The sequence below is a fragment of the Bactrocera tryoni genome, chromosome 4 (genome assembly GCF_016617805.1).
Source record: "Bactrocera tryoni isolate S06 chromosome 4, CSIRO_BtryS06_freeze2, whole genome shotgun sequence".
Classification (NCBI taxonomy): domain Eukaryota; kingdom Metazoa; phylum Arthropoda; class Insecta; order Diptera; family Tephritidae; genus Bactrocera; species Bactrocera tryoni.
The window spans coordinates 2006626-2121856 of NC_052502.1; the positions used below are offsets into that span (position 1 = coordinate 2006626).

The 115231-nt window shown below is 35.7% G+C and overlaps 7 protein-coding genes across 29 annotated transcripts; 3 read left to right on the top strand and 4 right to left on the bottom strand.

The window, feature by feature from the left end:
- Positions 1–886: 886 nt before the first annotated feature.
- LOC120775982 (A disintegrin and metalloproteinase with thrombospondin motifs 6) lies at positions 887–9260 on the top strand. 3 transcript variants are annotated; one of them, XM_040106405.1, is made up of 17 exons: positions 887–1209; positions 1371–1581; positions 1691–1850; positions 2528–2647; positions 2780–2887; positions 3091–3611; positions 4422–4520; positions 4638–4751; positions 6236–6382; positions 6455–6710; positions 6787–6971; positions 7033–7160; positions 7234–7361; positions 7428–7520; positions 7590–7868; positions 8501–8678; positions 8742–9260. In XM_040106405.1, the coding sequence occupies exons 1-17, from the start codon at positions 1128–1130 to the stop codon at positions 9068–9070; spliced, it is 3138 nt and encodes a 1045-aa protein (XP_039962339.1). In that variant the 5' UTR covers positions 887–1127; the 3' UTR covers positions 9071–9260. The 3 variants fall into 3 exon arrangements, with proteins under 3 accessions (XP_039962339.1, XP_039962340.1, XP_039962341.1); XM_040106406.1 differs by lacking the exon at positions 4638–4751; XM_040106407.1 differs by lacking the exons at positions 4422–4520; positions 4638–4751.
- On the bottom strand, positions 9216–24753 carry LOC120775983 (myogenesis-regulating glycosidase). Of its 7 annotated transcripts, none has more exons than XM_040106408.1 (7): positions 24637–24753; positions 21400–21922; positions 17051–17172; positions 13976–14144; positions 13793–13888; positions 11820–13674; positions 9216–9739 (listed from the first exon to the last, which is right to left on the bottom strand). In XM_040106408.1, exons 2-7 carry the CDS (start codon positions 21883–21885, stop codon positions 9603–9605), a joined length of 2865 nt encoding a protein of 954 aa, XP_039962342.1. In that variant the 5' UTR covers positions 21886–21922; positions 24637–24753; the 3' UTR covers positions 9216–9602. The 7 variants fall into 7 exon arrangements, with proteins under 7 accessions (XP_039962342.1, XP_039962344.1, XP_039962345.1 ...); XM_040106410.1 differs by having other exon boundaries at positions 21400–21984; XM_040106411.1 differs by lacking the exon at positions 24637–24753 and adding an exon at positions 24456–24585.
- A 1427-nt stretch (positions 24754–26180) lies between these two features.
- LOC120774858 (sorting nexin-27) lies at positions 26181–40349 on the bottom strand. Of its 3 annotated transcripts, XM_040104685.1 has the most exons (9): positions 35037–35213; positions 34843–34953; positions 34561–34717; positions 33364–33466; positions 33217–33299; positions 32515–33160; positions 32271–32460; positions 28616–28794; positions 26181–28552 (listed from the first exon to the last, which is right to left on the bottom strand). In XM_040104685.1, the coding sequence occupies exons 2-9, from the start codon at positions 34919–34921 to the stop codon at positions 28484–28486; spliced, it is 1506 nt and encodes a 501-aa protein (XP_039960619.1). In that variant the 5' UTR covers positions 34922–34953; positions 35037–35213; the 3' UTR covers positions 26181–28483. The 3 variants fall into 3 exon arrangements, with proteins under 3 accessions (XP_039960619.1, XP_039960617.1, XP_039960618.1); XM_040104683.1 differs by lacking the exons at positions 34843–34953; positions 35037–35213 and adding an exon at positions 40211–40349; XM_040104684.1 differs by having other exon boundaries at positions 34843–35213.
- LOC120774857 (tyrosine-protein phosphatase non-receptor type 9) lies at positions 35677–50914 on the top strand. Of its 3 annotated transcripts, none has more exons than XM_040104679.1 (8): positions 35677–35910; positions 37641–37871; positions 37939–38169; positions 46498–47435; positions 47511–47662; positions 48903–49132; positions 49277–49484; positions 49559–50914. In XM_040104679.1, the coding sequence occupies exons 1-8, from the start codon at positions 35863–35865 to the stop codon at positions 49783–49785; spliced, it is 2265 nt and encodes a 754-aa protein (XP_039960613.1). In that variant the 5' UTR covers positions 35677–35862; the 3' UTR covers positions 49786–50914. The 3 variants fall into 3 exon arrangements, with proteins under 3 accessions (XP_039960613.1, XP_039960614.1, XP_039960615.1); XM_040104680.1 differs by lacking the exon at positions 35677–35910 and adding an exon at positions 36063–36150; XM_040104681.1 differs by lacking the exons at positions 35677–35910; positions 37641–37871; positions 37939–38169 and adding an exon at positions 42305–42385.
- A 777-nt stretch (positions 50915–51691) lies between these two features.
- Positions 51692–53386, bottom strand: LOC120774859 (mitochondrial import inner membrane translocase subunit TIM50-C-like). Of its 2 annotated transcripts, none has more exons than XM_040104686.1 (5): positions 53065–53386; positions 52863–53007; positions 52238–52766; positions 52028–52151; positions 51692–51967 (listed from the first exon to the last, which is right to left on the bottom strand). In XM_040104686.1, the coding sequence occupies exons 1-5, from the start codon at positions 53267–53269 to the stop codon at positions 51771–51773; spliced, it is 1200 nt and encodes a 399-aa protein (XP_039960620.1). In that variant the 5' UTR covers positions 53270–53386; the 3' UTR covers positions 51692–51770. The 2 variants fall into 2 exon arrangements, with proteins under 2 accessions (XP_039960620.1, XP_039960621.1); XM_040104687.1 differs by having other exon boundaries at positions 53071–53385.
- Positions 53387–53517: 131 nt separating this feature from the next.
- Positions 53518–55479, top strand: LOC120775690 (zinc finger protein 836). Its single transcript, XM_040106000.1, has 2 exons — positions 53518–54541; positions 54612–55479. The coding sequence occupies exons 1-2, from the start codon at positions 53648–53650 to the stop codon at positions 55236–55238; spliced, it is 1521 nt and encodes a 506-aa protein (XP_039961934.1). The 5' UTR covers positions 53518–53647; the 3' UTR covers positions 55239–55479.
- A 2042-nt stretch (positions 55480–57521) lies between these two features.
- On the bottom strand, positions 57522–85280 carry LOC120775689. Of its 10 annotated transcripts, none has more exons than XM_040105999.1 (5): positions 83990–84126; positions 82219–82608; positions 66301–66393; positions 62280–66211; positions 57522–57539 (listed from the first exon to the last, which is right to left on the bottom strand). In XM_040105999.1, exons 4-5 carry the CDS (start codon positions 66052–66054, stop codon positions 57535–57537), a joined length of 3780 nt encoding a protein of 1259 aa, XP_039961933.1. In that variant the 5' UTR covers positions 66055–66211; positions 66301–66393; positions 82219–82608; positions 83990–84126; the 3' UTR covers positions 57522–57534. The 10 variants fall into 10 exon arrangements, with proteins under 10 accessions (XP_039961933.1, XP_039961927.1, XP_039961926.1 ...); XM_040105993.1 differs by lacking the exon at positions 57522–57539 and adding an exon at positions 82661–82745 and having other exon boundaries at positions 62155–66211; positions 82219–82458; XM_040105992.1 differs by lacking the exon at positions 57522–57539 and having other exon boundaries at positions 62155–66211; positions 82219–82458.
- Positions 85281–115231: the final 29951 nt, after the last annotated feature.

Here is a 115231-nt window from a genome sequence, read left to right on the forward strand (position 1 = left end):
AGCGTTGGCGTCACACTAAGTTTATGTCCATATGTAAGCGACTGCTGCCAAATGCAAATGTGCGAGTATTTACTGTGAAGCATTGCATGTCATAATATGGGGATTATTCGTTAAAGGTGATGTGCTTATTTAATGTATTGGCAATTTATTTTTTATTATTTTACTGTATGATTTATGATATTGCCAACAAACATTGATATTATTCTCAAACTTGACGTCTGCTAAAGCAAGATCGAAAGCTATTGATTCAAATGCAATCTCGTAAAACAAATATGAGAATGAGCAAGTTGAGCCCGTTTTCACTCGTTTGTTAAGTGTGCTCCGGGCAACAATAAGCCCATGGCGCGCTTGATATATAGCTAACTATAAAAATTGTATTGAATCAGAAATTAGTCTTTACTGATATCCATCTGTCACATAACGAGTTGCTAGTTTAAACACAATAACAATTGGTATTATAGGGATAATAAATTTAAACACACTGTGCCGTAGTTGAAACCCTTACAAATATTTTGCCAGTTAGGTTCGTATGTATCGTTTAGACTAGGAGAATAAAACTGAAGCATTATTTTTTTGGTCCAGGAATACATACTACATACATACATACGATTATTGAAATAATTCTCAATCATGCTGATAAGTGTATCAACGATAATGGAACAGTTTTTTTTTAGAAATTTTTACATTAATGTATTAATTACACTCTCGCAACATGTTGCGACAGAAAGTATAACAGTCTAGTCTTGAGTAAAACTAAGATATCTTAATGAAACTTCGTAAACATGTTCCTTGGCACCTAATTGCAAACGAACGGAATCGGTCCTTTGTCAGGCCCACAAAGTGTTATTTAGCGAAAACATATTGATTTTATTTTGATTTATTTCAGTTGTATCCTCAGTGCCATTCAGAATTCTTAGAACATGTTGCGGTTGACGAAGTTTTAAGTGATGCACACATTGCCATGTTTAAGTTAATTAGCAAAGTTCAAGATTTTATTGATAACGGTTAAAGTGGTTAAAATAAATATCCATTTGTGTTAATAATAAGGACCCTAACTAAAAAACACTTTTGTCCAATTGTCAATATGAAATCGATGAACCGATAGATAAAATTTTTCCACAATTAGAATGGAGCTGTTCATTTATATTGTACCTTCAATTCTACAATTGTTGTGTATTTACGGAGCCGCAGCAACCGATCTTTTATACGGTAGGTACCATACATCTGAAAGTATCTTCATACTTTGACACGTGTTTGTTTTGTTTGTTTACATTCTAATTATATTGATTTAATGCCCTTCTTAGTTTCATATTAGCGAATGTCACTACATAATATCTTCTAAACATTTACGTATTTTTTATTGCGATTAGGACTGCATTCGGACAAACTAAAATCGGGCGCAATTGTTATTCCAAAACGAGTGAATGCAAACGGCGATTTTCTAACTTTCGATTTGGCGTATCGACATGATCAGAACTATCGACATGAACATAGCCGACGCCGCCGAAATATTGCTAAGACTCTCAGTAAAATTCATTACCTGGTCGATATGGACAATGGAACCATGCATCTTGATTTAGAGTGAGAATTCAAATAATTAATTTTTTCAATATTTAACTGGTTTTACATATAATGCATTTACCGATATAATATACCTATTGCATATTGGTGATTATCATCATAAATGCAGACCTCATACTTATTTCCTCGCACCGAGCTTGATAATCGAGAGGCATCGGCGCGATATTCGTTCGCGTAAAGCGGCTGTTCCAAACACAGACTGTCATTTTCATGGAAAAGTGCGTGGACACCAGGACTCTAATGTGGCGATATCAACGTGTGAAGGTTTGGTGAGCATACAAGTATTTGTACATAATTTCAAATATATGATTGATCTTCTTTCGTTGGGGTAAACAACATATTCGTACCTCATAAATAGTAAATGCTTCTCATAAAGATTTTCTTAAACTCGTACAGAGGTAAAGTTCATGCTTAATGTTGCCTTTAAAATTAGCTGCTTTTGGTTAAAGAACTTGTTGTTAGTTTTATTTGAGACTAAATTTAAAATTAATTTACTACTGTATGGCGAATATGTATGTATATGAAAAAATTACTATTTTAAAATATTGAAATTAAAACCTTAATTTGGTCAAAGTTTTTATTCCAATCATCTTCCCAGAGCTTGATGAAGTTTCTTCTCATACATTAATATGGGAATTTTCAATCCGTAATTTTAAATTTGGAGAACAGAAGTGACTTTAATTTGCAAGTTATTATTAAAATTTTCTGATTACTGCACAGCTTGTTTGACGGAATTTTAGTTTCTAAGAAGAAACTATAATGTTTATGTATATAATATTTCGCTCAATAGTTAAGAGATGAAAATGCAATAAGTAATATTCCGTTAGTTGGAGTATTAGTAATTTTTGGTCAACCTCTTAATCGCAAAAATTAAATTTTATTTATGGTCTTATACTTTAAATAAAATAATTTAAACTATTTAAATATATATTATTTCAAATTCTAGGTTGGTCATATAAAGACGAAACGTCATGAATACTATATTGAGCCTTCGAAGAACGACCCAGCTGACAATTCAAGCGGGCATCCTCATGTTTTATTTCAGAGATCGTCTTTGAAACCAAAGGTAAACCGAAAAGATATGTGTATAAAATATAATTATACTCATAAGCACTACTTCATTATGAAGTAAACCGCATCTTCTTAAAAATCTGTTTAATGCAAAAAAGATTGTTGAGTAACTAATTTCACTTTGCAGAAGCACTATGTAAAATATAAACAGCGAGAAGAATTGATTAGCAACTGTGGTACCAAGGAACCGAAAAGATATAGTGGAACACGTCTAGAATGGCAAGCGCATGGGAAAGTAACTATGAAAAATCCAATTGGAAACAATTATGCATATGTTTATATTTAAATTAAAAAAAACATTTTAATAATTATTAAGACTGAATATATGTATATGTTTAAAACAATATTACTCCAATATTAAATTGTTTTTAAATTTCTACCTAACAAAAAACATTAATGTGAAGCATTTTATGAACGAATGTGTGTACATTTTCCTAGGTTAAAATTCAAGGCGGTAGAAAGTTAAGGCACAAATATCCATTCCGCTCATACCGTCGCCATCAACAACATTCAATACAATGCATACAAGGAAGATATCCTAGGAAATTCAATCAGGCGCCACAAATTAAATTGAAATATGAGACAGCTTCAGATCACATTAATACAATCAATCAATCGGACTCCACGATCCAAAGTCAAACTACAGACTACGAGAAAATCAATAATGACAAAAACATTATAAATACGAAGGAAATGAAGCGCTCAAAACGTTCAATTAGCAGTCCACGCCATGTGGAAGCGCTGATAGTGGCAGATGCAACCATGGTCGCATTTCATAGCAAACTGGAGACATATGTACTCACCATAATGAATATGGTATCGGCGCTTTATAAAGACCCCAGTATAGGCAATTCAATTGAAATTGTTGTCGTCAAAATTATTTTGTTGGAGGAGCATGAAGCTCATCCCGATTTAAATCTTACGCAAAATGCGCAAAAGAATTTGGATAAATTTTGTAGGTGAGTTATTGGAAAACGAATGTTTGAGTCGCAATCGTTATTTCATTTACACTTTAAAATCGTTAATGTCATTATATTCATATATATAGTTCAAATTGCAATTGGTTTTTAATTGTTGTTTACTAACAAGATAAGTATTTTTATATGGAACTAGAAGTTTCTTTACCTGATGTTTTTTTAAAGGAGTCCATATATGTATACATATGTATGTATGCAGGCACACGTCTTCTTTCTGACAATCTATCATATTTGCTTGATTTCTTTTGAGTTAAGTCATTTGAGAGTAAAGATTAAATTCATATATTCCAATTTTAAGTACATGTATTGGCAGTGGCGTAGCTAGGGGGGCGAAGGGGGCCGTCGCCCCGGGCCCAACGTCTTGGGGCGGCAAAACGATCTTCGCTGTTTTTTAAAACTCCAATTCGGGCAAAAATTCCTGCAAATTGTGACAAAAGTGTACAAGATATAGGGCGAAATGGGATTTTTCTATGGCTTTTAATAAGATGTCTTGTAAATTTACTATCAATTTCCTCAAAAACCATATTTGTGAGAATTTTGAAACTTCAGAATTTGCGTGGCTTCTAGTTCCTAAATTTTATATACTTAATATCGAAGATATTTTGTAAAAATTCACTTTTGTTCGAACCACCTCATGAAACTTGTAGGTAGGTAGATAAAGGGGGGCGGCAGAACATCTTGTAGCTACGCCACTGTGTATTGGTATTTGTAGTAGTTTTATAATAATTTACTGTACGCAATAAAAACTGTGCATTTATACTCCTCTTTGGTAATTCTATGACACCACACCAGATGGCAGCACAAACTGAATACGGCCAACGAAAATGATCCATATCATCATGATGTTGCGATACTTATAACGCGGACCAATATTTGCGGCAACAACTGCATGTGAGTGAAATATTCAAGTTGATTGAGTAAATTTCGCTTTTGACTTGCTGCATACATACATATGTATGGATGTGTATGTGGTAGCAGATTTTGTTTATATTTTTTCTAAATTTCTAGGACCCTCGGTTTAGCCAATGTGGGTGGCATGTGTAAGCCGAAGCAATCGTGTAGCGTTAACGAAGACAATGGTATAATGCTTTCGCATACGATTGCACATGAATTGGGACACAAGTACGATAAGATTAATTTCGATACAGCCAGTATTAATATTTAGTTTATATTTTCGCAACATGTTGCTATAGACAATTATAATTTTAATCAATTAATTTGCATTGTTTCACCTGAAACTAATCGAGATAGATATGGAGTAAGATGTATGTATGTATGTATATATGGTATGTACATAAATGATCAGGATGATGAGACGAATTGAATTTCGGGCGACTGTCTGTCAGCCATGCCGTCCGTGTAAGCTATAAGTTGAGTAAAAATTGGGATATCGTGACATTATTGGGACATTTTATTAAAAAAATGTAGCCAAATAATTTCAATTTGTTTGACGTAACTGACTGATGTACAATCAAATTTGTTTCATGGTAAAACATTCAACTTGTTTTATAACTAAACTAAACGAAAACTACATTAAAATCATCTTCAAAAAGGATATATAAGTATGTACATGCATATGTATCTGACAAAAAAAAGCAGATCATGCTAAATTTAATATATTGAGTCTAAGGTCTAAGCCAATTCCATTCATATTCAGCGCTAAACCACATATTCTTTAAGAAAGCTAGTCTACTTAAATTTATTACAAAGCATACATTTTGACCAAGCTAAACGGTTTAAAGACAGGTGGGAAGCAGGAAATCATTATATATTAGGGGTAGTAAAGATCTTTACTAGCTTTTGACATGATTTTATAAATATATAACTCATCACTGACTGCCATATTCAGCATAGGGATTGTTAGAATAAAGAAAATCATTGGAAGTAGTGTATGGGGGTTTAGGTAATTCGTAGTCCAATATCACATATTTTCTAGTTTTCGGTGATAAAAAACAACCGTGAGGAGAACAAAACTATTTTACTCTATAGCGACATGTTGCAATATTATAAAAATATTATGTGTACATATGTACATATTTATACCCTGAACAGGGTATATTAAGTTTGTCACGATGTTTGTAACACCCAGAAAGAAGCGTCGAAGAGCCTATAAAGTATATATGTATATAAATGATCAGTATGTTGAGCTGAGTCGATTTAACCATGTCCGTCTGCCTGTCTGTCCGTCCGTCTGTATATATACGAACTAGTCCCTCAGTTTTTAAGATATCCTTTTGAAATTTTGCAAACGTCATTTTCTCTTCAAGAAGCTTCTCATTTGTCGGAACGGCCGATATCGGACCACTATAACATATAGCTGCCATATAAACTGAACGATCGGAAACAAGCTCTTGTATGGAAAACTTTCACATTTGACAATGTATCTTCACCAAATTTGGTATAATTTATTTTCTAAGGCAACAATGTAATCTGCGAAGAAATTGGTCAGATCGGTTAACTATAGCATATAGCTTCCATACAAACTGAACACATAGTTACTAAAAGAAATGCACCTGTGAAGGGTATATTAGCTTCGGTGCAGCCGAAGTTAACGTTTTTTCTTGTTTAATATGTCTTTATGCTTAACTGTTTACCTTCAATCGTAGTTTCGGCATGTTTCATGATACAGCGAAAACTGGATGCCATCCTCGAGTAGGCTCAATTGTTCACATAATGACACCGACTTTTGGAGCAGATACTTTACAAGTTTCCTGGTCGAATTGTAGCCGGAAGTATATTACACAATTTCTCGAGTACGTGTGTGGCTCACGAGTTTTTCCACATTTCATTTATATGTATTAATACCACTATATTTGAATTTACAGTCAAGGTTTCGGCGATTGTCTAGATGATGCGCCCACTCCCAAAAGAAAATATGTTTATCCAGCTTTACCCCCAGGAGTACTATTCGATGTCGAAACGCAATGTCGTCTGCAGTTCAATCTAACGGAAGCCGACGTCAACGCATCATCATGCACATCTATGGATGAAATTTGCTCTACATTGTGGTGTAGAGTCAATGGCGAATGCGTAACAAACTTGCGTCCTACAGCGCCGGGAACAAGTTGTGGTGATGGAAAGGTTAATCAATATTTTATGAATTCGGTTTTTTGTAAGCATTGCTATTTTTTGAGTCTGTGCTATTTTGATTTGATAGGGATGTCATAATGGAAAATGTATACCAAATGAACAAGCTCATCCAATTAATGGGAGTTGGGGGGCTTGGTCCAAGTGGAGCGATTGTTCGAGAACTTGTGGCGGAGGTGTGTCGACTCAAAAACGAGAATGCAACAATCCGGTGCCGGCGAATGGCGGTCTCTTTTGCATTGGTGAAAGAAAAAGGTTTGTCGCTCTTTGGACTTTTTCGCACACATTAGGTGTTCTACATATACAGTATTTTCAGATATAAGATATGTAATCATCAGCCATGTCCGGTGGGTGAAATCAGTTTTCGGGCACACCAATGTTCCAAGTATGACAATGTGTACTATCAAGGCTCAATTTACAAATGGTTACCATTCTTCGATAATAGTAAGTAGCCGGAATTTAGAAAATTTCCTTCTTTTGTTTGATGAGACGCCTACAAGTATTTTGGTGTTTGCAGAAAATCCTTGTAAGCTGCTGTGCACTGATGTTGACGATACCATCATTGCAAATTGGGGAGACACAGTGAAGGATGGCACGCCTTGTGGTGTTGGCACTAACGATATGTGCATCGATGGAATATGTAAGGTGAGGCGACACAATGGAACATATATTTTCAAAGGTCAATGAACGCAAACGTATGAATTGATTTAGAAAGTCGGATGTGATTGGGTTTTGGATTCCAACATGCGAGAAGATCAATGTGGAGTGTGTGGTGGAAAGAGCGATCGATGTAAATTGATAAAAGTGAGTAAGTAATGAAATGGAAAGTATAAAATCTAAAAAAATATATTTGTAAAAATTAAAATATTTCAGGAGGTATTTGAAGAGAACGTCAATGTAACTGATGGGTACGTAGAGATTGTAACCATTCCCTCGAAAGCCCGTCAAATTATAATAAGAGAAATAAGCAATTCGAAAATATTTCTCGGACTTTCAATGGCGAATAGTAGTAATTTTTACCTAAATGGTGATGGACTTATATCTATGCCTGGAGAATTCAGAATAGCAGGAACGGAGAGTTTATATGATCGTGTGGATGAGCAAGAGATCATAAAAATACCTCAACCGATTGAAAATGCTATAACAGTACATGTAAGTTTCTATTCTAAATTAATGCGAAAAACATATATTAAGTTTACGATTTTAAAAATGTTAAAGTTAAAGAGACGAATTTTTTCAAGATATAGCCTGAGTAAAAGTTTATAATCTGATGATTATTATTTGTTATTCAAAAATACAGTACTTTAGCGCTATACATAACTCAATCGACAATTAAATTAAAACTGAAAATTATATAGAAGCTCCTCTAGAATACAAGAAATCAGCGTTAACTTTTTTGCTTAAATTATTTAAAGTAGATTCAAATGAAATGATATGGTTTATATCGGCGTTATATTGGAAGTGGGGAAGTAAGCTGTGGTTCAATATCTCAAATTTGAGATATTCCTAAAAGGCATTAGGATAATGTTTTGTACCAAATTTGTAGAATTATTTGGGAGGTATAGAATTTTCTGTATGTAGACAGTGCTACGCAATTTTTCCAATTAATTAATTTTGCTTGATTTTTTAAACGGTGAGGATGCTTACCTTAATAAAGTGTGATGTAGTATCGAGCTTCTAATTATCGAATTATTCGGATCGACAAGTTTATCTGACTTTTTAAAAAATTTTAAGGCTCTTTATTTTTCTAAACAATTACTAATTACAAGATTATAAATTGTCAGGCTATAATTCGTGGGGACGGATTAAATACCAGTATTCGTTATGAATTTGCCTTGCCCGCACTAAATAACTCACAAGGAGTACGGTATTCATGGAAGTTGGGCGAATGGACCGATTGTACCAGCAGCTGTGGAGGCGGTGTGCAATATAGAATAGCACAATGCTATGCGGATGGAGAATGTAAGGAAAGTGTTGTATTATAAATACGTATTTGAACTCAGTATCGCGCCTTATTTCATTTAGGGACACCTAGCTCCGAATATTGTTGGACTTTTGCAGAAAACAAGAGACCAACGCGGCGTATACGTGTTTGCAATAGGCATCAGTGCCCGGCCCATTGGTGGACGGGTCCGTGGCAATACTGCCCAGTTACCTGCAAATGGTCAGAGGACTTGTCGCCTGTACGGCGTCGCACTGTCATGTGTTTGGATCAAAACGAAGTTGTTGTCGAGGATGATCGCTGCAATATTGCATTAAAACCTCCGAGTACAGAACCCTGCAGTCATAATTTACCCAAGTGTAAAGTAAACAATAATATGGAAAATGTTGTTTTGCAAATGCAAAACATATAAAGTATTAGTAAATTAGTATTCACAATTTCCGCCGAACAAGTTAAATACATGCAATTATATAAATATAGTAAATAGATTTATATTGTTTATAGAATTATTGATGTTTATTTTTAGCAAAGTTGTGTACGTAGACTTTAAAAAATCGTTTTAACAATTCGTGATAAGTTTAATGTACTTACATAATATTTTCCACAACAATAAAATTGTATAGTATTTTATTTAACTCTATCAATTTTACTTAAAATTTAAATTAAATACTATATGTTTACATCCAATGTTAATGGACCAAATATGGAATTATGTACGGAAGCTCAAGTTTCTAATGGAATAAATAAGGAATCTACTTGACTTGTCTATTAATTCTTGTGACAGTGGAAGATGGTATATACCTTTAGGTATTTCCTTATTTTAAAGAACATTCTTAGAGTGCAATGTGGTCGACAGGTTTTATAAGGCATGTTTGACATGCGGAAGTGTTTACAGTTATTTCAGCTAAGCCTTAGGAATGTTTTCGTATTGATGCATTTCTGCATTAAAATCTAGTGTTGTCGGGCATTTTAACGAAATGAGCTATCTTATCTTTAGGCACTTTGTAATTATGCATCCAGCGACTGCCTTTCCGTAATGAGCCGTCAATTCCGTCCTTCCAAACTCCTTGTGGCAAGTAAACTACAAACAGGAGTAAAGAAATCAACAAATATAAACTTACACATATGTATGTATCGGGTGATTTTTTAAGAGCTTGATAACTTTTTAAAAAAAAAAAACGCATAAAATTTGCAAAATCTCATCGGTTCTTTATTTGAAACGTTAGATTGGTTCATGACATTTACTTTTTATACTCTCGCAACAATGTTGCTAACGAGAGTATTATAGTTTTGTTCACATAACGGTTGTTTGTAAGTCCTAAAACTAAAAGAGTCAGATATAGGGTTATATATACCAAAGTGATCAGGGCGACGAGTAGAGTCGAAATCCGGATGTCTGTCTGTCCGTCCGTCTGTCCGTCCGTCCGCGCAAGCTGTAACTTGAGTAAAAATTGAGATATCATGATGAAACTTGGTACACGTATTCCTTGGCTCCATAAGAAGGTTAAGTTCGAAGATGGGCAAAATCGGCCCACTGCCACGCCCACAAAATGGCGGAAACCGAAAACCTATAAAGTGTCATAACTAAGCCATAAATAAAGATATTAAAGTGAAATTTGGCACAAAGGATCGCATTAGGGAGGGGCATATTTGGACGCAATTGTTTTTGGAAAAGTGGGCGTGGCCCCGCCCCCTACTAAGTTTTTGTACATATCTCGGGAAACTACTATAGCTATGTCAACCAAAGTCTACAGAGTCGTTTCCTTCAGGCATTTCCATGTACAGTTCAAAAATGGAAGACATCGGATAATAACCACGCCCACCTCCCATACAAAGGTTATGTTCAAAATCACTAAAAGTGCGATAACCGACTAACAAAAAACGTCAGAAACACTAAATTTTACGGAAGAAGTGGCAGAAGGAAGCTGCATCCAGGCTTTTTTTAAAAATTGAAAATGGGCGTGGCGCCGCCCACTTATGGACCAAGAACCATATCTCAAGAGCTACTAGACCGATTTTAATGAAATTCGGTATATAATATTTTCTTAACACCCTGATGACATGTACGAAATATGGGTGAAATCGGTTCGCAACCACGCCTTCTTCCAATATAAAGCTATTTTGAATTCCATCTGATGCCTTCTCTGTATAATACGAGTATAAACATTAGGAACCAATGATGATAGCGGAATAAAACTTTACAAAAATACGGTATTTGAAAAATATGTAAATGACGTATTATGAAATCTCGATTATCACTTTACCATGCGAGAGTATAAAATGTTCGGTGACACCCGAACTTAGCCCTTCCTTACTTGTTGAAGACTGCGTCTTAGGTGGTCCATTCGGAAAGTCCAATTTTGGGCAACTTTTTCGAGCATTTCGGCCGGAATAGCCCGAATTTCTTCGGAAATGTTGTCTTCCAAAGCTGGAATAGTTGCTGGCTTATTTCTGTAGACTTTAGACTTGACGTAGCCCCACAAAAAATAGTCTAAAGGCGTTAAATCGCATGATCTTGGTGGCCAACTTACGGGTCCATTTCTTGAGATGAATTGTTCTCCGAAGTTTTCCCTCAAAATGGCCATAGAATCGCGAGCTGTGTGGCATGTAGCGCCATCTTGTTGAAACCACATGTCAACCAAGTTCAGTTCTTCCATTTTTGGCAACAAAAGTTTGTTAGCATCGAACGATAGCGATCGCCATTCACCGTAACGTTGCGTCCAACAGCATCTTTGAAAAAATACGGTCCAATGATTCCACCAGCGTACAAACCACACCAAACAGTGCATTTTTCGGGATGCATGGGCAGTTCTTGAACGGCTTCTGGTTGCTCTTCACCCCAAATGCGGCAATTTTGCTTATTTACGTAGCCATTCAACCAGAAATGAGCCTCATCGCTGAACAAAAAAAAGACCATAAATCGGACGTAAAGCGCGAAACACATTTCGAACCGAACACTGATTTTGGTAATAAAATTCAATGATTTGCAAGCGTTGCTCGTTAGTAAGTCTATTCATGATGAAATGTCAAAGCATACTGAGCATCTTTCTCTTTGACACCATGTCTGAAATCCCACGTGATCTGTCAAATACTAATGCATGAAAATCCTAACCTCAAAAAAATCACCCGATATAAGAGAGCGTAAATAACATGAATTTTACCTTCTCGTTCGTCCGAATTTTTTTCCAAAATTGGAGCCACGATCAATTCCTCACCTACTGAAAATTCGTCATTTACAAGTAAGCAAGCCGGGTCATGGGGATCTAGCATCCAAAGTGGTCGCACTAATGGTAATCCTTCGTTCATTGACTCGCTTAGATATTTCTTCAATAACGGTATAACAATTTTCTGTCGTATGGACATCAATTCCTTGGCTTGATCAGTAATGTAATCACTTTTATATTCGGATGGTAAATGGCTAAATTGCATCGACGGCATAAAAGTCATTAATTGCATCCAACGAATGAAAAGATCTTGTTCGGCGAGTTCTGGTTGACCCAGAGAGTAAAACGACGCCATTTTTTTTAAAGTGCGATTAACATAATAGTCGCCACCAATAGCACCCGGTAAAACAAAGGGATACCCATTTATACCATTGTTTAAAACAACGGTTAACAATTCACGCAAACCCTCCCACGAAGAATTTATTGGTGGCGTGCTGAGGAAGGTTGGTGGCTTTGGGATAGCACTTGCACTGGATACACCAATAAAGCCAACACTTTCCATACTACTTGTAAAGATTTTGGCATACATATCGGGGTTGTCCAGAGTCGTTCGACACTGATAATAATGCGGTAGATTATAGCTCGTACCGAGATCCAAGTAAAAACTGTCCACTTGGTAGTCTTCCTTTAGCTTTTCCAATTTATTCCGTAACCATGGTATTGAAGCGTTATTCGTAATATCCAATACTCCGGCACTGGATGAACTCTTGTACCGTGTGAGCGCAGGAATACTTCTATCCGAGTGCCGTTCATAGATAAGCAATTTGTTTTTAACGGCGTCTTTGAAATTGGGACTATCTGTACTGATAAAGGGTTGAATCGTGAAAACAACTTTAAAACCTCGTCGATGGAGTACCTCAATAGTGTCCTTGAGTGTGGGAAAACGCTCTTGATCTACAACGAAATCTCCAATGTTTCTTTGCCAGAATTCATTTACTAAAATATGACCCAAACGCATAAAGCCCATCGCGATAACATCTTCCGAATAATTGTATATAGTTGTTTCATTAATCGATGTCACTTCACTTTGAAACGGTATCTTCCATACGGGTTCTTCAATCAGTGAATGCAGAGAATAGATATCAGATTCCTTTAGACCATCCCACAGACTCTGTTGTGTCATCAGCATATGTAGACTACGCATGTCTTCGGTAGTGCAAATTTTATACGTAAGCTCTGGATATTCCGTTAGATGATTGACGAAGGTGAAATTATCATTTCGGGCACGAAAGCATAATCTATTTTCTGTTTGATTGACAGATATGTGCAGAGGTGTGCGATCGTCGACCTGCATTGCCACACCAATCGAATTTATGAAATAACGTTTTATTCCGTTACCGAACTGATGAACCTTACCGTCACCACTACCGAAAGGTGCATAGTCAAAATTTGCCGAGCTTAAGGACCATTCCATGCCCTTTGTAAAGCTCCCACCAAACCATAGCCCGTTATCCCTTTTCAACTCATAACAATCGGTTGGATAAATTCCCGAACCCAGTGCTTGCCACTGTATGTTATAGCAACGGAATACATTCATATTTTGGAAACTCATATAAAGCCGAGCTATACCATTCCATTCCAGACAAACGCTGCCATCATTTTTACGTTGGTCTTCCAGACAATAAAACGGTATACTATCGGAACTTATAGAGAGACCTAACTTTCCTGTTATCACTTCCTTGTCTTCGTGACTTAAAATACTGAAAGTACGATCCAACGAGCTGAATTTGATCTTTTCGAAGTAGGAACGAGTTAAAATCTCCTTATGGTAGGTTATATAAGAGTATCCAATCTGGTTAGATAAGAAATAAACATAATAGTAAAAATTAATTTACGAATTCATTATTTAAAACTGCATTTCTTTAAAAGGATAAACAAATCCTTCCATACAGTGAATCATAAACTCTTACCAAGAAGACAATGATGAAGAATAATATTGTGACGAAAATCTTAATTTTATAATCCTTGGTTTCACGTTTCTTTTTGCGAATCATTTGGGGGAATGCCTTAAATGATATACATACATATGTACGTAAATAAATAAGTACGGATGTAGTATGTATATGTGTATGTATGAATGTATTACAACTTACATTCATTTTTTCTCGGAGTAAACTGGCCAATGAATTAACGCTAGTGATGGATGCTTGGTTGCTAGCCACACTGTGGGTGTCGAAGTCACTGGCAAGCATCTCCTTACTATTCAAGCGCAAGGCGGGTAGAGGGGCTATCGATGCTCGGCGGCGACTCCGAAACGGATCACTGCAATGAAAATATGCTAATTTCATACGTGTCGCACTTACATATGTAACAAATGTATGTATGTATGTAATGGTCGTAGAAACATTGGGTTTAATTTATTAATAAGAAATATTACACAAAAGTGCATATTTATATATGTACATACATACATACATATGTATGTACTTATGTACATATGTATGTATGCCGGTTATTAAATAATCAATTTCGAATGTTAATTAAATTAATTCCATAATCTCTACACCCATATATACTTACATACACATACATACATATCCATATGTGCATATGTACATATGTTTGTAAGTGAAAATGTATTCTTAATTGAAATTCCGCTTATACATACTACATATGTTAACGTATATACATACATACATACATACATGCATATCTACATATATCACGTACTCAAACATTTACACACATATTAATGTGTTTATTATTTTATTTTCTCATCTCCCCCACACTATCTCCAGATTAAGTAGTGCGTTGCAAATATTTACTTCTATGTGCTATGGTACTTTGTGCTTTTTTGCATAGCATGTAAATATGTATGTATTCAAATTTCTAAATATATACATATAATGCACAATCTGTATTGCCTAAACTATCGACTTAGTCTATTTTAAGTATGTTTATAAGAAAAATCAATTTCTAACTAGAAAGGTTGGGAGGAACTTACATATACTTTACGTTGGTCTAGCCTTTTATCAGACAATGTGGCGAAGATTTGCGTTCTTATCGCCAGTAAATTCAATCGAGTACTGAGTTGTTATATCTCTTTTAACTAAGATAAACGCACAGTTTGTGCCGAGACGAATCATTTCTTAAAGCGTACACTTTGGACATACACATATGTATGTACCTACACACATATGTATATGTTCATATGTAAGTATATTCATTATCCACTTGTGGAAGAAAACACTCCCAAAGTCAAAATTAGCTTGAAATTCGCAAGATTTACAAGTATGTATAAAAATATATGTACACAGGCATAACGTTGAGTAACAATAGAAAGCCAATAACTTAAGATACTATACAAACTTTATCTGGCAAATTTGTTTGAAAAAAAAACGATTCCGTGAACAAGTTCATTGGGAGTTCCAGTTCGAAATATTTCCTGTTACAATAATTGAATTTAAATTTAATTTTTCAAGAATTATTTGCTCTATTCAGTTCTCTCATTCTTCAAACCAACAAATATTTGGTTTTTAACTTAGAAGATTTTCCTTCTCAAGACATAATATGTAAATTCATCCAAGTGCAAATAAATGCGAATCAATTTTGATTTTGATTTATTAGTAATAGATTCATAATAGCATACGAATCCTCTAACATTGATCCGATTATACTTTTATGTTCAGATAATAGTTTACGGCTGTTTTCTCTATGACTGATTAGCTGCAATCTGTCAGTAAAGCTCTGGTTAACTTAAACAAGACTCCTTCTTTCAAGAAAGAACTTATTTTTTTTAACCAGAACTTAAGTGACAGATGGCAGCTAACCAGACATTGAGAAGACGACCCTAAGTGTCGTGATTCTTACAGTATGTATGTATGTATGTATAAATGAGCATAACAACATGTTGACATGTCGCCAACATTAGTTTGTACAGGAAAAGAGGCACGGTGATGATTTTAATGTGGTCAAGTCAATATGCTATGCCAGGTTGCTGAGTCTAAGGGGTTACATTGGTTTACGGGTTTCAAAAAATCGATTTGTTTATTGTCTTATTACATTCTACTACACCTTTCCCCAGTTGATCCAAGTAATAGTTTCGGAGATGCTGCCTTGAGAACTTGTGCGTTCGAGGCCAGCTAGGCCAAGTGCGCTGTCTTTAAACGCGTTTGTCTTGAAACTGTGTTTTTGAAGTCGGTTGGCAAGATTTTGAGAATTACTCAAATGATCTTCATGAAATGAATCACTTGGTTGCAGGATTTTTTTCGATTCCAACTATTAAAAAAAAATGTTGCGCAATTTTCACTGAATTTTAATTTTTTTTGTAAAAATATCTGCAAAAATCCAATTTTCAGTTTTTTTCCTTCGTCCCAGTTCAAAGTTAAGGTTTTAACTAAAACACATTTTTTCACTTTAGATGATCTTGTAAGGATGCTAACGCGGGCGCATCTTTCTTCCGAGCGGTCACTGGAAATGGCGTCGCAAAGACCGAGTTTAAAATATTTTTTTCCAAAAATTTCGGAATTTCTTTGTTAATAGTGCATGTTTGTATCAATAAAAAATTCTAATTAAATATTACATTTTTTACATCTAGGGGTTTCACATAGTCTGAAAAAGTTATAAGTTATAATGACCCGAAAACATAGCATTACGAATTGTAAATGTGTAAACTCATTTTTGTATGTAATCCAACAACAATTTTTTTAAGCCAGTGTAAAAATGTATAATTTTATGATTTTACGATGCCTTATGACGGGTTGTAAGTAGTGCCAAGCAGAAAAAAGTTGTTGAAAAAAGGCTGATTTTTACCCGAAGAAACCCATTTCAACATCGAGGGTTACAACCATCTAGTATTTTAGTGTGTCTATCATTTTCCACTAATTGCTCTTTCAGCGAGTTTCCTTACTTGGGTCACTGAATCTGTAGCTTTTTATGTGGATTAATGATTTTACCAATCGCCTTATGATGGATTTAAGCGTTCGCATCTATGTATACAAACATTATTTTTTGTGCTTCCATTATCACGGGTGAAGTTGAGATCGTAAGCTGGTGATGTGTGAATAAGTAAGTAATCATGTAAACCACTAGGTAACTTGACTATAATCACATGTTTTGATGTTTCCTATTTCAGTTCTCTCCCTTATATATACTGAGCCTTTTTTGCAATCTTAAATACATACATATATCTCTGTGTATATATGTAATATACTATTTGTAATACGAACCGATACTTCCGACGTCCGCCACCATATTCCTCATCATCACTCTCTTCGTCATTCTGGTTTATTGATGATATACTTGTTTCCGGTACATTCGGGCTGACCGAACCGCAGCTGTCATCGTTTATCTGTCAAAGAGATTTGATTAATGCATAGAAAATTAAAATCTTTATTAGGTTCACTTAGAAATCATTGTAAGGTTTCGCGTACTCGTACACCTGCCTTATCAAAATGAATGTACAAAGTTGTTAAATTAGTCACAGGTTGACTCGGATAGTAGGAGTCGTAATCGGCTGTTTTAATAATCGTGTTTGCAGAATAATTCGCCATTTTTGAAATTCATTAGAAGGAATTAACCGTTGTCAATAAGAGGCTATATCTAAAAGTTCTAATATTCTAATATAAGTATATATAGAGTTTGGTTTTGAACTCATCAATTTGAAAATAATAAAGAATATAAGTTAATTAAATAAAGTTCTAGTTAAAAGCACAATATTCTCTATCAATTACTGTTAATAAACTAATGTCGAAATTCAAAATGAATTTCATTACACCGCAGGCCGTGTTCACCAATTAATATACATTGGCCAAGTAAATAGTCCAAATCAATTGGAGCGCGAATGTGAGCGCAGAGTGTGAGAGCAAAATTAATTAATATGAAAATTTACAAGTGAGTGCTATATATGTATGTACATAAATCTACTAATAGTAAGCGCGTATTGAAGATAAGCTATTGATGAGCTATTGAATTTAGATTGACATGATTATTACAACTTACATATTTACTTATAACAACCTGTAGGCGATGAGAAGCATGCATTAGATCGGATCATTGTTATACGAGTTGGTACTGCCAATTTGTTTAGAATTTATTGTTCAAAAATTGGTCAATTTCATTTCGATATATGTATGTATGTATGTAAGCAAGAAAGTTGAAGAACAAAATATACAAGTGCATGCATTACATGAGTTTTTGATAACAATTACATTCATCTTTAAAAAGTTGTCGATTATTTCTTAAGCCTGGAATGTCATCCTTATTTGTATACTCTTGCAACCAGTTGCTATAGAGTATAGTTATAGTTTTGTTCACCTAACGGTTGTACGTATCACCTAAAACTAATCGAGATAGATAGAGGGTTATATACATATATATAAAAGATCAGGGTGACGAGAAAAGTTGAAATCCGGTTGACTGTCTGTCTGTCCGTTCGTCCGTGCAAGCTGTAACTTGAGTAAAAATTTAGATATCTTGATGAAACTTGGCCCTTAGTACAAAAAAAATTCAAGTTCGTTGATGGGGGTAATCGGACCACATTTAACAGTACTGTTAAAAACTAAAATAAAAATCAATAACTAAATACGCCAAAGACATTAAATTTTACCACCGAGATGGTACAAGAGAGCTTTATGACAGCTGGTTTGAAAATTGGACGATGGGCGTGGGATTTCGACAAAATTTGGTATGTGCCATTATTTTTATATGCCTATGTCACGTTATGAAAATGATCGGAATCGGACCATAACCACGCCTACTTCGCACATAGCACCATTTTAAATTCCATTTGATTCGTTCAGTTTCCAGTACACTAATCAAGAAGGAATTAAGGGATCGTTTCTGTTTGACCGTCCGAAAAATCACCGATTTTCGCGATTTTTTTTTCGATGTTGAAATTAACTAATCGTCCGTTTTTTTATTTTTCTTCTATATTGGAGTCGCTATGTTCTGCAGTCTGTTCCCTTTCTACCAGAAACGCTGTTGAGGCCGTAATAATTTGAATTTCGATTTTAAAATTTGCGAGAATGTTTATTACAGTGTATGCTATACGATAGTGCAAATTTCAGGAGGAAAAAATGGATTTTATTATTGTCTTTTGTATAAATTTGAAACAAGAAGTAACGAATTTCATATACCCAGTTGAACTTGACTAACTCGAATCACCATATTCCACAAAAAACTTCGACTTAGAGAGACTTGAAATTTGACTTCTATTGCCAATGCGAGTTCGAGTTATGGAGTTCAACTGTATGTATTTTTAAAATCAGAACAAAACATATAAGAAAAACATCTTTTCAAACGAATTTAAAATCGCGCGTCGTCGTTTTAACGAAGAGTGGCGGAGCTGGGTTTTCCTCAAAGCAAAGCGAATTGATATATCTACCTTACATTCCATTGGAAATTGGTATTGCTTAATAGTTATGGCATAGTTTTAGGCATGACTCAGAAAGTCTGCACAGTAAGCCCACAAAGAAGTAATAAATTATGCCTCTTATGCAGTTTAACCAGAGAATGTAAAACATAGAGAAGGCAGAGAATGTGAAGGACATGTTTTATGTTCTCTGTTTTATATTGTCTGGTTTAACATCAGTTGTATGCGTTTCTTGAAATCTTACCTTTTGTATTTTTCAATAAAGCTAATATACAATATTAATAGTTATAAATAACGGTTTTTGTATTTTTAAATTTTTGCGGGTTTTAGAAAGGCGAACTCATATTCATTGGGTTGCAGGTCACAGGATTATTTTACAAATACCGCATATACATACATATAATACGAGAAACCTGCAACATCGAAAACTAAAAATTAAGATTACTAAAATTAAGAAAGCAACCCAAAACATGGTCGGGGAGAGATTTTAAAGATTGAAGAAATTAACGGTTATTGACAGTAACTCAGACAATTCAGCTGCGTTGTGTAAATAAGTACATTTGTAATTCACACATGTATAATATATACATATGTATTTACGTTTGTTCCCAATGCTATTTAACTACTACATATACCTTGTATTGGTTTTGGACAGCTAGACATGGTTTCTAAATAGCGAATCGACGATCTTGGTGTGCTTTGTGAGAAACCGCGTGCACACTCAATGCGAAATGATAATTATTTGTATGCAAGCTTTGTAATCAAATGATTATAACGCTATAATTCTCATATGAATATGCAAACAAACGATGAATTACCTGTCGCTGGGGTCGTAAACACATAATTAGCATTTGAAATTCCAATGCACTTCGAAATGTTAAAGTTAGGTGATTATATAAAATGCTGATGTCAAACCCATTTTACTTGCCAGTTAATACCAATAAACACAATCGATTCGGCTAGGGCCAACACTGTTTTAATGGTCATGCTTTATATCTGTATAGCACCCATGCGCTGCAAAAATTCTAGACATTCAGGGAAAGTTTGGAACCGAGTTTCTCCAGTGAGTATTGTTCTATACGTCGGCAAGTTGTATCTCCAATTTCGTTTATATTATATTTGGCCTTTCTAAATTCGTGTGCTTAATTGTTTATTTTCAATTTAAACAATTGGATTGACATTGTGATCAAAACTTTGATTTTATTTGTTATTAAATGTATTTCTTAATGGATATCGGATATCATATATAAACATATATCAATTAACCTTAATGGCCGCAGTTTGTATAAATTAATTCTTATTTACTTCACCATTTTATCTCCCATGAGTACTTCAACCCATTTCAGACAACAATGGCAATATTTATGGACGGAAATAATGAGAAACATCACAACCTGTCGTGTATAAATGCACATACTTAAATATCATCTATAAATATGCATGCGTACATACATATTTATTTAGATGGTGCAACAGACCCAATGGAAAAATTATAGTTTGGAAATGCAAATAGTAATGGCTAGCTCCTTTCTCTACAGCGATGACATACGAAAATAAAGTGTTTCTGTGTTTCTTCAAAAGGCTTTATTTGCATTCTATTTTATGCGTCGCCTTGGCCTCAATATACCTAGCGATAGCCTAGAATTTTAACCCATTATATAGTGAATTAATCTCTGTACTACGTTCGAATTAACAGTTTTAAATATAAATCAACTAGTTTAATATTAATGTTTAATAAGATCGCTTTACGACGCCACTGCTTTGGCTTTGTTCTGGGTGATTCATATTATTACGTTAGTAAAAGATTCACTTGTCCCTGAATATCATCTTTATCCGCATACATTTTATTGATTTGCTTGCTTTTTACAATATTAGACGATCCAATATCATTGGATATATGTACATATACTAGTATGTACATTTACCAAAAGACTAAAAAAGTTCCAAATAAGAGTGAATGAAAATGCAAAAAAAGGTGCAGAGTAAAAGTCAATCAAACGTACTTTCACAAATTTCTGTGACTGTGAGAAAAATGTACTGCATCTCATTCTTCCCTCTGGGTTGTCTGATCTAAGAAAGTAAACTAAAAAATTATGCCTCTATTTACGCCCTTATAGTGTCGTATATATCTATAGATCTACAATTTTGATGTTATATATACATATATTTATGTACATATGCATTTACATATAAATGAATACTTACACTATCACTCTTTTCCTCTTCGCTGAGGGCATCCTGTTCTTGCATTTGATACTTCAGCCGCAGGCCTTCGAGATCAATGGCATCGATCCCCATTGGTAAGGATATGGAATTTCGACGCAAATTCCTACCTACCGGCTCGACATTGGGAATTTGGTTATTTGGGGGTGGTGTAAGTTCATCGCCTTCGGCCCTCAATGTACTGTCTTGTTCATCCACCTGTATGACGATCGGCATATTGACATTTCGCCTTGCAGCGATTCCACGCTTCATGTTACCTTCGCTTGACCGACTTTCATCAACATTACCGCTATTGCTGGAAGTTGCACTGCAAATGTCGCTTGTGCTGGAATCGTTGAGTCTATCCATATAGGGAATGCTGCTTTCACTTTCCGTGCTCGGTGGCCGTGGGTTTTGTCCAGTTGGCAGCAGGGGTTTGCGTTGTTTTCTGTTTTCATATTGTTCTTTATTGTATTCTCTATCGCTCATTTTGAGAGCTTTACGTTGTGCTTAGTAAATTGCTATGCTAATTATTTCGAATACATGTTTTACACAAATTCGCACACTTATGTATGTATGTATATTCAACTTTATTTGGATTTGTTAGTATGGTTGCGTGTATATCGATGATAGATATATTGCCAACTTAATTCAAACCCGTTTAATCAAAATTCAAAAAAAAATCATTTGCTTTTAAGGGTAAAGGCGTAACTGAAAAAAGGGTTGATGGGCTAATTTGATATCTTGAAAGAACCTGAGTGCATGATGTATGCATGAGTAATTTTATGTCTTCGGTCCAAAGTTATAGTCCAAAATAAAACACAAGTATATAATTGTCTCCATTAATAATAGTTGAGCAACTTAGCACACTGCTACAAAATTTTTACAAGTCTTAAATCTCTAAAACTAAGCATCATACTTTTAAAACGAATTTCGAAATTCTATAATCGGATTAGCATAATCTGGATGTCATTTCGAACTATACGAATTTATACAAATAAACACGTCTAGTATGTATTCCCATTTCCAAATGTACTGTATGCATGTGCTCTCAGATATGGAACATTTCGAAGTAAAAGGAGTTTTTTAGACACTCCTTTTAAAAACACGTTTTTGTTCCTAACACGCTAAACACCTTTCACAGTGTACATATACATACATAGTATCTTGATTATTTATGGCTTTATTTGTTAAACACTTAAAGAGTAGTTAATGATATTTCATAATTTGTTATTTTTGTACGGCTACGGTTACCTACATATGTACATCTTATCAGGCGCATGTCAGTATATACACAGTATGATATATACATATTATTAAATGTCAATCAACATAATAATTTAGTAAAAGCAAATTTAAAAAGATATTCGCATGTATATAATTTGTAGTTTCTAAATTTTATGTCTCGAAATGGAAACTCAAATCTATGTCGCACCATCAATAGAATAGCTTTAAACTGCAACTAAGGCTCATAGGTGGTGCTCCTCAGGTATGTAAGAATACTTTGGTAGGATTAAGACAATCTGATCAGCTCAAAAAATTCTCAAAGAATAACTACAAAATTCATTATTAAATGAAATTCTGTAGGATCTGGACCGACTTCATCTACTTTTAGAAATTAATTAAGTTATGCTAGAATTCTATCACCTAATTTCATTAAGATATTATATAATGAATTTCTCCTAAATATAAAGGTCCTGATGCCAATTATTATCCCTTGACCAAATTCTTTTTGTAACTTATAACTTTTAACATTTCCACCCATAAGCCTTATCCAACATCCCTCAGAGTGTTAAGGATAATATTCACCAAATTTAATGAAAACCGCATAATTTCTACTCAAGTTTCTGTTTGTCCCTTTGGCCATTTATTCGTCAAATCATCCCGATTCCGAGCCAGATCAATGGCTTATATCATCACTTGATAAGACTGGCAAATTATGGAAAGCATTAAATGCCAATTATAGACACGCATCGTGAATCGAATTTAAACGAAACAAGTATAATTTATCTCCCAATAGGCCGGTTGATATTTCATTGACATTGTGAATGATCTGTTTATAGTTCGAGAAAAGTGTTGACTGCACATTTACGGAATTCGCTCCAAAGTGCAGTTTTAAAACCGATCAAACGTTAGGACAGCTGAGTCAGCAGTGAAGCAATGAAGTCAATTGTAATATCATCGATGACACCATTCGTTTGCTTTAATTCCAAGAGTCCCTTTCGTCTCAATATTGCCGAAGTGTTTATTTATTGTCGTATAGACGCTAGCCCAGTACTCCGATTTTAGGCTTTTAAGGCGTGTTATTGAAAAATTGCGTTGTTCATATATTTATGCATCTATAATACATACATTTGTATATATGAATGTGTACATACTATATATAAAGATTTTTAAATGCTTCTTTGAGTAGTATGTGAGCCTCTTTTTGCGTCATGAATAATTGATATTCCAAATGAATGCAGATAAATACGACTGCCAAATACCAATCTGCGGAATAATTTAACGCTTTTTCCTACAAGATAAGGGTCCTAAGGGTATAATAGCAAAATGTGTTTACATCCATACAATATAGACATGTTTGTTTGTATGACACAATGAAACAACCATTAAATGGTTTTTGGCCATCTTAAAATAAAAGAAAAGAGAAAGACTTGTCAAATCGATACCGTGTATTCACTTTTTTAATATTGTAAAATCTAGATAGCTCAACATAAAACCTGCTTTATTTTAATCGGTCTTTAGTGCCTAAGTTTGAAATCAACAAACGAAAAAATTTGACTACTTAAAACATTGTCATAAGGTATTTAAAAATATTAGATTCAAATCGATCGAAATCGTGTGAATTAGGACTTGTTTTGCCAAAAATCATTCTCAACATGCGACAAAACTTACTAAATCCATAAATCCATCGAATTTATTTGAACTTTTAACCAAAATAAGGGAAAAAAAGGGTAGCAAATGTGTATTTACACAAATCATTTACTCTCTATAGGTCAATAGTTGTAACAACCATACGAGTATATGATACGATGATTTAAGGGTAAGAATCAAATTACACGTTGTTCTAATAGAAACAGCACTATTTAATTGCACTCAATACGAAATCAGTCCTTTTATTCTTGACATAATTCGAGTTATTTTCTTTATCTCAATTATTAAATAAAATTCGTAGAGAACTACAAATGTTTCACATAGTACATAAATATACATATGTATGTATTTAACAACTCTTCTAACCGCTGTAAAGCAAACTTTTTAGAACCGAATCTGTTCCCACGAGCTTTGTGATCGTTTCCGAGCAATTCTATTTGCGTGTGCGCACGGTGTAGAATTCGAAACCACTGTGAGCCGTTAACGTTGTTTTGCATCTATACAAAGATTACAAAGCCGACAAGCGTAGCGATTCTGAGCGCATTCTCAATGGCACCGGCTCACCAACACATTCGCAGCAATTGATACGGGTGATAAAATCGCCCAACACCCGCGCATTTGTAGCTGCACAGCAAAAGTATTCAATCTACTGTGACGGACATTCCAATTATAAGTGGGTAAACATGGGTAAGTGAAGAAGTTATCCGCCACTCGGTCTCACAGCTTACTTGCGTATATGTGCCTTATGTACATGTGTATGTATGTATGTCCCAAAAGTTTGGCAATAGCTTCGCATTTCGCTAATTATAAGTGTATATATGTATGTTAACTAACACGCACACACTTTTCACGAGTCGCTGATAATTGGCACTGTAAAGATTCGGTTGAGATAATATTTGTTGTTCCTTTACGTGCCCCTCTTATCTGTGGGATGAAGCCGCTCGATAACACTTTTATAGAGACACATGGCTACATTCATAGTCGTGATTTACGATTCGTACTCAATACATAATTCATATGTACTCAGCGATATTTTAAGAACGATTTATGACACCAAGAGCTTGTGTATGGTAGTTCTATGTCATATACGCAACGAAGCCTTATGAAGTTTGAGAATTTGGAAATATTATTAATAAGATCGGTAAGCCTTGTCAGCATTGGGTCCAAAAGTAGATAACTCAATTATTTAATCCCATCTACATGTGTGAGCATGGAGCATTTTTTATACTATTTTAACTTTATTAACTATCAGCTTTGCTCTTTATATTCATGTAGTATACATGTTTACGCATGTACATATGTACAAATGGTTGTAGCAATGCAACAAAGCGGCGTCACTTTGAGTTATTATTGATTCTACTAATTAACCGCATTAAGAGCAGCTTAATTGACAAAAACATTTTGTATTTACTTCGTTAACAATTAGCGAAGCATCTCATAGCTTCTTAACACTTTAATTATCCATATCTCTAGCCAATATTTGTATAGGTTTAGCTATAAACTGATAACGTTAATAAAAAATTGAAAAACGCTCAATTCGTAGTATTTTACAAACACAAATAAGTATATTGCATACAATGTACACAGTGCTTGAATTCACAAGTATATACGCAAACGATTGCCACCCGATGTTTGCACGTCGCTGGGAGAGCAACCCGTCTAAAATTTAAAAGATCTTAAAATTTTTTTTTTAAATATACATAATACATATTATGTGATGTTTGGGGTATGTGTTCTATACGGAGCGTATTCGGTTCTATCCAATGCCCCATATAAGTAGCCCATTTAAGGTAATGTAACAGTAGTATAGACATTAAACCAAAGGTTTCGTATAATGGCTTTTGAATTTTATTGAACATACTATTAGTCAAGACACATCCAACCCAGAACTATATGCATTTTAAACGTAATTCATTTAGACGCAGTTTATTTTATTGGCAATAATAATAAAATATAATAATAATTTAAATAATCACAATATATGTTCATAACGTAAATCTAAAATAATGTTACTGTGAAATTTTAAATTTAGGACAGCAACTGTCAGTAAAATAAAATAAATGTCTGCATATTCATTCATGCAAGAGATCTAAACATTTTAATTTCGAATTGTAAGTTTTTGAAGTTGTGTAACATATTTTCATAGCCAACTCTTTATCAAGTTGATTATAATAAGCTACGGATATTTAGATACTTTCAATTAATGGATAAATAATTTTGAAAGGTCTGAATATTGAAACAAAATCATTCTATCGCTCTATGGTTGATAGTTCCATACTAGTTGCTATACATGAATATATTAATGAAATGTTGTCAAAAGCCATAAATGTTTATAATAAAAACAATATAATTAAATTCATATTAAAATGAGAGTTGTAACAATCTATTTTATACTTAAGTTAAATAATTATATTTGCTCGTATATTTCATTAGAGTCTTGATTCATCAGCTGAGCTTAGATAAGATAGGAATATGCTGGACAGGATTAACTTTTTCTGTACATTTCTACTTCTATTTAGTAAATGCATTCAGACACCTGACCGTTGCCGTTAGACTCATATACACTTGTCTGATGCTTGCATACTCATTTTACCTACATAAGGAATGTCAGAGCCAGAACTAGTTTGCTATTATATCGTAATTATTGTAATGTAATGGCCACATTTATGCTTTTTAAAGAACGATTTGTAAATATCATGAAACTAAAGAATATCACTATATTTTGAAATATAAATAATTTGTATGTGTATTTTAAAATAATATGCTAGTTTTTTCGTATATTTATGCAAACATATGGTTATATGAGCCAACAAGTTGTATATATGTATGTATGTGCTTCAAAAGTGTACAATGCGAGTTCATATTTGAAAATTTCAAAAAGCGTAGAATTAGGTTTATTTAAAATGAGATAGTGTGAATCTAATTATATGTTTATCAATTTTTTTCTATATTCCCGATCTCTTAGGCTCACAATATGTTTTAAGTTAGAAATACATAGAAAAATATGTTGCTTCAGAAAGCTTCTACTGAACTAATGGAAAAAGGTCAGACGAATATATTCAATATTTTTTATCCATTGCTCGCAATCAATTTTTGAAACCTTTTCGAGGAACAATAAAGAGTTAAAACAAAATACCGAGGACATCGGCGTTGTTAAAAAAATATATATGTTAACAAATTATTCTCATTTTAGATGTTTTCTGATGTTGCTGAATACGCTTTGTTTGTACTGATAATATAGAATTATTATATACATACAAATAGATTTTTCTATTTTCATATACTTGCAAAAAATACAACTTTTCGTATTTACGTTTGTTCGTTTTACGGTTTTTGTTAAATTTACATCAGATATTGTGGAAGAATGTTCCTAGTTCCTCCAAATATATTTCATATTGTAACTATCATTTACTTTGGGCCAATGCGCATGATTTTTTACTTACTATCTACTTTTTAACGCTTTTGAGAGTTTTAATTCATAAACAATATGTTTTTATTTGATTTTCACTCATAATTAATTAATTATTTAGACTTTTTTTATTTACTTGTCCATTAAATTTTCTATATATTTCTGTTCCACTATGGGGTACGTAAGCCTTCATCCTTAGAAATTGACAACAATTTTAATATTAATTTTTTAAACATCTTAGATTAATTTAAATGTATTTACGTTAAAAGCAATTTGATCTTAGTGCGAAAATACCAATTTGTTCACATTTGAAAGTGTTATGGTGCATTTAAATACATGTATGCATATGTATTTACAGTTGACTTAACTTTAAAAACTGTCATTTCTGAGTTATGTGTAGTTAAGTTTGTATGACATAATTCATTCAAAGCTTGTTAACTTATTGTTGTTATATATTTAATAATTTTGGTTGATTTGATCAGTATAATTAATACTTCAATTACATTTGCATTTCTCTATATTCGGGATATTATGGCCATTGATTAAATAAAAATAAATTTAATTATAACAATTTATCAGACCCACTTGCTACTAAGTACACGAAAATATTCACTTGACGGAGTAGACGAGTAGTGTGTGTCGAAAAGACAAAAGTAGAAAATGTCGTAGCTTTGAGATGTTGATTATCAACTGGATAAATAGCGAAATGCTAAGAGATAATGAATTGATTCTGCGAAATGCTTAAATAGTTGTAAAACTAGAATAAATTGAAGCCCACGCTCAAGCGTTGTGAACTCGTTTCTGTTAATCACCAGTGTCTTCCCACTTTCGTTCCTCCACTATTCGATCGAAACAATCAGCTAAAAATGAATGCTGCAGTTTTGGAAAAACAATAAAAAATTTCATTCTTTGATTGAAATAACAAAGAGTACTTACATATGGCGTATATACTTTAACCCAACGCGCCGGTTTATCCGGACGATTGTATTGAAAGCAGAAAGACATGGACTCTTCGTCGCTCTCCCACCGTGTTATACTTTCCCAAGTTAGCTCGACCATTTGCGCCTCCATTGAACCATCCTCCCGACAAGCATGCAAACGGAAACTTTTTATACCTGATAAAAAAAAATATTGACAACGTGATAAATTAGAAAATAAATTTACGAAGAAACTACTTGAAAAACTTCTCTAAATTATATTACATATTAACATTATTCGACGTGCATAAGGATTTTTATGTTGTTATTACCTCTATATTTGTAATCATAACGATCGAGCATATATTTTAGAATTTTTGCCAATTTAGTTAATACTTTAAAATACAAGATTTGTTTATATATTCAAGATGTTTCGGGAGTTGAAAAAATATGGGTGTTTTTCATGCAGAAATAAACGCAAATAAGTACAAGTTTGTGCTTTGTGTATTTCTATCTCTATAATCATCCCTTTAGTTCTCCATCAATTCTAAACAAAATGGTTAATAATCTTCTTCTTCTTCTTTATTGGCGTAGACACCGCTTACGCGATTATAGCCGAGTTAACAACAGCGCGCCAGTCGTTTCTTCTTTCGTTTCGCTACGTGGCGCCAATGGGATATTCCAAGCGAAGCGGAGTGGGAGTCTTCGTCTTCCTCTGCTACCCCCGGCGGTTACTGCGTCGAAAACTTTCAGAGCTGGAGTCGCTGTCTTTTAATTCGCTAAACAATGTCAATGTCGTCATATATCCCATCGTTCCATCGAATTCGATATTCGCCGTGGCCAACGCGCAAAGCACCATAAATCTTTCGCAGAACTTTTCTCTCGAAAACTCGCAACGTCGACTCCTCAGTTGTTATCATCGTCCAAGCCTATGCATATAGCAGGACGGGAATAATGAGTGACTTATAGAGTTTGGTTTTTGTTCGTCGAGAGAGGACTTTACTTCTCAATTGCCTACTCAGTCCGAAGTAGCACCTGTTGGCAAGAGTTATCCTGCGTTGGATTACCAGGCTGACATTGTTGGTGGTGCTTACACTGGTTCCAAGATAGACGAAATTATCTACAACTTCGAAGTTATGACTGTCAACAGTGACGTGAGAGCCAAGTCGCGAATGCGACGACTGTTTGTTTGATGACAGGAGATATTTTGTCTTGCCCTCGTTCACTGCCAGACCCATTTGCTTGTCCAGTCTTTAGAAAGCAGAACTAACGGCACGGGTTTTGAGGCCGATGATATCAATATTATCGGCATACGCCAGTAGCTTTACACTCTTATAAAAAATTGTACCTGCTCGATTCAGTTTTGCAGCTCGAATTATTTTCTCCAGCAGCAGGTAGAAGAAGTCGCACGATAGTTAATCGCCTTGTGTGAAACCTCTTTTGGTATCGAACGGCTCGGAGAGCTCCTTCTCGATCCTGACGGAGCTTTTGGTGTTGCTCAACGTCAGTTTACACAGCCGTATTAGTTTTGCGGGGATACCAAATTTAGACATCGCGGCATAAAGGCAGCACCTTTTCGTGCTGGTGTGTGTCGATTCTCCTTTCAAGGGTCTTTTCCAAAATTTTGCGTATGGTGAATATCTGGTCGGTTGTTGATTTGCCAGGTCTAAAGCCACACCGATAAGATCCAATCAGTTTGTTGACGGTGGGCTTTAATTTAGAACCTTATACGCGATGTTGAGGAGGCTTATCCCACGGTAGTTGGCGCAGATTGTGTGGTCTCCTTTTTTGTGAATTGGGCAGAGCACACTTAAATACCAATCGTTGGGCATGTTTTCATCTGACCATATTTTACAAAGAAGCTGATGCATGCTCTTTATCAGTTCTTCGCCGCCGTGTTTGAATAGTTCGGCCGGCAATCCGCTGCTTTGTTAAAACTATTCATTGCCTCTAAAAATAATGTAGAAGCTATTACCACATAATTAGGGGAGCATTATAATCATGACAAGAGCAGGTCTTCTGCACGAATGATATCTAAAAAAGCCAATCAGTGGCCGTCATGGTATGAGGTTGCTTCATGCTGGCATCTTGTATCTCTACAAAAAATCTATGGAATAATGAAAGAAGACAATCTGCATATTTTGCAGAACCATATACCCGATTTTGTGGAGAGGAGCGCTTGTCTTAAAGATGAAGTCATATTTCAACAGGATGACGACCAAAATTTCTTACTGATGTAGTGCCAGTCCAAAGTTTACCTCCAATCCGATTGAGGATTTATAGTCAAAAGTCAAAAGAAGGTTGGGATAATACCGAGCAACTTCAAAGAATCTGCACGAGTTTTGGCAACGGGTACAGCGGGAATGGCATAGCTTTCCAAATTTATGTATACAAAATTTGGTGGAAAGTATGCCAAATCTGGTGAAAAGTATTTTAGGGAGTAAATGGTTAGGGATTAATACTAGAAATTAGCTCTTTTCTGAAAGGTATGTACAAAATTAAGCACACAAGAGTTGTTTTAGTTTTATTTGTTTTTATACTCTTCCAATATGTTGCTACTGAGTATAATGGTTTTGTTCACCTAACGGTTGTGTGTATCACCTTAGCGTACATACTATATAAATTATCAGGATGAAGAGACAAGTTGAAATCCGCATAACTTAAGCTAAAAAAACCAAATTTACCTAGCGCAAATGTTATAAGAATTCCTACCGACAGTATGAAAATTAATAAAACCGGATGATAATCAGGCTCACGCCCATATAACGGTACTGTTAAAAACTACTAAACTGCTAAATATAGCAAAGACATTAAATTTTACCACCATAATGGTATGACAGGGCTTTATTGGAGCCAGGGTTAAAATTGGACGATAGCCTTGCCACCGCCTACTTTTTGGTGAAACACATATGTATCTCGAGATCCGCTCGACTGATTTCAACTAAATTCGATATATGACATTTTACTGACATTCCTATCTAACAGGGTGACTATGAGTGAAATCACACCTACTTTCCATACAACATAATTTTAAATTCCACTTGATTATTTCATTTTTTCAAGTATAAACCAAGAAGCAATTTATATAACGGGATAAAACTTTACACGAAGTATGGCATTTTATGACCAAAAATTGTTCAAATCCAACAAAAACTGTTCAAGCCACTGGGTACCGAATATGTGGACCTCAATATCTATAGTTCAATTTTGATCGAAAATATCGGTCAATGTATGGGGTATACAATTGAAATTCTGAGAGAATATTTATCTGATAATAATATCTCTGTGTATCAAAAATGCGTTCAATCGAGACAATATTTTTGTGAACCCTCATATAACTAATCTAGAGATTTTCGAGTCCCCAGGTGACTTATCTTAATAAAATTGAGAGAGCGGTGCATATTTGTGCTTAGAATGAATAAAATCGGGTGAAAACTCGTCCTAAAGCCCATTTAATTAACAAGCCTTATGTAGCTGAAACATAACACCGGCTTTACTCCTTGCAAGTTGCAAGAGTATGAAATGTTCGGTTAAACTGCTTAGCCCCTCCTTACTTGTTTTCTAGAATTTGTTATTTAAATGAAAGCATATATGCTCATTGAGATATAAAAAATATACTGTTCTAAACGTAGCATTATTAATTTATTTACGAATTAAAAGCTATATTTACTTACCAACAGCTGGTATAACATGCCCTTCCTTGCGGCTATCACAGGCACAATGCGGAAATACAACATCACCATAGCCAGGTAGTGTGCGTGCCAATGCCAAATACTCTGATGCTTTCTTAGCATCTTGCAAGGCTTTTAACTCGTAAAGGCGACCTTCGGCACGTATATACCCACGATTAACTTCATCGATTGCCTACGATATAACAAATTACCACCACTAATTTGGAATATTTTAAAGCTTGTTTACCTGGTAGAAAATAAATTTTGCTGCTTGTTCACCATCCGGTAGGCCAAGTTCCCGATTCACTGAAAACAACCACCGGCGTACGCAAAGACAAGTGCTTGATGCAGTGCTGTAATTTTGCACGTACAGCTGATGTGGAATTTCATGTGGCTGCAGTTTTCTTTCAAAATTATATTCAACAATCTCAAAAAGGTAAAAATATTGCTGTGTATATGATGTAAGATTGGCACGTTGGACCAGAAGCTCCCATACAGCCTGCGCGTTAGCAGATTTTCGGACAGAGACAGTCGATACTTCATGATCAGGCAGCATTACTTTGATATCCACTGGAGAAGCGGATATATCATCTTCAGAGTCAGTGAGAAAATCTTGAACAGCATCACTTTCAGCGATAACACGCACTGCGCATACCTTTTCCAAATACTGCTCAAGACCTCTCCGACGTGTATCCAATTGCTGCTCACTTAATTGGAATGGCCATTTTCCTGGAAGCTTAGGAAAATTAAATCCGGCGAATTCTTTCCGCAGTATTGAGTGAAGATTCGCAAACTCTCGATAACGACGGGAGCACAGCTGACGCCCGGCCATGTGAATATTGAATACAATGTAGCGCTCTCCATTGCGATTCACAATACTATAATCTGGAATACTAAAAACGGGAATAATTCTAAAAGGTTGAATTATTAATATATACTCTTAAATTACCTAATGGGTAACGAACGTTTATCAGAATAGTCAATATAAGAGTAACCACTTTGATCTTCTTGAGGTTCAAGTCTCTCCGCTTCCTTTAAGATAAATTATATATCAAATCAAAACTGCATAATATGTATAATTTTGTGTATTACTCACTTGCTGTGTCACCGAAATTACCGTTAAAGTTAAGCAATCTCCTCCCGACTTAATCAAATCAACGACTTGTTTGTGAGTAGCTCCTTCTACGCTAACACCATTCCTGAAAAATAATAATGATTTCTTTTATATAGTACTAGGAATCATTTCGAATTCCTTCGTACATATTTGCTTTTATTTGCCTTTCAGGTGTTTTCCTGAAAAATGCTAACACAGCAAGGGCTAAAAGACTTTTTAAGGATATAATGATGGATTTAATCGGCTATTATAAACGGTTGGTGGTGATTTAGGTAAATAGTGTAGTTATTATAAGTATATTGTTATTTCTATGGGCTATTTTATGCTACATAGATATCATTTCAGTTGCGACACGCTTTTCAAACATCTTTTTGATAGTAAGTTAAATTTCCAATATTCAATGTCTGATTTAATATAAACTACTGTTGGGTTGAAAATTGATATTGTTCCGTTTTCGTATTATCTCACAAATACTTAAATAATTGGGATGCATGCCTAAGAATAAGTGCTTGCAATTAAAAATAAATACAAAATTTAATACATTTGCACGTCTTATCTGTAGCGACTATTATAAACATATTATGTTTTTGTTTATGAATAACTGATAAGCTTCTCCCTATATTCATCTCAAATTATGAACAATTTCGTGGTAAGAGGCAATAAATCTTACTATCTCAATATACTATACATACACATATATTTATGCATATGTATATGCATGTAAATTTTTTAGTGGGTGTTGACTTGATTTCAAATTGAAATCAATACAATTTAAATTGTTTTGTGCTAGAGGTTAATCAGACCGGTAAAAATTAATTGTTCGCTATGTATGATAAGTTATCCAATTACATTGAGTGTTATTTTTATCTCACTGTCCATTAATTTATTTCACAATGTAAAAAAGTTATATATATAAATTATTGCATTTGTCTAATCTGTTAAAGTTTAAGTAGTTAATTAGTTTATCATATGAGAATACATCAAGTGGGTGTAATAAAGCAAATCATTGTATTGTAAATTATTTACCCCTAATTACGCTATTACCAGTCCAAAAAATTTATTTGTTACAGTTAAAGAAAATCGTATACACATAGCCATAGAGTCGAATAAAAATTAATTTATGCATAGGTTCATGTATAAATTGTTATTAAGCTTCTATTAATCATCATGAATACTTACACCTCGAGAATACGATCTCCTTTTTTTATTCCAGCCTTCTCTGCCGCCCCATTTTCCAGAACAGCACTTACATGCTGCAAGGGAGCATACAATTCCCCATTTATCGAACGAAGTTGCCCACCTTCAGAAACTTGTCCACGTACATTGAAACCAAAACCTTATATTAAAAAATCAATACATTAGGTGTGTGTGTGTGTATTGCACTTAAAACCGTAAGGCAACTGCTAACTTCGATTCAGAATAAAATAAAGTCAAAGTTATTTAATTTTTTGCCGTAATTACCAGTTTCCGTCTTGTAAATATGTACCACTCGCGGACCAGTTGGCGCAGCAGAGTCACTCCCAACTCCACCGCCGCTCATATTAAATACTTAAACCTGCGCTATTCTTGTAGCTTTAATAAAAGAAAACGTTCGATATCTTGATAGAGGATTTCTAAGGCTTGAATATAAAATATTAGTATAAGTAAGTTCCTACTTCTTAGACCACAGCCCAATTGGTGGTCTGCTTCTTATGATAACAAAAACAAATAATGGATTTCCTCAATTTTTCACTATATGAACTACTTTATTCCTAAAATTCAAATGTATATATACTTTTCATAAGTTTTAATTACTGAAAAGTGTTTTTAATTTTCACTTAGATACGAACGACACTATAATAAAAAATAAAGTACGAGGGAACAGATATAGTGATTGCCACCTGATACGATAAAGACGCCCTGCCGGATTTTCGTAACGGAAAGGATATTTTATAGTGGTTATGGAAATTTAAGTCAAAACAGAAACTAACGTTACCGCGACTTTCGAGATAACTAAATTACGGCATTAATAGTAATTGTGTGTGATAAAAGCTTATTAAAGAAAAATGGTAAAGGGCAAAACTGTCTTATTCCCTATTCAATATTTTCTCAGAATTCACAAAAATTTGAACTAAGTGGCAACATTAGCCACAATGGTGATTCATTAAAGGTAAAGTTTCACTAGAAATGCTTCGAAGACTGAAAAAATGTAATAGATTCAGGCATTGATTGTTTTTGTTGATGTTTGCTTTCAATTGATGTTCTTATTGTGCGTTTGCAGAGAAAGTTACAAGTTTATCAACAGTCAATTGGTTTTGTGTTAAAAATAAACCATAGCCATAAAGTACACCATCAACCAATAAATATATGTAAAGCAGATACGAAATATGATAAGTGAACACATAATTTACGAATTTGTTAGAAAAATACTTAAAATAAAATTAAACATTTGTGGGAGCAACCCTGTTTGGGCTACAAAGCGAGATTAGAAGAACCGGAGTCATGTCAGAATTACACTCACTCAAAATGGCGTCGGAAGATGTAAATTTTGTAAGTAAAATTCCTCTTCCAATTACATTTTTTACGTTTCAAAATATATGAACTAATATATAATAACAAATATCCTGCTAGTGAAAGTGCAATTTAAATAAAAAAATGTGACAAATCGTTATATCTCCACCAAACTTGTATAGATGGAAATTTAAATTTGCTGTATCAGTAGATTTAAGTTCTCTGATTATCAGTTTGAAATTCCACCACATATCGTCAAAATTGAATGGAAATATGGTGGTATTTAATATTATAATGAATATGGGCATTTGAATATTTTATGTAACTATGTGGATTTAAATGTAGAAATTGATGTACTTGGTGTAGATATTGTTCTTACAAATTGTTTTGGAATTAGTGTGATTGGAATAAGGATAAATTAATTGCACTTGCACGTGTGTATGTTGTATGTTTACAAGTGGTCTTACGCGTATTTGTATACACAAATGTGAGATTGCTGAATTTTGCTTTTCATTTTCTATCTTCTTTTTTGTTTTCATTATGTTTCGCCATCCCTTTTCTGATTTCTAATAGGATAACAGCTGATATTAATTTCAATTCATCTAGAAAAAAACAAAGGTGCAGTTAATTCTTTCATTGTAATGTGGCTCATAGATGTGTTTTGTAAAAAGTAAAAACAAAAAAGTTTTTTGAAACCAAGATTATTAATTTTATAACACGGAAGTTAGTAAAACATTTATTTACTTAAAAAGAAAATAGAAGTGCGAATATCATCTTTTGCAACTTGTCTAAGGACGGATAGTAATACATTTTCTCAATGTACCATTGGACACCTTTCGGTTTCCCTTCGGAAATCTACGTACCCAATTCGAGTGCCGTAGCTTAATTTGAATTAATTAAACTACAATCAAGAACATCACTTTCCACGGAGAGTAAATTATTGCAATTGCTCGAGCCACGCTTCTCAAACTTACATTCATATTATATATATATATTTATATGCGTTAGGCTATCATCAATAAAAGTGATATATACGTACATATACATATATATGCAGAGGCCAACAGAATGACTCAAGTAGAAACTATTCTGATTAACGCCGGCAATAAAGTAATGAGGCCTGGTCAGCAACAAACAGCTTATATCATATCAGTTCATTGGAATTGGTTGCTGTTTATCTTGACAGAATTCACTGTAAAAGTTGGCGTGCGTTTTGTAAACTCTTTAAATACCACTTCAAATGTATATATGTATATACATACTATATGCTGTTTGTAACGTGGTAATGTTTTTGTGTTACCAAATCGTATTACATTATCTTTTTTTCTTGTTGTAACAGTATATACATATCTTGTTGTAACAGTAGTACAGAGATTACAGTTATAAAAAAATTAAAAATTAAAATACATTAACTACTGAGCACAATAGCGTATTAGAACTTAGCATTGAGTCTCTGCTGTTCAGATGGCGGCCGTTTAGAAGAGAGCATCCTCTTAAGATGTATGGCATTTTAGAGTGACTGGGTCAGTCACCAGAGTTTTTTTTAAATTTGTCAATCGAGAAGTTGTTCGTTTAAATGATTTAATATAGAAATCTAAAATTATATTCATAATATAATTTAATAATATATTCATGATCTCAAATGAATAGTATAGCATTGATTACTCTTTTTAATTTCTTTCAAATTTTTAAATTGTAAATATACTTTTTTGACATGTATGACCGGTTCTTTGATTTGACTATAAAACAATTTATTTTTAATTTTTTAGGCTGTCAAACAATTTATTGAACATTGTAATGGATCCTCATCAAGTGTTAGACGAAATATATCATGTACAACGGCGATAAAATTTCTCTACGCACGAAAATTTGATGTACATAGAGCTGTATCACTTTATGAACAACATGAACAAATTCGGCTACGAGAAGGCTTGTACAACATAAATCCAGATTTAGAACCGCTGTATTCAGAGTTAAAAACTGGAAAATTCACGATATTGGTTAGTGATTACTCATAATTTTTTTAAATAAATTAATTTCACAAAAACGCAAATTTTCTTCCTTCAGCCTTCACGTGATGCTAACGGAGCAGCGATTGCACTTTTCACAGCAAACAAACACAGTCCTCTTAGTGTTACGCATACAATAACATTGCAGGGTATCGTATATCAACTCGATTGCGCACTGCAAGACACAGAAACTCAGAGGGCGGGTCTAATCTTCATATATGATATGAGTGGCTCGAAGTATTCAAACTTCGACTATGATTTGTCACAAAAAATTTTAACATTGCTTAAGGTAAGTTTTTGGGAAACACTCTTGTTTGTCCTGTAAATATGAAAATTTTTCAAGATATCTACTATTTGTCTTAGATATATGTACATATGTTTGTAGTTCTTAATATAACGTTTTTAAATGAAACGTTGTTACTCTTCTGTAAAATTTTTATCGATGTGTAAGATTGGCAAATATGGAGCGGTGGTTTGTGCATCGAAGGCATCGCAGACTTCGGTAGATTTTCAACTGTCGATGCAACAAAACTTACTTGCGTCTGCGCGTCTGGGGCATGCTGAAGCTCACACCGCTCCATCTAGTGATCAGGTAGACTGCTAAGCGTACCCTGATGCTCATGATAGTATAGGGGTATGGTAAAGGGCGGATAATTTCGTCTCAACAACTGAAGGCATAAGGGGAGGAAACACCACTGGCCTATCTTCTAAGATACGATGTTACAAAGAGGGATAACCGGCAACGAGTCGGCTTCTAAGGCGATTCTGGCAGCAAGCAATAGGTATGCACCATCTTAGGCTGCTTTTGGGAGTTTACAACCAAGCAAGGTTTAAAGATATGATCAACCGCTGCAAGCTCAAGAAACTCCTACCCGATATGAGTATGGCTTCTTGTGCAAATTGCTGGTTTTGCGACATGGAATCAGAAACTGCAGAACATCTGATTTTAGATTGCACAAAAATTTGTAGATGCAGGCTCGAGTCCCTTGGATCCATTTATGTCGATAGGGATCACATAACTTCAATAGCGCCCTGCCACTTCTTAGAATTCGTTGGGAATATTTGTGATGACGGATTCGGCGATGTACATTCTAATTTTTACATTACTTACATTGTTATTTAGAAGTTTATGATCAAATAGTAATATCAGTTGGTCCTAATTTGTACCATAGTTTCTTTAGTTCTGGCGAATAATTTGTGAAATATAAAAATTTCGTAATGCGTAAGAAGTTTTAAGCTTTGGAGAAAATAATGGATTTCTATCAGCATGAGAAACAATTAGTGTGAGGAAAAATTTTCCCTGAAAGTATAAGTAAAGAATTGAAAAGAAGGGCCATCCATCATTTTGTTATTTTCTTAGCTTCCAGTAAGTATTTGTAAAAAAATTATTATATATTTTTTTAAGTAATTTTTTGCTGTCCCTTTTATATTTTTTAATAATAATAAAGTAAATTTACTGTATAACGCAATTAAAGGGTGTGAATAACGAGCTTCTGGTCTCTTTGATTTTATTCATATCGGGAGTTTTGGTGGATATTCGTGATGGAACAAATATTAAATGTTATTAGAATACTCTATAGTACTCGAAAAATATCAAAAGTTCAGACGTAGAAAAACGAGTTTATGTGTGTTTATTATTATTAAAGGAAGTTTTTTTCCCAATTTTTTTTCACGGATGCATGCACACTATACGTGCAAACCTTGATCAATTGAATGTAATAATTAATTCATAGGTTAATGTGTTTGTATACATTAGTTAAACAATTGTTTTTTTAATTTCCATTGATTAGTTTCCAATTGATAATTTGGATTGGTTTCCGAACTCTGCCTTGATTTTTTTTTTTTTTTTTGCTAGTTTTCATACTTTTTGTACTGCTCGTTACTGCCTCTTTGTGAGATCAGTTCTCTTTTTCACTCATAGTCATTCTAATAGCTGGGACAGAAACAAAAACCATTGTTGCTTACATTCAAGACAGACAAGTTTTGTTGTTGATTACGGTAACTTTCAGATATTTAAGTATATTTCAATATATCTTTCGGTGATACTTAATTTTATTTCTATGCAATTGATTATTATCGAGTTTCATTTATCTATTTCCACTGTACCAACATCCTTGAGAGTGTCAGCGAATACTTTCCAAGTTTCATTCTTCTGACAGATACTGTACCATGAACAGTTAAGTATACTAAACTGTTTTATTCTCTGCAACATATTTCGTATTAAGGTATTGTTTTTTAACTTGAATACTCAGAACGATATTGAAGCGTGTTCTTTTAGCAAAAACAACTCGGCGCGTTTCTTTATCGTAGTTGCTTCATTTCCTACTTACTTCGAGACGTCGCATTTGTACGCAGTCTAACCGATTTAAGAAATTCCAATACGCGCGAATTTTTGTTTCCGTTTTTAAGAAGAGACATTACCGTCTCATTATTTACACCTCTAATAGCTATAAGGCTTTGACACAAATAAAGTATGAAATTGCGCTTATGGCCAATAGATATTGTAAATGCATGTGCACATAAATATTTAGTTATGACAATTCCATTAAATGTTGTTCGCACACTTTGTTATAACATACCGAAGGGGCCATTTCTGACGATTGTCAAAAGATCGGAAGCTATTGGCGAGTGGTGAGCGAAGATGTGCTCACCAAACAGCCGGTTACACTCTTATTATACATAGGTATAGATATCGATATAGTATAGTCGCCATAAACGTGTAAAGGTAAACTCTCTCAAGCTTTTTTTGGTGATCGCAAATATTTACATAAGTATGTATGTATGTAGATATTTATGATCAGGTAACCATTAACATCACAATTATAATGATATGCAAAATACATATACATATATACTATATGTTGTTTCTAAATTCATTTCTGGTTGACTGTTTAAATGGTAAAGTTCTAAGTGGTGGGAGAGTAATTACATACATATTTACAAGTATACGAGGGCAGTATCAAAATTATCCGACCTGACAGAGAAAATAATAAATAATACAAGTGCACTTACATACATGAATGATACAGTCTACTTTTGACTACAAAATATAACAAAAAGAACGTAGATTTCATACGTATAATAAGTATATAATGCAGTATTTTTTCTTTTTGTTTTCATTTTTCTCATGTATGTATGTACATACATATGTATGTATTTTGTCAGCGGAAACGAAGTTGTGAAAAATTTGCTATTATAAAAATTTAATTGAACATAAACTTGCCTGCTGCCGTCCCTAAATAAAAGCGGCAGCTGTAAGTTACGGTCAAAAATTCATCATGCCTATAGGTTTTCTATGGCGCATATTTAAATAAGGGCGGGGGAACCCTGCGCGATTTTGGCAGCGCGTTAAGAAATAAAGTTGGCTGGAAAACTAAGAAATTGTAATTTTTCTAAAAAATATCTTGTCACCGCACCGCTCATCGCTTTTGTTTAGTTAAGTCAAGTAAGGTAAGCTGCCTTTGGAAAATTAGAATTAAAGTTATAATGTAAATAAATTAAGTAGTCATTATAAGTCGATTCTAATACTTCTGCGACTGCCCTCGCGTGTATAAATTTATATATTATATAGTATATGCATACATAAATATCCATGTATGTATACATATAAGTATATATATTTAAATACCTAATACAAATAAAAACATTCGTGTGTGGAGGGAGATTTCAATGATAATAACAACAACGTCAATGAGAGATTACGTGTGCGCGTGCGTCATATTAAACTCACTTTTCATTTGTTGCTTCTACCGCCAAAGTTATAGTTATATTATACTTATATATGTACGTACACGCATACTTGATACTTTCGGGCTATCTCTTATTTTATTAAGTAATTCGCTATTTAGTGTACTTGTTCTAGTCGTTCGCTTAGCTTGGCTTAATAATAACATATTACACGAGTGCAAAGCAACTCTTTACATAGAAATAAATAAATAACTAAATTTTCTGGTGTGTTTTGGTGAAAGTACACACTTGTTTTAAAATTATATTTTACATAATTTCACGAAACTCAGTCGAGCTGCACTGAGAAAGCAGCTGTCAATGAAAAAGTAAAAAAAAATATTTAAAATATTGAAAAAAATAAGAAATAATATACACATGTTCGTACATACCTGTATGTATTTATGTATGTATTTACGTGTAGAAAATTTCTTTAGTGTTGTCATTTGTTAAGGCGTAGAAAATGTCGTTTGTGCAATTGGATTTTTAACTTTCATCTTAAATCCTAAATTATCGGTTTTAAAATTGCCTGTGCTTTCCTTGGTGTAGTTAAATTAGAGTTCAAAATTGAAATTTTTGTGGTATAAAAGTTATATTTTTGGCGAAAACTAAAGCCAGTTCGGCAGTAAACGCATTGAAACATATAAACAATTCTGAATCACCCAAGTTAGCAAAAATAAATACTGAGGAGCTAAAAAGTTATTGGGTTACGTGAAAACATTAGCTACATACGTAGTAAGAATCATCCCAATTTCATACGATTCAATTCCCTGTATTGGTTGGTAAGTCTTCTAATAAGACTTTCAGCATTCGGTAATAAACAAAGTAGTAAATAGGCGGATATGACGCTTTTTGTTGACGGTACATATAAACAAATGTGGTCATACAGCAGTCAGTTCCAGACACATATGTGCATACCCACAAGAATGGTAACAACAGTTAGCCAAGCACGGAAAAAAGGTATTTTCATAAGCAAGTTAAAAGCTTAAATAAGAAACCGGAAGTAAGGAACTCCATATTTGCTTAAGATTCTCTATTAAAATACAATGACAATGCGTACACATACATGTACACACAGACATCAGTTTATATAAATATACTGAATATAATAGTACATGTAGTTACATTGAAAGGTACATAGCTTTTTTCGTCATAATATGCTTTCGCTCTGTTCCCACAATTATTTTGTTTTCGCTATGTCAAAAGCGGACATAAGTAAATGTTGAAGTGAGTTATCCTGGTAATCAACTGACCGAATGCATATTTTTGCTCACTTTCATTTCGCATGAAAAAGCGAAAACTGAGTAGACCAATTTGTCGTATGGCTTTGCGACAAGGCAATATTTCAATCGTTGCAACGGAGGCAACTGTATCTGTAGCGAGAAGAGTTCGAGAATGCGAAAAGAGGAAAGCTAAATGACCTATCAACCCCCGAACTGCAACAACGCTCTAACCCTCAAATATCGTAAGCAAATTGTACGAATGGACGAGTCTCTTTTAGGCGCTGGCGCATTGTGTTGTCGATATTGAGAGGAATATGCCAATTTTTGGGGTTGCCGTTGTCCAATACAAGAGGATGGGCTGAAAAAATCAGACTGAACTAAAGTAAAGGCGAATATAGCGAAATTTCGAAACAGACGAGCATACTTTTTCTTGGGCAACTGTTTCTCCTCAAGTTTTTTCTATTTAGCTATTGCAATTAGGTGCGAATTTCCACGAATTAAATGTTTATAACAATTCAACAAAACAATTCTTATGAAGAATTCATATGTATATACCTACATATGTATGTATTTGTGTTTATAGAATCGTGAAAATTAAATTGTGCAAAGTGGAATAATTTTGGTGATAGCCTACTACAAATTTAACCCCTTCTCTGTATTTGCCATCGAGAAAAGTGTATTCGCATGAAAAATTCTTAAATATAACTCGTAGATGGAAAAAAATTACAATTAAATTTTAAACAGAACTGAGTGGAAATATATACATACATTTCAATAATGATAAAATGTAACGCGTCCAGTGATTGTTGGTAGTTTGTCAAAGTCGATATAAACAGTTGTTGTGGAAAAGCTATATATATACATACGTATTAATTCGACCATTGAAAAGGTTTCTGATGTGCAATAAGCGGGAATAGAGTTAACAAAACAAACAAAACGGCCATGCTCGACATATGTATGTACAGTGGCGGACAAGAGTCTATACATATACACCCCCTGTTTTCGTAGTTCAGAAAATACAAGTTAAAAAAAAAATGTGTTGATACACTTTTATTCTAATCACAATAAGTTAAAAAATTCAGTAATTGAAATGAAATAACAAAGTTATGGACGAAAAACTAAAAAATTGCGTTAAAATAAGTTTACGCAAATATAAATCTGAACGCTATGTTTTCGAATCGTTATAACTTATAACTTTATGGGACTATGAAACCCCTAAACATAATTTAGCGTGAAAACTTTACCTAATTATAGATATTATTACATTTTGTGATTTAATTGTGCCTCCAGTGGCATCTATAACCACTTAAAGCCGCATTGTCTTTGATTCTACTAAATTTGACAAATCTGCACATATAATGCTCTTCCAAGCTCTCTATATGCGTTTTTTGAGTATAACAGCGCAAAAAACTGTTTTTTTTTAATGCTTTCCTTCAAAATTTCCTGGGCATACTCAAAATTTTCAAAATTAGTCTTTGAGGTGGTATGTTTAATTGTCGAGGATCATAATAAAGGTGCCAATGCTTAATAATTTGCATCCTATACTTTAAATCGTTATATTTTTGGAATATTTAACTCGAAACGAGATTCAAATTACCCACTAAGGATATCAATTTATTCCATATTACCCTCAATAAAGACTAAAATCCCAACTCCAGAGGCCTCAACAGCTCTTCAAAGCATCAAGCTGCTGCCGTTTCGCTTTAAGGTCGGTACTGAATTCTTCGGTGCCAGCTCAGCCTGTTCGAACTGTTTTTCTTCCATTGCTACAAAAATGATGACTGTGTAACGTTTAAAATTATTTGTATTAGTAATAGATGGATACTGTTTTGTTTGTGACCTATTTTATATTTGTTTGGCTAATTTTGGATGATTAACTTTCGAATATTTCTTGGAGTTTCAAGTTGACGTTTCTACAAGATAGCTTCCTCGAATGACCACTGAGCATTTCACTGAGGAGCTTTCTTCAATTTTTCTTAAGTTTTTTTTTCAATGGTCTATACCGTCGGTTGACTGTCTTTAAAATTTTTGAAGTTTCGCCGTATAATTTTTTTTTTATATTTTATAACCAAATTTTTTATGCCAACGGATATTTTTCTTCAGAGTGTCTTTGTAACTATTTGTGTGTGCAAACTACAACTACAACTACAATAACACTTCCAATAATAACCAAATAATAAACACGATAAAAGGAAAGAAAGAAACACTTTTAACGCAATTTTTGAGTTTTTCGTTATGATCGTTTGTTGTTTTATGCTAAATAATGATTTTTTAGCTTATTATGATTAGAATAAACTAAACTGTATCTGCACATTTTTCTAAAATGTTTTTGTACACTTAGAACCTCGAAAGCTGTGGGTGTATGTAGACTATTGTCTGCCAGTGTATGTATGAATATGTACATACATACATACATATATAAATACTGATCAATATTTTCGTAATTGGTATATTCTTGCGGAATCAATTTTTGTAGGATGTTAAATATTAATTACCTTTTTTTTAATAATTTAGTAAACATTTTTTATGAATATGCAATTATGTCACTGATTGACGAAGTTTATCGTGAGTTCGAATACCCAGATTCTAATTAGATGGTATTTGTAGAGTACAAGAAAGCTTGAATCACAAAGCCATCAATGTGCCGCAGTATATGTATGTACATACATACATATGTATGTATATTATATATAATTTATAGGCACATGTGCTTGACCGTCTCAACTCTTTACCTTTTCAAGTCATAATTTAGTTATTCTTATTTCGAATCGTTTGTTTTTATTACTCTTCAAGTCAAATAATTCGCTTTTGATTATTTCAAATATTGCTGAAGAATGGCTGCGTATGTATTAACATACAAACATACTTATGTGGGCGGTGAAGGAAAACTAAATCAATTGTTGTTTTCGGAACAAGTGGTTTTTATTACGACGCAGCTACGAATGTATGTATGTATGTATGGATATGTATTCGTGAAGAGAACAAACAAAATGTATGTATGTAGCTTGTTGCGTTTAGTATACGCCGTGCGAGACTATAGTATACAATGTGGCTGGCCTTAATTCTAAGAAGATAGAAGAAAGTTATTAACAGAATTTCTTATTGATAATTTTTACTTTCGCAGAATTACTAATCAACATTGCATTTGCAATATGGAAACCTTGTTGCAACAGATCTGCCGATATGTCACGAACCTTTTTCATGAAAAGCAAATTCAGAGTTTCTCATATATACATAAATACTAACTTGACCACATTAACATTTTTGTTAATTGGAAAATCTCTAATTGTATTGCCACAAGGTCGCACATGCATACATACATTCACGTTTACAATTAATTTTTTGCACCTAAACACGTACGAAATGCAGTTACGTACACCATTTTACTACTTAATCTGATGGTGTACATTTTTGTCGCACTTGTTTCGAAAACAATCAGGTGCAGGTATTTTCTTAAAATACGTTGATATGTATGTAAATCATTATATACATTTACATATATATGTAATTCTTATATAATTCGATTTGATTTTTTGCCCAATATGTACATATGTATGTATATCTGTAATCACAACAGGGCTTAATGATTAATTCATTGTAAATTGCCTCTGATTATATCCATTTCGACATATAGTATTTACTTTATGTATTTATTTATTTTGTTTTTGCAGGGTGGCTATCCAGCTCGTTTAAAAAAAGTCTTAATTGTGACGGCACCGCTGTGGTTTAAAGCACCGTTCAAAATTCTGCGATTATTTGTACGGGAGAAATTGCGTGAACGCGTCTTTACTGTATCTGTGCCAACGTTGGGCCTTCACGTGCCTCTGAAAGCATTGCCCCTGCATCTTGGCGGAGGATTGGAAATCGATCACGCCACATGGTTGCTACAGTGCCGCAAATCGATGACGAATCGTGAAGACGAACTGCTCGCCAATATTGAGCAAGTGGCTTTAAATCGAAGCAACACAATCAACGCTACAACTAATAGCAACGTTGTGAATAGTTCAGTTACCATTGTTGGGGATATAGACAGCAACGTTAACAGCAACATAAATACGACGACAGCCGCATTAACGAACGAAGACTACGGTCGACGTTTACTGGGCGGCGAGGAGCCCAACGAAAATATCACAATAAGCAGTCTGCGCGCTGTCATAGCTACATCGGCAACCGCTTTAAATCAAGGTAACAGTAATAGTACGGCATTATTATCTGTGTGCAACCAAATTGACACCGAGTCGGGGGTGGTTGCGGCGACGACGACGGCTTCAGTGGAAACATCAGTAGGTGTACCAGTGCTGAACGGATTAGAGGCCAGTGGAGTTCAAGGCTCCGTGGTTTTGGCGAATGGTGTAGCTGTTCCATCGGCAGTTACCAGCAACGCCAGTTCTAACGGCTCATCCGCCTTAAGTGAATTGTGGTCGGAAAATCCGCCAAGTAGTGCGTCGTCGGGGTTTAGTGATGACGACAGCCTGGCTGGGCAAGAGGGAGATCCAAAAACAATTGAACAAATTGTTCAAATGGTAAAAGAGCAAGGACGAAAAGGTCTGGTGAAAGAATATGCCGAAATACGTAATCGGGCGCCTGAGGGCACATTTGTTTATGCAAGGTTTGTGGATCTGTGCTACAAATATTATACAAAATGAATTAATAATAAAAAAATGCACAATATTTTATTTTGCAGAATGCGGAATAACTTGACAAAAAATCGCTACACGGATGTTCTTTGCTATGATCATAGTAGGGTGGTGTTGTCTAGGGAGGATGGTGAGGACTATATAAACGCCAATTTTGTGGACGGATACAAACAAAAGAATGCCTATATTTCCACACAAGGTAAATGACAGGGCAAGGTACTCCGTTAGTTTAGATTACGGAGTTTGTTGTTGTCAATAATAAATACAATATTTTAATGACGATTGATTTAAGAGATAAAATTACTAAAAGCCTGTGTTCTTACGAGACATAAAATCATTTTTATACTCTTGTAACATGTTGCCACAGAGTATAATAGTTTTGTTCATCTAACGGTTGCATGTATCACCTAAAACTAAGCGAGATAGATATAGGGTTATATATATGTATGTATGTATAAATGATCATGCAAGCAGTAACTTCAGTGAAGTGAAGGTATCTTGATGAAATGTTCCTTGGCAAAAAAGTTAGGTGGAATTTGTTGATGGGCGTAATCGGACCACTGCTACGACTACAAAACGCAATTAACGGAAAACATATAAAGTCTCAGATCACTAAAGCAAATCGTAATCGTAGGATAACTCTGTCTACTCCACATATAACGGTACTGTTAAATACTATTAAAAGCGCGATAAATCAATAACTGAATACGACAGAGATATAAAATTTTACATCCAAGATGATATGAGAAGGCTTTATGGGAGCCGGGATAAAAATTGGACATTGGGCGTGGCACCACCCTCTTTTATGTAAAATCACACTGAAAATATCGGTCAATGTATGGGCTATATAATTAAAATTTAGAGAATTCTCTGCTGATAATAATATAATTGTGTATTAAATAATTGTGTATTAAAAATGGATTGAATCGGTTCAATATTTCCCTGAGCCCCATACATCCAATATACAAATTTTCGAATTTCTGGGTGACTTTATCGGCCAATATGTGAGTTATCTCAATGAAATTGAGAGAGCGTTTTTAACTCATAATAGTGTATTTTGGGCTTAAAATAGATAAAATTGGTCGAAAACTTGACCTAACCCGTATATAACTAAAATCAGAATTTTCGAACTTCTGTCTGACTTTACACCATATGATTGGTGATTATGAGTGGGGTACCTTAATGAAACCCAGGAACATTTATTAGTATGTGGCATGCGTTACTTCCAAAAAGAATTAATACTACCCCCAACTACCATATTTTCCTGAAGGATTTTCTCGAACTTTGATTCTTGCATGTTGCAAGAGCATAAAATCTTTGGTTACATCCGAACTTAGCCCTTCCTTACTTGTTCATATATGATAGGTGCTAAGGTCAATGCAAATTTTAATATTATAATACAATAATAATAATAGGCATTTTCTTAAATCTGATTTTAGGTCCATTACCGAAAACATCACAAGATTTTTGGCGTATGATATGGGAACAACATTGTTTGGTTGTTGTAATGACAACACGGGTCATGGAGCGTGGTCGAGTAAAATGTGGCCAATACTGGGAACCGACTGAGAATAGTTCCTTAGAATTCGGAAACTTCCACGTGCGAACACTTAGTATAGAAGTAAATGAAGATTATACAGTAGCATCATTAGAATTGAAAAATCTTAAGGTAAACTCTTTTTACATGTTGCTAATTACAATATTTTTTCTTAAAAACATTTTCAAACCTTCCGTTTACTGATATTTCCGGCAAAAAATCAGGTCAAAATGCATCGCATAATTGGTTTGACTTAAGAGGTATCTTCTATTTTAGACTGACGAAATTAGAAACGTTTCACATTGGCAATTCACAAGTTGGCCCGATTATGGTGTGCCGAGCTCTGCGATGGCCATGTTAAATTTTCTTCAGAAAGTGCGAGAAAAACAAGCATCTATGGTAAAAGCATTGGGCGATACCTGGGCTGGGCATCCGCGGGGACCGCCTATCGTTGTACACTGTAGTGCGGGCATTGGTCGAACAGGTGAAAACAAATCACAACAATTAATTACATTAAACTGGTTTATTAAATAATTTCTTTACTATTAAATTTCACAGGCACTTTTATAACATTGGATATATGCATATCGCGTTTGGAAGATGTGGGAACGGCTGACATTCGTGGGACTGTGGAAAAAATTCGTTCACAGCGTGCCTACTCCATACAAATGCCCGATCAATATGTATTTTGCCATCTGGCCCTGATTGAATATGCAGTTTCAAGGGGCATGCTGAAATCTGTAGATTTAACGGGGTTCGATGATCGTGGCGAAGATTCAGACTAAGAAGTATTCTGCTCGAAGCTCATAGGAAATAAATTCTCAACCGAAATCTTCGTATTCGGTTCTTAGGTTCTCGAAATGGCTAAGGCGTTTTGTAGAAAATAATAATGTAGCTGACATAATAATTGAAAAGAGAATCGAAATAGAAAATGATGCCGAAATTTTCTTAAGAACATAGCTCGTATTTACTTGATTAAATTTTTGTTATTTCATTTCGTTTCATCTTAGAGAAGTGAAATCTTTAATACACCCCGATAAAAAGTAAATATACATTTTAGTTTTGCAGAATCATAATGAATAATTAACGTTTAAATTAAATAATAGTAAAATATGTCAAGATCATAAGGAAATAAGTAGAATTGGCCTAGATGTATAAATAATTTTAAACAATAAATTTAAAAATCCTTAAAACCGAATCATTTACATAGTTTTTTCGGGGCTTTTGCGTAGTGAATGGTCTATAAATAAGAATGTATCGGATAATAATTACTCTACGATATGCAAACACATCTTTAAACAATACTGAAAAGTATTGGAAAACTGATGTAACAATAATATTGATCAATTCTCAATAATACATCAATAGATTCTTCAAAACTCACATAAATTTAGAGCTCTGGAACACCTGGCAAAGCGTTTGCTTTAGAAATTTGTATATTTATCACCGGTCTGAATAAGAGACTTAAAGTAAACAATTTGGTGATGTTGCAAAGTACAACGAAATGGGGAAACTATGTATAAAACTACTAATGGGATGGAGACAATTGATAAAAGTGAATGAGGTCGCCAACGGTAAACCGTCCTCCAAATATCTTCAAAGAGCCTAATAAATATAAAACAATAAAAAAAATTTATTGATATAATATCCTATAATCATATTTGAATGTCAGTAAACAAAACGTACAATTAGAAAAATATAAAGTTTATACTAAAATATTCACTTACTCATCCATCATATGTATTATCTTTGGTTACTGATTCATTAAATTTTGCTTTCATGTCTGAAAAATGTACATAAAGTACGCTTAAAGTTGAAGTTGAAATGTGTTTCCATTACGCTTTAAAATGTGTCACTGATAAATATTAGTAAATTCCAAGATTAATTAAATATGTATGTATGTATATTATAAAATTTGTGTTTAGTTCAATTGCTGTAGGGATTATGGTAAAGTCCTATCTTCATGTATGTGTATTTGCTCATCAATATGTAATATATTGTACGAAGTGCAAATCGTCATATTGCGATAAAGGACATTCATCTCCAGTCTCACTGTCAAATAGAACGGAAAGTGAAAACAAGTTTCTTACTTCGATCGATTTAATCGTCAAACTTATTTTAAAGTTTTTAATAGAATAATGATTAAGCTTTCATGATGTACATTTTTACGGATTGCGTACCGTTCCTTCAAAAATAATATTGTATAATAAAATGGTAGCAGTTTTGAAAGCTGATTTGTACAAAAAATATATAAAAACAATTAAATAATATAATTTATTTATTGACAAATTTAAGTATACAAAAGTGGTGTCGACTAATAATTAAAATAAGAGTGTAGACATAATTGTCTTATCTACTTAATTATAACAATGATTATTATGATTATACATACCGATTCGGTAGAAAATATATACTTCTCCGATTTTCAATTCAACAAAATCCATTATCCTTCGATATATTCAAAATATGAAAATTAACGAAAGATAATAAATTTTTTTTAACCAAATAGAGAAAAGAAAAAAAATCAGAGAAGTATACATTTTCTGTCATATCGATTATTTTCATGTATTGAAAGCTAATAGATTTTGTTGAACTAAATAAAGGGAAAGATAAAAACTTAGAAGTATAAATTTTCTACCGTGTCAGTATGTATGTATATGCCTTGTGACAGCCTAAAGTAAAAGGACCATCTTTAAATGAAGGAAACTTTTCATTTTAATGAATAAAAGCTATGCAAAACAGCGAATAAGAATTTATCAGGCGTTTCCGCTTAAGATGACCGCCCAAGAAAGCTTGGAGTCCATTTTTTCACAATTGGTTTCGATTTGGTTTGCTCCTCTCGTTCTTTCTCTTGCATTTGCTCTAGTAAAAGGCGTTGGTTTTCTCTGAATTGAGCTATGGGATCATCGAACTGCCGATAGTAATGTAGCACATCGCGAACGTCCTCAACTTCAGCAGATGCCAGAGCTAAAAATCACATGCCATTGTTAGAATTAATAAAGATGTGATATCATAAATTTTACATACTTTTTAAAAATGATATCAAATCAAGTAGTTGCGAGTCGTCATCATTACCTAGCCATCTGGCAATGTTAAAAGTATTATCAGGGTGCAACTTAGTTGCGTTTTGATCCCAATCCACGACTATGACCTAAATAATACGTATACCAATCAGTATGATTCTATCGATTTCTATACAAAGATTATTTGTAATTTTATGTTCATCTTTTAAGTTACCTTCCTTAGATCTCGGTTTAAATTGTCTAAATTTTTAACGTGGTGTCCATCCACAAAATGAGTTGCATCGCGTACCAAACGATACATGATATAGCCATTTGGGTCCAGAGCATCTAAAATAGGAAATACCGTCATTCCTTGTTCTGCAGTAAATACGACAATTTCGAAATGCTTTGAACATTCTTGTAAGAAATGGTCAACACCGGGTCGTTTTTTAAACCGCCATCCAGTTTGGTATGTCCAATCTGGATGTACAAGAACATCTTTCATTTCTAGTACTAATGTGTAAGGCGGCTGTATGTATGGGTGTTTTAAAGGATCTGGTAAAAGCTTATCGCGTGATGGCTCCTGAATCATTTTTTGGTAGTAATTCATAGATTTCCACATACGCTGTATATACTGTTGAATTACTGGGCTTTTACTAAATTCATCTTCGATTACTTGTCCTTCGGCATCTACCTCGGGTTTTCCGAACTCATATACAGCCCATATGGCTAGTGCAAGACCACTACCTCCAAATACTGAAAACCTATAAAATGAATGGTTTTGTAAATCAGATATTTTTACAGTCACTACCACTTGTAAATGTCATGCGCTATATTATGCAAGGCAAAATAGCACATACCCTATTTTCATTCGTTTCCAAGCCTTTTCATTTTCCTTTGCCTCCTCCTCTTCTTTGCGTTTTCTTTCGCGTTCAGTCTCTTCGTCAACATTGGCTGCAGTTTGGGGGAACAACTTTGACAAAATCTCTGGACTCGATGCTTTCTCTAAACCGTACCATATAAATCAATTAAATTAATAAAATATGATATAGGTAAACAAACTTGTACTTTCTGTTGTATATAATCTTCCAAATTGTTGGCAGTCCGACTTTCGTCCAAAAATTTGGATAGCTGTGGAAACATGTAATCCTCGATGATGGTTACTTAATGCGCGACATTTTTGTTCTCCAAATCGATGCCACCCTAATTTGGTGGCGGATCCTAATCTTTGTATCACGCTAAGGACTCCTTTTCGTGCCATTACCATATTTTGCCCTTACACTCAAATTATATATTAATAAATCCCACTTTAAGTATACTTCTAATTCATTCCACCGGCTGTATTAACCTTCAATCTCATGCAGCTAAAAGGAATTTTCCGACATCTGTCATAAGTCAATTCTGACAATGTTGCCAGACTACCATATAGCCGGAAATAATTGATAAGACTTGACGTTATATGTTTACAAAATTAAACATACCCAAAAGAATTGAGACACAGTTAAGGGGATTGAACACACCTTGGATGTCAAAGCGTGGATGGAGCGATTTTACACTATTTGAGGGAATTTGCCTTGATTTGTTTACATTAATTTATAATCTCTTTATTAAAAATAAATCAGTTTACAAGTACGTTAAATAAAGAATGGTTTCTGAGAGCAATGATGAGGAAGTGGTGGTTTGTCGAGCCTGCATAAGCGAGTGCGTAGAATACAAGTCGTTGCACAAGCAAGGTATTTGTATGGGTGAGGTGCAAACTTTGGCGTCCATGCTGAGTTTTATTACAAATTTGGATTTTTCAAACGACGATATTGAAAGTTTTCCTTCAAATATCTGTTTACGTTGTGTCCAAAATGTTGCTAAGACATATGCTTTTAAGAAAATGGTAATGGAAACAGATGAAGTATTGCGAAGACAGTTTGCAGAACTGGACTGTGGGATAGGAATGACAGATGCAGGAGCTGGTGACAGTGTTATTGAAGATCTTGATGCAGAATCAGCGGAGTCAGTTGTAGAAGAGCACCATCTCGAAGTAGAAGAGGGAACCGATGTGGATGAATCTGATCAACTGCATGATTTGGCGACAGCAGCTCAATTCAAAAGATCTGTAGAAAGTATGGAGTATGTGTCTTTAACGGTATTAGACAGCGTTGTAGATGGATGTGATGGAACAATATCCATGGAACAAATGCAATGTGATATAGAGCACAATGAGCAAAATTGTGAGGAAGATGAAGTGGTCGTTCATGAAGTAACGGAGTCAGAAGAAGTATACCAAACGGATGCTGAAGAAGACGGTAGGCACAAGGAATATGAAGAGATATACGAAGTGAAGTTAGATGAAATGTCTCAAAGTGACTGTTCTTTGTTGGAAATTGCGGAAGGTCACCAAATACAAAAACATTTTAAAAGAGAAATTAAATCTGCCGATCCGGACGGAGAATGGGATATTAGCTTAGAACAGAAAATTAAACCGCCAACCAAAATCCGCAAAAAAAGCAACCAACCTAAACCGCCTAACCCTGATTTGCAATGCAAGGTAAGAAGGAAATAATTTTAAATACTTCTACGCAGTCGCTATCCAATACTTTATTTCATATATATTTTAGGTGTGTGGAAAACAACTGAGTAATCAAAATTCTTTTAAGTACCATATGCAACTGCATTCCGATGCTACACCTTATTTATGCAGTCTTTGTGGCGAAGGTTTTAAAACTCGTAATGCTTATGAAGGACATATAATTATCCATGATCCAAATAACCCGAATACATGTGAGCTATGTGGTAAAGCATATCGTCAGTCATCCTCTTTAAGAACCCACATGTTATCGCATACCGGCGAGAGACCTTTCCAGTGTGACATTTGTGGGAAGTCTATGACTCAAAAGTCTGGATATAAGAAACACATGCTTGTACATACAGGTGAAAAACCGCATACGTGTGATGTCTGTGGTCGTGAATTTCGGTATTCGAGCAACTTGATTGCTCATAAACGTTGCCACTCTGGAGAGAGACCGTATGAATGCCCCCATTGCAAACGAGGTTTCCCAACGGCCGAGCAGATGAAGAGGCATTCCCTAGTACACAGTGGAGAAAGACCTTTTCAATGTGAGATCTGCAATAAACGTTTCAAGCGACGTTCATCATTGATGTCACACCGACATACACATGACTCCGAGCCTGAGCTGATTATTGATCATAAAGTGTGTAAATCAAATGTCGTCGAACTATACTAAATAGTTATTAGAACAAACTAAAACCAATGAGAAATTTAATATTTATGTAAATGTTTTTCATTATAGTATAAAAATATGTAAATGGATGGTCAGTGTACTGATATTCATCACAATTCTAATTGGCATCTCTTCCGAAATTCAAAAATTTCAATGTTGCTCATACGGATCCAACCTTCATAGAATATTCTAATTTAAGTTTCATAAAAGAGAAAATAAATTCAACTACGTTTTTACGAATAAATATTTTATTTTTATACAAGGATTTTTTAAATAATTACATTAATGTTACAAGACATTTTTGGATATACTATGTACATATATAAACATTTTTATGCGAAACACACGAACGAAACGCGGAAATGTTCCCTTTATTCTCTATAATTATATATTTTAATAATCGTGCTTAGGGTAAAAAAAATATATCGTAAATAGGTGTAGCGGTACATTACTACAAGGTAAAATTAGCGTAATACAATTTATCACAAAATTATTGTAAGAGCCTTAGAGATTCCTTCAATGCTCTAAATAGGAAATAGACAATAGATTTGAATCAATAGAAAATCGTAAATTAAGAATCAAATGGTTATTATTCTAAATGGCTTAACCCATTAACTGTGGCGCATTTTCTCTCGTTCGTTACCGCGTTCGATGTACCAGTTCTTTCTGCGTTGACGAATTTCATTTTCATTCCTTGCGGCTTCTCGCTGTTTCATTAATTTTCCATGCCATTCGCCGCTTGTAGGTGTTCGCTCAGCCGAGGTCTTATCAAAATTGCGATCCTTATAAAAACGGCCTTTGGACATTGTATGTTCATCAGAATGTTCTTTGTAGCGCTTGCCAAATTTTTCTTTCGAATTAAGTTTCTTCCGTCCGGACCCTTCCCCGTAAGCATCGATATCTTCATCTTCTTCACTATATAAACGTCGGCGCTGCTTCCAATGTTTTTTTGTATCGTATTTATTTTCAGTAGTGTACTGCTCTCTTTTATTTGAGTTGCGACCTTGTTTATACATATAATTTTCATTTGGGTTAACCTTAGAACTTGGTTCATCGAGTTTAACAGTTTCATCTGTTCCTGAGTTTTCTTTTAATAATTCTATGCTCTCAAGAATTTGCTCTACCACAACATCGTCGACCTTTTTGAAAATATCGTCCATATTTTTAATATTCGACTCCGTTCTTTCTACACACATTCCAGCAATTTCTCTAAAATTTCCATCAGTACATTTATATGTTTTTTTTAGATCGTCCTTCGTTATCTGTACGGGATCGAGATTATCTCCGTTCCCCGACCATGCGTTAAAAGTTTTACTCTTTTGTTTCAATGGCAATTCGTCAGCTTTTTTGTAATGGCGGTGCTGAGATTTCTCTACATTTTCGAAATCATTTCTTATATTTTTGCCTTTTTCCCACAAAGAACTCAAATAATTAACCTGCTTAGATAAAATGTCAATTTCCGCTCGCATTAAATTATTTTTTAATTCCAAGTTTGTCAATCTTTCTTCCAATACAGACAAATTTTTACTAACAATCCATGGTTGCCAATCTGGATTGTATAATTTTCCTATAAAAGCCAATATTGCAAGACAAACACAAATGAAGAATGCGAACTTTACACCATGCCGCACAAGTGGATGAACCGATCTTTCTACAAGGCTGCTGATGAAATTTGGATTCAATTCTTTTCGTTCTTGAATTTCACTTGAGCTTGAATGACGTTTACGTCGCTGTCTTAGCGAATTTTCATCTTCGTTGTTCCCGGTGGAGGATAGTAAATAAGACGATTGTGGAATATGTATAGGCAACCGAAGCCTTGAGTTAGGGGAAATATTTTCCTGATAGTCATTTAAATTTACGCTGGTTAAGTTAGCTTCAATTGCAAGTGGTGAAGCTCTCCCAGCGCTCTCGCTTTCACTGATGACTGAGATACCTTCGGAAATGTCATCAACATTGGAGTCGTCATCAGATCGATAGCTGTAATTAAATGTTATTTAAAACAAACATACAAACATTTTCGCAAATTTATAAATACGAACTCATTATTTCCTTGGATTTCCTTGTTTTCAGGCGTTGGAGAGTCATTGAAGTTTGTTAGTATATCAATTTTATTATTTGTATCTGCAAGAATTTCAGACGAAGAATTTCTTTCTTTCCTTTTATTTTTGTCATTCACTAATGTCCAAGTCTCTACTGAATCGGACTCAGTACTAGTTGTTGTTGATTCATCATCAGTGGAAGAATTTAACGAGGCCTTTTTTGATTGGTCCATGGTGTACCTTTTTAAGTTTTTATGTTTTTAATCTAGAAAAATATAAATTACTTGTTATTTATAACCAGAAATTTTGCTTATTTTATTTGACATATACGGATATAAATTTATTTGTAAGCTCCCAAGAGAGATACTGATTTCTACCAACATCTTATCCCTATAATAACTAAACATAAAACTATTTATAGAAAAATTTATTACAACACGAAATAAAATGCGACAAAACTCTTCTTTGTCTCTTTGGCAGGAAGAATTGCGACGAATGTTCAACACAGTTGCGTATGCAGACAAATGAAACTCATACAAATAGTAAATTGCAGTAAATAACAATGTGTACAAGTGGGACTTGCTATTTTCGAATTCATTTTTGCAGGGAACGTGTACTTATCTACATACATCCATATTCTTTGAAGCAATTTTCAAGGGCCTAGATACTGGGCATTTTTTTTTATTTATGAATTGCTTGAATGCGACTTATTATGATAAAAAAAAAGCACACTCATTACCAAAAATTATTAAGGTATTGTAGAAAAGTGAAGTGCTGAATACATACCGATATGATTTTAATTACTTCCTTTAACGACTCCGGGAATATTTTATACTGTTTAACTAAAACCAATGAAATTAGGTATATAAAACTACGAAACTGTTAACAATGAAAACAGAATTTTTAAAAAATTATGCAAAGATAATTTAATTCAATCAATACTTTAATACTTGCAGATTCCAATGTATGTTTTATTTGGCTCGGAGTAATAAAATAATATGTTATCAAATATGCATCAGTCCTACGCATCAGTCGTCCGAATACCTCAAACATATACAAATATAATTCAGTTCTTTTTCATAATAGGTTAGGTTTGTTTAAACAATTAAACCAATTGGTTTCTTAACTTTTACCAATATTATAAAACATCGTTTTATGATTAATAATTTAATAAAATTCATGATATGACTAGAAATCAAGAAATGTTGTTTGCCGATAAACCTTAATTTAATAATAAATAATAATACAAATTTGACATTATGTTTACTCAATCACTTTTGTACTCAGTGCATCTGCTTATAAGTGGCATAAAAGGACACATTTTAACACAGTTCCTAGTACATACCACAACCGCCATCCAAAAATCTAACAGACTTTTTTTGCATACAAATCTATTGTAATTACGTACAGGACATATGCAAAAATAGGTACTTCCAGAATGAGTATTTTCCATTATTATTGTATGTACTTTCTAAAGTATTCACACTTTATTCATTAGACGGAACTAAATATTGGCATTAATAACTTTACCTCGAAATATTTTCAAAATATTGACTTTAAGCACTTTTTACAGAATTAAAAACTGTCCATATTTACAATGTAATCATTTAGATTGAAATCCTAGGATACTAGTTTCGAAGGCAAGAAGAAATTCTTCCGCATAATAACCATATTTTGCGCACTACTTTTACCAGGGATAAAACTTTTATAATAGGCAAACAAATAGTAATAAAGATAAAAGTGTCAAAATGTTTAACTAAGAAGTTGCCACAGTGTTTTACGTGAATTTACTTGATATCACCTTGATATTGTTGTCATTGCGGCGAAATCTTTGAATCGAGCCACCTAAACAAATTATAATTTGTAACAATTTTGTCAACAGCTTCGCTTCAAGTTGCCACATAATAATAAAAAATTGATAGAAAGTCGCAGAAAGAGATTACGTTACGGATCACCTCGAGAGGAAATAAATATTGCCAACCCAAAGTCACATTTATTGCTCTTGCCGTTGGCAATCTGTGTGAGCTTATGTTATCCCAATAAATCATTTGGGGAAATTATTCTAGAATGCATGTACAAACTTTTGAACAATAGTTATGAAGAGAATGAAAAAGATAGAAAATGACTTTATTTGAAGTGTCCTATAGTTCCAGTAAGTATATTAATTTGAACATATTGTCAAGAATGTCCAAGTTGTTTATTTGATATCAAGAATGTCCAAAATTGTTTATTTTAAATCGTTATCAAACGAATACAAAAAGTATTTTAAATTTATTATTGTACGAATACAAAAATATTGAAAAGAAAATTAAATTTAATTTTCCAGCGCCTGCTTGCGACTGCTCCGTTTGCTTGTTAACGAACGAATGCCTTTCACTTGTCTGTGACAATATATTAATAATAATCACTAAAAATGTACCCAAAACTCACCGATTCAAACAGTGTTAGATCGCCGAAATAACAATTCTTGGGAATTACTAAATTAGTTTTCAACTCATAAGCTAATGGGTTTGTATTGGATTTATTTTAAAGTTGGTTGTCTTTTATATTTCGCGATTAGAGAACAGAAGCAAATTTTAATAATGGAAAATCGTTTTACTGTTATACCAAATATTCACCAATTGTCGAAGTACTTTTGCCATTCTAAATGAGGTATCTCAAAGCCATGCCTTTTAAACGCATCAACCGCCTCTTCATGTGTCGAAAAACGTTGAAACGATGACCTATTTGTTAATCTTTTACGAACGGTAATAAAAAAAAGTCATTTGGTGTCATATCAAGACTATACGGACGATGACTCATCAAACTGATGCACACTGGATTTTCTGGATGATTCTGTTCCACTCAGAATTTACTGTTCTCCGTTGTCTAGTTGTTTTGAAAGTTTTGCGACCAACATTTGTTGAAATCGGCTCATCTCATTTCCAATCGACACGAGGGAAATTGTGTGGGCTTCAAAGTAGACAAATGTCAAATGTCCATGCAATATTGAATGTATGTATGTATGTATGTACATACATATGTTGTTCCCCCTAATGCTTATAGTTGTCTCTATTTCACGATAGGTCACAAGACGAGCTGGCAATGATAGTTTGCCACATAGTTTCCGGAAGAACAACTGTTTTTGGACAGCCGTCAAGAAATCCGTCCTGGGGTGATCTATGACTTGGATTGAATTCTCCTTACCATCGATAAACACAGGTCCTTGATGGAGTTTCATCGCTAATAATTGAATTACGCACAACCATGAACTGTCGCTAAGTTAATTCGCGATGAAAGTTTGTAAAATGTTCACGATTTAATTCCATTTTTTGGCCAAGATGAATATCTCAAGTCACTGTAAGCAATGCAAATAACGGGCGTACATATACTGTACATATATTATCACACTTTACGATAAAGCTGTCAAGCCCCGAAATGTAAAAGGCAACCTATGTATGTAGTATATATTTAAAACGTTTCGTATGTCGCAAATTATTGTATTTTGAACAAAGTGGATTAAATAAAATATAAAGTGTTATCGAAATCGTTATCTTTACAGCTCTTGTTACGTATACTTTTTATAAAATTATATTTAGAATTATCACATCGATTTTATTTATATAAATACTGATTTTGACACAAACATTGATATTAATAAAATAATAATTTGCAGTGATAGACGTTTTAAAAGCACAAATCTTTATATGTGACCCGGTCTACGGAAAGGGGGCTTAGGTGTCAAACAATCAATTTTCACTTTTTAGTTGATTCGGATGGAAGATGAGATTTTTAACAGCTGTTTCCCAGAAAACAAGTTTTCGCACGTTAGCTCCCTTTTCCCTTTTCGTAGACGAGGTCACATATATTATACATACTTATATAAAATTATATATAAAAAGTACGTGTCACGTTGTTTGTTCGCGATGGGCTCCTAAGCTACTGAACCGATTTTAGTAAAACTTAGCACACTGTGTCTAGTTCAAACAAACTTAGAAGATAGAATAGTAAAAATAATCTATAAATAAAGAATAAGTGAAAGCTCTATTAACTGGACGCCCTATTAAGCGGTCATCTCCATTAACCATGCACATTATTGATGTTTTTTAATAAAATCTATTAAGCAGACAACTCTATTAACTGGACAGAAAGGCTGGTAACTAGACACTGAGAAAGCAGCCCCAAATTCGTTATTTTTTCCAAGGAAATTTATTTGTATGAACATATTCAAAATTAAATCTCAAGTACATCCCTTAGATTCTTATACCGACAAAAACGTTTTCGCCTTTATTTGTAAATGAAATTTTCACTGTATTGAATAGTTTATTATATGAATAATAGTATAAAATGTATACCACTGCAACGCGTGACCGAATCCCCTAGTGTATGTATATTTATATTTATCGTAGTGTGTAATTTGACGTAATAATACAAATGCAACAGTTGCACAAATCAGTGATTTTGAATATGAGTGAAGGATTGTTTTTTTACTGACGTTAAGAAAATAATTTATCTGCCATCCACCAAAATTTAAATTTTACATCCGATAAACTCATCTCGTCCTATGCGATATGCTTCCTCTGTTAGGCTTAAGTTATTTTTGTCTAATATTTCCTAGAAAAGCCTGCAACATACATACATATGTATACATCCTTATATATTTGTATACTTGTAGATGAGTTTAATACAAGAGAAATGTGGATAAAGTTTTTGCGAAGCACAGTCAGTTTTTGTAATTTTCAGGCACATTTCTTCATAGGCGTAGGTGAATAAATACTATTACGAAATTAACTAAATTCTTCGGTAATTATATTATATATACATACATATGTACATTTGCGGTAATCTTCTTTTGAGGGAGTTTTCATTATGTCAGCTATCACTAAATGTAAAAGTATGCGTTGATGAATATTTTAAGTTTTTACATATATTATTTTTGTTTGTATATTATGTATGTTATTTTATGATAATAGTCGAGATAACTTATTTTTGAGATTTCTTATTAAATGACTTCCTCTGAACTCACCGTTGTTTCCCGTATTCTCAAAAATACGTCGAACTTCGCCAGCTTCGGAGCCACTTTCCCAATCGTAGGAATGTTGGTTGTTTAAATCTTCTAATTGTCTAGATGATGGTTTGGCTTGGGTCTGTCGATTGTTGGGTGTTCTACTTTCAATTGTTGCTGTATGTTGAATTTGGAGTTCAGCAGTGTTCGGAATTGTTTTTATATTACTTCTATTCGGGAGCTCAATTCTAGTTGTGGACGGTGAATGTAGTTGCTTGAGCATAAAACAGGGACTACTAATGTTCACTGGCTGTAGTCCAGAATGCTGTTGTAAACGCTGATTACGCGGCGTCCAATATATTTGACTCGCCTGTTGACTTGACTGATCAAGTATCAATGGAGTACTTCGTCCATTATACAACCTATGCTGTAAATGCTGATTTGAAATTGGTTCCTGAACACTTATGTAACCATAAGCGCCCGGAAAAGGTTGCAAATTGTATGGGCGGACATATTGTGGTTGGGCGTAAATTTCATTCTGTCCGGGATAAAAGCTGAATACTTGTTTCGCAGGTACGATTTTATCACCCCCAACAAGTACGTATTGCGGAGTCGGCAAATTTCCATGCTCTACATATAATGCAGGAGTTTCCAGATCCTGTCGCATCAAGTTAATTTTTTGAGGACTATCGTAAATTTCTGAATTGTTTGATAGTAAGCTACTTCTTTTTACCACATGAGCATAAATTGGTGATATTGTATTTGGATTTATTTCACTTATCATTTGCGCCGTATTTATTGGTATGAATTGTTGAGGCAAGCTCTGCATACGTTGAGGAACTTGAGGAGCCGCATACATTCTTGAAGCAGGCCTCTGGTTCGTTTCGACGGACGCATATGATACTGGAGACAAATCAGATGGACCAGTTTGCTTATTATGAATTACTCTAGTTTGTGATTGTTGAATAATTGGTGTTTTATTTAGAGATTTTCTGCAAAAATCTTTCACTTTTTGCAAAATCTCATCTCTAGTTAGTAGACCACCGATGCGACGCTGTTCTGGACTACACACCGGTTCGGATATTTTATTATCTTTTCGTCGTAGAACAACTGGTGTACCCATGTCAATTTCGTAGCCTTTTCTGTTAATATTACCGTTCGCAGAAGTATAAGTCATATTGCCCAAGACGCTTTGACTACGAGGAGTAGATTCGAAAACACTTTCCTTAGTATTACTAATATACCGCATATTTACAGGAAATGATGATGGAATTAATGCTCTTCCATCAATAATTTTAGCTTGTCTATTTTTAGTCAAGCCTGCGAATGTGTTCCTTTGTGGAGATCCCCTAATAAAGTTAGGTTCTAATGTTATGGGCTGTTTGGACATAGTATCAGGTTGGGTTACCGATATTTTTTGTGGCTGAAGACGTTCATATATATTTTCTGCATCCTGCTGTCTTTTTTGTTCTTGTAACATTTTCAGGTATAGCTCATTGTCCATACGATCTTTAATTGCTTTTAATCGTTCCCACTCTTGTTGGTCGACGTAAACTTTATTTGCCACGCTTACCCTATGTGTTAAACTGTGGCTTTCCGCATCATTATTTGCATTTCGGATTGGAGTTGAAGTTGTTTTGGGCCCATTCATGGTAGAAAATTGTTCTCCTATGTTTTCTTTAGAGGTGAAAGGTGTAGAAACCTCAGAAGCCTCATTGTCACTTTTTGATTTGTTTTGCAGCTCTCGTAGAAGTCTCTTTTTCAATATTTCATTACGATCCATTGAACTAGAACGATTAAAAATTTGTTTGCGGTTTAAAGTTTGATTAGATCGTTTGGGTATGAGGCTTTGGCGCTCAACGGTTCGCTTTAGTGTGCCATTTGACGAATTTTCAAGTCCTTCCGTCGTTAGATTCGTTGTGTTATTTACAGCGTACAGTCGATGTGCTCTTGGTTTTAGTATTGTATTATTTGGAGGGGGTCTATTTTGTTGAGAGCTTACCAATCTCTCTTTGGAATGTGGCCGTCTTGAGGGTTTTATGAATGGAGTGTGCGCATCTTCTTCTGCTGTTGAGTTGTGGAGCAGCTCGTCATTTGGTAAGACACTAGATAATGAATTAGATAAGTTTTCCCCACTTGCAAAGCTCTTGCGGGACTGTTGCTGTTGGTGTTTTAAGAACTCCGTTTCGGCAGGACTTAATAAATTATTATTTGCATGAGGACGTCCGTGGAAACTTTGTCTTTCTAAAACCACTCGCTTAAGCGAAGTTTGCGGGTTATCTAAATTTTCTTTCAAATGCATTTTATAATTGTTCAGTGATTTCGGAGTAGGAACGATATCTTTGGGAGTTGTTTTACGTCTAGTAGCAAAAATACTATTTGAAAGCAGACGTTGAAATACTGAGGGCTTTTTAGTGTTACGCACAGAGTCCGTTGTATCTAATGAGATCTGCACGCTCTCAGGGCTTTTAAAAGAGATACGAGTATCAGGTTTAGTTATCTGTCTGCCAGTTGTATACACAGATTGTGCGCCATTCGGAATTTTTTTTGGTATCAAAGTAAGGCCCTTTTTTTCAAGATAATCATGAAACTCTTTAGATTTTATTGTATTGGTAAATGTGCCTTCAGGCGCCTCTTCCAATATTTCTTTGACATCCATATTTTCAAAGTTAACGTTTTTGGGTTGTTCGGATTCTGAGTTTATTTTCTTTATATTAACTAAGTTCGGGGTCACCTCATCACTCGATTCACTTTTTGTTAAGGGACCATCTATTTCATCTAAATCATCTTCTGAACTTATTTGAAGTGTTTTTACCCTATCGTCGAACTTTTTGGCATTCTTTGACACTTCGGCTGGATTAAAAAAATTTCCAACCAAATCGGTACCAACTTTGATCTTGATGTCAGAAAGATCAGGATAATTTGGTTTTGAACATTTCTTAAAGGGAATCTTTGAGTGTGAAAGCGATGCTTCTATTGAAGGTTTACTTTTTAAATCCTTAATACGATCTTTAGTTTGATTTGTTAAACGAAGTTTTTTTGAAGAGTTTTTGTCACCAATATCACGTGTTTCTTCACATTTAAGTCGTGCTAGTATGGAAGGGTCGTAAACAAAATATGGATCCGGATTTTTCACATATGTTTTAACATATTTGGATTGTTTTAGAACTTCTTCAGTAGTAACGAAATCGTCAGGTGATGGTAAGGACACAATATTACCAGAATTTGACTTTCGGTTATTTGTTTCGTTTTTAATTCGTTCTTTTTCCTTTTCTTTTTCACGCTCTCTTTCACGTAACTGTTGCGTGACAGTTTTTCGGACACTCAACGTCGATCGTTTAGCTGGTACAGGGGGCGGTATTTTCTTCTTCCTAGCCGAGTTTCCCCAAGTTGAATATTGTTGTTTAAAAGGATTTTTTTGATCTACAATTGGTTCGCCTTCTATAAATTTGCGTACCTTCTCGTCTTGGGGATCGAAAGAAACCGATTTTTTTAGCTTAGTGCTCGACTTAACAGAAGCTGATATTGATGAATTCGACTCATCTTGTGAGATATCACAGTTATCATATAAGGACTCGCATTCGTCATTGTCGTTTTTGTAAGGCTTTCTTGGTTCGGAATTGTCGATATTATGTCTGTGAATAACATCGTCAGCTATGTTGTTTTCACAATTTAAACTTTTCTTGTCATTACTACTCAAGTTGTGATTGGAACTAGTGTTACTATTTTCTTTAAAATTTTCTATCACGGTGCAAAGTGACTCGGTACTGGCATCATTTCTAGCAATTTCTGACATTTTTCCAGACGGAGTCTCCAAAATCAATTAGATTTCCGAAGCTTAAGGAGTTTAATTTAGAGGATATTGGAATACGGTTTTCGCCTTTTGAGTTGTTACGCGGCATTGGATTTCCTTAGCTAAGTCAATATTTGAAGCCAGTTTTGTAACAATAAATCTGGAGATAAAAAAAACACACGAAAATTATTTTTTATTAATATACATATGTAAGTCAAGGCCAAGTTCAACGGGGAAGAAAGGATTTACCTTTTTAGCTGGCTCCGATCCTGTTGCCGCTGTCGAAATTCCGTTTCCGTCGCTACCACGACACTACAATTCTGAACTGATCGTTAATATTGACTAGAAAGAAAACGTATGTGAGTTTGGTTAACCATTATGGTATTACTTAAGACGGTTGTTTTATTGATGTTAAATAATATTCAACGCGGTAGAGTGGCTAGAGACGGGTACTACCGCTACTCACCACCTGATATATGTACATATGTATTATATGGTAACAATTTGTCTCCAACACCCCCAAATTTAAACAATGATCAAATATTCACCATTAGTGATTTATAATTTCTTTTTCACATTCAGAACAAATTATTAATTTATAGGTAAACTTAATTCTGGTAGAAGAAAATATCGGATTAATAAGAATCAACGAATAGGAGTAGTGAAATTAAGTAGTTTCGAGTGTTGAGCGGTCTGGCGGTAGCAGGCAAAGTTATTAAGTTATAGATATACTTAGAAACACGAAAAGACTTTTTCGATTACCATATACATATGTATGTATATATAATTTCTCAAAGAAAAAATTTGAAAACTATGAAATTGTAAATTTATTTCTGATTATTTATATGGTTATAGCAATTGGCCGGTTCCTTTAATGGAGGGTGTACTGTAGCATTCAGCGAATACACGATCTGTTACCCTCCTTAGACGATAAACCTCCTTAGTTGCGGTTTCATAAAGTGTGCATCGAGGGTAAATGCCTTGTGGATGCCCAAGCCATAAAAGAAATACATTAGTGTGCTCGGATGAATTTGAGGTTTTTGTGGTCTGCTTTTCTTCAGTCAAACATATGTACACATGCTAACTATGTAAAGGTGGCCGAATTAAAAACACTCATTTCGTATTTACGATCGCCGAAAGTGGGAAAGCCGTAACAAAACACAAAGAAGTTCGACACGATCCATGAGTGAAAGGTCTTATGTTTTTTGTTATATATGTACATATGTATATATGTATGTATGTTTACATGCTTGGATGACTCCAGCTTTTAATTTTGTTTTAGTTCAATATGTATGTATGTACATATATATGTAAGCCAAATAAAAGCAAGGGCCTATCTAAACACGGACTACAGACGAGGCGGTTTCAATAGTATCATGATTCTATCTTTGAATTATATTACAGTAAATACGAATATGTTTGCGGGCATTAAATGTATTTCAGATAACTAGATAACTGATGTTAGCTGTTGGACTAATGTCATGCCATGGATATACATATCTCGTTGTGGAGAGCTTCGACAAAGCTCCGAATTAATTGGCAAAGAATCGTGTCATATTATTGCTTTCTGACTCGTCTTCTTTAAATCTCGATGTCTTTTAAAAAATACAAGAAATTAACCGAAATTACACGAAACCAGGAAAGCTTCATTTGCGATCCAACACAATCAATAAGTTGCCGTCTTAATTTCTTCTGTACGGAAACAATTCCCCTTAAGTGGTTTCCTTACTATTTTTGAGTATAATAATATATACGTATGTATATTATTAATACGTCTGACTCGAGACGTCGTAACATTGTACGGAGTGCTCTGTGTTTCTTTTGTTTTAGATATTCTTGTAGACGCAGCCATGCTTTAAGCCCAAAATGTTGCGTATAAATATAGCCAAAAAGTACATAAAATGTACCATAGAATTTATATTGACACTGCGTCCTGACATAAATTACATTTATATATTCGATGTAAGCAGTGAATTCAAAAACAATCAAAAGGAAATTGCTTTTCGGTTGGAGCCCCCATTGGAATGTAAACATTTAAGGGCAAATGCCTGATTGGGTGGACGCTATATTTTGGTCATTTTGCTGAGGTGGCAACTAAATTTCCAGGGCAGACTTTGTGTGATTCTATAGAAATACGCATGAAATAAGGGAGGGTTAGACCGGGAAGGGGAAGAAGCAAAAATCATATACTATCACTGTACAGACTGTTCCAAACTTCATGTGTCTGCCTGTCTAATTCTAAACGAATGCTAAGACTTCTATAGTTTTCTTCTTCGTCATGAGCATTTTTATTCTCAAGATTACTGTCTTTCAGCTCGCAGCTTTTGAGTTTTTTCTCTATTACGGCAAAGTTTCACAATTGGTTCATTTTATTAAAAGCGTTAAAATTAAAAATGGAGATATTAATTGAGGGTCTTGAATAAATTTTTTCGCGCGATTATAACACAAAGTAACTAGTTTTCAAGATTTAGCTTTGCAATGAAACAAAAAAGGACTAAAATACTGTCAGGACAGTTCAAAGTTCGGCAAAATTTTCAATTACGATGAATTTATCTTTCGGAAAAACTACTACATTTGTTCGAAGTTACTGCATCCTCGGTGGGTGGCATAATGTACTGGTTAAATTTAGAAATGTTGCAGGAAGCGAAACTACGGTTTCATTTTTAATAAGAAAACACTATTTTAACCACCTTAAACTTTGATTTTTGAAATATGAGTGCTGTAGCATTACTGGATCACAAAAGAAGAAACTAAGAAAGACACGCTTTTAATATACATACATACATATACTAAGCATCATGAGCAGCGCTCAAAATGTAAATTTCGGTTTGAGGTGTATTTTCTATTCTTCTTATTTCCTCCCCCACCACAAGTATTGTTCGGTTTGTCCTTTGTAGTTTTGTGTAGACAACAACCAAGTTTTTCTGATTTCTTTGCAGAAGTGTGGTTAGTCTAATAAATTACAACGAACATGCACACATACATACATACATATGTATGTACAAATATAATCAGTTCTTTCGGACGACGCGTGTCTAAACCGAAATGTGTTCATTGTTGAGAGGGTGCCTGTCGGCAATAAAGAGTATGCACAAGAGACAATTCGTATTAAGAATGAAACATATGTATGTATGCACATATATACACTGTACATAAGCCCATGTATATTATCATGGTGCGTAAGCGCCCATTATCGCTTAATGTAAGCGCTGTATGAAACGAAATTGCGTTCTATAAAATGTTGAGTAAATGCTCTTACCGGAAGATATTTTAGGAACTTCATGAAAGAACCGGTGCCTTATTAACTCTTTTATCACTGTAAAACGTACCAGTTGGGTGTTCTTTGTTCAAAATGCTATTCTTTCACAAGAAAACGAAGTGCCATTGGGAAATGAGAAACGTGAGTGAATCTTTTAACTAATTTCAGTAAATCCAATAGAAAATAAAAAAGAGTGAGTAACTAGTGCAGCTGGGGATATCTGTTCCAAATCTAAACAGTAGAATGAACTTGTTGTAACCAAGCGATACGTTGCAACCTTTTGACTAACCACAGGGTGCAGTGTTGCATGTGTGTGCACATCTGTGCCTTCACCCACGTACTATTGCAAGTTTTGGATTAAACGCCTTATAGTAGAATGGGGGAGATAGTATGTATTTATGAAAGGTATGTTGCTGTGGAAATCCGATCTACGACCATTTTTCGACAATATTTTAAGGGTAGATTTGACGCTTTTGTTCCCATTGATTTTTTTTGATTTTTTTTGTAATTTTTCCAGCAAAACAACACAGCATTGCCTAAAAAAATATGGCACTAAAAATACTAAGCTCATACTTAGATTCAAATTAGTGAAAAAAGTGTTTCTGAATGTTTGCACGTGGTCTCTGATTTTCAAATATGGGTCAAACCACGTCAAGTGGTCCATGAAAATATTATTTTTTAAACAAATGAATCTGGAAAAATATCTATCTATAATGTGGCACGAATATTTTTCTTTGACTTCACAAAATTTCATCGATTTATCTCCAGTAGTTTATGAGAAAATAATTTTACAATTTTATCGTGCTCTAAATTTCAACCTTCAATAACTTTAACAAAAAATAGAAATTTGACGAAGTATTTATGTATATAAGGTGGAATGCGTCTAATCCCCTTCCTAATGAAATGCTAATTTTCAAAATCGGTGATTTTGCGAAATTTTCATGGACCACTTGACGTGGTTTGACCCATATATAAAATATCCTAAAATGACTTTCGATCTTTAACATAGTTTGTATTAATAGCTCTACTCTCCCAGTTACTCCCTCAGCAAGTCATGACTACTCGAAACTCAAATCCGTTAAAACAACTAGCAAGGAAACTAACACATACAATGTATGTATGTACATAGCTTTCAGCCCATAAGCTAGATCCACATATGTATGTACACATGTGTGTGTTAACAGCTTTGTACTTTTTGTCAAGTGGTGTTAAGGCACTCAAAGAATCTTAGTAGAAATCTCTGGTAGCTAGTCGAATAGAACTAGTCGAACAGAACTAGTCGATTTCACAGCCGGGTAGGCACGAACGAGTACTGGCATCATTACAAGCAATTTAGTTAACGATCGCAATATTTCGGTAAAATATTTACAAATCATGTTTTTACAATCGTGCATACATATGAACTGATGTAAATTTTTCACATACATACATACATATACATAAATTAATGAAAAATTATTATTTTTTGACCTATTAAATCAAATTTCGGAGCGATATTAAAATTAGTTTTGTTATACATAAGTATGTATGTATGTATGTATGTATGTAGGTTAGGGTGAGTCAAAAAATCAAATAATTCTTTTCGCTTGGCATTATATTATATATTTTCCCAAGTAGATTTAAATTTTTCTATCTGATAACAAGAAAAAAATAGAAAACTGTAAGGCGGAGGATCTTCCCGTTGCAATTAAGGGCTCATACTTGGAAGACTCTCCTATACATAGGTGGCGGGGTACCAAGCGGCAAAAAATATTTCAAGTTTTGACCCACACTAATGTATGTAGGTACATATACATATGTATGTATGTGCATGTTTCGAAAGTTCGTTTTATATACTACTATACTGTGGTACATATGTACATACATACATATGTATGTACACACCTGATTCGGCAAGGGAGCCAAGAGACTTTATGTGGCAGCCTATGCATACTCACACTACCAAATGTATACATGTACATATGTATATAGATATTTACATATACGATTACATCTCAAATTGTTTCAGCTATTATTTCAAGCTTGACCTCTCCGCGTAGAGATAATAACATTTGTCCATTAGTCTACATACATACATACATACATTTGTATGCTTTCATAAATACAGTTAATACTCGGTTATGTATTAAAAATTATCGTTCGAAAATATTCTAATTACACAGAAAAACTGAACTGTTTTTTAATAAATTTTTTGGACCAAACCGAAGACATCCTCTCCACTTTGTAGGTGATAATGCACAATTGATGTTAAAAACCATCAAACCTTCATGAGTTTAAGTTTGTTCAGTTTATCGGTGCTTACTTTAATCTACATATGTACATAAGTATGTAAACTGTAGAGATATGTATGTGTGCATGAGTGCTTATACATATGATTTTTGAAACTGAATGCTGAAGTGATAAAGCAACTTCACACAAAACATTGAAATAGTAAAATGATCCAGATCGGAGTGAACATAATGTTAAAGTCGGCTAAAATAGCCAACAAAAGGTTTGAATTGGAGACTTGCTTATTTTATATGAATAGTTAATAAAAATCTGTCTGTGAAGTTTGTCTGGAATTTGAGTATTTTATAAAGTAACACAAATACTGAAACAAAGTGGTCGTTCATTAAAAGAAGGGGGACATGCCAACAGTGGACTTTTGTTGAAAAAAGGAATTTCTTCAATTAAATAAGCTTTTTGCACTAAAGTAATTTTTGCCTTGCATGCTGACTTTGAAACCTTTCTCACTAACGGAAATATGTGGTGCCTGAATACTTTATCCCATAGTTATACTATGTGCATATGACGTCAGCATATCAGCTGATATTGTCAATATGACGGACAAATGTATTTTAATTGTTGCTACAACTCGCTCTACTAACTTTTAGTATACCTGTTATATCATGCTCCTACGCTGGTTCCCACACATACATACATACATACATACATATGTACATATGCACTTACAAGCGTTGCACCTTACGTAGGCAAGTGTTCAGCGCCGAAAGCTGCTTCTCTTCTGACTTGTCTTCACTTCATTTCCTCGAAGATGGCCGATTTGTTTATTTTGTTTCTGCTTTTTTCAATCGTTGTTGTTTACGTTAACGAAAATAAACACCTTTAGATTCAACGCCATTGGTCCACCGTTGTTGCTTAACGGTTCTGTTGCAATGTTGCATTTTTGTTCTGGCCGTTTGAGCAATTTAGAAAACGTAAAATTTTGTGGTGATGAATGACAGAAACAGTGCTCGAATTTGTGATACATATTTACATACATATGTACATATGTACATATGCATCCAAGTTTGAAGGTAAGAGTTAAGTTTTGATATGTATGTGTGCCCATGCGTACATTCACATACATCCGTACGTAAATAATAGCCTAAAATGTTACCACATATTCGAGAAACGATTGCGTGAGTAAATATAATGTATGTAAATATACATACATACATACATATGTATATAGTATTTCGTATATTTTAATGCAATAATAATTTGTTTACCTAAATAATATATCTTAGTATCCGTTTTAATGCGATAAATTCATTTTTTATACGTACATATGAACATACAGCCGTGTTTACGAAAATAGTAGTGCCGGTGACTACTAATTATTTAACAGTCAAATCACATGATAAGAACAATATTCGATCAAAAAGTTATAAAAAACCTAATTTTTAAAATAAAATTGAAAAATTATGCTGTTCAAGAAAATAGTAGTGGCTATTAAAAAAGGTGAAAAATCTAAGAATATGAAAGAAACAGTAAATATTTCATATTTAATATGTTTCCCAAGGTCTAATATTTTGTTGTAAATCCGTTATTGTTTATAACGACTAGGCATCGACGTAGGATGGAATCAATAAGCTCCCTACAACGCTTCACCGAGACTTGAGCCCATACCTCCTTAAACACTTGCCAAAGCTCTGTGCTTCTTGATGGTTTTGCTGTTGCTACGCATCTCTTGACATCGCCCCATAAGTTTTCGATAGGATTTAGGTCTGGAGATTGTGCTGGCCATGGTATCACGTAGATGTTTTCAGATGCAAACCACTGATTAGCTAGTTTGCTCGTATGTTTAGGGTCATTATCCTGCTGAAATGCCCATTTTAAGGACATTTTCCAACAAGCATACGGTAACATTACATCTTTCAATGTATTAATGCACACTGTTTGGTCAATAATGCCAGTGATCAAAGAGATTGGACCATCGCCAGCATACGAGAAACAAGCCCACACCATAGTGTTTAGCTCAACATACTTTACTGTCTTTGTGGTGTACCTTGGGTGGTATTCTGTGTTTGGGAGACAACGAACACACTGCCTGGAGCCTATACCACCAAACAAAACAATTTTGATCTCATCTGTAAATACAATATTGTGCCACTTTTCGGCGGGCTGATACATATGGTCTTTCGAAACTTTTTATTCTTGCAATTGATGAGCTTCTTCGTCAACAGGAGTACTTTTCTCGGACCCCTTGCAAGTAAATTAGCTTCTATTAGCCTTCGGCTAACTGTGACAGCACTGACCAATTCATTTTTAATTATTTTTGACAACGCCGAAGGCTTCGCTTTGCTGTATCGCAAAACTCGTCGGTCCTCTAGAAATGAAGTCTTGCGCTTACCACCACGAGTTTCCGACTTAATAGTATGATGAATAGCATTAAATATCATCGGAGCAGTGCAACCAATCATTTCTTCGATTTCTTTATATGTCTTGCCTTCATCTCTTAACTTAACTATTAACTCTCGCTTTTTGATTGAGCAATGCTTTTTTTCAACCGACTAAACAAGAAATAAAGAGCGATTTCAATAAATTTATATCACACAATTACTATATTATTTTAATACACTTACTGATGTCAGTTAAAATTAAAAAAAAAAAAAAATTAAATTGTTTTCAACTATTCCCGTCAAGCACTACTATTTTAATGAACAAGAGTTTTTTGGTGCAAATATTGACATATACCATAAAGAAAGCAACGTAAAATAAAAATAATGGCATTTTGGTGTTTTTTTGTTAACAATATTCTGTTCTACGAAAGTATTGTAGAAATGTTCAATTTGCAAAATAGAACATGTCAGAAATAAGATTAGAGTTTTATGTGAACACAACTGTGCATACATATATGCATATAAAAGTGATGAAGTCGTCTCTATTATAATACCACCACTGTATACATTGCAGGCATATACATATGAATATACCATACAATTTGTGACAAAAAAGGACCCGGAAATTGTAATTAAACTCCCCGGATAAATGATATTTCAAAAACAAAGAATTTGTCACAAATTTTGTATTTTGGTGATTCAGTTTTATTAAAAGCGGAAGCTTACGAGTGATACAAAGCCTTCAAAGACGGTCGAGAGATCGTTGACGACATGCCTCGTTCTAGACGACCTTCTACCTCTTCAACTTATGAAAATATAAAAAAGTTAAGGAATGTTGTCGGAATCGTCAGGCAAGTGTAAGAGATATGGCTAGAGTGTTCGAAGTTCGTTCGAATGATTTTGGTGAATATTTTGGGTATGCAAAGCGTTCTTGCCCACCTCGTCCCGATAAAGCTGAAGTTTTTTTTTCAAAAAGAGTACCGTAGACAGGTCTCTTTGCACATGCTTGATAGAGGAAATACCGATCCCACTTTCATGGAGAGCATTATAACTGCAGATGAGACATGGGCTTCTGAGTTTGAATGCAAAAACGTCAACAATCATCGAAATGGAACCCGTTATCAGCCGATCGAAGAGATAAAACAAAGTTCGCTGAAGGAGCTGAGGGACATCACAAAAAGTGCTTATGAAAAGTGTTTCGAGGACTGGAAAAATATTTGGCATAAGTGTATTATATCTGGTGGGAATTACTTTGAAGGCGACAAAATAAATATTCATGATTTTGCGTTTTATTTACAATTTTCGGGTATTTTATTTAGCAAAATTGTAAAACCATGCAGAAGAATATGTGAGATTTAATGCCTGCTCATTCCTGGAGGGTGTTTGCATTACCTTCAATACAAATGAGCATACATATGTATATATGTACATATGTATGTATGTATTCTGGATTTATTTCACCCACATGTGTGTAAATTGTATTGCAATTGGGTTTCGAGGTCTGGAGCGAGGAATGTGTCTTTTGCGCACTTACAAAGGCATACGAGCAAATTAAAATGTTTCACATTCCACACTATTAACTGTTCAGGAACCATACGGCCTCTATGCATGTATACAAAGAAGAACATATGTACATAAGTATGTACCTATGCATGCACACAGCGCAAGATCGCTTTTATGGAATCCACGAATATAAAATACAGTACATATGTAGATATATGTATACGTTCTCTGGATGTATGAATTGTTGTTGTTATTGACCTCTTCAAATAAATTGAGCAATGCGAGATCAATTATAAGATCTAAAGCTTTTTACATTTGTTCCAAAAGATGAACAAGTTGTATATAAGTAAATATATAAGTACATACATATCTACGCATGCACATAAACGTATTCAGATAAATAATTGATGCTCTGGAAACCAAAACGTAACTTCAGCTAGGTATCTCATTGAGTGAGACTGTTTTGCTTTGTTTTCGGTTTTGGTATAATACAAATGTACGTTCAGGTAGTACATACCACACTCATGCTCACTGCTTTATAAAAGCGTATTCAAGCAAGCTTTCTAAGTTCAGATAAGAAACGCAGAAAACGGAAAAGAAGAATAAGAAATAATAAATAGAAACAATTACTTTTTTAAAGGTATGCAACAAAGTGCTAAGTGCTCTCTAAACCTTCAAGAAATATTTGCAGTCATATGAACTCACGGTACTCGGTGAGTTAGAAAAAAATTTTCAAGATTTCATCTTACTTCGCTCCAGTTCTACATAGTACTTGAGAAATGTTTCTTATATACCATATAATATACTATATACTTATATATGTATGTATGTATGTATGTATTTATTTGTTTAATATGGAATCCTACTTGGCTTATGCGGCTTTTCAATGTGTTGTTATTGTTTCCAATTTCCCACCGTTTTTCGCTAGCTGTTTCTGCGCCATTTTACGCCCCTTCGAATCATCTCTATACATTCTAACATCTGTAGACGTCTAATAAGACCGAAATTACTGCTCTCGTTGGTTTGTGAGACTAACTTTTCTTCCATTTTGAAGAAGTTGTTTTCGAAAGGTCGCCCTGAAATTTTATATCTTCATCTTTATTGGCGTAGACACCGATTACGCAGTTATAGCCGATTTTACTACAGCGCGCTAGTCTTTCTACCTTTTTACTGTTTGCCACCAATTGGAGATTCCAGATAAAGCCAGGTCCTCACCGTACAGCTCATCGACTGCGGTATTCGCCGTTGCCAATGCACAGAGGATCATAAATCTTCCGCAGAACCTTTCCCATCGAAAACTCGTAATGCCGACTCATCAAATGTTGTCATTGTCCATGCCTCTGAACCTTATAGCATGACGGGGATGATGAGTGACTTGTAGAATTTGGGCTTTGTTCGTCGAGATTGGACTTTATCTCAATTGCATACTCTGTCTGAAGTAGCACCTGTTGGCAAGAGTTCTTTTGAGTTTTATTTCGAGGCTCACGTTGTTGTTGGTGTTAATGCTAGTCTCAGGATAAACGTAATTAACAGTGTATGTGGCAAAAGAAATGGCAAAACATTACGAAAATGGACTCAGCTAGCACTCAGGTGGACTAAATACTCTCACTTATGTATATATGTATGTACATATACATAGGTGTTATATTGAGTTACAATATCAGAAATCTAACAAGGATCTAACCTGTAAACCATCTGCCAGTAACCGGTAAATATCTGGCGCATAGTTTTCCATAAATATATTTATTTCTAAATCCTACGAGTATTTAATTTATTTATTTCTTGCATCGCCTTCAAATTATTGGACCAACAACTTCTCAATGCATAAAATCTTTGCAACGAACAGTTATTTTAGAATTCACGGGGCCAATAGCAGTGAAAGCTTTGTGGTAACTGATGCGGTCAGGTGTTGCAAGAATCTAAGAGTAGCGTTATGGTTCCCGCTGAAAAGTCACATGTACTCGATGTACGCGCCGTAAAGTAAAACTTTTGAAATCGCCGCAGTTTCATGTGGCATTTTGGGAGACCGTACAAATGCGCAAATCGTTCAAAAGCTTTTGGAACACGCTCTTGTGTGCTGCCCTTAAGCATACAGTAGGCTCCGCTAAAAGTGAGCAACCAGCCTTGTGATATGTATGTATGTATGTGTGTATGTATGCCTTAAAAGATTTTAAAGATTTTGCATTGATGAGATACTTTGGTCATGTGGAATTTTAAGTCGTACGCCTATACATACATACATATGTAGGTGAGCATTTGTGTGAAGTTTGGCGTGTTATAAAGCAAATGAAGAGCTTGTTCAATATCTGGGGGCTTGTCTGTATGACCGCAACGATCAGTGGAGATTTCAACTGGTTTTCGAATCTTCATTTGCTCAAATGAAACTTTTATGCACAGTGATTTTTTAGTTCAATACAAACAACAATCTCACAAAACATAATCGTGGCACATTGGCTGTACCTGTACACACACACACACTAATACGTAATGATGAAATTGGTTTTTACCTTATATGCCGTCTTAGGTGAGTTGCTAATGCAAAACTGTACACCATAATCGTACATAAATTCAAAGGGGCTTGCCAATATTTACATACATATGTATGTAAGTATATACCATATATGTATGTACGTAAATTATGCAGATAACTAGAGTCCGGTAGGAATACGTTTGTATGACTGAAGAGCACCTTGGTTCGATCCACGGGTTAAACCAAAATCAAAAAGTGTTTTCTGAAAGCGCTCGCGAAAGCCTAAAACTTGTAGGATTCTCTATTCCTGGGACAAGCATCTTGACGACATATTTGCTGCATTCTCAGCATTATCTTCTACCAAAAATTTTGAGTACTTCCTCCTAACTTAACTCCAAGTCATTCATATTGATGACAATTCCGAATCGTGGGAATGACGGAGTGAGCGCATATTCATACTCCTCATATGCATTTACTTAAATGGGCACATTTGTTGCACTCACTTTCGATGTTTGTTAATTTTCTGCTTGTTTCAAGTGTATTGCAATTATAGTAAGGTAAGCTCAGCGTAAACAACATGTGTATGTATGTACGTATCAATGAAAACGGGGTTGCATGCTAAACGGGTGACTTCTGTCGATCAGTTCGTATTCCACTTATCTTTGTTTTTGTGAAACGTGCCCGATTGCAAAATCGCTGTGTATGTACGTATGTACGTATGCACGTATGTAAGACAATGCATGCACCCAACTCGTTCTGTATATGTATTAGAGTGCAACTGAGCTGGCCGACGCGAATCGCCAAATGTTTAGAGTCTTTTGTAGAAATTCTGCTTATGCACTTTTCCACGGGTTGCTTTTGTTCGTTTGATTTGCATTCTTTGCAGAAAATGAAGTAATTGTCAATCAACCTATTTACTTGCATGCTCGAATTATTTGTTTTCACATATGTACATACATATATACAAACATGTTATATGTGCAATGCAGAGTGTAAATGTATAAATGGATGTACATACGTGTGTCCATTATGAGCCCTCACTGCGTTCGCCTCGTCGACTTTGCAGGGGCGCGCAAATTAAATTTTCAGCAATTATGACATCATTGTTTTCGTTAAAACCCAGACAAAAGTGTGGGCGCTCATACAATACACTTGCAATTATATCTGACATATTCATATGAAGACCTCGTGCAAATACTAAAACTAAACGAACTCGGCCCAGTTCGCACTGCCTCAAGCATTGTGGGGTTCTTGTATGTATATGGTCGTTCAGAACTTATCATAGTTACAACATAAATTATCGAAGAGTAAACTGATAGTGCGACTACATCGTCACAAATAGCATGGTGCCGTTAATTTGAAACGATAATCACAAATCTTCATACGAAAGCACACTTGTAAAAATTAATAAATATACAAATGTACATAAACATGTTTACGTGTGCATAAGCGACTTTATTGAGTAGCTTCAACCAAGGCGGCGCCTCGCTTAATTTGTCTAATGTGCAGAATTTATGCTTACAACGAACTGTCGCAAATTTGTGTCACTGCGCCAAAAACACTCGCAATCGCTCTCAGATAAGCGCCAACCGCGCTGCCAATATGCCGCTGACCCCAGAGCCGAACTGAACGGAGAGTTTGCCAAATGCAGACGGCTGGAAATCACAGCGGCCCGACATGCATTCACATGTGTGCACACGTGCAGATATATGTACATATGCACGTAAGTATGTATGTATTTTTAGCGGGCAAATTGCCCATTTCTGTCCGCTGTGAGTTGATAATTCACTGTTGTTGCCAGAAAATCAATTTCTGCGCAGATATTCAGCACAAAGGCGGCGCCAAACGTTAGCTGTTGAGCAGTAAAAGCCCATCGCTGCTGCAGTGGTGGCAGCGGTTTAATGCAGTTATGCAACATCTTCCAGCGCATAAACATGTAAGTACATAAGTATGTAGGTACATATGTAAGTACATATGTATGTACATATGTAGTATGTACATAAGGGTGTGTACTATGCAGTGGAACAAAAAACTCCTCATGAAAATTCCAATCCCCGGCATAAAGTGGAGCTAGTCAGAGAAGCCTGAGATTTTGGTAGAGCTTTGGAAAAGACGGCTCAAAATGGGCGCAAAAATTCCGTCAATATTTTGGCGATAAATAAAATTCAAATTTACATTTGTACATACATATATTGCCCCATGGAGCACAAATTGAATTAGGTAGTTCTGTAACAGTTTTGAATTTGTATGAGACTAACGTAATTTTGAGAGAAATCTGACAAAAGAAGCAGTGCTAGGAAATAAGTAAAGTTGAGGTTATTTCGTTTGGGACTACTTTCTTTGGAAATTACGCAATTATTTTTCGAGGCTGCAGTGGTGTACATATAGTAAGTATGTATGTGCTAACTAACATATTATCTGGAATGAGAAAGGGCTTGAAGGAATCGCCTGGTCAAGCGATAACTCGTTGGTTTGGATAACTCGTATATTTGGTTTAAGTATCTCCAAATTTCTCTGTTTCAAGCAGTCGTTTGGAAGTCAAATTATAAAAGTATGTGTATATGAAGGTATGTAATCAGACGCTCTTAATACTTGAAAATAAGATTTTAGATACTGCTGAAAGCGAAGAAGATTCCTAAATTCCGGTTTTACTAAATTGTTATTGACTATAAATTTACAAAATATATATGTACATACATATGTACACATAAATTTTCTTGTAGATTTCAAATGCATTCAATTCAGAAATGAACGAATGTACATACATATGTGTGTATGTGCATATGTACATACATATATGCCAGTGCTTAACTTGCCGATGTGCTCCTTTGATAACCGTAAGGTGACATTGTTTGCCAACGTTCTCAATAAGCTCTTCCGCTGTGCTGTGGGCTGAGGTTGGACATCGCAGGCCTTTTACGAAGCATATAATACATACTTATGTACATAAATACATATGTACTTATCTGCGTCCTATGGCTATGCTTTGCGAATATGATTCTCAACTAAGGGGATATTTTTGCTTCTACCTATGTATGTTTCAAGAAATTAGACCAGAACTGTAAAAAAGAATTGTATTTGTATATTTGAAGCGAATAATTTCAGAGTTCGCTTCGCCTGCGATAGGAACCCATGACCCTTCAGTTGGTAGTAACGCACTTAACTCATATACATAAATGTTCATTGTTGTAGTAATTAAAAAAGCTAAAGTATATTTCGTAGTTGAAATTTCAAAAAATAACATTTGCTTAATTGTATATACATACATATGTATGTATATATGTATACAATACGATTGTGAATGTGTGTGTGCGGAATATTCCGACAAACCAAGTCAATTTGGCGAACAATCACAAACACACACACACCAAATGCTTAAGGGTGTGCATGTGTGTGTATGTTTGCTTACCGAAATTGTAAGCGTATCCGTAAGTATGTACATCAAATAGTGTGTATGTTTGTATGTATGTGTGGTGTATGTGCAGGTGAATGTTAATCTTTTTTAAGCAATTAAAGTTGGCTATAATGCGGCTGCCAAACAGCAAAATTAAATAAAGTGGTTGTTGAGGTTTTCAGCTTCCACATGGTGATTTTGGCTTCGAGGAGAAGAAAGGTAAAACGTAGAAACCAGCCAAGCGTGTAGAGTCAAATATGAGTGAGTGCATATTATTATTTGGTAAGTTAATGTTAATGTTCAGTTAAAACAAACCAAAACACCAACCTTAACGGAATCTGGTAACTCTGCAAATCGGCATCTGGGACGGTTCTGTTTGAGAACAAGTACCGATTTCTCGACACCAATTTTGTTAAGGGTCTTTTAACAGAAAAAATCACCAAAATGGCCATTCTATTTTGAAGATTTATTATATGAGTACATGGTAAGATGGCAACACATTTTCGGAAACATTTACCAAACGTCGGATATCGTTTCCTGATCTTAGTGTTAAGGGAAGGTACATGTATGTATATGGAAATCGTTTAGGGCTAGGAATGGATTAAGTCGCTTTCGGTCACCATACCTTATTGCTTGAACTGCCTATTGTATGTACATATGTATATTCAAAATCTGATAGGAGTCAAAATATCATTCTATGCGCGGTTGTGGTCTGATTTGCCCTCTTTTCAAACTGTGTAGATATAAAATCAAGGTAAGGGTGCCTTACAGTTCAACATGTTTTGACCAACACTTTTCTTTGAATGCGGGAATGGAGATGTTCATATGCACATGTGTTTGCTTGAATTTATGTGTACATATGGAACCTATGTAGATATGTACAAATATTATGAGAGTGAAGGTTATTTATAGTACGTGAACACTCATATCTATTTACCTTGACGATAACGCTGTTAATGATACCAGAATGTTTGTAAAGTTGTGTTGAAGTGCAGCGTGTGGCGGGACGGGCGTTCGTTCGCTAGTATGATAAGCAACAGAAGGCGTACATTTATAGTACATACATATGTAAGTATATCGAAGATCGCTTTTTGTGTTTTTGCTGGAGTAAGCACAAACTGTTCCACGGACAATTCGCTGCTTCAGGAGATCTGTAGTCACAATGGCTAGCACTTCACTTCAAGGACGACAAAACAAATATTGTTGATAAATATGTGTATGTTTGTAGGTACAGAAGTGTCTGCAGCAGATAAAATGCATACAATGTTTTTCACTTAGCTCAATTGAAACGCTGTTCTTGGTTTGCTCTTTATCACTCACTCATTAACTATAAATATATATACATATGTACATACATATGTATGTAAGGTTATACGTACGTGTGTATGTGTGCAAGTGTGTTGTCCTATAGATTTCATAAATCGTTTTTAACCGCAAAGTGAAACCGGTAGCATGGATTAAACACTATAATGCAAATTATTTAAGCACAAGTATGCAAGTACATACATATATACATATGTAAGTATATCTGTATGTATGCAACTTTTTTTGCACTTAAATGATCACAACAAGATACTGCATATGCAACTGATTACATTTAAACTGACACGTTTCGCGTGATCACGGTCACCCACACGCACACACAAACACTACAGACTCGATAAACGATTGCACCCCGATGAGAAATTATTCTTTGTCATACAGATATACATAAGTATGTATGTATGTACATATGCTAAAATATGTGAGCGAGTGCAAATAGTTAATAACTTGCATTTTGCAGATGTGCATACACAAATCAAAATAACTGTAGATAATTCAATCTAATAAACTGCATGCTTAGCAATGGCGTGTTCGTTTTATCAAGTCTCCACTGTATGCATTCGAGTAATTGCATATGTATGACTTTATATATATACATATATGAGTTCACACGTACATCTGTTTGGAAATTAAGCATTTGCATCGGCCGATGGCGTGTGCGCAAACACAGTGCGATTTCTTTTTATTATATTTATAAATGTTATATAAAAGTCACATATGTATGTATGTAGTACACAACTCGATTTTCTTTTTTCTATATATTTTGCACTTTTCGCACATACATACATACATACGAATATGAATATACTTTTATATGCATATGGAAACAATAATTCACCGGAGTGTTTGCTTTTTCTTTCTTTGCTCCCTTATCGGGAAGCGGTGGGGCGGCAGTGGCGCGCGCAAAAGCTCAAACGCTTGCTAAAAATCGCTCCATTCCGACCGGTTGCTTCAATGCCTCAAAGCAGCTGCATTGAACAATGACAACCGACGCTGCGATCGCCGTCGATTTGATTAATATTATTTTTGTTTGCTGTGTGTTTGTGAATTTTTTCCTCTGTTTTTAATAAAATTGCATTCACCGGCAATTCACGAACTCACGAGCTGTTGCTGCTGTTACTCATCACGTTCCTGGGTAAGCCGTCGCTTGACTGCCGCTTTTCGTTCTCGTTCTCGTTTGTTTTTGTTATTGTTATTATTGGTGCTTTTACTACCTTTCATTCATACGCACATCTGCCGGTTTCATACGCGGCCACGTACGACAACGAACCGAATACTCAGTAGCCTAACACACACACACACACATACGTCCTATTCACTATGTGTCATTTGTATTGCACAAATATTGGTTAGTGTTTGTGTTGCATATGAAATTGCGCCGTTACCGTTCGCAATCAACCCGCTTTTATTGGATTTCGAAGCCAAAGGCCCTCCACTGTGTACTCTATTCGCTGTCACTTTTGACGATGTACTGAGCTTGGAATTGCTCGCATGTGCCCGTTGTACGTGGATAACGACCGTTTCGCGTTCTGTCTCATTAACAACTGAATAAGTGAGCAGCTGAAGCAGTGCAGTGCCCAATGAGCCGTTCGAGTCGGGCGTGTGTGCTCACTGCTGGATTGTTGAATGGTGTTCATTCTGGAAATGAACTCACCACCTATGCTCGGAGCGACTAACTGCCAAGCGGGGCGGCTGTTCCCAATGGGAAGTCATTGAATTGGTGGCAAGGTACTATCGCTCGCAATATGTGCGCTCTGAGCGCGCCTCGGTGTTAACAAAAGCTGACTGTGGAGTGAGTCACTATAATCTAACAAGCGAACTACCAATAAATTTGGTAAGGCTGGAGTGGGTATGTATTCGATAAGGGCAAGAGTGGAGCGTTTGCGCAAACGAAGTGTTTGGCTAGCGCACTGACTGCTAAGCAACATATGCTGTACGCATTCAAGTAAACAAACATAATTATGCACTTACAACCCAACAAACCATTTAGTTTAAGATGCGGTCAACTATGCTAACTCACATTTCTCGACAACACCGGTTTAAACCTTTGGAAATCTAAACGAATAGCGCTAAAAACTTTCACAAAACGGTAATGCACTGTTTACATTATGGGTAAAATATTTTCTCTGCTTGGTTTGGAGGAGAATTCTAAATCGTGTAATACGGTATTTGATGTATATGAATGAATGAGTCTCTGAAACTGATGGTCATAAAAAAAATTTAATGAGAAGAGATGAGTGGTCAAGAGGTTTATGAGATAGGCACTTTCACATAAAAGACGGTGAGGTTGCGTTTAGCGATACGTTTTGTTAACGATGAATATTTAGTGTAGTTGTAGTACGTTTTAGGGAAAAATAAGCTTTGCTTACCTTTCGACGTAAACTTTCTTTTCGCATCTATGTTTACATCATCTTCCGTTGGACACAAATGTCGAGTTTTTTTAATTATCTCAGGGAATGAATGTCATGGACATCATTTAATTACCTCCATTCACTAAAGCAAGAGCTGGCGTACTCATTTTCCCACAGCATATAGTACATAACGTGCATAAGACCGCTAATTGAACGGTAAGTACGATGAAAGCGGAACTCGAATTAACGTGTTGGCGGCAAAATGACTTGCAATGAAAACGCGACAATGTGGACGATCACACACAAACTGTTAAGTTTGGTAAGAGTTAGCACTTTGTCAGCACTACTTAGGCACCATATAAGTATGCACTTCAAGTATGGCTATGATTCCATGTTTAAGCACACATTACTTGTATATAACTCTTTACATATTTGCACTTTGTCCTGATCGAATATTCAGTTCATTTGGTCTTTGTTTTGCATTGCGTACTTATTTGGTTCTGCTGTTTTTCGTAGTCTATTTGTGGTTCATTGTGTAGTTGTTAAGCTTTTCTTGCAGTCAAACTCACACACTCGGGACTTAAGCCGAAATCCATAGGGAACCGGTTTGATCGATCTCGCCGTGCTCGCGTTTTCTTTATTCTTCTCATCGTTTACTTTTCTTGACATTAAAGACACATGTACATAAATATATAAATACTTCAACACTATCGCGGGCACACACACATGTAGACGCCTGATGTGCTTCCGTAATTCACTTTTCAACGCTAAGTAGGTACATTATTTACCGAAACGAAACCACAATTAAGAAACCCACACACGCTCTCAAGACACGATACGCTTCGCATTTGTTTTAATATCCACTTTAAGTAATTTGCGATTAAAATCACAGGCATCGCGCACTTATGTCTATGTATAGGGTATATGTATATATATATATGTGTAGATATGACGACATGCCGGTTTCTATGTGTGCTTGCACCGGGAACAATACTTAAACTGGGTTCAAGTCATGGCACTTCGCTTCACACTCTAAGCACAAGACAAACAACGGAAATGTAGAGATGAACGCTGAAATGGCAAAGTTCCCGCGAGGAGCCGACGTGCCACGCCGAGCATCTGGAGTGGAATGCGCGAAGTTGCTAACTGTATCTCACCTGAGGACCGAGATCGAATCCGCATTGGAGTTTCAGTTATATTTTGAGTACTCTCTGGATTACCTACCGGTTCGTAAGAACATATCCGGCAACATGTTGGCATGTGTGTATGTGTTGATATTTTGATGTGCAGAGAAAAAGCGCTTGTTTCGGCTTCTTTACAAGCAAGCGTGAGTAAAAGCATGAAATTCCATATTTCGAATACGTAGGCCTCTAAGTATTGTCATCTATGTAATTCGTGAAGCTAATAGTACTTTTTGAAAGTTTCCAGCGTATGTAGGTATGTATGTTCGCAAATAAGTGACCAAGTTAACAACGTTACGACTTATGTATGAAATATTTTTGTTTGTGATGCGTAGCTATAATAATTATAAAAGAACCTTCTTAACAATTCTTGTTTCTTTCGAAAGTTTGTCCAGAGAACATAAAACATGTTTTATGTTCTCTGGTCAAATATGCAGAGAACGTACGTTCTCTGAAATATGTTTATGATATCTAAGAATGCTTCGAGCGAAAGTGAGAATATGCCTAAAAGTATATGACCAAGTTTAACGACTGCGGGCGGCGACATCTGTGTTTCTTTGTTCAAATTTGTGTGCGATTCAACTGCAGGTGTCGCTGAGGCAATATATCCGAGTTGCAAACGATTCCATCCTTTTCACAATTGATATGAACGTACGATATATCGTGCGTACGCGAAAGACGTTAACACGTTGAGGACCATCATAAAATGAGAAAAATGGGGTCCTTCTGGCTACGAAATTTTACATTTTCATAATACAATGCAAACCTCACTCAAAGGACGGTGGACCTACAGATTGATAACGGACATCCATTCTTGGATCGATAGACGTCATGGGGACCTGGATTTCCACCTAACCCAAATACTAAGTGGGCATGGGTGCTTTAGAAGCTACCTGTTCAGATTCCAGCACGACATTAGTCCGAATTGTCCGACGTGTCCAGAGTGCTTTGAAGACTCTCAGCATGTATTCTTTTATTGCTCTCGCTTTTTAAGTGAAAGGGAAACACTTAAAACTACACTCGGTGGTAGTTTTACGGTGGAAAATTTGACGACACTTATGTGTCATTCCATTGAGAACGCTTCGCTGACAGCTTCAGTCATGACAAAACTTAGATATATAGAGCAGAATAGGCGTCCGTAAGTCCGTGCTATGGAGGAGACTTAAATGTCTTATCACTCCCACGAAGTAATACCTAATCAGGTGGTCCCGTGGGAGAGTCTGGAGTTGGGAGTAGGTTAGGCTTAGCGGATTGAAGTTCCGCACTTCGGCTTTTGATGCTTCCCCCTACTTAAAAAAAAATAATAATAATACAATGCAATATTGTTGAACAATTTGGAATATCCGGTTTTACCAGTTTGTAAGCAATATTCGATAAATACCGTTAATTTTGGTTTATGGTTATGACTATCCTTTGTCGAATCGCCGAGATAACATCGTTTGAAGGGTTGGTACTAATCATTTCTTCCCTTGTTCTCCTTCCTGTATCAGCCCCTATTTGTTATTTTATGTTTCACGATAGACGATGCCAACTGGCACGAATGAGCCAAATCCAAACACTCTTCGGCATCGCAAACATCAGTACCGATGCGAGATTCGCATCGTTGTAACCTGAACATCTGAACATATTTCCATAATCGCGAGGGTCCCTTCTTTTTTCATACCATTCATTGCGGGATCAGTTTTTATTCCCGAATCAATATTAATCTCGTGCTTGTATTAATTTTTGGCCATTAAACCCTAATTAGTTTCTTTTGCGTCTAGACACAGAAGATTTACATATGCATCGCTACACACACACACGCATGCATGCGTACATTAGACCAGCGCTTTTTGGGTGCACTTGTAGTATGTGTGCAGTATCTGAATTGCTTCTTCTGCGTCCGGATACATTTGCGTGTCTTGATTCTATGCACTAACATACATACACACTTTACATACACATGTACATACATATATGGTATTTGTCCACATATGTATATGTGTGTACATATTTGAGAAATTTGCGCCAAATCGAACACGATCGGTGTTTTTCTGCAGGAATTCTGATTATCATATTGTGGTTTGGCTTAATTTTCTGGATTTAATTGTGTGTTCCTTTATAAGTATGTACCTATAAATCAATGCGAATCTATTATAAAAGCAACGCATAGCAAAGCGATTCGTTTCCTGCTTCAATTAGCTAGCTGAAGCTTACTTACCCTTCATAGCAGAGCTAGTGAAATAATAGTCGCGCCTGTCTACGCTTTCTTCCATCCGACTGCTTAAATACTAGCTGAATGAAACTATCCATGTCAAACTGAGTATATAAAGAAAGATCCGTCCCACATGTGGCTGTATTGCTTGAGTCTAGAGCTTTTGTTCAGATAATCAAGAATGAGGAGTTTCGTGCGTGGTTAAAACGCGACTAGATATCGACGTCAACCCCGAAATAGTGCAAATAAAAGCATAAAGTTTGCTAATGTTGCCCTCTCTCAATCTATAGAGTATTTAAAGTGTAGACTAATATAATAAAATTCTCCAGCTCGGATCTTTTTGGTCGATGAGATGAAGGGGTGGACATATTCCGCATGAAAGGCGTTCTGCTGGTTGGAGTATAAGTGTGTTCCGACTAATGACTAATGTCTAAAAAAGCACTTACTACCGAGAAATCAAGCTACCGAGAAATCAGGTTATCTATTTGACTAAAACAATAATGCTCTCTCTCTACAAACTCAACAATATTCTGATATTTACCCAAAGCTTTGCGCCTACCTCCAGCCTCTCCAAGTCAAGCCCGGTTGTTGGCGTACACAGTGCAATGCGGAGAATATCTTTCTGCGAAAGTCAATCTTAAGTCGTCTAATAACACTTCGACAATCATAACAACACCATCATAATCAACGCAACCGCAGTTATTACACGCCAGCGTGGTAAGAACCAGCAAATCAATGAAGACAACCGAGCATCTTGCAATAAATGCACACGCACATAAAGCTGTGAACATTGGTATGGTACATATGTATGTATGTATGTATATGTATGCCATAATCAAAAATTGCATATCGTACATACCGAAAGCCATGAGCAAAGCCTGAGAAAGTTGTGTTGAGGAGTTCTCCTTTGCAACCCCTGTTCCTTTGGATCGTAATGAGCTTGAGCCATTATGGGCTGCGCCGTAGAAGTTCTCAGACATAAAGCAGCCTTCAAAGATCATTGATGCTTGGGACAACATATTTGTACATATGTATGTATGTATGAGTTTCTTGCTAAAGGAACCTGCAACTCGCAACTCGTACGCAAATGTGTAAAGACCAGAAGCTGTTCTGCTTATAATTACAATCAATGAAAAAGCAAGCTGCGCCATTTGGCGATCAACTCGACCGTTGTGTCAGTGCATGCGTTATGCAATTCTCGATGATCGGGTGGATTTGGGCACTGATTTGAGAACTCTGTGTGGAAGCCTTCGCAAGGCAAGTGTAGCTCGTTTAAACGTTTGGTTCGTATAGGGTGCTTTTTATAGTATATAATACTTATTGCAGATAATGAATCGCGTCTGCGCCCTAGAAAACCGTTGTGTCGGACCAATTTTGTACTTTTTTTTTCAGCAATGGTGACCTTTTCTAGAAAATACCCCTCCGAATATTTGCTTTCAACTAGTCAGTACCGGCTGGTTTATCTGCAGATATCATTAGTTGACATAATACAAATAGTAGTCTAACGGAACTAAATCAAGTGCTTACTTTGACAGGCATTCCTCTGAAAAACTATCTTCTTCTAAAAACACCTTATATAATATTTACTTACTCTGCACTCATGGCAGCTTCGGGGTGTGTCGGCGTGCAAGCAGGAGTCCACCTGTATCCATTGGTGTTTTGGCAGTCAATTGAGATGTGATGCCGCTACCTAATTTGCGATGCCTGGCTAAATGTTCAATCGTTGCTGATCCACAGCAACTACTCGTACACCGCCGATCGTACGTTGTGCCTTGGCCGGAATGTAAATTCCGGGAATTCATGTGGAATCAAATAACCGAATAGGGTTTATCGCACCGCAGTCGTCTTGATTTACATACGCACCTATTTGTTCGGATATGAATGTGGGGATGCGGTGGGAGTGGGTTCAAATTCGGCCTTTGAGGTTCTACTTGACCGTTAATGATAAAGACTTGTTTTTATGTGCATGTGCACATTTGAGCTTTTTGTGTTGTTTTATGGATTGATTGGCTGTTTGGTCGGACTTGTGGTCAATTACAGTTGTGGATGTGGCTACTGTAATGTGCGGCGGGACCAGCACGCTGGCTGGGGCGTGTTCGTTCTGGCTTAGTGTTTGCAGGCTTATTACGAATGGAACGAATAAACGAAATTGAAAGGAACAATTTTCATGTACCGCAATGTAAACATGCATACTCGATCGTGTATATGTATGTATGCACGTATGTGTGGATATGAATGATGTATTGCTTTCTTCATGCACGTGAACTGATGCTGCTGAGGCTCTGGTGGGAAAATTTGGTTTCAAATTGTGTCTTCCATCGAGGCTCTCATTTGCATTTAATTAAATGATTCTGCCATATGTGGTGGATCTCGAATTGGAAATCTTCTGAAAATCTCATAATTTAGTTTTTTCAAGTACACAATTACACATACATATATGGATGTATATATGTATTGCAATATACATCCCCTCACACGGCTTGTGACGGATGAAGGTGAGAACGAACTGTTTCGGAGGTTGATGCATCCTAGAGAAAATTTGCATCTAGTACTTTAGAGCGGTTCATAATTTTGACATAATCGATTTTCAGGTTAAGTTCGAAGTTCGGTATACTGCGAAGGAGTACAGGCTTCGTACTGTATTCATACAAATATTCATTTGATAGATGGTTCTAGTTTTCCACATAACGGTTCTTTGTAACAACTTTCTTGTATAAAATGTAAACAATACCGTTAAAAACTACTACAAAGGTTACGTGTACCTATCCATAACCAAACTTTGGTTTTCTAACTCTATAAGTGAGTTCATATTAGGACTCTGTTAATATTGGGTAGTCGAAAAAGACTTTTCGTATTTCTGAACTTCAATGAACCAAATATGTACCATTTTGGTCTTCCACTTTTTGCCATTTTTCCGCTAGAGACATTATTCTATCAGCTATTATCGAAAAACTGCGACAAGTAATATTCACAGACTTCTCTTGAAGCTAATTTTACTCCATTAAGGGAGTTCTGCATTGACCGAAACAAATGGTAGTCCGATGGTGCAAGGTCAGGGCTATGTGGTGGATGCATCAAAACTTTTCAGCCAAGCTCTCCCAGGTTTTGCCGAGTCATCAAAGATGTGTGTGGTCTATCGTTGTCCTGATGGAAGACGAAACCCTTTCTGTTGATCAGTTCTGGCCTTTTTTTCGATTGCTTCCTGCAATCTCATCAGTCGTTGACAGTAAAATGTAGAAGCAATCGTTCGACCAGACTGCTGCAGCTCATAGTGGATGATTCCTTTCTAATCCCACCAAACACTTAGCATAACCTTTCGAGCCATCAATCCAGGCTTTGCGACCATTTGTTGAGCTTCACCACGCTTGGTCCATGATTTTTCGCACATTATTGGCGTATGTGTTCCACTTTTTGTCTCCTGTAACCACTCGCTCCAGAAATGGTTTCAGCAAAGAATCGCAGATGTTAATTCGGTCCATTAAATTTTTCACAGACAGTTTTATATGGTGCCCAAACATCGAGCTTCTTTCTGTAGCCAGTCTTTTTTAATTAGTTCAAAACGTTTGATGATGAATGTTAAGTTCCTTAGCGATATCACATGGAAATTTCCAGAATGGAAGGGAGAGAACCATTGTTGTGCTACACGAACTAATACAGCATCGTCTCCGTAAACTTCACAAATCTCATTTGTGGCTTGCGTGGAATTCATCCCTTTTTATACAAAAATTTCAAAATATAGCGAATTTCTTCATTTATTATTTATTTTCACCCATTTTTGGACAGCTGTAACTTGTTTTGAACTTCTCCGAATTTAATACTATATGGTATGGCACAATGTGATTGGTAGCACTGGAGATATACGGCTGCAACGGCATCTATTGACAAAGTACAAAAAGACTTTTTCGACTACCCAATATTATGTTGATATTATTAAGAACGAAACATATATCTGCCCTGTTGGCTCAAATGGTTAAAAGGTCTAGGATAACGTCGAAAGACACAAGAAAAGGAGTGAGCATCATTAAACATACTGTATTAAATAAAATATGCTAAACATCTGAAAAATACCGCTACTCACAAACCATGACTTAAACTCTAACGTAGCTACGGCTGTTCCAGCTCGAAATTGTCAACATGCCAATATTAACTTGAGCAGTACAACTCGAATTTCGAGACTGCCAGGTTGTATCTGGAAACTTGGAGACGACGTCAATGACGCGAAATGACTGCGGCGGTGGTCATGTCACGCAACTGCACCCCGTCATGCAAATCACCAATATTAATGCACGCCAATATATGATAAACCTGAGCATTTATATGAGCTTGGTGGGAATGTAAAGGACACCCACTTTAGAGCTGTCATGCATGTAATTTCCAGCAAATTTTATGTGCCGTCTGAATGTTGTTCCTCTGTGGCATTTCCATAACGTCAATAGTAGATATGCCTGTGTATGAAAGGTTGGCGTGTCCTGTCCTCCAAAGGTTCATGACATGCGAAGACCGACGACGTAAATTATTACTGTAAATTTATTACTGCTAATAGCATTTCCGTCAACTTTATGCGCCTGTCTGCAACACAAACGCCTGGACAAGCTTTCTGCAGAAAATCTGATCGCCGTCTCAGTCGATAGAACAATCGAGTGGATTTCTACTAAATGGTTCAACCTTTATATTTCTGATTCTCCCATTTTCAAGAAAATTCACAAGAAAACTTAAGCCATATCAAAAAAGCAGTTAGCCACAAACCTTAAAAGAAAAAATCTTAAAATTGAAGCTACATATGTCAGTTTAAGATCTTGGCCAACTAGTCGACAAGTTCATAAATACAGAAATGGGATGAGGAGGGCACGATGCGTCTATGCACTCTGATGACCACCTGACTATGGGCAACAGTGTCTCCGAGTCTAAACTTTGTCCCCATGTTTACATATCAAAACATGAGCGAGGTACCGCTGCGCTTGAGGTATTAAAATGAATAGTCGCAGGTGCGCTCGATTATGTGGTACATATGTATGTATGTATGTACATAAAGACATTTGTGTCCCTTGTTGTGAGCTTAATTTATAATTGACTCGCAATAAGCGCATGTGGAAGCGCTTCTCGCTTCGCTAGCCCCGCAACCATGCAAAATCTATATTGTCCGATGCGTTCTTCGCGCATGCGCATTTAATGGCGTTTGCAGCGGTGCATTGATCATTTGCATCCTGTCGTCAGGTTCATTTAAACTGTAAGAACGTAACTGTCGGCGTCCCAATTGGAGGACAACAACAACAAACTGGCCGTCAGTTATGTTATGAATATGGCAACAAGCAGAGCGGGGCCAATCCCAAAATACGCACGTACATGGGGCATATAATCCTGCTGGGTCGCGGTCTGTGCCAAACGACATGTGCGAAAGTGGACCGTGGCAGATCGGCGGTCGTGGTTCGGTGGCCGGTAGTTGTTGGTCGGTGATCGGTTTGTTGCTGCAGGCGCCAATGTCTACTGCACCGCAGGTGATCGCTTTGTTCATTGTGCTCAATGCTGCCGGATTATGTTTCTGTGAGCGGGAGAAAAGCGTATTTGCTGAAATTCCAACGTGCGTAATAATATCAAGCGATAACAGGTACAAAATTCAATTCAAATCGAATCGAAAGAGAACGAGCTACTGAGGGATATCCTTACGGAAATTGCGCTTTCATAAAATCATCTCAAAACTTTAAAATTTGGATAAAGCAGTTTCTAATATCTACACTGGTACCATATTCCAGAAGGTGTTTCAGGACTCGCTGTTGGACATTGCGTTATTAAATTTTTCTGTCTACTGATGCATTCTTTCTCTATACATTCTATTTAGTAGACATCAATGAATCTGTACTTCTTGAGCTTTTTCGTGGCTTTTCAATATTATCGTTCATTCAAGCAGTTGACACGGTAATCTCGACTGGAACATGTATTGGCCGTGCACATTTTATGCAATATGTATGCACATATATGTTTTCCTATGCACGCGGGCTCATATACATACAAACATATGTGCCGTAATCAAAAATTCAACTACTCAGCAAAGAAGATGGGATGTGGCGCGAGCATCCAGCAAAAAGCCTTTCTGCTTGTTTGACAACCGGCAAAGGATTGGCCAAACTTCAAAGTTTACTGATAAGAAGATTTGCAAAAGAAATCCTTTCGTTGCCTCCTAACTGAGGCGGACAGGGTTGGGTGGATATTTCTAGCATTGTGGGGGGTTCGTGGTTTTGCACCTCACACGCTTTCAACTATAAATTTCAATGCTTCATTTCTTCCTCCCTCCCTCAGGTCCGAATATTTTCTCCACTCTATTGAATTCCTTGATGGCGTTTCTTCTTCTTCTCTTTGCGCATCTTAAAGTTTTGACACAGCTGAGCTTCAGCTTTTGTATGCACCGACAGGTCGCTTGTCGATTAGATGCATTGACAAGTTACCGTCCGTGGTAGGGCGGTGGTCGGGGCGGGCAGGAATAAAGTGCGATTTGAATTATTGTTGCGTTTTCCGCTTGGTTTACTGATTTGGGTCTCAAAGGGTTTTTAAGTTTTTGTTTCGTTGATTGTGGCTTTGTTTTCTTGCAATCCTTTATTTATGCCATGTGGACAGCAGAGATAGATTGGCTCGAATGACCGGCAAAGAATCTAGCATTACCGAACACGCAACGCATTTACAAGTGCGTTACGTAAGCTAAACAGGTAATACCTCACCATTTCTTTTGTGAATTGTATTTTGCCAATTTTGGAAAGAGTGAAATATAAATTGAGTTCAAATAGTCTTGTTCGACTAAATATGTTAGATGGCATCAATGCTTGCTAGCTGTTGCAAACTTAGTTGGCAAACAAAATTTTAGCTTTATAAAATCTTGTGGGCGTTATGGCACCCTTTACACTAGTAGCACCCTACTTTTAAGTGTTTACGAATAATTTTAAAGCCAAGAAATGTAGTCTAAGTTGTTCTTATTTGTGAATATCATAAGTATATTTTATTTTAAACTTAAAAATAACGGAACACTGAGCATATATCATATGTAACCAATAAAACAGAAGACAATATAGAAATACATAGGGATCCATTCAAATTTAATTCGTAACGCACATATGTACAAGCACTTGAATCCATCTTCAGATACAAATCTTCGTAATTAATATTTCCGTTATTGGCACAATATTTGTTTTACCACATAACCTTCGATTTTGATATTGTTTCGTTTCCCATTTGGCGTATTTCTTGATGACCTTTGGGCCGTCAAAGCTTTACACTTATAATACATACACAGATACATAAGTACTTGGGTAAAGAGAAGTCATGCAGTTTGCGGAACCAGCATGAACAAATTGCAAGAAGTCAGAAATTAAAAGCAAAACATTATCGTGAGCGCGAGCTACTTCCACAGCCAACAAATGAACTGGTTTAGTTTCGAAAATATCGAATTAATGATGGCCTGTCGAATGTTCAATGTCTAACATCTAATCACGGCAGACGCTTGGCGGCAGCATCCAACGGCCGATGAGCAAACCGCCACCACAGATAAACCCATAATTACACAGCAGTTGTATTGGTAACATGGACGTTATGCTAAATCTGAATGTGTGTATGTATGTATGCAAGGTGTGTTATTTGCGAAAAACTAAAACATTCTAATCTGAGCTTCCAAACGGCTAGGTGAACTAATATGTGTACATACAAACATACAAAAATATGAAAAGTCACATCAGAAGTAGGTGAAAGGGGAAAGCTCATCTTCCCACCCCATTTACTTATGAATTGTTGCTTCACGCCGTAAATATGGTTTCCATATAGTATATTTTGAATAGTCAACTAATATTAGAAACAATATATTCATCTGCGCTTGTGGTATTTATAGCTTTTAGACTTATGAAAGCGATATCGCCAATACCCACGATACCAAGAGAACTACCTTCATTTCACAAGATCTTGGGCAGTGGCAAATCAAATAAACAAATATGATGGATGAAAATATTTTCTATTGCCAAAACTAATCTAAGACAAATTATGAACGTACTCACATTCATATAACCAAACCTTTTACTTAGGTCTACAAAAATATTTCTTTTATGTGCGCTCTTATAAGCAAATACACAAAGAATGCTGAACTGGAGTAAAGTTATCCAAATGTACCTATTAAATAGCACTGGCATTATTTTATCTGTCAAAACAAATAAGTTTTGTTTATGAAAATTTCAAAGCAAAGTAAACGAGTGACCTCGACGATTACTCTGTACACCTTGATACAAAATATTTGAAAATAATATGTTTTTAGAGTTTTCCAGAGCTGAAAACTTTTGCATCTTGTCACAATGTTTGACTCTCGGTTTAAAAGAACTTGTAATACACTTGACGATTCTTATAAGCCCCCTCCTTCTGACCATTTCTAAAGTAATAAAATTAATATGATATGCTTTTCACGAAAGCTAAGGGGAAGAAATTCGCGCAACAAAGAATTGTCAAAAAAGCATAACGTCATTGGAACAATTTGACAACGAAACCGAATAAATCGAAAATGTGATCAAAACACATTAATAACAGCGAGTTAATTACAGTATATGTTATGTATGTGTGTATGACAAACATTCTTTGAATGAGACCACCTCATGATTTTCGATTTAGGTGGGCTTCTATCTGTTCTATTTCTATGCATTGTATTCGAAGTGTGTAACTGACGATATGAGCCGCTTGATGACTTCGACCACTGTCCAATGAAAAGCTCGACCTCCACTACAAGCAATGTCGATTCAGTTACCAGTTTCACACAATGCAACTGCGCACATAAATACACATGCACACGTACAACACTTCGAACTCTGTTGGACAATAGTCCACTGACACTTCAACAGTTTTTGATCTTTTCGAAAATCCTGTTAATTTTATTCGTCGAGCATTTTCGTTATGCCTGGTTATTGTGAAGTACAGAATAATTCAGGGCGATTACGGCTTTGGTTGCTATTGTTGTTTTCCTAGACTGTCCAAAGCGTGCGTACCAAATCTGCATCATTAAATGCGTGTGTCATTCCTTGTGGACAATCGTCGCCATGGCTGAGATGATCACTGATGATTTTATCATTGCCGGAGTTGTCTTTGTTGTTGCAGCGTTTATTGTTGTCATGGCTGAAGGCTTTGACTTTTGTCACAACACAACTACTCGTACTTTAGAGATAAATGACAAATAATTTTGATTGATTACCACGCAAATACATACATACGCACCCGTGAAGGCATGTGAGTATGTCAGCACTCACATAAATCAATTTCGAATTAGAGAGCATTATTTGGTGACGATTATTCTTCGCCTGCGTCAAATGCCGCTGTAACTGCGGTAGTTGGTGGCGGCAGCAACGGGAGCATTTAAGCTGATTACCGATTCACTGTGTAAAATACACATACTACGTACGGCGACAAGAATATTCTGCACTATAATCACCTGGTCAAAAACTACCTCGCAACCAGCAGCGAAAGTCGATCGCTTAGAGGCCGGATTATTATCTGTTTGGACAATCCAGCTGCAAATTAATATTTTCTGAATTTATTTTAATTTTTTCATCTGCTGTTGGAATGTCCGAGTTTTTTTTTTACTATTTTGTGTATTTTTATCTTATTATAGCCCTTTATATTACTTATGTAGATATATGTATACTTGTATTCGCGTCGCAATTCATATTAAGTTACGTACTTATAGACGATTAAATCGAATAATAATACAAGTACATCTGAGATAAAGGTATGAGCAGAAAATAGAAAGACTTTGTTCAAAATTTTAAAATTCTTAATTTATTCTTTTAAATCTTTGTCGTCCCACTCAAAGTACTCCCGTTGGCCGCAATACACTTTTTTCCAATTCTCGAAACGGTTGTTAAAGTCAATTTCCGGAAAGGTTTCAATGCGCATAGCGATTGACGATAAATGTCTCCAATTGACTTAAAATGTTCTCCCGGAGCGATTGTACGAGTTTGTTGAATAGCCCGAAGTTACACGGATCTAAATCAGGCGAATACTGTGGTTGTGGCACGAAATTGGTTGAAAACTTGGCGAATCGTGGTGCAAAAATCAAGAGTTGTCGTTGTTGTTTTAATAGAACTTCTTTGCTGAATAATTTTACTCATCGTAAAAATCGACGACTGCACTTTATAGTATGTATGCATTTCAGGGAGACAAGCGTACACTAACCATTAATGATTACTTTGATGTGACATTTAGCACAGATGTCACTGAAAGTCATGACAAAAGTCACCTAAATTAAAAGGTTTTAATCTTTCTTCACACCCTTAAACTCAAAGCTTAGATAAAACGGAGAATGGGAGATCACTTAAGAAACCTGTTTCGTGCTTCGATAAAGCAATTCGGCCCTGCAGAGCTACCTAGTCATACTAAAATCTCTAACATACATAGTTAATAAAATCCAAATGCTTACGGGAGAGTATTTGGAACAAAGCCTTTCAAATGGATCACATTTATTGTTTAATAAAGACACCACCGAATTCAGGAGGCAAGGGAATAATAACAAAACCAAGAAGTTAGGAGGCACGATTTTACAAATATGTATTTATAGTATATTATGGGCATATGTGTATGGACCATAATTTACATGAGAATATGTCGAGCAGTCGAATGCGCAAATGTTCAGACATGCAACATGCAACGTGCAACAAGCTAATGGCGGTGGTGTTTTGCATTGCGGCGACATCGGCAATAATACAAATGCACTAACCCAAGCAGCAACAATAATGCGAACGGCAAACATTAACACCAATCACCAGAATTCGCGGAGTCCGACGATTTGTTTGATTGGACGGCGGCAGCTGCGTCAATGGTAGCAACATCAGTTGGGCGCATGTCGCATTTGCATTCATGTGTACGGAAACATGATGCATGAAACACAAACCTACCTACACTGCGATTCACGCATGCACGCTTGTATTTACATTTGCACTTCGAGACCATTACCATATCAGGCATTCCCGATTCCATCTACATCCACTCATATATTCATATACACATCATTATATACAAATATATGTAGAAGATATACTCGAATGCATTCGTAAATGCGAGGGCTTTAAGCTCACTGTGGTGTAGCTTGTTGACGTTGTCCCGCTGCTGCAATGACAACTACAAGGCGGCAACAAAGGACGATTGCACTTCGACCACAAGCCAGAGCCTCTGGCCAATTGCCCAACGGAAACAAGAAATTAATAATTTCATAAAGTGGCCGCGCATTGTTCTTTTTCGTTTTGGTCTGGCTTATTGAGTGCTCGGATGTACTTTTGTATCAAAGGGATTAGCCGATGATCACGTGCGCGGCTGCAATTGCAATCCTCGACTCGGCTGCTCCCGCTGACGGCCGAAGGGAATCCAGCAGCTCATGTAGCCGTGAGATGCTGTCTTTTAGGTGACGCTGTATATGTGTGCCAAGTAGTAGTACAAGGTGTGCACCGGTATTTTAATTCCAGCATTCTTCTTCTTCCTATCCTCCTTTCCAAATGAGCACAACTTCCGAAATATTTAAATTCGCCGTTTAATACCTCGAAGGCAAGTAGACTTTCACTTCCCCGATCCGATCTTCTGCCAAACATGAGTGCGATTTTAGCTACAAGGGATTTTTTTTTAACTATCGCCATAAATTGTCGTTCGAGCGACAATATATATTATGTATGAACATATAATATATATATATGTATATCTGTATAGGTAGGCCCTCACGGATCCTAAATATGTACGTATCCAGAATGTATGTTTCAAGTTAACAATGACTGGGGTTAGGTCGGTTGTTACAGTTAATGGTCATATTATTGAACATTTCGCAGTGAGACACCACAGTCAGCACTGAGCGCAACATACGCACACATACTCGAGCTGCACATGAAAAGTTAAAAGTCTTCGAATGAGCGGTGCCAGCTTCAAAATTGCGAAGAGGCGAAATTGCATTATGTTGCACACGAGCATGCGCATTACAGTAATGCAAACATTTATAACTCCGACTTTAATTCGCGCAAGGTTAATGGATATTATGTACTTGCTGCCAGCTGCCAATTGCTCGTTTCAGTTTCGAGTTGCCAGTTGCCAGTTGCTAGTCGTCAGCTTCCAGTGTGCCGCCTGCTGCCACCAACCACCAACACAGCGTTGTGTGCAATTTCCACCTGAATGCCCGTCTGGCATCGTCACATCGTCTTGACGATGAAGAAATCGTATGATGACTACACCCATTATAGCTTCCGATGTGGAAACCGCTTCGTGCAACAGCCTCTGCTCTATCCAACATGCGGGATTTGTGCATATGAGCTTGTTGCCGCTGTCGCTTATTGGTTTCGTTCGTTTATATGCCGTTGCCAGTGAGAGCCCAAGTCTGTCTGGGCGATAGATCGAGGAAGCCGAGTATTTCGAGTGTGGGCGTAATCGTTTTCACGTTGACGTTACGGTGTTGAAAACAAATATCATAATGTGTACCACTGAAGTCGAACGTGAACTGATGACACGCGATTGGCGCCAGATTGTGGTAGCAGGCGACGATAAATGAAGCTCCTTACTTACTAACCCAAAGATTTTTAACTATGCAAGTACCTTCATCAGAACCAAATCAAAAATTCTTAAGGGATTTTATATACATACATATGTACATATAATGGTAAATATGGATTAAGAATTTGTTCACGTACATATGAAGTCTGCTAAAAATTAAAAATGGAGTTAAGCTTCTCCACCGCATACACGATGGCATTGATTCGATATAGAGACTTCGTCTTCTGCAATTTTTGCGTACATATTAAATATTTAGTTGAATATCAGGATTTTCGGGTGATGAAATTAAATAAAAGTTTGTTTGAGTATATATGTACTTGTACTTTTGTATACTTATTTATAACAGTACAATGTAGCACTATATGCAGAGGCATATATCCAACAATAGATTTAGACACCTGTATAACTACAGTAATTTAGCAAATATAATAGTTTTCTTCGTCTAACTAGCTTATCCTTAACACTCGCCACCCGGAATCGAAGCTGAGTAGGGAATAGGTTAACATAAGAAGCCTAACAAATTGTGCAAACGCTAATATTTCAGTCATACTACACACGGTCCATGTGAAGAGCTCAAATGACTGAAGGCCAAATAAATTCGTAAAGAAATTATTCATAAAAAATGTCAAAATGCCCATTTGAGTAATTGTGAAATGCGGAAAAGAAGTGGAGATTTAGTTCCACACACCGCATGTGCCTTTACATGGACCTTAAGCTTCGATCGGAGTTGCTGTTGCCATGATCGGCACATGAATGAGCTGACGAAAATCGTTCATATTTCAGTTGTCATCTTACAACAGTCGTTCACTCGGCGATCAACCGACCAGTCGTCAATCATATGCGGAATCACCAAACACACACCGTACTCTGGTATCCTATCTGCATTAATAGTGGCCATTGCTTGGTGAGATCGGTACGAAGATACCTTCGTTCGACACCAGTCCGCGCTAACTCCACACAAAAGATCAGAAATGTTATAATTTTGAAATCATTATTTCATTGAATTCAGTATAAGTACAAACATGAAACAGATTTGTATGATAGTTGCCTGCAGGGTTATAATTTCTCTAGCAGCCTTGCAAGTCTTGACGCACTTACTATCAGTCAATTAGTGAGAGAGCACAGATGCTTTAACTGCTGGGTGTGTTCGGTAAATTTAAGAAAATATATATGTATATGCATGTGTATTTTATAGTGCATTTGGGCAAACCATATACCCTTTTGCCAACGAGTTGCAAAGTGGAACTACAACCGCGAGGGGGCTGCGGTTCTTGGAGGCGAAGGATCATTTTTTAGAAACTTCACAATTCTTCAAGCGGTCGAAATATTTGTGGACCACACATAATATAAATTTACGCGCTGCGTTGTTGTGGAATTTACGACACTGCCCTCCACCGGCCGACGTATGGCGGGCGAGTGCAGCCTCCAGCGAAGGGTGAATCGCGCATCCAGAGGAGTTGAGTTCTGTAATGTTGAGAAATGTCAATGCTTTTGACAGTTTGTACGCGGTTTATTAATTGCCATGTTAAGTCCCAGACTTTATGAGAGACACGAAACGATGACGAACTTGTTGCTAAGAAAGCGCACATCAACCTATGCCAACAACAACAACAATAGACTGCTCCTCTGATTTCATCGAGTAGTGTGTGTAAAACGGCAATAAACATTGATTCCATCAAGCAGCAGGTGACTGTTGCTCGGTTGAATGCTGAGCGTGGTGTATGCATTCGATGGCTGGTCACATCCACATACCTGTGTAAGCATCTCAGCAGATATTAGGCGCACACAAACACTTCCAGCCAGCAGCACTGATTTGTCTTGTGATAAGTATTCAAAATGTGTAACTTTTCGAGTTTTGATCTGCGCACGCGTGCGTACTTGCGCTTTTGGCCGTTTTGTTTAGCGCTTGCCGCACATCCATCAATTACATAAATGAAGTCTTTTTGTGTACTCATCATTCGATTATTCCAAGCATATTGACGAATGTTCCTGCCGCATACCACAACAGCGACGATTGCCTATTGTCTTCTCAAGTCACAGCGCCTTTGGCAACAGCGTTCGCTTGAAAATGCTTCAGCATGACTGTGAGATTAATTCTTTGAACATTCACCACTACGCACCTACAAACTTTGCCAACATTTTGTTTTAATTTACAAAAAATCTTCTGTCGTATAACTATTGAAAAATTGTGGCCGATTTAGTCATCTAGTCTAATAAATGTTCCTTGGTATACAGTATAGCGTTACATACTAGTTTTTATAAGTATGCATTTACATATACCGATTAAAGAGGTTACATAGTTCTAATTCTAACTCAAAAGTGTCAAAACTATTTGAGTTTGATACAGTGACCTTTAGATAAAATTTGAAATTAATTATTTCACTAATTATTATTGAATGAGTAAAATAATGCATTTCAGACTTCTGCCTCAAGGTTAAAATCCAAGGATAACAGTGGATTAAGCTAATAAAATCTCATATTAATAGCATATAAAAAGTGGGTCCACGCAAAATTTAGGATTGAAGAGCGAATTTCTCTCATGTAATCGCAAATTCTCTAGCATTGGTTAGTAAACAGGTACAGAAATGATGCTTGTTAGAATATTTTGAAGTTCTGGGACATAAATTGTCAAAACCGTACAAGAGTTCCGAACAATACAAAATAAGCAATATTTAAATGAACATAGAGGAACTGCAAAGCTCCTTTGTCCTTGGCAGCAAACAAAGAATCCTTTGTCTTCATGTTTGAGAGTCAAGGTTTTTTGGATTAAAGAATGCTTGTTTTAATGACCGCTGTTTTTCAACCCTTACTTACAGGTAGTTCAGCATCTTCTGTCCTAAAGTGACTCTGGGAACTATTGTTATATAACTTTGTCACACAAAGGTTTATAATCTGCCGCAAATAGTGGCAAAAGAACAATGCATGCAACAAACAATTGTTTCGTTGTTTTCCTGACGGCAACAGAAGGACATAAAACGAGTCACTTTTTAAACTATTTACGGAAATTGATCCATACAATGTTCAAGGTCATCATAATTCCTTAAGCAGTTCACTCCAAAAATGGGAATTTCCCTTCCATTGCTTGACACTAAATCTACTGAACGGAGTAACAGAGTTGATATACTCATTCATCAGCAAAGAAGAGACACTACGAGTATCATTTATAGGTATAATCAAGTGATTAATCCGAAAGGTCTGTCTTGCTTCCTGTAGCTCATCAAATTACGGTTTCATGTAATCGAAATATTGAAGATGTTCAGTTCTGATGCTACTCTACTAATTTCCGATCCAAAGTGATATCAGATGATGAGGATCGCATTTTTGTAAAATGGTGAATTGCCGTAAATGCCGTAAATAAAAAAATAATAATAATGAAATTACAATAAACAGAAAGGAAATGGATGCAGGTGCAATAGAGGTTATTCGATGAACTCAACTTAAAAACTACAACGAAATGTGTTCGGCATGCATCGTCACAGTAGAGGTTTGATTTTAACTGACTAAGTGTAAAAAGTTCTTTTAAATATTTGAATGAAAACTTACTGTCCACTTCACAGCTGACCTCTCTTGTATTTCTGAGTGGGGTAATTTTCTATTGTTATTATTTATTGTATTTCATGTGCTCTCATTTCTAAATCCAGTCTATATAATTTTCAATATGTTTTGAATATGAAAGCTCTTTAGCACACCCTTTTGCAGAGCTTTATATGAAAACAAATTCGTATGAAAGTGTTTGTGCATTATTTCTTTATGTTCGGACCAGGCCACGCCCATATTTGCCATCAATGCACTGCTCAAGGCGCTGCCTTCATATCGCACTGCCACAATTGATAAAATCTCTTGCCAAATGTACAAATTGTTCACTCCGGCGAAGACAAAGGAACTCAATATTGCAACAGCCAAAAAAAATAAAAAAATTAAAATTTAAAAATTGATATTACCCAGCCGAGTGGCTTGAATGCTTAGCTATTAACATATATATATGTATGTACATGTATGATGAAATGAACCCTATTAGGGGCCAACTTTAATATTATATACACGATTTTAACGGCAAAGAACCTCAATAGGCAATGTCAAACAGATGAGTGTGTTTTTTAAGAGAAACGCTATTTCCAAGTGTTCAGCGCTTACGTGGTCTTAAATTTATAAGGTGACCTGTAAATATTTTAGTAGACGGTTGCCATATAGAACGATCATCCGATTCCATCTAAAACAACGAACAACATGATCCCTATTTCTTATAACTCGATTTTCAAGTTTTTATTTTATATGAATATGTTTTGTATTTGTGTTCATCGTATTCTTCACGAGCTTACACGCGTATATATATACATATATATATATATAGTTTACATGTGTATGCATGTATATTAGATTTAGTTTGTAGTTGATGTCAAGTGCAATAATAAACACAGGGTTAGCTTGTCCATTTTGTCCATGCAGCCCATTCTCCCTTCAGCCATGGTCGAGCAGTGAAGGCGGTTGTTAAATCATTATACTATAAATGCCATGCTAGTGGCCTATACAAGCGATGATTCCGAAGGCTTTTGAGGCGACGTGGCGAATTTCGTTATCCTCAACGTCACCACTTCGTCCTCAACGTGATCTCAACATAGTAGACATCTACCAATTACAATCGTCGTGGTCTTCACCTGGCAGTGGGCCGAAACTGCCGCTAGCACATCGTCGACATCACAGGCGTAGACTTGGAATTCGCCGTAAAGCTGTGCAAATGGGGGTGCAAATGCGTCTCCTAAAAGTTGATTCAAAATTTTGTTATTTTTTTCTTGTTCTTGTTCTCTCTGCATTTTAATCGCCGATGCGCCACCAACTCACCTCAATTTCAATCTCCGTCAACTGTCGCTGCAAATTAATACAAGCGCATGTATTCGTGAGAGCATGTGCCCATAACATACATATGTACATATGTGTGCGTAGTTGGGTCGCCGCGGTCGCTAATATTGGCTAATACTTGGTGATTCGTCCATTGATATGTGTGCCGGGGCTATCTTCCGAGTGGCAAATTGCATTTTGCTATCCCAAACCATTTAAAGTAATTTATTTCCTTTTTGTTCGTATTTCGAGAAGTAGACCTGTGCGAAACTACGCAATCAATACGTTGTTGGTGTTGTGTTTCATATTGGAAGCCGCGCGACAGCCCAACCATACAGAGTATCAAGTGTGTATATGTATGTGCACGCGTAAATGACTTCTTTTCTGTGCGCATTCGCACCGGAGACTTTGGGACGAGCCCAAGGTAGGCTGACAAGCGGGCATCGGAGTGACAGCTTGAGATGTGGGGAAGTGCGCATCAGTTTGTCTCTCTAGTCTTCCGTTCTGACGGTTGCTTTTCGTTTTCCCCATTTTTGCTACATGTTTGATTCCTTGCATTTGGATTTCGGTCTGTCGTCGTTCCTCTTGGAAAGTAGGTATAGTAGTATCGTACATATGTACATATATAAATTAAGAACTCGACGCATTAATAATAAGCGCGACACGCCCACTTGTCAAACGAGTCGTCTGAGTCGAACATGTCGTTGGCAGAGTATGCAGAGAAATATCGCGATCTGGCTGGGATTAAATGCGGAGATCGGTGATTGTGACAGGCTCTTCTTAAATAGTCATGGACGTCTGCATGCCTGAGGGAAGTGGTGGTGATACCCGAGTGGAATAATTTCATACTCGAATTAAATTCATTAAATGTTAAACTTTGCGAACAATCCTTAATCAAATAACAATTTCCAGATAATAAGTATGATACTGATAAATAATGTTCGGCTTTTTGTTAGGCCCAACTTGTTTCCGAGGACAACTAGTTTGTTTTAAGTTACTTACGTATACTATACATATATTTATGTACATATTTACATAAGCCTTTGAGATATATTTCGCAAATAATAAATTGAGTTTGTTCGACCTACAACTTCATCACTAAAGTCAAGTCTATGTTAAACGTTTTTTGAATTTCAGATGTAAATTCTATCACAATAAATGTGTAGTTTGCTTTGAGTATGACTTTCGCGCTTTTAAGATAAGAAGTATTAAGAAATATTTTATGACACCAGTTTCCAGAAGATTAAAGATGTCTAAATGAGAGCTGAGAACCAAGCATAATTTTCAGGATCTGCTCACTGTGTTGTTATTGAAATAAGAGGAGCAAGATCGAATAAAAAAGTTAACCCTTGAAACTATTTGAGTTTCCTTTGCCACACTCTTAAAAATCAAGCTTTTTCGTCTATATTACGAACAATTTCGAAATGACAACTTCAATAATCGATAACCACTAACACTAGGTTATTTCATTCTAAAAGTTTTGTTACAAAATGTTGTGTGCTATCCCTTCCCTAATGTTTTCCCAGATTGAGAATTTGACAGCAAACTCAGTCTTTGAACAAAGATTAGTTAAAACACTACTGCATATGGCTTAAAGACAAGACTGAATTGATAATTTAAGATATTACTTAGATCAGTAAATTTGGGAAATGATGCAAATATATGTGTATATGAAGAGAAAGTTCACAAAATTGAGCACATTTTTTACCTGCTAAGTCTAGATGTAAGGTAAGAAAGTTAAACAAGTTCTCTCCTTTGTCTCTCTCCTGGACGGGTTGTATTAAGAAAATCAAAAGGGATTATCTGAAAGACAATGCATACAATTCGGCCTTGAGTTAATCTATAAGTTTATTTTCATTCGAGTAAACAGTATAAAAAGTAGACAAAATCTGGGAACTTCATCATTTTGTCACGGACTTTTGAACTGACACAACCAACCTTCAGATATTAATATCTCAAGATGCAAAGTTCTAAATTCTTTATAAGATCGCTTTTAGCCGATACCAATATTTTCGATGATATGGAGATGATGCTCCCTGATAAAGAAGAAATTAAAGTGGCAGACCAACCGCTAAACAATCCGCCTGTACATGAACCCTACCACCCAGAATCATACGAGTACAGACCTCAACTTGCAATCAACACTAGAATGACGTATAGTCATGCAATTGCGACGGCGATTCGTGCTAGCAGTGAGAAGATGTTGCCTTTGAAGGACATATATAAATGGATCGAGGAAAACTGTCCATACTTCCTCAACAATAACGATAACTGGAAGGACACGGTCAGGCACAACCTGAGTCACAACAAGCTGTTTGTACGCGTTGCACGGCCCGCTAATAAACCCGGCCGCGGAAAATTTTGGGCAGTTGATGCAGCCCAAGAATCCAAAATTCAAAACCGAATGAAGAACCAGGCGCCAGCAAGCAGGAAGACTGCCCTTTACCCATATCCACCCAGGTACTGCAGTCCAGTATACCCACCCACTTACGCTCCGGCTATAGGACAATTCTGGTATCCGCCGCATCAGTTTGTGCCATATCCGATTAATTATTATACTTACGGGTAGCGATATTAAGATGGAATTTACATAGGTGGAGTGTTCTTAAATAATTATTTATTAAGTCTTATTGATTGTTTTCTTAAAAGTAACTAATTTTAGTGTTAGTATTTATTCCAAAGAAAAGCATTTTTAATTTATAATATTATTCTAAATAAACGAAGACGGCCAAATATATATAATACACTATTTATTTCGTTTCGTATTAAGGACTTAGTTGCTTACAATAGCACAATAGCAGACACTTAGTTAGCAGGGCGGATCCAACATAAGTTCTTGGGGGGAAAATAATCATTTACTTGAAACATGAAGATTATTATATTAAATATATAGTCTTTATATAGATGGTGGAAAAATTTCAAATCGAACATCTAATAATAAATCCTACTATTATAAAAAAACACACACTTATAAATCGAAGACGTACGGGTGACATACCTTTATGCAATGTACATATGTATCTATAATATTGTTGGTGTATTGAATAGAAAAATTTCACAAAACAAACTGATGTGGGTCAAGTTTTGAGAATCTTTCGAGAACTTCTTCGGTGTTGTCTTCAATGTCATGATGCGTGTGCAGCAACGCCCGGCCGTTCAATCTATCTTGAAGCATGTTCTGTCCTCAGCCACGTTTTCATGCGCCGAAGTGGTGAAGTGGCGAAAAACAGCGTTTAGAGCTCGCATTCGAAGTGTGCAGAATATGTGAGAAAATTATAAATTATGGGGTCTACATTGCAGTTCTTCATCGTTTGAAAGACAGTAGTCGGTAACTTGTTGACTTTTGACTTTTGCTTCTGCCCTCAATGGCGCCGCCAGTGATCAAGTTCACCTTTAAGCTTCAAACATTATCCAAAGGCTTTTGAATCTATCTATCAAGCGGTCAGTAAGATTTTCCATTTCTTACATTTTCAAAGCACATACTTTTTCTGGAAGCAAGAAGTTCAAATCAATCCAATACTTCTCTAGAAAAGCGCGTCTTCAAACCGATTGTTTCCAGCAAAGGAATGTACCCTGAGACCCAGTAGTATTCTTCGAAAGTTCTCAAGCAATAATTTCCGTGTTTTGTTTGTCGACCCCAGATTATTGGGTTTTCTTCGTAAACTTTCAGTTCTGTCACCATTTTTTTAGTGTTTTAATAAAGGGATAGAAAATGCTCATATCATATTTGATGGCTTTGCAGGTCGATCGATTCTTTCTGAAGAATCATACTTAGTGAATGAGTGTGAATGAGTTAGAGATAGAATATAACATAGGCGAAAAATCCCATTTATAAATTCAAATTTGTACACGGCTGCGAGGAGTATCGTTGCTTTTCCCGCTGTTTCCTTATTTTCCCCGTTACTAATTTTAGTCAGAACTTTGACGATCAACGACAATTTTGGGTCTAATTGGATAACTGCATAGTGCCGTCGAACCTATCTTGTTTTACATAACTGGATAAGTTGTTCGCCAAGTATAGTATTTTTCCCAATGTGGTCGAACGCTTGGAATGCGTGTTCATAAAAAATATGTTCACCTCTCTTATGGTACTTTCTCATACTATCTCGATTAATCGTATCTTAACATTTCTTGTTTGTGGGAATAACAGAGAGTTACTGCAGCATTATTCGATCTTATTTCGTTGACCGCTCCGATATGTGTAAATTGTCAGAATGCTCGATACGCAATGGTTTTAGCTGTCAGTTGTTGGCTTTTCTATGTTGGAAAACCTGGATGATAAGCCGCGAAGAATTAATCGAGCAGATCACAGATTGAACTAATGCTGCATCAATTTCAAGTTCTCTCTCAAGCCGCGTCGTTTCAAATTTAACAGTTTTAGTTACGGATTTGATTTGATTTATTAACAATTTAATCTTCATACATTGCTACAATTTGTAACTTCAACGGTATCTTAGCATTATTTATTATATTCAAAAATGGAGTAGTCTTTTTTTGTTTCTGAAATAAAATGGCAAATTTCTGGATTATATTTTTTCAGAGTAATGAAATTATTTCGCCCTTGGGGGGGAAATTTCCACCATTACCCCCCTCGGAATTTTCCACTGTAGTTAGTACAGATTTATCCAACATTAAATATCAGTATATTTCACTGACATAGAGACCTTGTACATATTTTTTGCTATTTGTGAGGTATCTGAAAAATACTGGGTTGATTTGCTTCGCTAAGCATAATCACATACACGACTATCGACTATTAATGCAATAACTGTCATATCCCTATTTATCAGTAAGAATATTTGAATGACATGATTTGGGGTCGAGGATTACGTTGGCGAGTATTTTATTCCTCAAACTGTCTAAAATCAATTTTTCGATTTGTGATAAGCTTTAGATAAGCGAATAATATTCAACACACCCCTGAGATATTTTATTTGTGTTACCTTGGGAGTTTTTGTTATGCTAAAGCTAACTACCTAAATAACCTTGCACGTTTGTCCGAAATTGCATCATCTGGCGAAAGTTTTATACCTGCGTATACGGTTATGTAGCCGTAATCCCTTTCCGAAAACAATAGAACAATAAAAGTTTAACACAATTGATTTTAGGTTTTCCGTCATATCCATATTTGCATAACCACATTTCAAAGAGTTATAATTGCGGGGTTTTCCAGCCATTACCTTATATTGAGGCCTTGGCTATCTGGTAATTCTGCGATCTGTGGAAGTCAGAATGTTACTTCTTGGAATAGAAACCCTCAATTCATTTTTTTTGTTGCATTGCCGAAAGTTAGCATGGCTTTATTGAATACAATTGTTCAATGTGAGTGTCTTTTATACAAAAAGAACCCGCCTTATAAATTTTGCCCTTATTCATTCGACACACTTGTATCTTACGGAATGCTGAAAATACGTTCTTACACCTTGTGCATGGCTTCGCTACCGAGAAGTCAGCTACCAAGTTGGTGAAAGACTGTACCTACGAAATGTTGCAAGTATATGGATTTTGTTATACTACACTTTGAACAATATTGCGTATATTATAATAGAACGTCGCCAAATACTCACAGCGAGTAGGACATCCTTGCGAGTTGTGCTCCCCCAAACGAGTGAGGCAGTGAGGCAGCGGAGCCAGCGGTCAATAGCACATGGCAATCAACGCAATAAAGAAAAATTAAATCTGATATCGTTTGAATCAAAAGGGGCGGTCAGAACACGACTCACCGGTGCATGTGCCCGCGCACCTAGTCTCCACATCGCCTGGAAACACTTTGTGAGCGTGTGTCTGTATATGGGGTGGAAGAGAAGGGGACGGAGGCAGCAGAAGTAGATGGCAATATGCGTCTTTGTTGTGCGACATGGGACATGATGGTAAGGCACTGAATGGCATGACAGCAAAATCACTAGCGGAGGATCAATTGCAGTTCACAAAATTACAGTGACGCTGCAGATGTGTCGTGGTAGGTTTTAGAGTGGAATTCTTGAACGAAGCGTGGTGGGAGAGGGGTTCTCCCGGAATGGTGGACATATGCTGTGAGCGTTCATTTGGCTTAGACTCAGTGGCTGAGCTGTGGATCAGCACTTACGATCGCCAGCAGACACAGAGCAGCAGTCCGATCATGCTCCGCTTGTAAGTGGACGAGTAGAGGGTTATGATTGAGTTTTATACCAAATAATTGCGGTATTTATGTATACTCATACGTAGTTGACTGAGATTTTGGTCTGCTGACTGTGGGTCCGTTAACAAAACTGAAATTTAATTATTTGTAATTAGTTTAATATTTCACGCGAAAAGCTCGGCTAGCTACAAATTAATTAGCCATAAACACCAAAGTATAATAAAAGCGTTCGTACTATTTTATTCCATACTTTAAAGGGCAACAGTTTCGCATCAGTGATGTTCAATTAATTTTTCACTAATGCCAACCCATAGAAGTAGTGAAACGTAGAGATGGTCAGAGGTGCATCCACCCGAAATCATTAGACCTATTCATAACATCTCTAACCGTATTTGTGGCCACTAAGGGCGCTGCAGCAGCTGTGGTACGGCGGCCAATGCAATGGATAGCGCAGAGCCGCGGTGGGGCATTCATTCTGCACAAAATCAATTTGCTACCGTCCACCGACTACAACCTGTAACAACCAGCAGCCACCAAACAATCACAAATGTGGGCCGCCATTACTACGAATGCCCAAAAATTGCATACTATGTTGTAATCATTGCCGGTTTTTGTTGTTTTTGTTAATGACTTTAACCGCCGATTTTTCGGTTTTTCGGTTTTTTTTTTGTTTTCTGCTTTATTCGGGTTTTTGTTTTGGCTTTGTTGTAGTGGCTAGCGGTCGCTTGCTGTTGGCTGGTGGCTGCCAATATCGCTGCCATATCGACAATTGGCATCAATAATAAAATGTAAACCACAATTCACGTGAACAGATTGAGCGATGAACAGCGGTTGCAAGAGCACTTGCTTGTCTGTTATCCGTTTGTGCCGTTGTATGTTTGTCAGTTTGTTGTGTTGTCAGTTTGCTGGTGTGATTGGGTGGCTATGCGCTTTTCACGTCTGTACAAATGGAAAGTGGGGCATGAGCGGTGGCGGTGGTGGTACCCATGGAGGCGGAACACTTGCTGGCACAACCTGTCGCTTGTGTGGCGGCGAATAGAGCGCAGCATCAAGCTAGATTTCCGAGTGTACGACTGACGACCACCTGTCCAGGTGGCCCAGCCCCTTGCCAATGTGCCGTATCCCGCTTGGGCTCGTAGTGCATGCACATCATCTGGGTGCATATTAGGTTATATAATTTCCAGACAAATGCATATGGTGTACAAACATATGTAAATTTCTACTTGCAAATGTGTTAATGGTCAATTATTAAAACATTTTGTGGGATCGATCAGGCCGGATTTTATTTTCGATGCGGATATCTGAGAAGTTGTTGGTTTTTATATTATATTAAAATTAATTTCGCATGTGGCAAAATATTATCGAAAAAAGTAAAATATATTAAAGCACAATTCGACTATTAATCGACTATTCATATGAGCAGCTAAATATGAGTCTTTGTGTCGTTATTTTTATGTGTCTATACACAAAATATGCTAAATATTCACTACACTGGCCTATTAAATAAAATTGGTATGGTTCAGCTCCATATATTCCGTCGGTACGCTGGGGAGTACAATCTCTATTGTTACTACTAGATGCCAGCAGAGAGCTCTGGTTTGCCTACAATTACCCGATTAATGAGACGGCAATTCGCTTGTATTCTGCTTACTTTGGCACTGAAATTGGCAATAAACGAGAGCGATGTGAAAAATGTTTCTGATATTTTCGTATTAGTTTACAAAATATACCCAAAATCAGCTCTAAAATCTGAGGGAGCAAATTATTGTAGGCCAGTGCTATGTTTTTTGCAGTACAAGCTGGCAATTGCGCATACTTATTCATATCCTGCAGTAATATCAACTAGTAATAAATCGTTACTTTTATGTTTAAATTTTTCTGAAAAATATATCGGGTTGTTCAAAAGGTTTTGTCATTTCATAAGAAAAACACAATTTTATGATTCAAAATACACTTTATTATTCAGTATAATCTTCCTGAACATTAATACACTTGCTCCAACGATCCTCCAATCTCTGGATCCCATCCCTGAAGTGAGAATCCGGAAGGTCTGCAAAATACGCTTTAAGAGCAGTTATGACCTCTTCATTTCATTTCATTTTGGACGTCCTTCACGTGGATCGTCTTCAAGGTTTGTACGACCACGTTTAAATTCAGCAACCCATCTTTCTACTGTTCTAATTGTAGGTGAACAATCATTATACACTGTTAACATTCGTTCGGGAATTTCTTTTGGTGCTACACTTTCCAAAAATAAGAATCTTATCACTGCACGATATCGAATTTTTTCCGTTGCAAAAAAATACTGTGACCCGGCGACACTAAATGGATTGTAAACGAATAATAAATTAACAGTTTGAAGTGGAACACAAAAAGTTTTGGGCTAGTAGCAACGCCCTCTCTTATCGAACGACAAAACTTATTGAACATCCTGGTACCCTCGCACTAGTTCAAAACCATTATGTAACTTTTGTGGTCTCAGGTGCAATTTTAACTGACTTCTGTTTAGGCCATCCTGTGCTTTTCTGGTATAAGTCTGATGATTTCCGACTAGTTCAAAATAATATCGGGCAAACCGGAACAGTAACAGTAAATTGTTCCATCGCAGGCTACTTATGTACATATGTATGTATCCATAGACATGTACTAAATGTATCCACACAAACGTCGATAATTTATTTGCACTTCAGTCCTCGATGGTTGTCAATTTTAATGTAGATTTGTAATGTTCTCTTTACTGAAATTAAATAAATAATTTTGAATATTTTATGGAGCACATTTCATCCACGAGTTTCGTGTACATACACCCACGCGTGCATACTTTTGTATGTAAGCAGGGATTCCACCACCCACAAAATGCGTATTTTTTCCGCAAATATTTTTTGCTGCCATTATTCGCTGTTTTCAATATTAATCCTTAAATCCGCAAATATTGACGGGAGTAAACAGAGTTTTAATCACTTATTGAAATTGTGATGAAACACACACTTTCCAAAAAAAAAAAAATATTGCGAATCCAAACAGGAAATAAGAGCAAACATACAAATGCATTTAACGGTCTCTGGGCACTCGCACAACAACTTTTTAATTGATGAGTTACACAGATGAAATGTACCGTTGACGTTCTACTTTTGCGTGAATTTGGTTTATTCTAATTAGAACTTAATACCTGTGATAAGGCACTTTCAACAAAAAAGAAAGATCAGATAATTCTAAATGCGGTGAGTTACCTTCTAGATACCTGAGTCAATGCATTTAAATACATCAACTAACGGTCGCTATGACATTTGAAATAAGTCAAGATACTTATCCTTACGTAAAGGGTGTTTTATTTCGAGGTTTCTTACTTTTTTTAAGAAAAAACACAGAAGCTTCAAATTTAATGGGGAATGTTTATTATCATATCATTTCAG

Bases quoted from the DNA above. Each gene is read 5' to 3' on its own strand.
- LOC120775982 (XM_040106405.1), top strand. From the start codon at position 1,128: ATGGAGCTGTTCATTTATATTGTACCTTCAATTCTACAATTGTTGTGT. The intron at 6,383-6,454 runs GTACGTGTGTGG...TTGAATTTACAG, and splicing joins TATATTACACAATTTCTCGA to TCAAGGTTTCGGCGATTGTC. The intron at 6,711-6,786 runs GTTAATCAATAT...TTGATTTGATAG, and splicing joins CAAGTTGTGGTGATGGAAAG to GGATGTCATAATGGAAAATG.
- LOC120775983 (XM_040106408.1), bottom strand. From the start codon at position 21,885: ATGAGCGATAGAGAATACAATAAAGAACAATATGAAAACAGAAAACAA. The intron at 14,145-17,050 runs GTTCGTATTACA...TTTTCATTGCAG, and splicing joins GGCGGACGTCGGAAGTATCG to TGATCCGTTTCGGAGTCGCC. The intron at 13,889-13,975 runs GTAAGTTGTAAT...ATATCATTTAAG, and splicing joins TACTCCGAGAAAAAATGAAT to GCATTCCCCCAAATGATTCG.
- LOC120774857 (XM_040104679.1), top strand. From the start codon at position 35,863: ATGTCAGAATTACACTCACTCAAAATGGCGTCGGAAGATGTAAATTTT. The intron at 37,872-37,938 runs GTTAGTGATTAC...TTCTTCCTTCAG, and splicing joins CTGGAAAATTCACGATATTG to CCTTCACGTGATGCTAACGG. The intron at 47,663-48,902 runs GTAAATGACAGG...ATCTGATTTTAG, and splicing joins TGCCTATATTTCCACACAAG to GTCCATTACCGAAAACATCA.
- LOC120774858 (XM_040104683.1), bottom strand. From the start codon at position 40,298: ATGTCTCTTCTTAAAAACGGAAACAAAAATTCGCGCGTATTGGAATTT. The intron at 33,161-33,216 runs GTAATTTAAGAG...TCCCGTTTTTAG, and splicing joins AAACGTTCGTTACCCATTAG to TATTCCAGATTATAGTATTG. The intron at 28,553-28,615 runs GTAAGTACTCTT...CCAAAACTGCAG, and splicing joins TTAAAGTATATACGCCATAT to CATTCATTTTTAGCTGATTG.
- LOC120774859 (XM_040104686.1), bottom strand. From the start codon at position 53,269: ATGGTAATGGCACGAAAAGGAGTCCTTAGCGTGATACAAAGATTAGGA. The intron at 52,767-52,862 runs GTATGTGCTATT...TTCATTTTATAG, and splicing joins TGGAAACGAATGAAAATAGG to GTTTTCAGTATTTGGAGGTA. The intron at 51,968-52,027 runs GTATGTAAAATT...TGTGATTTTTAG, and splicing joins TTTGATATCATTTTTAAAAA to CTCTGGCATCTGCTGAAGTT.
- LOC120775690 (XM_040106000.1), top strand. From the start codon at position 53,648: ATGGTTTCTGAGAGCAATGATGAGGAAGTGGTGGTTTGTCGAGCCTGC. The intron at 54,542-54,611 runs GTAAGAAGGAAA...TATATATTTTAG, and splicing joins ACCCTGATTTGCAATGCAAG to GTGTGTGGAAAACAACTGAG.
- LOC120775689 (XM_040105998.1), bottom strand. From the start codon at position 66,054: ATGTCAGAAATTGCTAGAAATGATGCCAGTACCGAGTCACTTTGCACC.